Source organism: Sceloporus occidentalis, unplaced genomic scaffold, assembly GCF_023333645.1.
Source record: "Sceloporus occidentalis isolate IW3139 unplaced genomic scaffold, rSceOcc1.0.p SCAF_157, whole genome shotgun sequence".
Lineage (NCBI taxonomy): Eukaryota > Metazoa > Chordata > Lepidosauria > Squamata > Phrynosomatidae > Sceloporus > Sceloporus occidentalis.
Genome location: NW_028317137.1, coordinates 1,903,334 through 2,043,698, shown reverse-complemented (window position 1 = coordinate 2,043,698; position 140,365 = coordinate 1,903,334). Strand labels below are relative to the sequence as shown.

General features: G+C 46.3%; 11 protein-coding genes across 13 annotated transcripts in view; 5 read left to right on the top strand and 6 right to left on the bottom strand.

Annotated features, from left to right (window-relative positions):
* The first annotated feature begins 888 nt into the window (after positions 1-888).
* On the top strand, positions 889-1,695 carry LOC149280417 (FK506-binding protein-like). Its single transcript, XM_089500658.1, has one exon. The coding sequence runs from the start codon at positions 889-891 to the stop codon at positions 1,693-1,695; it is 807 nt and encodes a 268-aa protein (XP_089356784.1).
* Positions 1,696-1,914: 219 nt separating this feature from the next.
* On the top strand, positions 1,915-14,478 carry LOC149280416 (cyclic AMP-dependent transcription factor ATF-6 beta-like). Its single transcript, XM_089500657.1, has 15 exons — positions 1,915-1,970; positions 3,840-3,943; positions 4,222-4,307; positions 4,384-4,459; positions 5,844-5,926; positions 6,068-6,200; positions 6,943-7,101; positions 8,345-8,478; positions 9,032-9,217; positions 9,341-9,432; positions 9,822-9,929; positions 11,635-11,745; positions 11,977-12,088; positions 12,170-12,254; positions 14,270-14,478. The coding sequence occupies exons 1-15, from the start codon at positions 1,915-1,917 to the stop codon at positions 14,476-14,478; spliced, it is 1,734 nt and encodes a 577-aa protein (XP_089356783.1).
* Positions 14,479-32,974: 18,496 nt separating this feature from the next.
* On the top strand, positions 32,975-55,931 carry LOC149280415 (uncharacterized). The gene is made up of 24 exons (XM_089500656.1): positions 32,975-33,179; positions 34,926-37,301; positions 37,526-37,659; positions 38,416-38,566; positions 38,660-38,977; positions 40,070-41,872; positions 44,567-44,665; positions 45,009-45,299; positions 47,202-47,486; positions 47,855-48,127; positions 48,245-48,517; positions 48,633-48,920; positions 49,089-49,388; positions 49,559-49,681; positions 49,808-49,945; positions 50,057-50,176; positions 50,781-50,924; positions 51,076-51,206; positions 51,346-51,478; positions 54,432-54,583; positions 54,827-54,923; positions 55,003-55,164; positions 55,513-55,676; positions 55,833-55,931. The coding sequence occupies exons 1-24, from the start codon at positions 32,975-32,977 to the stop codon at positions 55,929-55,931; spliced, it is 8,259 nt and encodes a 2,752-aa protein (XP_089356782.1).
* Positions 55,932-57,260: 1,329 nt separating this feature from the next.
* On the bottom strand, positions 57,261-63,885 carry LOC149280414 (steroid 21-hydroxylase-like). Its single transcript, XM_089500655.1, has 11 exons — positions 63,678-63,885; positions 62,850-62,930; positions 61,982-62,071; positions 61,278-61,432; positions 60,737-60,832; positions 60,524-60,634; positions 60,337-60,423; positions 59,880-60,080; positions 59,551-59,720; positions 58,350-58,453; positions 57,261-57,514 (listed from the first exon to the last, which is right to left on the bottom strand). Exons 1-11 carry the CDS (start codon positions 63,883-63,885, stop codon positions 57,261-57,263), a joined length of 1,557 nt encoding a protein of 518 aa, XP_089356781.1.
* A 1,739-nt stretch (positions 63,886-65,624) lies between these two features.
* LOC149280413 (histone H3-like centromeric protein A) lies at positions 65,625-66,724 on the bottom strand. Its single transcript, XM_089500654.1, has 4 exons — positions 66,634-66,724; positions 66,147-66,292; positions 65,875-65,952; positions 65,625-65,759 (listed from the first exon to the last, which is right to left on the bottom strand). Exons 1-4 carry the CDS (start codon positions 66,722-66,724, stop codon positions 65,625-65,627), a joined length of 450 nt encoding a protein of 149 aa, XP_089356780.1.
* Positions 66,725-69,075: 2,351 nt separating this feature from the next.
* On the bottom strand, positions 69,076-74,798 carry LOC149280412 (proteasome subunit beta type-7-like). Its single transcript, XM_089500653.1, has 9 exons — positions 74,655-74,798; positions 74,306-74,511; positions 73,290-73,383; positions 72,953-73,050; positions 72,003-72,143; positions 71,549-71,664; positions 70,687-70,745; positions 69,873-70,024; positions 69,076-69,181 (listed from the first exon to the last, which is right to left on the bottom strand). The coding sequence occupies exons 1-9, from the start codon at positions 74,796-74,798 to the stop codon at positions 69,076-69,078; spliced, it is 1,116 nt and encodes a 371-aa protein (XP_089356779.1).
* A 2,848-nt stretch (positions 74,799-77,646) lies between these two features.
* On the bottom strand, positions 77,647-97,326 carry LOC149280411 (complement C4-like). The gene is made up of 41 exons (XM_089500652.1): positions 97,253-97,326; positions 96,636-96,846; positions 96,253-96,436; positions 96,097-96,167; positions 95,587-95,675; positions 95,122-95,204; positions 94,792-94,879; positions 94,372-94,477; positions 93,065-93,188; positions 92,569-92,684; positions 91,993-92,148; positions 91,032-91,217; positions 89,472-89,654; positions 89,229-89,384; positions 88,321-88,444; positions 87,433-87,510; positions 87,098-87,295; positions 86,765-86,876; positions 86,304-86,374; positions 85,477-85,616; positions 84,924-85,136; positions 84,761-84,812; positions 84,577-84,666; positions 84,198-84,401; positions 84,014-84,089; positions 83,770-83,926; positions 83,278-83,376; positions 83,024-83,192; positions 82,360-82,526; positions 81,866-82,018; positions 81,541-81,600; positions 81,289-81,382; positions 80,818-80,977; positions 80,467-80,557; positions 80,164-80,238; positions 79,866-79,971; positions 79,530-79,619; positions 78,982-79,083; positions 78,717-78,800; positions 77,926-78,055; positions 77,647-77,788 (listed from the first exon to the last, which is right to left on the bottom strand). Exons 1-41 carry the CDS (start codon positions 97,324-97,326, stop codon positions 77,647-77,649), a joined length of 5,064 nt encoding a protein of 1,687 aa, XP_089356778.1.
* Positions 97,327-104,509: 7,183 nt separating this feature from the next.
* Positions 104,510-108,974, top strand: LOC149280410 (epidermal growth factor-like protein 8). The gene is made up of 8 exons (XM_089500651.1): positions 104,510-104,532; positions 105,055-105,174; positions 105,722-105,834; positions 106,017-106,112; positions 106,571-106,735; positions 107,890-107,954; positions 108,532-108,694; positions 108,925-108,974. The coding sequence occupies exons 1-8, from the start codon at positions 104,510-104,512 to the stop codon at positions 108,972-108,974; spliced, it is 795 nt and encodes a 264-aa protein (XP_089356777.1).
* Positions 108,975-117,080: 8,106 nt separating this feature from the next.
* On the bottom strand, positions 117,081-120,287 carry LOC149280409 (1-acyl-sn-glycerol-3-phosphate acyltransferase alpha-like). Its single transcript, XM_089500686.1, has 6 exons — positions 120,103-120,287; positions 119,681-119,814; positions 119,049-119,224; positions 118,645-118,740; positions 118,429-118,501; positions 117,081-117,238 (listed from the first exon to the last, which is right to left on the bottom strand). Exons 1-6 carry the CDS (start codon positions 120,285-120,287, stop codon positions 117,081-117,083), a joined length of 822 nt encoding a protein of 273 aa, XP_089356812.1.
* An 8,006-nt stretch (positions 120,288-128,293) lies between these two features.
* Positions 128,294-131,438, top strand: LOC149280408 (E3 ubiquitin-protein ligase RNF5-like). Its single transcript, XM_089500698.1, has 6 exons — positions 128,294-128,394; positions 129,569-129,587; positions 129,994-130,106; positions 130,402-130,462; positions 130,819-130,936; positions 131,344-131,438. Exons 1-6 carry the CDS (start codon positions 128,294-128,296, stop codon positions 131,436-131,438), a joined length of 507 nt encoding a protein of 168 aa, XP_089356824.1.
* A 7,531-nt stretch (positions 131,439-138,969) lies between these two features.
* The window catches only part of LOC149280407 (pre-B-cell leukemia transcription factor 2), a 13,487-nt gene continuing 12,091 nt past the window's right edge, over positions 138,970-140,365 (bottom strand). For 2 of the 3 annotated variants that reach the window (XM_089500571.1, XM_089500572.1), the window contains exons 6-9: positions 140,091-140,244; positions 139,393-139,481; positions 139,159-139,242; positions 138,970-139,062 (exon numbers count right to left, since the gene is read on the bottom strand). In XM_089500571.1, the coding sequence (XP_089356697.1) occupies positions 138,970-139,062; positions 139,159-139,242; positions 139,393-139,481; positions 140,091-140,244 (420 nt within the window). Of the gene's footprint in view, positions 139,063-139,158; positions 139,270-139,392; positions 139,482-140,090; positions 140,245-140,365 lie in introns of all 3 variants that reach the window. The other variant, XM_089500570.1, reaches the window with a different exon arrangement.

Here is a 140,365-nt window from a genome sequence, read left to right as displayed (position 1 = left end):
CCCGGTACTGTTGTTCTGCGTTGCTCTTTTCGTCTGCTTTCCTCCCCGGTATCACTCCCACACGTCACTAATCCGCCGCTCCCAGGTTACACAAGCGGAGCCGATATTTAAAGGGCTGCAGTACAGGTGGGCGGGGCTGCAGTACAGGTGGGCGGGGCCGCGGGGAATTCTGGGAGTCAATGCTATCTCCATTGGAATTCACTTCCTGGTTTCTCTTTCCTGTCCGGGGGAGAGGTGAGCTTTGATCCGACTCCCGGGCGCGATGGTTCCCGTCATCCTACACCCTTCCTTGGCATTACTTTATGCTTTTCTTATTTGACTCAGCATTTTAAGGCCTGGTTGGTTAAGGAAGTCATTAGCTCAGCACTCAGGGGTTAAGCTGTTATGAAACATACATTTAACCCTCTCTGGTATGTGCTGTGTCCTCTGAGCAGGGCCTTATCTGGGGATGGGGAAAGGGGCAAATGCATGTGGAGGGGGGGGGATTCCCTCCATACGACCACCGTGTAAATTGAAAGGGGCCGCTCAGCTATTGTATGCATTAAAGTGCGGAGAATGGCTGCACTGTCCCTTTAACAATGATTCACGTTCACTGGGGACATTATTATGTGAAAGATACCATATCAGCATTAGCTTTTCATAAAAAATCTAAAACCTCTACATTGGTACGATCTGTTTCCTGTTCCCGGACGGACCCGCCTGTGACTCTGAGCTGTCCGTGGTTCTGACCGCACACGCGTGTCTGTTTTCCTGGTTCTGCTCCTTGGTATCCCTAACCCTCATATTCTTTGCAGACTGGAAATTGTCATTTTTTATCTCCGCTCATTTCCCTTTTCATTACAGATTTTAGAGTTGGACTCGAATTTTCCGGATCACTTCCGAGTAGCGATGGAGGCTCACGAGACCTCCGTACCGTCTCTGGGCGAGATCCCGTCCTGGAAGAGCCCCGACGGCAGCTTCACCAAGACCATCTTAGAGCCGGGCTCAGGAGTGGACAAGCCAAAGGAATGTGCCAAATGCACAATATGCATTGAACCGGTATCGCTGCCTCCTGACCAGTCCTGTTACCCCAAAGGCTGCTGGTTCCAGGTTGAGCTTGGGGAGGGCGATACGTGTTTGGAGCATCTAGTGGACCGGTGTCTAGAGACCATGCTTCCTGGAGAGGTTTGCCAAGTGGACGGCGCTTTGGGCTTTGACTTGATCTTGAAGATGGCGGGTTTTGAGGACGGGAAAGAGACCTGGGAGATGGGGACCGAGGAGAAGATCCGGAGGGCGATGAGGGACCGAGAGAAGGGAGGAAAGGCTTACAGGGATGGGAACATCGAGGGGGCAGAGAGGAGGTACGCCAGAGCACTCAGGCTTCTGGTCTGTACCCCCGGGGAGGCAGAAATGGAGAGGGTAGCGCTCCTCGCCAACATGGCTGCCTGTGACCTGAAGATGGGACGGCTCCGGGAAGCTGAGAAGAGATGCACGCTGGCTCTGGAGAAGGAGCCGGGACACCTCAAAGCGTTCTATCGGAGGGGGGTAGCCAGGGCCGGGATGGCGGACTGGAAGGGGGCAAAGGGAGACTTTGAGAAGTTGCTGACTTTGGATCCGGGGAACAAGGAGGCACGGAGGGAACTACTGAGGGTGCGGGAGAGGGACAGACAGGAGCAGGCGCAGATAAGGAAGGCTTTGGGGAAGATGTTCCTCTAAGCGGCCGGCCTGTACACGCTGGGTGCCGAGGATTGCTGGATCATCCCCGGGCTGACGGCACTTTATTTATTGGTGTAATAATGTATATAGCGATACGCAATAAACCTCCACTTCCATTTATGTTTTATGTTTGCGTTACATCAGGGTCTTCAACCTACAATTCGTGATGTAGTCCCGAGCCTGCCCCCCGCCTGGTAACCTGCCTGCTGCCAGGTAGAAATGGGCAACAATCTGGGCCTGGATAGCCCCGCTTCTGCCACCGAATGGGCAACTGCGTATGGCCAGTGGCTGAAATTGGCCATGTTTCTGGACAGTTGGCAGCTATTAACCACACATAATTTTGTCTCCCTAGAGTACATTTCCTGCAAATTAAAAGTTTCTCTGAAAGAATGACAGAGGGATATCGGGCACGGAAAGGGACTGGCCAAACTAAACAGGGACATTTGGTTGGTTTGATTCTAACCAACCAATAAAATACTTACATTGTAATGTAACATTAGCTGTGCGCCTGTATACCCAATAATATATTTCATTTACAGGGCAACTGTAAGATTATTTATTATAGCAGCCCCACTCCCTGGGGTAACAGACAACCGGCTGTGATTCTTATACGCGGCAAGCAAATCAGGTTGAATTTTCTAGAATATTTAGTGCCAGTAAAACTACATTTCCAAGCATCCTCCCTCCTTCCTGCTGTAGGGCGTGGCGGCACGGCAAAGCATGCTGGGATACCTGTCAAAGGATGACTTGTATTCCCCCCCAGCTCTGTCTCAGCCAATCGAAAGCGCCTACACGGATTTGCTTTGCTCTCAGTTGGTTAGCTCCTATTCATCATTTCTTTGGTTAGCTCAGCTGTCAATCAAACGCACATACAATGCTGATTGCAATGTTTCCACTATACCCTCCTACTTTGAGACGCGACGGAAGAAACGTTGGGCGTGGCAAACTGCGTCCAGCCCTGATTGGGTTAACCCTCTACCGTTCGGCCAGTGATTGGCTGAAGGTGTTACACGGGGCTTGGCCTCAGACCCGGAGCTTGCAGTCTCTTCCTGCTATCGGCGATACCGGGTTTTCTGCAGCCGGTGATGTCGCGTGTGTCTATACCGTGACGATTGGCGTCGTTTCCACCATATCCTCCGTATATCGTTTTATCTCCCGCCCTGGGACGGTGCCGCTCCCCGTTAAGTGACTTGGAACCGGCGTGCGCCGTGTAACCCCCGTCCCTGGAACCAGCAATATTACTATTCTACTATATAGTATATTTCTATTTATCCCAGTGAGCTGCAGTGCAGTGAGGTAATAACCGCTTCCCCCGCCTAGCATCCTCACTACACTACCTGTATCCTGCATGTTAGGCCCGTGACGTCACATCCTCGACATCGGTGATACTCTATGGTATTTTATAGAATCCCTTAATAGCGGGGATACTCGGTATATACCTCGGTATAGCGGGGATACTCTGTCCCGGTGTCTTTATACCTCGGTATGGCGGGGTTACTCTGTCCCGGTGTCTTTATACCTCGGTATGGCGGGGTTACTCTGTCCCGGTGTCTTTATACCTCGGTATGGCGGGGATACTCTGTCCCGGTGTCTTTATACCTCGGTATGGCGGGGTTACTCTGTCCCGGTGTCTTTATACCTCGGTATGGCGGGGTTACTCTGTCCCGGTGTCTTTATACCTCGGTATGGCGGGGATACTCTGTCCCGGTGTCTTTATACCTCGGTATGGCGGGGTTACTCTGTCCCGGTGTCTTTATACCTCGGTATGGCGGGGTTACTCTGTCCCGGTGTCTTTATACCTCGGTATAGCGGGGATACTCTGTCCCGGTGTCTTTATACCTCGGTATGGCGGGGTTACTCTGTCCCGGTGTCTTTATACCTCGGTATGGCGGGGTTACTCTGTCCCGGTGTCTTGATACCTCGGTATAGCGGGGATACTCTGTCCCGGTGTCTTGATACCTCGGTATAGCGGGGATACTCTGTCCCGGGGGCCTTTATACCTCGGTATAGCGGGGATACTCTGTCCCGGGGGCCTTTATACCTCGGTATAGCGGGGATACTCTGTCCCGGGGGCCTTTATACCTTGGTATAGCGGGGATACTCGGTACTCTTTTTCCTCACAACACTTTTCTTATGTCCAACAGATTACTGAGGTCACGGGAAGCGGTCGCTATGGGAACGGAACTCCTGATGAATGATTTGGATAGCAAGTTCTGTGCCGATAACCTTCTGACCAGCGAGGACTGGGGTACGATTATTACTATTACCCGTTACCAGGAGGTATTATTTGCCTCCGCTCCCCTCACATACGCCATACAGATGGCGTGGGATGGGGCTGTTTTTAAGACATGGGGCATGTAGATCTGTCAGTCTGTTTCTGATTTGTTTTCTATTTATTTAATTTGTAATATACATTTTTTTATAAAGCACCAAATCAATCATTTGTCTTATTTTATTTACATGTTTTTGATTAGTGATACGTAGTTGCATAAAGTGTATAATCCCCGTACGTCCCTTTATCCTCAGACACCGGCCTGTACAGTTACCTGGACGAGACGGATGACAATGGGGAACTTTTTCCACCTGCTTTCAGCCACTATCCTCTGCATTTGGTGAGTTTACCTCTCCAGCCTGTGCTCCCATCCATGTACTTCCTGCCCTTTCTGACCTCCTTCCATCTCTTCGCAGTGCGACCGGCAGATGGATATTGAGCCATACTCCACGTCGTCCTCGTGGGACGACATCCGCAGCAAGGATTTGTCAGGTTTGTGCCTTGAATTCTGTTGTGGAGTTTTTCCGATAGTTCCGGTAAGCATTCGCAAGCGTCGGAGCTGTGATGTCACTACGTACATTGAACGTAAAGGCATCTGCTGCATCATAAAGTAGAACCCCCCCCTCGCGGTGACGCGGTCGGCAATAATCTGCCATCCGGAGCACATGCTTTTACACATCGTGATGGAGCGTACATCCAGTCAGTCTTCCGGCCTGGAGATATAGTAAGGGAGCCGAGGCTTCTAGTTTTGGGACCTGATGCGCCAATCGGGGGGGGGCCTGCTTAAGGGACACCCCAGGAATCTTAAGCCCTTTAATGCATATGATAGGTATATGGTTCTTTCAGCAGAATTCCCCCAAAGGCATTTGTCCCATTTCCCCCACCCTCCACGCTGCAGGAGATGCAGTAAGTGGCGTAAGTAAACGCATAGGATCGTACATCGTATATGCACTTTATATCCTGCAAGTACTCCTAATAGAAGAAGCCTCCTGGCAGATACCTCTGGAGTCAGGCAGATACTGACACCCCGCAGCCTCGGTTGGACCAAGAATACGCGGTGCGCCTGCCGCAGAAACCTACGGCACAGCTGCACCCTACTGATTCCCCAAGAATTCCTGCAGGAATACTGATTCCCCACGTACCTGTGTATTTCACACTAAAATGAGTTAATCTGAATTTAATCTGGTATTTGTGAGCGTTACGTTAGCAGCCGTTGGTGCGATAATCCAGATGTGAAGGGCAAGGGTGGTGTAATGCACGATGTGGCCACAAGATGTCCCTCTCCACAGCCCTCCCCGAAGAATAGCATTTACACAGAAATCCGTAGCCCCTCTTGTCTGTCCTTTGGCAGCGACAGCTGGCTGAGGATATTGGGAGTTGCAGTGCAGCAGGTTATAACTCCTCCAGCAAGTGTTGACTTGTACAAATCTCCCCAAGATGTTATGTGAGGTCAAGTACCATGCGTCATCCAGTACAAAAAAAGGAAAACTCCCCCATTTAGGAGGAATATGGAAATTAAATAATTTTAATCAGATTTACGAGTGGGGAGGATACAGGAGCACAAGGAGCTAGAGAAGGTTCTTCCGCTTGATTAAACAGCGTCAGGGTACCTCATAGCATAAATTTAGAGGTGCTGTTCCACCTACTAACTAAATGCAGCATTAGACACCTCGCTCTTAGTACTGCTGGATGCATGTTAATGGTTAAGGTAAAACTTAAATGTCATGTGACGTAAAAGCTCGCCCTGATACGTTGTTACCGTTGAAGCCGTAAAACTCTTCTTAATACGAGTTTGTTGTGTTCGTGTCATGAAACCTGCGGATCCGCGGAACGCGCTAGTGAGCGGAAACGCTTTTAAACTGACTTTTTTTTCTAGATCTTCTAGTGAAGGCAGAGCCGCTTTCCCCGTTCTCATCCTCGTCCTGCGACTCGTCGTCCTCCTGCGATGCTCTCTACACGGTGAGTACTGATCCTGTAGTACCAGGGACCCCGGAGATAGTATTAATAATCACCCTGTAGGGCACACACTCCTGCGGATGGAAGGCGGCACCGTCTCAGAGTTTTACTTGTTAACCTCCTACTTCTGACTTCATCTCACAGAAGTCTCAAGGAGACTTGGCGGCCACGGTGAAGGTCGAGCTGCCTCCGTCCCCCCCGTGTCAGACGCAGGATGCCCCCCTCAACCCTTGTGGTGCTCTGCAAATAACTCTCCTCCCCGTCCCCACAGGGCCAGGTGAGTCTGGATGGTATGCTCTGCGAGTGCACATTTCATTGTTTCTAATTTATAAAGGGTTTTGCTTCAGACAGGACTACCTCTGGGATAAAATACTTAAAGGGAAACACTGACCATTTTATTCAGTATCAGAAATAAAAACATACTCCTTATCATACTGCCTGTGAGAAATAATAGAATGGCTCTGTCCTAATCACCCAGCTGGACTTGCTGAGTAATGAAAGTCAATGTAGGAACGGACTTCATTAATAACTGCCATAAAGTCGGCTCAGTGTGGTGTTTGATCACCCAAAGTCTCGGCTTGTTATTGTTACAATCATTTATTACAATTATAAACGCTGTGGTTGACCAAACCTTTCCCCGCTAGCGTTTATTTTAGATTTGATGGAATAAAGGTTGTTTTTGGTAAAGCGACTCCGTCGGTGGATTTATTGTTTTGAATCTTGGGAAGGGGCGATGACCGCAGGCAGCCGTCCTCATCCAGAATCGCGCGGTGTATGTTTATCCGCGGTAACCAAGAGACGCCGCGCATGCAGTCGTGTTACTAATTGTGTTTTTCCCCGTGGAGACCGAGGGTTACTATAACCAGTCACTTAAATATTTTAACCCCTTCAAGATGTGGATTACCTTTTTATTTCTTGCTTTGGGAATGCGTGGGATCGCATAACTCCGTCCAGCTTCCTGCGGATGTGCGATCTCTCTGCTATGGACTAATATCTCTCTCTCTCTACCGTTCCGTCAGGATGTCTCTCGAAGTCCAACGGTCTGGTGTCCAAGAAGCCGGCCCTGCAGCCCAGACCTGCCCTGGGGACTAAACCCCCTCCCCGCACAAGCAGCGCATCCCACGCCATCATCCTGCACCCCGTTACGACGACCGCAGGAACGACGCCGGCGCTCACAGGTACGGCTCTCGATGGGGCCCGGCGGTGCTCCAGCCCTCCAGGCACACAGTGAGGCTTTAATTACTCTTCCGTTAATGAATTGGATATTTGCGAGGGATAACACACTAGTAACTGGTGGCGATTATTTTTTTTTTTACCCCTCCTCATCATGCGTTATTTTTTTAAATATTTTTACGTTTTTATTTTCCCTCGAAGCGTTAAAGAAGCGCTGAGACGCCGTATCCAGGAGCTGGATTATTTTTACAAACACATCTGTGTCCCAACGCGCTTCGTAACTCGGAGTTTGTTATGATGCTTTCAGGGCTTCTGTTCTTTTGGACGGCTTGGTGGAAACCAGAGTCAGAAGCGTTACGATTAGGGGCCCGGGCAGGCTTTACACTTATACGAGCCAATCTCCAGTCCCTCCAGCTTTTCTTTACTGCAACTCCCATCACTTCATTCCAGGTGCCACAGTCTGCGCTGAAAGGGACAGCGCATTAAAATTCCCTTGATTCAGGAAAACACATAAAGCGCGAAGCTTGGAGGATACAGACAATAGCGGCGGAATTAAACACGGCCGCCAGCTATTGTCTTCCCGGCCCTGCGCTTCGAGCCGTTTCTTAAATGAAATTACCTTCCTCGGCTCTGGAAACGGGCTGCGAGATTAGCCTCAAGAGGCTTTTTCTTGATTTTCACCGCCTGCCAAATGTTTCTTTCCAACAAAAAAAAAAAAAAAGAAACAAAATAATTTTGTGCGCTCCGCGAGAACCTGAGTTACACCATTAACTCTTTAATGCGTATGATGGCTGCGCGGCCTCTTTTCGGGGGGGGGGGGTCACAAATGCATGGGGTTTAGAACTGATTCAGAATAACCCCGCGGAGAGTTAATTGTCCGTGTGAATGGTTTTCTGGTCGGCCGAGCTCCGTACAGATCTCTGAAGAAAACTAAATGGGAACAATATGTAATCTTCTTATAGAACAAAAGCAGACGCTTTCAGTTAAAAAGGAGGATTTTTTTTAATAGAAATAATTTTAAAATAGTTCTAGAGCTTCCATGTAATAAAAACTTCTAAAATTAGTATTTTTTTCACGGTGGTACCTTTTGCTCTGTACGGCTCGGACGTACCTTTTCTGTAAAGTGATCGTTCAGCCCCGAGTTATTACAGGTGTAGCTGCGGCTGATTTCTTCTGGGTCCCGCCGATATTCTTTTTCCGATTTTTGTAACTTTTGGGTATAATCTGTTTGTCTTCTTTTATCTCCAGCCTCCCCTCCTGTTCTGGTCTCCCAGCTCGTGCCGGTACCCAGCGGAGCATCTGCACCGTCTCCTGTTAAACCCGAGACCAAGACAATTGTACCGGCGCCGAGTGCTGGTAAGACCAGCCGCCCCGAGGTGGATGTGAGTATTTTTATTGTATTGGCATTTACGCTATAATATTCCTTTGATGCAATATTTTATATCATAGACAATGGGTATTAGAGCGTATATGGATAACTGAGGGTCTCTGGGTCTCAGGGGTTAGCGGAGAAAAATAACTTTCCAGCTGAAGAGACCTCTAAGGTCTCAAAAACTTGTTATTCTACATCTTCCCAATAAAAAAAGGTATCGGCTTCCATTCCGTCTTCTCTTGGACCAATACGGCGATATCGGTTCTCCTTCTTTTGGCGCAATGATTAGTATGGCTGATAAATGAATGGCTAATGAAGCAATATTCACAATTATTTATTATGGAAGCAATATAAATATTACCGAGGCGCTCTAATGGCGCAGGGATTAAAGGAGCCAGATGCCGCGGTGTTATGTGTCAGAGGTGGCACAGGTAGGCTGTAAGGGTTCTAAGGGGGTGATTTAAGAACGTTCGGCAGATCCCTTGCTGTCTCAAGAGGGTTTTGATGGAGTTATTTTCACGCGCGTCCATTTAAAAGGAAATTAACTAAACCGTGTTTTACAGCCCAAGCTTTTAAAGAGACAGCAACGCATGATCAAAAACCGGGAGTCTGCGTGCCAGTCCCGCCGGAAGAAGAAAGAGTACGTGCTGGGACTGGAGGCGAGACTGCAGGAGACGGAGAGACAGCTGGAGCTGGCACGCCGGGAGAACCGGGAGCTCAGAGAGACCGTACAGAACTTAATGCGAGAGGTGAGTGCGAGAGGCTGCAGGACACTCAAGTGGCCTCCGCCGACTCTGAGGCCGATGGGACTTTGCTTTGGGGCAGATATTGTGGGTTTAATGCCGCCCTCTTCTTCTCACCCCTTGTATCAGAACGCGTCCCTCAGGGTCTCCTCGGGCAGTCGGAAGGTGGTCTGCGTTATGGTGGCGCTTGTGTTCATCGCGTTTAACTTCGGACCTTCGAGGTGAGTCTCGGCCCAGTCGCTTAGGTGGGCTGCTCGGTGCCGGCGAAGGAATAACCGTCTTTTCCTCCCTTAGCCTCACCCAAACTATACAGGAGGAGACCGGGAGAAGTCCGGAGATTTCCCATCGCGCTCGCCACTTATTAACTTATCAGAGCGGAGAAGAGTCCCGCGAGCCCCAAAGGCCGAAGATGTACCCGTTTCACACGACTACAACCGCGAGAAGCTCCTTCAGGTAACAGGCGGCTGATCCTTAAATCTCGTTTGATCACCTAGACTTATTATTGGCTTTGTCACCTACGGAATATACAATGGCATCGGGGCTTTTACAACTAAGTTTTCTGGTTCTGGGAACGTCTCCCGTGGGCTGTAACAGACCTTCTTCCTTATAGTAACGCCACCGGCTCTCTGGCGAACGTGAAGCATCTCATGGTACGGGATCTGGATCAGCTCTTCCTCACCTCGGACTGCAGGCACTTCAATCGCACCGAGTCTTTGAGGTACGCCTCGTTATGTGTTCTAAGCTGCTTGAGGGGTGCTGATGTCTTTTGAAGCCATGCTCCTTGTAACAGTAGAACCAGAATTATGAACCGTTACAGAAAAAGTCACACATTGGAAACCGCTTTACCTTCCTTCAGTGGTTTAGATCTCCGACTTATCCAGAGATCTCGCTCCAGCTGAACAGTATGTTCTTCCATTAGCGGCAGCTCAAGACAGACCCCCCCCCCCCGGCTCTTCTGGTGTTTGCAGGCTGTAATTCACAATAACAGGGCCCCTGCGTTATAATGCCGAGCCACCACTTATGAAACGGATGCTTCACGGGGTGGCCACCGGGGGGCAGAGTTGCAGCAGAAAGTGCTAACTGCCTGGCTGCGCCTTCGGATCCACAGATGGGTTCTGCGTATAATTACACCGCAGTCCATCTTCGTCTGATGTCCTGGCTTAGACGGCTCACCCAGTCCTTCTAACAGCGTCAATCTCCGCAGGAACCTAAGACAGAGTTCTATTGCCCTCCGGGACAGTGGCTTCGTATCCCAGACAGTGTGTGATATATATATATATATATATATATATATATATATATATTTCTATATATATATATTTCTATATCCCGCATAAAGCAAGTTCATCGACAATCCGATCAACAGCTGAAACTCTCCATTTTAAAAAAAAAATGTATGTTCTTCAACCAAGAAGGTCTAGAATCGGGCCGTCTTTAGCGTTTCTCCTTCTGCGCGTTTCTTAATATATTTGAGAAAGGTGTCGGGCCGGCTCGCTTCTTTCTTACATGCCGGTCCTTTAAATAAGGCCTTCCGCCTATAGAAGGGGTTGTGTCTTATGAGTTAGGATTTCGTCCTCTCCGGATAGAATCTGTCCCTTACATCCGCGCTGATTGTCCAACCTATGATCAATGGGTATATTAATAAGAGGGCAATCACCTGACCTCTGCGGACCTATTATATACGTCCCGTACTGATGAGCTAGCATTTCCTTGTGTGTGTAAACGTACCTCGGTTTGCCCGAGGAGACCTCCCTTTAAAGGTTAAAGCGTAATAACCGAGCTGGAGTTTTTTTCTAACACAGCCTCCTCTGGGAGGTCATCTGATTAAAGGCGAGAGATAAATGCTCCCGCATGTGTGTCCACGTACTCGCTGGAAATCAGGACCACGTTTAATCGGATCCATAGCCTCGCACGGCATCCGCAACTCTTCCTGGGTCTGGGGACTTGGCCGGCGATACAAAGCAGAAAAATAGTAATGTTTAGGAAATGCTAATTTGAGTTATTTTTCTGTTTAAAAAACAAAAAGGGTGCATTTACCGCCTCATCCAGGAGACGCAGAACGCACGGCTTACTTGGGACCAACTGCATCCGTGCTGAATTTTAATGACAAAACGGGGAAAAAACCTAGAGATCCAAACAAAAAAATCCCCGAAACTCCCGTGTCGCTGTTACACATCAAAACAGGAAATACATTTTAGACGTGTGTGTGTATATATATATGTGTGTGTGTGTGTGTATATATATATGTGTGTGTGTGTGTGTGTGTGTGTGTGTATATATATATATGTGTGTGTGTGTGTGTGTGTGTGTATATATATATATATATATTATATAATTACACACACTCTATTTGTTTCTGCGAATATGCTTTACGATACAAGAATATATATATATAATATTTTTATTTTTTTTTACTCCCGCAGGTTAGTTGATGAGCTCAGCCTTTGGGTCCGACGGCATCAGAATGAAAGGAAGAGCGGGAAGCAGCCCCCCAAGAAGCACCGAAGAGCGAAGGTGGGCAATTTCGCCTCGAGGTAGACGAAAAGCTTTTAATGTATCCGGCAAATATAACGCGTTCCACTTTCCTCTCCCGTTCCAGAAGCCGTTCGTTAGGAAGACCGTGTCGCTTTCAGATCTGGTGCCTGCGCAGCCTTCCAGAATCACACACAGGTCGGTCACTTCCCTCCTTGAGTTTCTTTCCTCTGTCGCTTTCATTCTTGGCTCGTTCTCTTGGTGGCCTCTTCTCACTTTCTCTCTCTTTTTAGGCTGCACAGCGCTCCGTTACAACTCTACGGCCCCCCGAAACCCAGCGACACCTTTCTCATGGACGCCATCGAGAGACGCGAAGATACTTTCTACGTGGTGTCGTTCCGCAGGGTCGGTGTTCTTCTCGTCTCGTCTCTGCCTACTTTCCCTCCAGACCGTAAACTCAACCTTGCGCTCGTTTCTTCGTTTTAGGATCATCTCCTCCTGCCTGCGATAAGTCACAACAAGACGTCCCGTCCCAAGATGTCCCTTGTGATGCCAGCCATGCCTGTGAACGGTGAGTGACCTCCAGAGCTGACACTCAATCCTCATAACTGCGTCTTTTGTTTCATTTTTGGCGCCAACGTCCGCCGTATCGATCCCTGCTGGAGCTTGATCCGGAACGTGATCGCTCGTCCGCGACAAATGACTCTTCTTCACCAAAGCTGAAGGTTATTGTCAAGGACAACACCCCCCCCCCCCCCCCCCCGGGGAGCCAGGAGTTATTGGTAGTTTATTTTGGTTTTAATCCAGATTTTCCGAGGTCTCGTTAATGTTTTGTCAGAAGCCGGGACGTGGTTCGTTCTGCGCCTAATGAACCCATGATGCTTCTGGAGCAACGCGTCCGCAAGGGGAAGAAAAGGCAAAAAAAAAAACCCCAGCATCAAATAATATAATAATCTTAACGTAATGGCAGCGAGCGGAACGGAGGGAGGAATCGTTTTATTCCCCGGCGTGGGGAAGTTTGTCTGAACGCGTAGCCTGCTTGAAATCTCTATCATCGGACGCTCTGTCCCCAGGGATGTTTACAGCTCTCTGCGTCCAGGAATTATTGCTCGTATCACGCCGGCCGTAAGGGTTTGTTGTTAAAAATAAAAATACCATGGGAACCGCGGGGAACGGTCTGGCCGGCAGAGAGCGGTATAACCGCCGTGTCATGCGGTTCAGATTGAAATAAGAAATGTATATACCTTCTAAAAGCCATATATAGGTCGACCAATAGGGAAAGCGTTCATACGCTCCTGCTTTCTGGATCTGCATGGTTATTCCTCCCCATTGAGTTATCTCTGCCCATGTTACATTTCTGATTCATTGTTAGTTCAGACAGCCTTTGTTAAATATGAGGTCATTCAGCTGTCGTACGCGTTAAAACGATGCACTTGATGGCTGAAGCGTCCCTTTAATGGTTTTTAAAAGCCCCGAATGCTCTGACAGCGACGTTTCCACGCTGGCGTTGGGGTACGATGTCATGTGACGGAGCTCTAAGCTGATTTATCTCTTACATGAAGTTTCACGTTAGATTGTGGGAGCCCAGTTCCGGCCCGCCGGCCCCCAGATGGTTCCCCTGTTTATCGCGTTCGCTGTGTTTCGTTTACATTCTGTGCCGTGTCCGTTTCATTAAACATGCGTGATCGTGTAACCAGACCCGTGATGCTGTCTGGCTCAGAGAACCGATTCGCTGACCTGGAACTTTCATTCGGTTTCCACGACCAGTCCGGAGGTCTTTGGTAAAGTCGCCCCCTTCCAGGCCAAACAATGACTCCATTAGGGTTATGGGCCCTCGAGGACCCTCCGGAGCCGCGTGACAGCGCAGCAGATGTGCGAGTGGCCACCAGATCCTCACTCCGCACTCCATCCAAGACTGCTTCCAATACTTCTTCGAGCCAAACTCCCATTTGGATGTGACGGACCCCCCGGCAGTCGCACCTCAGGCTCGCCCCCCCCCCCCCCGGCCTTTTATTTACTGTATGTTTCGTGAGAACCTTCTTCTCCTGGACTCGGTGGGATTTGAAGCTCCTCTGGGCACAGTCGGGAAGCTGATGCTCTTGGCTGCCTCTCGTGCAGCCGGTTCTGCCCTCTTTCCCACGGTTTGGACCTCCGTGGCGTGAATTCACTCACCTGAGAGTTTGTAGGAGAATCGATTCGCTGACCCCGCTATGCCTGAGAGGAGCCGCTAGCCGACTGGCTGATGCCGGAAGGGCCAAGCTAGCGCTTCCTGATGCATAATGATCTCAAAGACCCGTTTCAGGTCCCAGCGTCTTCTCCCTGCCCATCGCCCGCTCCGTTCCCTTATAACCCCCGCGTTTTCTCTTTTGTTAATCGCTTTAGCTGATACTTTTATGTGTATCGGTCGGTTTGGTGTTTTTTCCGGGGGCTTTCCGCCGTGGCATGCCCTGACCGTTACTGCTGGCGTTTCATCTTCTTCCACAATGCTGGTTCTTTTTTTTTTTTTGTTTGTTTTTTTTCTCCCCAATGAAGAAAAATTTTGCCATTCAAGCCAAGAAATAACTTTTTCTTTCTCTCCCTCTGCAGACAGCGTGTATAACAATTCCCGAGGATACGAAACCATGATGCAGATAGATTGTGAAGTTATGGATACGCGGGTTATCCAGATCAAATCCTCCACCGTTCCGCCTTCTTTGAGAACGCCGCCGGCGCGACCTGCGCCGCAGGGGGCTCCCCGCGGGAACCTCTCCCTCTATCTTCAGGACCACGACCCGTCGGAAGACGGACAGAACTGAAGACCGAGGAGCCCGCGATGACTGTGATATAAACGCGTGTGTATAGTTGTATATATGATGTATTATATACATATTTTATTATACGATACATATATAGTGTGTATATGTATTAGAAATTAATGGGAGAAAAGCATTTTAAGGATAATGTGTACATGCAGAAATACTCTTTTTTTTTTTTTTTTTTTTTTTTTTTTTATTATATGTGTAAATACTTTTTTTTTATGTATATAGGAGAGGTTACAGGTACATATGTGCACACAAGCGTCTGACACGCACACGGATATTCTGTGTGCAGAGACCCGGACATCGTCTTTCTGTGAATATATGTGTGTGTGTCTGTGTTATTTATATTATATATAAGTATACATACATATATACACAGGCCCGACCCCACGCATTTGGGGTTATTATATATATAATATATATATCTGTGTGTATACATATGTTTGTGTGCACATTCACTTCAGCTTTTTAAAGGGACGATGAGCTATTTGTGACGCGGCCGGGCGTGACGTTCTGCTTCCAGGGGGCCGTAGGGGACGGGCACGGCGGGCGCTGCTCACGCATGGGACCCATAGGGGGCAGATTGTTGGTTAAAGGAGTTTGTCTTTAGGCTGCGGGTCGGTTGTAAACGTTGCGTGTTTGTGTGAAGCTGCGTAGGGACTCTGTGCCGTAGCTCGCTGTATTCGTTGCAGTCGTTGGTTAATTAAGGTTTTAATCAAGATCATTTTTTTTTTGTAATTTTTTAAATAAACAATAAAGAGCTTAGCTTTATAATTTAAGTGACTTTTGGACTCTTTATGAATGAGCAAAAAGTACAGAATTTTTCCCGCAACTATAGGGTCTGGTGTGAGATGGGATACGCAGAGGACGGTGTGAGGGGCCGCTGGTATGCGCAGGTTATCTTAATTAACCCGAGCGGGGTCTGCTGATTCCCCCCCCCAGCACTGTATACAATACTATTCCCCCCCAGCATTGAATACTGTACTATCCCCCCCCCAGTGCTGTATACTGTACTATCCCCCCCCAGCACTGTATACAATACTATTCCCCCCCCCAGCACTGTATAACATAATGTCGGTCATCTCATCGTCTCCGGGGCTGAATATATATATTTTAGAGAATAAATCTAGAGTGAAAACAGACGCACGCGTGGTTGCGCTTCCGAGGTCTTCAGACATCTGCATGCGCGGATCTATAATAGAGTATCCTCCAGGAGTGTAATATTTTGGTGAGTTATGTAACTTCCCCTCCCGTCAGTTCCTATTAACCGCTGAAAAGGGCCAGACCTTCGCGTCGTGCAGAACAAATCCAGCGAATGCCTTTTACACCTGATAGGGGGGCCGGTCCTACTGGGGTCTAAAGCGAACTCCATCTCCTAATTAACACACTTTACTTATATTACTCATACAGAACCTTTCATTTATCCTTAAACTGCCCCATTCTACAAACATAGAATCAAACGGGGGGAGGGGGCAATTGTTCTTAAAGGGCCCGTATGGGGAGGCAGGAGGGCAGCCGAGTCGCGTAACACAATGTTAAGTAAGCCAGAGAGAAAGCTGTGAGTGAAGGGCGGGTGTGTTGTGTGTGTGTGTTGTGTGCGTGTGCAGCATGACTGTATAGAAGCTTGCCACGATGCTCCACAATGGTCGTTATAGAAGGGCGCCGAGCTGCCGGTGAGCTGAGGCCATCTTCCCGGCAAATCTTGGTGGTGGCGTTGTGGGAAGACGCTTTCTCTGCAGGGACTGGCAGACCTGCCAAGGCTGAGAGTGCTGGGTGTGGACAGCTCCGGAGAGAGACGCTTCTATCAGGACAGAGGTTCATCTAACAGTACAACGATGCACGGCCAGGCATGGACTTGGGGTCTTTCCAGCCGTTGGGGTCCAGCTTGGAGCGGAAGGATCTGTGCCTATGGGAGATATGACATCATAATCTATCACTCTTACGTTGAAGGGGATCAAGTTGCCTCTGCGCGTGCTGATGCTTCCCTTCTGTCTGTCCGGTAAATCGGGATCAGATCCCCCGCTCCTTTTTTTTTTTTATTTCTGTAAGTCCAAGTTGTTATGCGATGCCCCACTGCCGTATTTAGCCATTGTACAGCGCCATTGAATATGCAGTCTCTATAAATCATAAGTCCTGTACCAGAGCCTCGCGTGTAGCCTTTTAAATCTAGATAGATAATGTGTAAGTGTACCGAGTTACCTGGAGTTATTAATGATGGGTCTTCGTAGCCCCCCAGCACTCTGACGTAGGTATAAAGCATTCTGACAGCTACCACTCGGTTATAAACGATCGCTCTCTGACCGTTCTGGTCTCGTGAGACGCGGCTCATTTTCCCAAATTCTGCTTTCATCTTAGTTTCTGTCTTTACAGCAAGTGAAATCCCTGCCAATTAGGAGTTAAAACCCCAAATTGGGTTAATTCCCTGTAATTACTGCGTATAAAATGGGCCTCGCCATATGTTTGGTTCCTGTTACCGTGTTTACGCGTCTCCTCGATGCCTGTCCGGGGGTTTGTGTACACATCTTTTATGATTTGTTACATGATTTATTGGTACGGCGTGTGGAATTTGCTGAAGTCGAGCCGTTGAAGTGAATCGATCTCCGCTGTCGATGCTAAAGGGTGCAGCTTGAGCTCGTTTAAACCTAAGATTTGGGAATCGACCTTCTTTCAAGATGACCTCATCAAGAGCCGTCAATTTCTTTCAAGATGATCTCATAAAGATGTGTGTTTGTTGACCTCGGCAATTGCTGAAGGACCCCTCAGTGCTTTTGACCTCGGTGCTTAGTAAATGCACTTCTGAAACCAGGTAGGAGTAATGCTAGTGATGTCATCATTTATTTTAATATCTAATACATGGAAACCCAAGGATCCAGCTTGTGAAGAAACTCGGATCCAGCCAAGCCGAGCGGAGGAGTATTTGCCTCCTAGAACTTGGCAGCAAACTCATGGATGGAGGTTCCTTTATGTTCAGGATGTTTTTGGACTTGGCAAAGACCCGATTCCTTCCACGTTGTGTGTTTCTGATTCCGGGGGAGGTTCCGTTGAATGAATACCCCCTGGATTTAGTGAATAAGACTCCAAGTGGTCTGGTGGGACATTGGATATGTATTTCTACGCTGAGGCTCCTGGCTTTCCACTCATGGGTTAAAATCAGATTATGGGCATCCCTTTTTTTCCACGGGATAGACTTCAGGACCACAGGCCGTGAGACCTCCCAGCTCGTGATATCCATCTTCTCGTTCCTGGAGCTATCCCGGGCTGTCTCTGTTTTATGGGATTCTGCTCTGTTTTATCATCTGGATATTCTGCACCTGGGACTTCCGCTCTTCTTATCTTGTAAATCTTTACAGCGTCGAGCATATCGGACCTTCCAAAAAAAGAAACGTATCGATGGTAACATCCATGCAACGAGGGGCGCAGGAATTCCATCAACTACACAAGAGCATTTGTACCTAGGGGCTCCTGGGATGAATATGCAGCCCCTTTTGGGTGATAAGACGAGTAACGCCCCAGACATCTTTTCCCTTTTCGCCTGCTTTGTGTTAGAGACCCACCCACGACCCGCCCATTTTAAATCAAGCTCTGGCTACTTTCACCATGTATGGTCTCTTTATGCCCAGGCTCCACCTCTTTGATTCCCTTGCCCCGCCCCCAAGGACTTTTAATTATTTTTTAGAGCACTGGGGAGGTCAGGCTACGTCCGCCTATGGGCTTCGCGTGACTACCAAAGGTCTTATGTCAAAGCTCAGCTGTAACAACTGGCAAAGCGGTCTCATTCTGCTAATTCATATACATTCTTCAAGCCACAAAAATGTGTATTCTAGAAAACAGCTTAAAACAGATGTTTCTGGGACGTGCCAGGATCTAATGCCTATGGATATCCATAAGGGGGAGAGCGACCGGGGGTCCACAGGCAAACTAAGCGCCTCGTCAGGTTGGTTCCCGCCGCTGCCACGTCCTAACGATGATGTCATATTTATTTTAAACAATAGCGTGCAGCAGGTACGATGTTATCGTGAACCCGTGAAGTAATCCCTCGGCCCGGCGCTGGGAAAGTAACTGCAGATTTTGTAAATACGTGAAAGAATTTAGCAAGTCGGGTTCCAGTGGATTACGCAGCTCATCTGGCAGCGGAGCCGACACTCGGGGACTTTTTTTTTTTGTTATTCTATTTAAGATTAAACCTTTTTAAAGTCTTTTTAATAATTGAGAAAGGTGACAGGATATGTTTCCGTTTTTATGCGGCTTGTTGAATTTTTTTCTCTTAGCATAACCTTGGGAACTCTCCGGGTTTGGCCTGGAATACTCGGGGTGGCGAGAGCGGGGCCCATCGTTAAATGGGGCTGTTTCCCAGGCTGCATCGGTAATCGGCTGTTACGCCTGGCGCATCTATGGAAAGAGAGCGGCAGGATGTAGGAACCATTGGCGATTGATTGCACTGCCTGGTTCCTAAATCCTGCCGCTCCTGATGCGCCAGGCGTAACAGCTGATTACCGATGCAGCCTTTCACTTCCATGGATCAAAGGAAGTGGATTCTAGCTCCACCCACATCCTACTTACCCACAACTGGCCACACCCCTCCAGCATTACCAGCTCCAGCTTCTCTTCCCCACCCCCTCCCGGCTTCACCTCCCTCTCAGATATATATATATATATATATATATATATATATATATATATATAATTGTGAGAACATAGAGTTGGGGTATGGCCATCGACAAGGGGCCCCACATATTTTAGGAACCGGGGCACCCTGCGGCCAGAGTTATCAGCAGCTGGCTTTGTGGTGGACGTTTCAGTAAAGGCCCAAGAAGCTCCGGCATCTTCCATACTACTTATCACAGGCGCCATTGTCCTGATGCCGATACACAGAAGTCAGGAAGTGACCCTCTTTGCGATGATCCGAATATTTTTGAGTCCTTATGAGTTAATGGCGGAGCGGTGTCACCGTCATGGTGGCAGCCTGTCCCGCGAGCCAACATGAGTCAGCAGCCAACCGGCGCCAACTCAAGGAGCTAAGAGCGCCCGGCATGGCTGTGGAGTGTCGGGTTTGGCTCCCGCAGCCGGGTACTAAAGCTGCCTCCGTACCAAACATACAGGCACAGAACTTGGATCTAAGTCCCTTCCCACTATGTAGCCGGTTCCAGGTTAGGTCTATAGGAACAGCGAGAGCGAGGTGGGGGATGGGAGAGAGACGTTTACATACAGAAAGGGATTTAACTAAGTACAGGAGGGAAGTTTATTCAAAGGAGGAGAAAAGTTACAGCAAGAAGCCGTAATCAAACCCTAGAGGGTCAGATGCAATGGAAGGAAGTTTTACTTTACTGTGAGGGTGGTGGATAAGTGGAACAGCCTCCCAGCAGAAGTGGTAGAGGGTAATACAGTGAGGGTATTAAACATGCGTGGGATAGACATACGGCTCCTCAATCTAAGACGAGACCAACGACTGATTAAGGTTTGAGTCTTTACAGCAGGAGAAACGGGCAGACTAGACGGGGGGCCGATCTTTCGGCAGGTTCCACACGCTGTAGAGTTCAGGGCCCATGTGGCTCTTTGCCTAGGGGCCCTGCTGACTTTTAATCCATCTCTGTCAGGTGAGATCACTGCGCTCTGTCGCTATCCTCCGGCTGAAACGTGCCGCTGTCTCTCCGTGATCCGTGCTGTTCATACATGACACATTAGAAGCCCCCTCCTTCCTCACATTCCTGCTTCCCTCCCTCCCTTGTTCTGTTTACCAATCTCCATTCCATTTACCATGGCAACACACTCGCGTGTGACATCATAGCTTTTCCGCTGACCTCACCCCGAACTTCCCATGACCTGTAACATTGCTCTATTAACCTTTCCTCTGCCATAGGGAAGCTTTACTGGAACTGCCACCCAATCAACAGAGGCCGTGTTGGGGAGACCCTTCATCAGACCCAGTCCAACGCAGAGCATCGCGCCATGACGGGGAGGCCTGCAGATCGTTTCCATATTTGATTTTCCTCTAGTGTCCAGCCTTCATACCGGGTTTCAAACTTTATCTTTTCCTACGAATGCTAGAACATCTATCAAGGAAATTCCATAAAGTCTACGTTAACCCTTCGGCCACCTTATGGACTGGATCTTGCCTAAAGTAGTGAGAGGGTAGTAGATAAGTGGAACAGCCTCCCAGCTGAAGAGGAAGCATCTAATACAGTAAATGCACACCGATTCCAGAAGGTTAACTCATTCCAATTAACCATTCCATCAGGGGGATCCCATTAAGCTTCCATGAGGTGCGCATTAACCCTTTCCACAAGAGAAATTCCTTCAGCTCTACACTTAACACCTTCCCTTCCTAGCCTGATGCTCACATTAACCCTTCGGCGCTCCTTACCCTTATCTCATTCCGTGGAGACATTTCTGCAGTGGGAAGATTCCTTGGAAGGCCTTCAGACAGAAATGAGTTCATTAAATAAAGGAGGAGAGTTGAGGGAAGAGCCAAATGGTGTGAGGAGGGAGACACAATTACAAGAGGGGAGAAGGATGAAGATGGAGAGAAGGTTCCGTGTTATTTCATTCTAAGAGAATTATGGGGGGCGTCTAAGAAAGATGCCCCAGATGTCTCTCTAAAAGGGTTACCCCGGACCTCTCCCTCTGCGCGCCCCCCCCACCGCCACTCATTCACTAACAAAAAAATGAGATGTCATCAAATGGAAAATCAAAGTCACTCTCATTAACACGTCTCTCTAATCCTGGGCAGGGAACGGAAACGGGGACAGGGAGTGAGTGTGACGGCTCTGGGCATGGAGAGGAAACAATGCGACAATTTATACACAATCCTGTGTACCCGTGGGGGCTGGGCACAGACAGCCAAACAGACGGAGCAGAAAATGTGAAAGGGAATAATTAAACATGAAAAACGCATGCAATTAACACAACGGATCAGTACAGATACGGCATTACGGTCATCTTCAGCCTGCGAGGATCTCTTGGGGTTCACCCCACATGTAAAGCGGAGTCCCGATGTGGACCTCCTTTCTCGTGTCTATAGAGGAATACCAATGGCACCCCAGTGACGAGGCGCGTGGTAGAAAAGGGTATGATGGGGCTTTCTGTCTTGGCTGAGCCCTATGGGGCTTTTCTTGTCTTGGCTCTAACTCTATCCGAAAAGCCCTTCCACCCCACACAACACTACCTAGGAGCTTCGTGCACACAACACTATCCGACAGCCCCTCTCCTCCCTGCACACTGTATTATCCAGCACTGCCGTGAACCCTCATGCTGGACAGGACATACGGCGAGTGCTATAATAATAGTATATGTATAATTAAATGGACTGGCTGCTAACAGACAGCTCCTTAAATCTTTCTCATTTGTAACATTTGACATCATGGGTGTGAAGGAGCCGCCATATTAATAGTTCTTCATTCCGTTTCTTTTCTCGCCCCATTCTGTCCTCCAAGCTGCCGAGTCTATCCCTCACATCTTGAAACCTCAAAGCCCCGATTCTTCTCTGTCTCCAGACTTACGCCACTAGGAAGAAGTGAGGAGGTTGTTTTTATTTCAGAGATATCACCCGAGTTTTGCCTAAAGGCATGTAACCGTTAACAGGTCTTGACCTGACTTGGGTTGCGCTGCACCTTCCTTCAACTCCCCATCACGAAATTCTCGGTGCCCTCGCCGAGGTCTGATGCTCTGAATCCTTTCCCCATCATAGCTGGTTGGACTCCCATCTGGCATTAGATTTGCTTCTAGCCAAAGGGAAGGCAATGACTCAGATTTACGATGTCAAAGTATAGCATGGGCCGCATTATTCACGGGGCCACAAACCAAGCCGAGAACTCCTGTGCTGAAACTTTTGGGGTCCCAGGACATGCGATGACTCCAGAAGTCGGGCTGGATTTCCGATTCTGACACATGGAATGGCCGTGCCGTATTTTATACACAATGCGTCAACTGCTCCTGGAAACGACCATAAACTTTTAATATGGCGAGACAAGTGGAAAACAAGAGAGAGAAAGAGAGGAGGGCTGTGGAGAGAGATGAAAAAAGAAAGGAGGGAGAAGCGGTCGGTTAAGATCAATGGGATGGGAGCGACAGATGATTAGAAACAGTAAGGAAAATAAGAAGAAACAGAAAAGAACAAGAGAAGGAATGGAAAAATGTCATAAACGACATGAGTAGGGATGGACAGATGAGAGAGGGAGAAGAGGAGCTAGAAGAAACATGGGGAGGAAGAGAGGACAACGGGGGGATCCGGGAGAGAAGCAGAATGATGAAAGATGGAGAGAAAGTAATGGAAAAAGAATAGAGGGGGAGAAAAAATATAGAAAGAGGAGGTGAGCCCCCCCAAAAAGAGGGCAAAAGAAAAAAAGAGGTAAAGAGGCAGAGGAAGGAAATGGACAAGTGGGAAAAAAAGAAGGAATGGGGAAAAAAAGAAGCAAAGTGGTAGCCGAGAAAAACAGGAGAGGTGTATATAATAGAGCAGATAATAACCAACGTGTGGAGGGAGGAATGAAAGGAAAGAATGCAGCAGGGAGGGGTGAGGAACGAGTGAATGTATCAGGCAGTTCGGTGGAGAGATGGAGCCAACCGGAGTCACACAGCCCGGCACCTAGCCTGCCAAAAACATGTAACGTTCCAAAAATGCATCAATTCGATCCATCCGTCCCTCCGTCTCTATATGTTGCCGATCTGCGCCAGCGCTCTCGCTGCACTCTCTCGCTGCACTCTCTCGCTGGACTCTCTCGCTGCACTCTCTCGCTGGACTCTCTCGCTGCACTCTCTCGCTGCACTCTCTCGCTGCACTCTCTCGCTGGACTCTCTCGCTGCACTCTCTTCCTCGCTAACTCTCTGCCCTTCCGTTCACCTCTCCTTGTTTTCTCATCAGTTCTCTTCCTTTAATTCCTTTTCCTTACCGTCCTGCGATCGTCTCCTCCGTCTGTAAATCCTCCCCGCCGGACACCTGTGATAAAAAAGTGCGAGCTGCCCGCCTGCCGCAGGTGAATTGGCCCGGGGCGCTCCTGCCGTATTTGCCCCTCTCCGCGACCCCCGGCCAGCTGCTTTCTCTGCATTCTTCTTTAGAAGGGGTATCAGGGAGTCGGGTTCTTCCTAACGGAGAATGAAAGCAGCCAATAAACATTAAAGTATAATAAATAATAATATTTCAATTTATAAATTACTAGAATATTTTAAAAACAAATTAAAAGATTAGCATTCTAGGCAGAACGCCAGCGTTCCGTAAGAAGATCTGAGCATCACGGACACTCGGAATACCGGTGACTAAGAGCCTTTTGTGCTTAAAATGCTTTTAATGCCCCAGATGGGAGCCGTTTACGGAATTTCCAGCAGATTTAGTTAAAGCACCGGTTTTTATCAATGCAACGGTTTACTACCGGAAATGTCACTTTCACAACTAAACTCACTTATTATTATTATGATGATGATGATGATTATTTAATAATAATATTTATAAACAATCATTTTTTATAAATAATAATAATAATTGCAAGAAGGCTTTAATTGGGAACTTTGGGGATTTCTGCTGCCAAGTCTCAGGGTTTTTACCCCAGTCTCGGGGTAAATGGGGCATAATCTCGGGGTTACACAGTCTGCACCCCTTCATATTCTCCTCCGATTTAATGACATCCGAGCATCCCGATTGGTGCTTTTCTTCCTGTTATATCACAGCTGGAATCCCTGCTTGATAACAGGTGACTTCATGCAGAATCTCTTTACCTCCTGACCAGTTATTAGAGCCCTTAGTTAATCGTTGGGGAGGGACTGCATTTAAATAAAAAGGAGAGTTCTCAGGTATGAAAGCTGCGCATCATCAGTACAGGAACAGCAGGTTTATGACCCAAAGAGCTACTTGAGCATCATGTGTAGGCCGCCAAGCACACTGTCAGGTCTCAGGCTCCATCACGTAATGCGTTTCTGTGCTGCCCCTGGGCTCCCAAGTTCTGGCCTACCCCCCCCATCTTTATAAAATATTCCCTTATTTCACTCCCACAATCCTCAGCCAGCGTCTTTGCCCCGGCAGGCTCTCTCCTGGCCCCCGGAAGGCGGCGCTTTCCTCTCCCTGCTCCCCTTGTTGTCTCATTCTTTCTTTCCTCGCTGCTTTGCCCTCCTTTCCTCCGGTTATCCCCCCTTCTCCTTGTTCTTTCCACCCCCTCTCTCTCCCTCTCCCCCCTCTCTCTGTGATGCCGTAATGTTTATGCACATCTGTTTAGTGACACATCCAGCCGGGCCGCGTCCAGCTCCGCTCTCCTCCCTATGCGCTGCCCATTCCCTCATTCCTTCCTCACACCTCTCCTCTGATCCATGCGCAGGGATGGCAGAGAGCGAGACGCGGCGGGGGAACGAGGGACGGGAAAGGGCAGAAAGGGAATAAATGTGCAGACATGCAGAGGAATGGGGCCGTTCTTCTCCTTGTTTTTCCTCCCCGCTCTCACACTTCTCCCTGGGGGTATTTACGCACGGCTGTCCTGTACATGCAGGTGCACCATGCCCTAGGAGCTTAAATATTCCATCGCTTCTCCCCTGGGCTCCCCTCCCCCTTATTTAGGAAGGTGACGGGGCCAATAATCTTCTCGTGTATGATGTCATCGCTCCGCTATGCTACATGTTTATTTATCTGCGGAGTTTGAGAATAAACAGACTCTACTTCTTAACCTTCAGCCCCGTTGCTGGCTTTATCCATGACCTTGAGCATTAAAGCCCCCGTCCTGCCCCGGCTATTCTTGAAATTGCCCATTGCTTGAATTTATCCCCCCTTAATCTGAACGCCCCCCACGTCCACCCTGCTCCCCTCCTGTTCCATTATTAGTGAGGGTTTTTATCTGGACTCTCCCTCTCAGGCCTTATCAACTAAATGAGCCGCCTGGTAAAATGCATCACTAAAACCCCTCGGGTGATGGATAAGTGGAACAGCATCCCAGCAGAGGTGGTAGAGGGCAATACAATTTAAACATGCATGGGATAGGCATACGGCTCCTGTATCTAAGACGAGACCAAAGTCTGAGTCTTTACAGCAAGACAAGCGGGCGACTAGACGGGCCGAACGGGGGCCGACGGGCAGATTTCCCATTTCGCAGCCTGGGATAGATTACGATTATATGGAGTCTCAATATATTCATTCATATTTCTAAATCACGAGTATAATGAACATTTAGTGCTCCATTAACCCCTTGTTAATCCAGCCCTATCCCTCCATTCCTTCTATAATATGTCTTAACCCCATAGACCCCTCGGTTAAGCATTTATTTTGGATGGCGGCCGACGCTCTTATCTGCCGTTAAGTCTCTTTCCTTGCGGTCGGAGATATCTAGGGCCGGCCGCGAGCGATGAAGCGAAGGACTCGATGATCGTTCATCCCCTGTCGGCCGGCAGCGTCTGCACTTTCTCCAGGCTGCTGGTAAAGCTCACATTCCGTTTGATTCTAGAACGAGTTTTTTTTTCTCTGTCCAAAGAACATCTGAATTCCCGCATGAATGAGCCGCCCGCCGGGTGTTTGTTCTGTGAATCACCGCATCCTGCGCTCCGTCACTCACACGGCGAAAGCCCAAACAATAGCCACCCACCGCTCCATCCCCAGCGACCCTCCACTCACGCTTACTCCAGAACGTCACCGATCCTGCGCTCTTCACACGATCCAAAGCTCCTCCGCCTGCCCAATCCATTATGTTATTCAACACAGGACCCCACCTCGCTCCTCATTTTTTTGGGGGGGGGTCTTGGTGATTTTAGAGCGTTACTGCCCCCCCCCGTATGGTGCCTATCGCTGACTTCATCTCTGACATTCAGCAATTATTGATTTTATCTTGGACTGTGACTAATCGCGGCCAACGCAGCCACGATACCAGCCAAGAATCTCGAATAAACAAAGAAGAGCCCTTCGTTTTAGCTTTCAGCCTCCAGAATCCTGCTTTTTTTTGACCCGGGATTTAAATCTAGATACTTCTTGTGTAAAAAAAAAAAACATTGATCCAGAAAAGCTCTAAAGCTGATGATTATTTTAAGACACAGACTGGCGAATGTCCAATAAACCAATCAGTTCTGGTGTGAAAATCGTCCACGGCACCTGCAGCCACCCCCTCCTAAGGCAGCGGATTCTGGATCTTTACAGCCCTCACCGTCTTTGTACTGAAACCGAAGCTTCTCCGAGCGTAACAAGTGTCCGTTTGTTGTCTCCTCTGCCCGCAGGATGGATATTTCCACCCAGATTCATACAGAGCTACATTATCTTTGTATTCATAGATGGAATAACTGTTCGCATCAAAGTCTTCCTGGAAACGTTTTAAAGGGCAGTGAGCGCGCGGGAGAAGCTGGATGTTCCCTCCGTGCCTGTTTCCGTGTTAAGTCCATTTTGCCCAGACCCCGGGGCATTTTATTCCTCGAAAATAAGACTTCTGTGTCACGTAGCTCCTCCCCCGGCTGCCTCTGCTGAAAGCATGGAGCATACCTCAGTATGCTTCCTGCACTCGTTCCATGGAACTCCCATTCTAGTCAAGGGGAGCAGCAGAAGCCAATGACATGTATGGTTTATCATCACTGATGTTTTGCTAGCATACATGTGATTGGCTGTCTGCTTCAGTGACGTCAATGAGAGTGCTACTGAGCATGTGCAGAATGTGTACATACGAATGCTTACCGCTTGAAATAGACTCAGCTGGGGGCGGAGTTAAAGAGATAGAATCCAATTTGCATGCAGTAAAATAGAGACCTTGTATCCATGGCTACCTGTCAACCATGATGCCTATGGGACCCTGATGCCCAGCGGCCTTTCTTTGTAGGGACTGACATAAAGATCTAAAACTAGAAGTGTTTTTTTGCACTGAATCTCCCTGCATTCACCCCAAAGTCCCCTGAACCTATTCCCTCCTTTGCACTTTATTTACATGCGCGGTTATCTTCCTGTCTTACAAACACCTCCAAATAAAACAATAATCTCCGCTTCTTATCTCTAAAGAACTCATCGCTTCTGGAAATAACGCGGCCGTGGCAAATACTTGAGCTGCGCAACCATTTCTCCTTCCAGTTTTTTTTGCTGATCTCAGCACAGCCCTCTTATCCTTGGTTTGATTCCGGGGGAGGTAAAGCCGACCTGCCAACCTTTCTGTTTACAAAAATACCCCCTTTGATCAGGTGTCAGGTCCCACGATCATGACATTAATGAAATATATTATCAATCACATGATTGCGTGGATTAACTTGGTATCTTTTCTCCTAATCACACCTTTAGCTGCAGGCATTTTAGAGGCAGAGGCTCGTAGCTCCGTCTCAGGCTGCTGGTCAGTGATATCAGCTCTTGGTGAGGTTTACGGCGATCGCCCACATGGAGAGACTAAAATATTTATTTTATCCTCCTAAAAATTGTTCTGTCAGCTGTAACGTTCTTTCTTTTCTTTTTCGATCTCTAACGTTTTCTCGCTGTCTTTTTTTCTCCCTTTCTTGTTTACTTCCTAAATACTATAAACTTTCTTTCTTTCTTTCTTTTCTCTTTATTTGTTCTCCATTCCTTACATCCTTCTTTTGTTCCTCCTTAAAAAAGTATATTATAAAATAAACTGTAAAGTTCCTTTTCTTTCTCTTTCTTTCTTTCTTCCTTTCTTTCTTTCATTCTCCCTTCTTAAAATATTATATCAAAAACTGTAAAGTCCTTTATCTTTCTTTCTTTCTTTCTCCCTTCCTAAAATATTTTATTATAAACTGTAAAGTTCTTTATCTTTCTTTCCTTTTGATCCTTTCCCTCCTTTCTTTCTTCTTGTATTTTACACTGTAAAGTTATTTTTCTTTCTTTCTTTCTTTCTTTCTTTCTTTCCTCCTTTCCTTCCTAAATGATTGGACTATAAACCTAAATTTCCTTTTCTTTCCTTATTTCTTTCTTTATCTTTCCTTTTCTCAATTTTCTTCCTTTCTTCTTTCCTCCTAAAAGATTGTGCTTTAAATGATCCTTCTTTCTCTATCTTTCCCTCGCACTCTTTCTTTCTTTCCCTCTCTTTTCCATTTGTATTTTTCACTTTTATTTTTTTCTCCATAAACCCTTCAGCCCTCCCAGCCCTTGACTCCCATTCTCCTTGTTTTCTCTCAATTATGATAATTTAAATGTCAAACTACAATCATCTCCTCTTCTGGTATAAGACACATATTTTCCTACACCCCCCCCCATCATCCTGAAGTGCCCCGAGGGGCAGGGAGGTGATAGGGGGGGGGACACAGGAAGCTGCCTGTAGATACTGCATGTAATGTGCCTGCCCGTCATCTCCATACCGGTAGTTAGGAGAAACTTAGAAGGATCCAAGTTGTAAGAAAACAGTTTTGTAAAAGGCTGCTGCCCCGGGGGAGCGGAGCGGACAAGCAGCTGTTTGCTGACGATGTTTTTTTAATTAATGTATACATACAGGAGACTTTGCATTTATTTCCATATTTCTTAAAGAGGCAGATGTGACTGAGAGCAAATAGGAGAAGATGGGAGAAAAGGGGAATATTTAACGTTGATAAATGTAAAATAATGCACTTTGGGGACAACAGAATTGCGGAACTTGGGAGTAAGGATTTCTGAGGACTTAAAGGTAAGAAGACGATGTTATGTTTTAAAAATAGGTCTAGAGAGTCAAAGGCTTAGATGTAACGTAAAGAAGTGTTTTTTTTTTTTTTTACAGAGAGTAGTAGATAAGTGGAACAGCCTCCCAGCAGAAGTGGTAGTGGGTAATAAAGGGGATTTAAACATGCATGGGAAAGGCATACGGCTCCTGAATCTAATCTTTACAGCAAGAGAAAAAAGGGATCTAGATGGAGGCCGATGGGGGCCGATGGGGCTGGCAGATTCTAGGTTTCTTTATTTTAAATAAATATGGGACTATAACTGTATAATGGTGTCAACTAAATGTTTCCATCACTCCTAAAGTCAAGGAAACACTAAAAGAGGTAATTCAAGTCTTGAAGTAAGGCTGGTGAATGTAACTGCAGCATTTAACCGGGAAAGGGGTGACGTGCAAGTAAAATAATCAAAGACGGAATGAGGGGAACGAATGAACAACAAAAACACGGAGAGGAAATATGGGCGTGAATACAGGCAGGTGACGCGCAAGAGTGAACAAGTGATATTAATAATGAAAGCGATTATTACTTAATGGGCAAACAATAAAACGTTGTGCATCACATAACAACAGCACAAAAGGTAAATGAATATGAGTGAGAATGAAGTGCATGAATGACAAAAGAAGGGAGACTGATTGAGAGAAGGAGTTCATTAGAGACATGTAATGTGAGAGAGAATGAAGGGCAACGTGATGCGAAGGATGAGTGTGAGTGAGTAAAAGACTGAAGAAGGGAAGCAGAGAAGGAATGAATAGACAATAAACACAGGAGGTGCCTGGGACTCAGTATAACGAAGGGCACTCGGAATATGCAAAGGGGTCCCTTGCTTCGTGGGATCAGGGAAGCCCCCTTATTCCATTAAATAAAGAATGTGGATGCGACAAACATGAAAACACAAAATTATGCAACAAGTTACATTCAGACACCCCCGGGGGTTCTCCTGATTTGTTGAATCAGCTCTGCGGCGTGTTTCGTTGTGACGTGACATTGTACAGACACGGCGATCCATGTCTGCGTGTGTCCAGAGTCCGTTTCTATACACAGAGAGCTGTATACTATCCCATGCATATCTAAATTCCCTCGCTGTATTAGCCTTTACCACCTCCGCCGGGAGGCTGTTCCACTTATCAACCACTTCAAATACATGAACTAATAATAATAATAATTATGAAGTTGTCCTCTGTGCTTGGCTGTGACCCAGGATCCCTACTTTATGTATATAAAGCAGGATATAGGCTGGGTGGGTTTGGGTGATTTAGGGTGAGAGAAAGGGAAGTCTACAGAGAGATAAGGCAGAGAGGAGGGGGAGGCACGATAAGAGGGAGACCTTGGGATGGAAGGATCCATGCTGGTGAGGAGAGATGGACGTAGGTAGGGTATATTGGGGAGGAAAAAAGAATAAATATTAGGAGGATAAAGAGTTAAAGGATGAATGAGAGAGATAAAAAGTGGAAAGGAGGGTAGATGACGAGGCGAAAAGTGGAAGAATATACTAGAAAAATGTTCAGAAAAAAAGAAGGGGTTGAAATAGAAAGTGGAGAGAATGAGAAGTGCTGAAAGGGGGAAGGAGCAAGAGAACAAGACAGAGGAGTGCAAGATGAACTGATGTCATTACAGATGTGCATCAGGATTTTGCCATGACATCATAACTTGGACATATCTCGCCCTCCCTTCTCTCTGCCTCACTCTCTCCATGTGTCAGTCACCCCGGAGCTACACGGAGCTGGGGAGTCGTTGTTAGAAGGGCAGATTGACAGACGGAGAGAAGAGAGGAGAGCTCCATCCGTCCTCATTCACACACACACACGGAGCCAACTAACTGCTGGGCTGACTCTGGAGACAGAAGGACCTGCTCAGAGGAGATCCAGAAACCTCATACAAGAACATTGGAGTGTGCTTCGCCTGCACCCCAAAGCTGGCTGCACACAGACCATCCTAACCCTACCTGCCTTTACAACAGGTGAGCGCCCCCCCCAAGATACCTACCTTGTTATCTGGTTCTTTTAATTGAACGCAAGATCTGCTTATTAAACTCTAAAATACATTCCCTTTTTTTTCTATGTAGACGTAGCTGGAAATACGCATCGTTAGTGATCTATAACCTGATAAATAATATTTAAAGGGGGACAAATCCCAAATTTAACGTAACAAAAAAAAACAAAAAAAACCATTTTCGACAAGAATGAACATTGTTACCTAAGAAGTAAATGACTTTGTGAATGAAAAACAGAATTTGAATGGAAGGGGGTCTAGTAAAGAATCTAGAATCGGCAAAGGTCTATTTTTTAGGAAGCTTATATGTTACGGAATTCTTTTGTGTTTTGAGTTGAAATAATTCTAGAATCGCTTTGTGGTTTTATTAATCGTTTTGATACATTTTATCAATGAGATACATTATTGCAGTTTTTATGTATTTTTTATTGTTTTTATTGAGAATTAAGTTACATTTATGCCAGGTATTTTAATTCCACATTGGATAGATTCTGGATAGCTTCTAGAAGTGACGGAAATAACCCAAAATTAACTTTAAGATTTTGGGATTAGCACATGAGAAATTTTCTTACAAGTTTTTATGTCTTTTATCAATTTTGCGGGTTTATTGGAGAATTAAGCTGAATTTATACCAGATCATTTAATTCTGCATTGGATACATTCTGGATAGCCTCGAAAAGTGATGCAAATCCTCCTCGTTCCCGGTATATTACCGAGCTGATACCCGTGTAATGATACAGACCCTTATAATGAAGCCCCCCGAAGGAACTGGATTTAGTGTGAATGGGAAAGGAGCTCCCAGGGCATCAATTCTATAAAGTCTTCTCGATTCAACCCCCTTAACCAGAAGCAAGTCTGGAATTCCCAATACTCTGTTAAAGTTACTCCAACCCCATAAAAACTGGAGAGCGAGTGATTGGAATCTAGATTTTTTTAACGTATTGATGTTGAGCATTAAGTATATCATAAAATTCTAGATCAACGCTTTTTCAATCCTCACGCGAGGTTCTGGACTAGAGGTAGCTGGATCTATATTAAACCCTTGGATAATGTCACATATTTACTACCCGTCAGGCACGTAATCTCCTCTTCCTGATTGGGTGATCATTTTTTGGGGGACCGACTAATTCCTTTAAAGTTTTAAAAAAAAATAAAAAAATGTAAAGGTTTTCTGGATCAGATCCCCTTAATATTCAGCAAACGAGAGGAAATGCAACCAGTCCGAGGAATTCGTTATCCGTAAGGGGTTTCTGCCGAGCTCCAGCTCCTCCGGCTCTTCTTGGGCACACAATGGACGCCTCCACCCATCGGCTTCTGTGGTTCTAGTCTGACTACTCTACGGAATCTGGGCCAGCGCGAGCGTTCTGGGTTATCAGCTTCTGGGTCATTTAGTAGCTGGGGAAATAGGGGCATCTGGAGAACCCATGAAACGTATTTGGAATAAAGGCTGCACTTGGATTCATTCATGGTGAAGAACCTTTATGTAGCCCGGTGGAGGTCCTTCTCTGGAGGTGTCTCGAGACACCGTGGTCCCCAGCAGCTGGCGGTTGGGCTTTGCCGTGGCCAACAGAGTCTTCTGGGTCGCCCTGGTCAGATACGTCCAAGTGATAGGAAACTAATTAAGAGGAACTCTAGATCAGGGAATGTTCCTACACGAACCCCAATGGAGAGGCAGGAGGTAATTCTCCTCCAGGGCCGTCACGAAAGCGTGAACGATCGGAAGCTCATGTCTCTGCGCGGTCCTCGTGGGTATAATGCTCTGCATGTTCTGTCTGGGAGTAATGCTCTGCAGGGTCATGTATGTTCCATGGGTCAGTAGCGTTGCTGTATGGGATCTCCGTGGGATCTGCGTGGGATCTGCGTGTTCTGTAACTGACCGCAGCTCATCTCTTTATTCTCCCCCAGGTGATCCAGCTCTCCCTCCTTCATCGCGATGCTGCCTCTCCTCGCTCTGTGCCTGTTTGCCCTCTGTTTCCGGGGCTCCCTCCCCGCTCCACCGTCCAGAACCCCGGCTGAGTGCCCAGATTCAGGAGGCATCCGAGTCCTGCTCAAACGCCTGGAAATTTTGGAAAAATTAGTACGGGACATAAAGGGGCAATGCAGCCCCCCGTGCTGTGCGAACCCGCAGACCGGTGCCGGTGAGTCAGACGTATTACTCAGTATCACTATATACCGCCGTGCCCAAATCTGCGTCAATATGCTGTACAACAGTCAAACCGGACATATTGTGTATAGATTGTACCCAGCAGTATGACCTGGCTCAAAGGGCAAATGCCCAGCGGGCCGTCGGCCAACCTCTAGATTGTCAGCTCCTATGATCAAGAACCTCCTAAACGCTTGTTTCTGTAGGTTCTATTGTTATGTTAAATACTACTTGTTATGTCCTGTTTACCCATTGTACAGCGCTACGGAATATGACAGCGCCATATAAGACAATAAAGAGTAACATCTTCGTTGTCTCCGGATGTCCTGTCCTTTTTAAACTCCGTTATGGAACTTTGAAGCTTTTTTTGGGGTATAACAAGGACGGTTTTAGTCAATTTTTGGCATTAGCCGCTTACAATCGTTCCTTCCCTTTGGAGTCGTAAAACACTGTTTATCCAAAATCACAGACTGAAGAAATACTCAGTTATTGGACTAAATTCAGGCATTTTTTTTTTTTCGGTGGGAGGAGGAGATAAAACCCACATTTTCACATCCGCGCCAGTTTTCAGCTTTTCTTTAAAGATCGCTCTTAGCCGAGTGATTTATTTCACCCCGAGGGATTATGTTTATCCCTGTTAGTGACTTAAATATTTTTAATGACTTTTCACATTTTTATGCGATTATGTGGTGGATACGGATCAAAATCTAATCTGATCTAATTTCTCTAAAGTGACATTTTTTTCCCAAAAAACCCTTGTGTTTTATCAACAAACAAATTTTTGTAAATAAATGAAAAATGGGTTCCAGGAATCACTTTTTGTGTGTTATTCGACTTATTTGTCCGGAATAAAGTATAGGATAAGTCTGGTATAGATCCGGCCGGACTGATCTCATCTAAAGTACCAACGACTTATAAGAGGGTCGCGAGAAAGAGTGAAGTCTTTACATTTTTATGTCCATCTTCTTTTATTTCTTATGATTAATAAGCCCCTAGATTTTGGCTTTTCAGGCGGCTTCCAGTGGCCAGGCACTTTGCATAGTTACATGCTTAGTAATGCTTTTTTTTAAAGAAAAAGAAAAAAAAAAGAGCAAAAAAGATTTTTTTTTTCTAAATTCCCATCTTGTTGATCCAAAAAACAAGCAAACAACATTCCTTGATAAACGGACACTTTACTCCTACGAGACGTCCACGGTCTGAGGATAGGGATATAAAAAAAGGAGTTGTTTCAATTGATGGCGTTGGTGTTCCGCTCCCCGTAGCCTTAGCTGGACCCCCTAGTCTGCCCCGTGAAGACCCCCATCACTGTTCTGCGGAATGAAACCCTACTGTCCGGTTGTCGCGGGGTTAAACTGCCTCTGGAAATTTTCATATGAACTTCCACTCGAAAAAGAGGCATTTGGAGAAAAGTTCTTACTCTGCGAATCATCCAACTTTACTGCCCTTACTGAAAAAAGCCGAAGCTTCCCTTCCTCTAAAGGAAGTTGGTATTGTGTCAAAATGTCTTGTTCTACCACATTCTTGTGTATTTAACTCTTTCTCCTTTTATCCAACCTTCTGCGATTTATGCACTTTTTGTCATTCCTGACGTTTTCCATTTTCTCGTTCTTGTCTCCTTGCTCTTTTTTCTTTTTCCCCTACGCGATTCTCGTTCCCGCTGTTCCACTCCGTCGAGCTCTTACCCTCATGATGCGTTTTCTCTCCAATAACCTCTCCAACCCCTCCATTTTTGTTTTTCCAGATGACCCCTCCAGTTTGAAATCCCCCCCTTGCCCGCAGGGATTGGAAGACTGTCCCGGGGGCTGCGGAGGTGAATCTCATGGCGAATGCGTTGATGGGCAGTGCCAGTGCAAGGATGGCTATATGGGCGACAGATGCCAACTGAAGACGTGCCCGGAGGATTGTAATGACCAGGGCCGATGTGTTAATGGCCGCTGCTTCTGCTTTGAAGGCTACTATGGCTTGGATTGTGGCTCTAAAGATTGCCCGAACGATTGTCAAAACCAGGGCCAATGTGAAAATGGAGCTTGCGTTTGCGACCCTGGATTTACCGGTCTGGACTGTGGCACTAGAACTTGCCCCAATAACTGTCTTAATCGGGGTAAATGCGAGGGCGGACTTTGCATCTGTGCTTCTGGATTTACCGGCGTGGACTGCGGATCTAGAACCTGCCCCAGGAACTGTCTCAACCGCGGCCGATGTGAAAATGGGGTTTGTGTCTGCCACCCAGGGTACTCCGGCGCGGACTGCGGCACCAGACTGTGCCCTAATAATTGTCAGCAGCGCGGCCGCTGCGAAGATGGGGTCTGTGTCTGCGATTCTGGGTTTGGGGGTGATGATTGTAGCTCCAGGATGTGCCTCAACAACTGCCAGGACAACGGCAGGTGTGAAGACGGGGTCTGTATTTGTGATCCTGGCTTTTCCGGAGAAGATTGTAGCTCAAGGACTTGCCCGGAGGACTGCAACGAGCAGGGGCGCTGCGTGTCGGGGGTCTGCGTGTGTGACGCGGGATTCGTCGGGACGGACTGTGGAACCAGAGTCTGCTCTGAGGAGTGTGAGAGACATGGCCGATGCGAGGACGGAGAGTGCGTTTGTGATCCGGGCTACACGGGGACGGACTGCGAGATGAAAACGTGTCCCGATGACTGCCACAACCGAGGCCGCTGTGAGGACGGAGAATGCGTTTGCGATACTGGATTCATCGGGCCGGACTGCGGGTCCAGAGCGTGCCCGAGCAAGTGCTCCAACCGAGGCAGATGTGACGATGGAGTCTGTATCTGCAACCCCGGTTATTCCGGAACAGACTGTGGATCTAGAGCTTGTCCGAAGAACTGTAGCGGAAACGGGCAGTGCGTGAACGGCAGGTGCGTGTGCCACGCTGGGTTTGCTGGACCAGTCTGCGGCACGAGGAGCTGTCCAGTTGGGTGTAACAAACACGGGCGTTGTGTTAGGGGGACCTGCGTCTGCTCTCCGGGGTACACGGGACCCGACTGTGGCTCCAAAACCTGCCCCAGAAACTGTAACAACCAAGGCCTCTGTGAAGACGGAGTCTGTGTTTGCAACGCTGGATACTCCGGCCTGGATTGTAGATCTAGAACATGTCCCAATGACTGCAGCAACCAGGGCCAATGTGATGACGGCGTTTGCGTTTGTGATTATGGATACACCGGTCTAGATTGTGGATCCAAAACATGCTTCAACGACTGCTTCAACCGAGGCCAGTGCCAAGATGGAGTGTGCCTTTGCAATCCCGGTTATACCGGTTTGGACTGCGGATCGATGGCCTGTCCCAACGACTGCTTCGACCGAGGCCAGTGCCAAGATGGCGTCTGTGTCTGCGATTCTGGATATGGGGGGCTAGACTGCAAATACAAAACCTGTCCAAATAACTGCAACAACCATGGCCAGTGTCAAGATGGCGAGTGCATCTGTGATTCTGGATACACCGGTCCAGACTGTGGATCCAAAACCTGCCCGGGCGACTGTCAGAACCATGGAGCTTGTGATGATGGAGACTGTATCTGTGATTCTGGATACACCGGTCTAGACTGCGGAACCAAGACTTGTCCCAATGACTGTCACAACAGGGGTCAGTGTGCCGATGGAGAGTGCATTTGTGATTCTGGATATGAGGGTCCAGACTGCGGATCCAAAACCTGCCCCAATGACTGCACCGACCGGGGTCAGTGCGTAGACGGAGTGTGTGTTTGTGATTCTCTATACACAGGAATAGACTGTGGTTCTAGAGCTTGCCCAAATAACTGTCAAGACCGCGGCAGATGTGACGACGGGGTGTGTGTTTGTGATACCGGATACACCGGCCCCGACTGTTCCTCTAGAACCTGTCCAGATAACTGTCACGTTCACGGCCGCTGCGAGGATGGAGCCTGCGTCTGTCATTCTGGATACACGGGTCCAGATTGCTCGTCCAGAGCCTGCCCCAAAAATTGTAACGACAATGGACAGTGCGTGAACGGAAAATGCGTCTGCAGTCCGGGCTTCGGGGGACCCGTCTGTGGAGCCAGAACCTGCCCGGCCAACTGCAACGGCCGAGGAAAATGCCTCAACGGGATCTGTGCGTGCAAGAAGGGGTATGAAGGCGCAGACTGCGGACAGGGTGAGTGTTCCAGAGCAATGCTCTAGAACCTATACAAAAAAAATGATGGGAAATATTAGTTATTATCTTTATCGATATAAGTGCCCTAGACAAGGGGGTCGGGGAAACATGTTTGAATAATACCCCACAGAGAGGCATTAAGACCGACCAGTTTGGACTGCCCTTTTTCGGGGACAATTTAGCTAATTGCATGATTTTTGAATGCATCTGTCTTTGTACCCCAGTAATCGCTGAAATCACGGCAATCACGGCAATCACCGGCCTGCGTGTGACGTCAGAGGAAGAGTCGGCGATGACCGTGGAATGGGACGACCCTCAGAGTCCCCCCGATTCATACGACGTCTCCTTTAAAGCCAAGGTATGTAAAGCAAGGAACGCTTCGGGATAAATAGGGTTCTAGACCCTTCAGAACGCATCGTTAGGGAAACGGGGTGAACCTCATGTATCCCCTGAGGAGAAGTTGTGTATATAACATAACACAGATATTTATGAAAGAAACTGGGTAAAAAATTTCCTTATTAACTCTTTAATGTACAGATTGTGGCGGGTCATAGAACTATCTTTCTACATATGTTAATTCTGTTTTTTTTTTTGTTTTTTTTTAAATATAAAATATATATAATATATATATAATATATATATAAAATGTTATTTTCGATGTATTACGCTGCGGTCCTTGTACAACGTGTCTTTGGCTTCGGGGGTCTCGAGGGATGGTTTGATCATTTTTTTTCTTTCCCTCCCTGCTGATCAGAGCCAGATTATTTGGCTATTAGCGCAACTTCTAAATATTTGTAGCGCCGGCCACCCCAAGAGAACGGTAATAAATAAACCGTTGGCAACGCAGGCCAGATAAATCCTGGACATTGTCTAAAAAGAAGTTTGGTGACTAAGTTACGGCCTTCGGCAAAAACATCTTCTCGCTTCAAATAGTGGGATTGAGTCACGATCCTCTCTAGGGTTTTGCAGAATGATTTATCGGCTTGGAAAGCTTGAACTCTCGCTCTGTTTTCGAACATGGTTTCCAGTCTTTTATCTCTGGCTATTAATCTGATTTATCCACGTTTTTTGGCTGTGTACGAGAAGAGCTGACACTCATTTTGGTGCGTTCCAGAAAGAGAATGGTTTGATACGGACCACGGTCGATGGTTCGCTTACCAAGTACCGTCAAACGGGCCTGGCTCCTGGGGAGGAATACACCGTGACCGTCCAACCTCGCAAGGGACAGACCCTGGGCCCCGATACGTCCATTACAGCCCTTACAAGTGAGTGAGCGAGAGAGTGAGTGTGATGGGTGCCGCCGGTGTGTATTTGTCGCTGGTTACTTGTTATAACATTTTCTGTGCCCCCTTTATTAGAGATTGAAACCCCCCGTGGACTGCGAGTGACAGATATCAGCACCTCTTCCTTCGTGCTGAGATGGGATCGGCCACAGTCTCAGCCCGACAGATACATTGTGACGCTGATAGCCCCCAGCGGCAAGGAGAGGAGGCTAAAGGTGCCCGGGAAGGGGGACAGGGTGAGGGTCACGGGACTCGAAGAAGGGACAACGTACGCGGTGGTCCTGAGAGCCGAGAGGGGACAGCAGCAGAGCGACGGGACGGAGACCGCGGCAAAAACAGGTAATGTGAGGGAGACCGAGGGGCAGCGAGAGACAGGGGATTGGAAAACGGAGGGTGAGTGTGACGGTGAACGATTGAAACACTAGCCAGACGAGGATGAGAAATATTATTAAAAGTGTCTCTTGTATATCTGAGATAAACTATGGCAGGGAAATTATACCCGGTGAAAAAATAACGGGAACTTTTAAACCGTGAAGCTTACCCTCCCGCGTTTAGTGAGAGGCTGGGATTGATACGTTATCTACATGGAATCCACGATGGCTTCCAACCATAATCAGTGTCGCAGTGGTGGAATTCCGTGGTCGATGTCGGTGAAGAGCCATTTATTCTTAAGTCTCGTTTAGGGGATGTGGATGTCTGTGCGTTGGAGTCCGTCATTGAAAAAATTAAATAACCCTCAATATATTTTTCTCTTTTTTTGGTCTTTTTTTTTCTAGCGAAGATCCTCTGAGGAACCCACTGGATTTTAAAGAATTATTAACCTGAAACCCTTTTCTCTTTTTTATTTTAATTTTTTTTTTTTTTTTTACTATTTCAGCACCCGACGCAAATTCCTGATCTTTATCTTGAATAAATCTGGTGGCAGGATAAACTTCGGTTTCTGAATATAGTTTAACTTATAACTCTGTCAGTTGACCTTTATGCCATTTACATTTACATCAGTCGTTGGTCTCGTCTTAGATTCAGGAGCCGTATGTCTATGCCATGCATGTTTTCATTTCTTGATTGTATTAGCCTCTTCCACTTCTACTGGGAGGCTGTTCCACTTATCTACCACCCTCTCAGTAAATCCAGCATATAAAGCGGATGACCACCTTAAAAAAAAAAGCTGATTCACATTCTAAAAATATGAAAATCCCACTGATTTTGTTTATCTTCCTATTATTAGAAAGAAGAACCTCAGATCTAGTCTTTGATTCGGTGATACTACAGAGTTGACCTCTTTAAAACATAGTCATATAAAAAATATATATATAGATAAATATTTCTAATTATATCAAATCCCATGATTATTTAAAGTCCTGTGCTAAAAAACTCATTATTACCCAAGCCTATCTTTTAAAAGGTTCTAATACTAATGTTAACGTTTTGTCTTATCCTCACACCAAAGACTGATTATGAATGGATAACTTTTCTCTTTGTTAGCTGTTCAGAAGGAGAGAAAACATCTGGATGTTGAGGATGAAATCAGGGCTCGTAGACCTGAAAAGGATTCCAAAATTGTTAGCAGACAAGAGAAAGTAATTTCCACAGAGGAGAGACATCAGTCTTATCCCTCATCAAATAGAACATCACATTCTCATGGAGAGGGTCAAGAAGAGAGCTTTCATACAGAGGAGACAAAAGACATGGATACAGAAAACCAAAAAGGGAGTAGAGTGATCCACACCACAAGAACAAAGACCACCATCATCAAGACGTATCATACCATCTACCATGAAGATGGAAGTGTGGCCGATGTCATTGATGAGGGTGTGGATTTTGATGAGAGGAGACCACAAAATAAGTCTACAAGCGAAGTGGTGACCCATGTGGTAGAAGAGGGAGACACTGGGGATGATGAATTGACTCAAACAAGAGTAAAGATACCCGGTGGCAAAGTCGAAAGATGGATTGTTACAAGGAACATAACACATATTGGATCCCCAGAGGACTTATACCACCACTATAAATATCCAGAGACTGGAAAAGATGGACTCACCGAGACTTCTGAAGAAACCCCCCTTGATGCTTTATCCACCAGGAGGATGACTGTATCATCTGAGGAGCATGGACCAAGGACTCACCAGGAGAGGCCCTCACAAAATAAAGACATCCATTCCAACCTGCATTTGCCTGGAACAGAGTCAAGTCCAGATGCTGAACCAGAACCAGCCGTAGAAAGTAATCATGACATTGATGATACTGGTGATGGTGACCCAAGATATGGCAGCAAATCTAGGCAGATGATTACCACCATAAGTAAGGTTGTGAGCATCACCAGAAGGAAACATGGAAATCAAGATAATGAGGAGGTCCGTAATGAGACAATAGTGCATAGGGATACAGATGTCATTGCTACTAGAGTTAAGGGTATGAATGAGACTAAAACCCCAAAAAGACCAATATTTGCGGGAAAACACTTGAGGACCGTTATTGAAAATCTACCCGAGAAGCTCTCTTTATTCAATGGGACTTTTATTCAACGTTTAGAGAGTTATTTGCGGGCCACATCTTACCCTTTAAGGGTGAATCAGACAGTGGAATCAGTGGCCAGGGCCATATTCCTTTACCTGGTCAGACATAAGCCTGATACTTTCACAGGGATGGTGTATGACCGACTTCCTCAAAAGACACCAGGGGCAAAAGGAAATGCAGAGCCCATTGGAACATCGAGAATGCAAGGAAATGTAGGACTATCAGTGATGGAGGACAATGTTGTCCATTTGGGAAATGTTACCGATGACATACACGAAACATCAGCCTTGGTGGGTAAAGGCAAAAAAACAAAGACCCCCATGCATGATCTACTCAATCCAGAGATGAGCAATCTAGGAAGGGTAGAAGCTTTAGGAGAAATAGACTCGCCACTACCATCTGGACTAAGAACCCAACATTCCGCTTCTACCCTTAAAGAAGAAGATGGCTTGAAAACAAGAGATGCTCCAGAAGACCATAACGGAGAAGCAACTGAAGATGACTCAGATACTATGGCTTCCAAAAACATTTTAGATAATACTGAAAGTAGGGAAAGACATACAAGTTTACCACCACCAAAGAAGTCAACGACTGCTGAAAACGAGCAAGAGTGGAAGGTGGATGAAGAGAGAATCACAAAACCTAAAGTGCATGAAAAAGATTCTGATTTAGAAGGAAGGATAGTGATAAATGTCCTGAATGCCAGTGTTGGAGAATCCAGAGTGATCCCTGGAATACAGGACAGTTCCACACGAGAACCTGATAAGAAAAGTGAGACACGTGGCATCCCAAAATATAATTATAACCCTGATACCAATCAAGAAGAAAATGATTTTAATCCTTTATCTCCTTTGGATCTAGAAAATAGACTTAAGCAAAGTGGGGATGTGCCTCCAAATTACGAGAGTGAAGAGAAACTCTTGATAGAAGATATAGGAGATCATGGGGCACCTAAAACAGAAAGAAACCTCCATAATACCTTAGTAGGACAAGACGTAGCAACAGAGGGAGAACGGGAAAGGAGGAATAAACACCATATAGATGGGAGCTTTTCAGGAACACAGACCAATGAAGAAAGAAGATCTCAGTTTCAGGAGGAAAGAAAACAAGAAAGTGAAGATTCGACAGTGGCTGCCAACAGAAATGAGGGTTCTGTGGAAGATCAAAGCAAAAACGAACCACTAAGAACTCCCATTTCCTTGAAAGTGCCAGGAATTGTGCGACCAGGCAGGCCCACCATTTTACAAAGAAATTCCACCAGCCTTGTCATATCTCTAGAGGGTCTAGGGGTTCTTTGGGACAAGGTGATGATACTCTATCACCCATTGTCATCAACTGCTATGATTATTCCTCGCAAGGTGGAGGTGGAAAGAGGTGTCACACAGGTGGTGATCGAGGGATTAGAACCAGGGACCAGCTACAGATTTGATCTTCATGGGATGGTGAAGGGCCACTCATCCAAATCCTACTCACTGGTGGCTGACACAGGTACCAGCTGGTTCTACAACACTGGTCGGGAAAGGGAAAGCTTTGATACCCTACTGGCTGTTCACTGCTCTCCCTGCTTTCACCACCACCCTTCACTAAATTCTGTACCTTTCTGTGGTCACCCAGATCCTTGATTGCCCTGTCACCATGGTAGAAAGGAGTGAAACCATTCTTATGGTAGGAGAGGGTTATGAACTCACTTTATCTTCTTTCCATTGTAGGTCAGTGTACCATTGGAAGTCTTCCATTTTCATACCTGCCTTTTCCTTCTTACTATCGTTCTTTTTTCTTTTACCCATATGTTTCTGCCATTGACTTACTTTGTTTTCTCTTTTCTCTTGTTATTTCCTCCTGACTCTCTATGACCTCATCTAAAAACATTTCTTTCCATGATCTCATCCTCATTCCTTTTTATTTCTAATCTTTCCCTATCTTCCTCATGCTTCTTAGTTGGTGGACGGGCGAGAGTAACAGTTCGAAGCAGACAATTGGAGTGCAATCTTTTTATTCCCTATTAAGTCAGAATTACACATACGGCCAACACAAACCATACCATGGTCGCTAGCATTTCCATTCCTTTTCCATTTCCTTTGACTTTAAGCTTGTTTCCACCAGTAGATGTGGTTCAGAACCACTTATTGTCCACTGGCAGTTGAGTTCATGGTCTTCCATATTTCTGTTCCAACTGACTTTGTCCTATGTTTGGCCACTTACCAGGTTGCCCCTGCTCTGTAGCCACCTTTCCTCGAGTCTCTCTCTTCATCTCCATCACTCATCTTCTTGTTCCTTCCTCTACTCATTTTTGTTGATTGGTTCCTCCACCATTCCCTTCTCTCTCTCACAATATCTAGATCTCTACCTTAATGTCACCATCTCTTCAAGACCCTCTCTATCATCTCCGTCTTTCGATTCCTCTTTACCTCCCTCTCTACACGCCTGTCCATGTTCTCTCCATTTCGCCACCTCTCTCCTCTCTCTCTCTCTCTCTCTCTCTCTCTATCTCTCTCTCTCTCTCTTTCTCTCTCTGTTTTTTTTTTATAGTTCCAAAACTTACAAATTAATAATTCCACAGTTTTACCTCACAGGCATCTCTCTCCCTTTGCTGCTCGTTGTCCACACACCGTTTGGCAATAAGGCACCGCACCTGACCTGCTGATAACACCTTTACCCTTCAGGCAATGTGAACGCAAATATATATATCATACTGGGAAAGAATGTCGTGTGTATAAATATGTATGTCTGTGTGTGCGTGTTTATTGATCTGTGTACCTATATATGTTGTGGACAAACAACGATGGCCGCCATTTTCCATACAAGCCATGTAACTCTTGGCTATTCTTAGAACTCTCGGCTCTTTGGCTATAAATGAAGATCTTTTTATCTGGACATTGGCTGGAGATATAGTCGATACCTATAATGTTTATCTGTTACCACAACATATATACCGTATATGTATGCTCGTACATATTTACACGGGTAAATAAAATCATGCATGTGTATTTTCCATTGTATGGCGGCATTCGAATACATGGAGGGGCGAATGTGATTATGATATATATATTAATGACAGATCTTTCTGTCATTCTTCGCTATATATGTGTGTGTCCTATGTTTTTTGTTTGTATAGTCCCTCGGCACATATATTTATACATATTATCTCGTATATATGCTGCATATATATATATACTTTATGTATGGTTTGTATGCATGTGTGTAGCGTGTAGATCTGGTTTCACACGGACTACACCAAGATGCACACGGACTGCTTTGAAGCATGCGATCGTGCACAGTTCTGCATGTGGGGGCATGTGATGAGTGGGAGGGTAATTATAGGGGGGCAAGGGTGTAAACTGAGGAGTGGAGAAAAGATAGAAGGGTAATGTCCGGGGAGGTGATAGAATGTTGAAATATAAATTTGGGGGCTTGTAAGCGCTGGGTAAGACCCCCCAAGTGTTCACTGTCTCTTTACACTCACAGCCGTGATGCCCACAGCTTCCCCGGCCAACGTCGATGAGACAACCGTTCAGCCAACGGCTTCACCAACCCAAGAAGTGCTCACTAGCAAAGATCCACCAGGTAACTTAAAGGGTGAAGTCCAACGGGAACAATAACCCCCAATGCTAATAACCCCCAACGCTGTATACTGTAATAACCCCTAGCACTGTATATAGTAATAATAACCCCCTGTGCTGTATACAATAATAACCCCCAGCGACGTATATGGCAATGTAGAGTCGGCGTTGACAAAAACCTGGTTTATCTCATTTTGTTCCGATAAACCAAATAAAATAAATAGGTCATTGTTTTGATAAAAATGCCTTCTTCGGGACCTCTGAGGTCACTGCGTTATCGTCTCTGGGAATAATATCATAATAATTTTCACGTCAAATTTGACAGTAAATCCGTCTTCTTCTTGCAGCGACTCAAAGACCCCGGGGGCCGGTGGCTCAGATGGGGGCCCTACAGGTGCGAGATGTAACAAGCGACAGCGTCTCTCTGGTGTGGAAGGCCAGGCCGCGGGTATACGATTCCTTCCTGGTCCGATACGAGGACGTGACCGGCAACACGAGACCGCAAGAGACGTCTGTCCCTGGAAACCAACGAGACGTGACCCTAAGAGACCTGAGCCGGAACACGAGATACGCGGTGTCGGTCTATGGTGTGCGGGGAGGAAAGTTATCTAGGCCTCTGAAAGAGGAGGTGACGACAGGTACGAACCCCTCCGCCATCATTAAATAGCTAAATAGGGCAATATGGCTGCACCACATGGGTTTGGAGGTTGGTGGATACATAGAGCTGGTCCATTACACAGTCCGTTGATCTGGTGGAGATTTGTTGATGATCTGGTGAGGGTTTCGGTAAAGGTTTGATGAAAGTGATCTTGCAGGGATCTGTCGATAATCTGACGGGGATCGGGATCATACCAATGACCTGGATTTGGTTAGCTATCTTGGCAGTGGATTGGCAATGAGTTGGTTGTGAATTGACTGAGACATGATAATGATCTGATGGTTATTCATCAGCGATCTGGTGGCGCTTCGCTATCGTTCTTTTAATGTCAAGTCATTCATTTGTTAACTTTTAGAGCTTTTTATGGTTATCTGAACATTATTTTGAGATCTAGATCTGTCAGTTTGCTTTAGACTCCCCAAGGAGACTGGGTGGATGATCCAAATGATTACAAACATAATGGAGACAGCCAGAAAGAGCATCTATTTGTCTAAAGGGACAAGCCCTTCCCTTCTCTTCAGACCAGTTAGTAACAGCTGTCTAGACCGATAGGTCATCCTCTTGGTCATAAAGAAGCCTTCTCCAAAAATTGGACCAGAGGATGACCCTGAAAAACATGGAGGATCCTTCCATTTCTGTAGAAGGGAAGGTCGAAGGGTCTCACACGTCCTATAGAGTCATAAGTGGAATGGTAGCTTTAAAGATCTCAAAGCTTCTGCAGATGGAACCTTAGAAGATGCCACAATTCGTGATGATTCCGTATGGTTGAGTGATGGAATATCTCACAAGTTCCCACAGAAAGAAAGAGCCATAATTACATATTTTCAAAGTAGGAATATTTTTAGAGTAACATCTCCATTGCTACAAAGTAGCAGCACTTTCTAGTTCAACAGAATTTCGAAAGGTTTAGAAGTGAAACTCATGTTACTCTGGGTGGCAAAGAGTTAACTCTCGGAAGGCAGGGGGATTTTTTTCCCCCGTGTGGATCTTTGCCAGGTTTCAGTATGAAAACAATTGGCGGGTGATGTCATCTCCAGAGGAAAGCACCCACATTCTAGAACACAATCAGGGAGTGATACAAAATTACCCTGTAACTGCGGGGTTTTTAAAAAAGCTCCTGGCTTACAAATTTGCCGTGACCTGCACAGCCACCGACGTGATGATGGGAGTTACTTATAAAGGTCTGCTAGTGATCAGCTAGTGATCAGCGCGCCATCAGGGCAGGTACACCGGGGATTACGCATAAAGACCTCAGTTACAACGAGAACTAATACTTAACAAAGATGCTTCCATTAGGGGTCACGTTTCATTTCAGCTCCCATGTGTGTCTAATTACCGCTTGGTGATTACTATTTAAAGCGAGGGAATTCTGTAGGTCTCATTCCCCTCCTCACCCCTTGATGGGGATTATTATCTAAGAAAGCCGCAGGCTTCAGAAAACGTTTCTATGACATATAGTGATCCGGAATATGCTGATACAGTCCAGACGGCTCGAGGTTTGCGTGGTTGGTTGTTAGCAGCTGCGCATGTTCAGTTCCCACATTGAGTTTGATGAGTGGAACTTGACATTATGCTCAACCTTTAAGGATTCCAGAATTCCAAAAGGTTTGATAAGGCCAACAGATTACAAGAGCTACCCGGGACAATGACATCATGGAATTTTTTATTTTTAATGAATGATTACAGAGGAATTTGTGTATGAGACATCCGTTTATTATCTATATTTTTCTAGGTTTGGTTTTCCCGGGTAACAGAATTCTGGAGCTCCTCTTTTTTTGCAGAATTGTGATATCCAGTGACGCTATTCGGGTGGAAATGCGAATGAATTATTAATTCTGTCGGAATCATGATATAAGTAATATATTTCCATTCCTTCGCACAGAGTCGTCCCCGGATAGAGGCACGCCTCCTCGCCTTTCCCCTATTTCGGTGTCAGAGGTTCAATCAAATTCATTCCGTTTATCGTGGGTGCCCCTGGATGGGGATTTCGATTCATATTTAATTCAGTACGGACCCCCAGGGGGCCCAAGTCAAGAAGTGACCCTAAATGGAGATGAGACGTCTTACCTAGTCACGGAGCTGGTTACGGGGGTTAATTACACGGTGGAGCTTCGAGGGATATGGGGAGAGGAGTATAGCAAACCGGAAACCACCTCTGTGATAACAGGTAAGGCAGGTGATGGCGAGCACCAAAATGCATAAGGACTACTGTCGAGACACATAGAATTTGATGGCAGATCAGACCCATTCGGCCCGTCTAGTCTCAATTATTTCTGCTTTAAAAACTCAAGCCTTAATCAGTAGTTGGTCTCGTCTTAGATTCAGGAGCCGTATGTCTATCCCATGCATTTTTAATACCCTCACTGTATTACCCTCTGATGGGAGGCTGTTCTACTTCTCTATACCCCATCTGCCATCAAAGTCAATGATTCTCAGCTACTTCTGTTGGTGGTCAATCTATTTACACATCTTTTCTATTCCTTTTGCTCTCTTTCTTCTCTTTCTTTTCCTCCCTCCTTTCTTCCTCTCCCGTAGAGCCTCCCCAGCCTCCCCGCCTGGAGTCTCTCTCTGTGTCTGATGTCCGCAGTGATTCGGTTCACCTGACCTGGGAGGTCCAGGGTGGAGACTTTGACTCTTTCCTTCTTTATTACCGGGATGGTGAAGGGAACCCTCGGGAAGTGTCTTTAGAACATGATCTCAGGTCCTTCCACATCACAGACTTGAAGCCGGGAAAGAAGTATAAGTTTGTTGTGTATGGTATGCAAGGAGAGAAGAGAAGCAAACCCGTAACAGCCGAGACCATCACAGGTGAAAAGGCAGCCCACAAAAATCTGTCTTTCTATGGCAACAGCTTATCAGAGACTGCTTTTTCATCACATGACAATGAACCCAATGTTATCCATCATCTCTCATTTTTTCCTATAGAGAAGCCCCTGCCGCCCCGACTCGAGTCTTTTTCTGTGTCTGATGTCAACAGCGACTCTGTTCGCCTCTCCTGGGAGGTCCAGGACGGGGATTTCGACGCCTTCCTTCTCTATTATCGGGACGCGGAGGGGAAACCCAAAGAGATTACACTGGAGAGGGAACTCCGCACGGCCGAGGTTGATGATTTGAGGCCCGGGAAGAAGTACAAATTTGTCCTCCATGGGGTTTCAGGAGGCAAAAAAGGCAAAGGGGTGATAGCAGAGACCAGCACAGGTAAAACGCCAGGAGATAAATATTCATCTAAAAATTCCACAAATACTTGTGGTGGGAATTTCTCTGCGGAGCTTCTCTGGATATAATAAGGATTCCCTTTCCCTTACGTCTGCAGCCAAACCTTCGCCTGCCTCTCCTTCTCCTCGTCTGACGGACCTGGAGGCCGGTGAGGTTGGGAAGGACTCCGTCAGGCTCTCCTGGACGGTGGAAGGAGAGGTTCCTTTTGACTGGATAGTGCTGCAGTACCGGGAACCAGAGGGTGGTGTGAGAGAGCTGCAGGTACCCGGCGGAGACGTAAGTGCCCTTGTATCCGGACTTCTACCCTCCCGGAAGTACAAATTCAACGTTTATGGGTTGAGAGGGGAGAAGAGGAGCAAACCTTTATCCACTGAGATCGAAACAGGTAAAACTCTCTACAACATTTTTCATCGTTCCCACCATGATTTACAGCTTTATATTCTTTCTCCCCATGTCTATCATGTCTTTAGTTTTTTATGTTTGATTCCTTTCTTTCTCGTTTTCTGTTCTTTCGTTTACCATCTTCTTGTTCCCACCTTCCCTCTCCTCCTAGATTATCCTGAGGTTCTAGGTCAGCCCTCCTCTCTCCTGGATGATCTCTACATCTCTCCACGCGGCCCGCACTCCATCCTTCTTTCCTGGGAAGCTCCGGACGGCTCGTTCGACTCTTTCGTTGTCCGATACGGACTTCAGGGACATGAGGAGCTCAATGAAGTGTCAACCGACGGCTCGTCCCGCACGCTGCTTATTACAGATCTCCAGCCAGACTCTCTCTACGCCGTCACCCTGCATGGAATCCGTGGGGAAAAGGAGCAAGGCAGTTTGGAAGCCACAGGAAGGACAGGACCTCTGGGTAATATCATATTTTTTTCCTTTATTACCCCCTTTTTTTATACAGAAAAACCAAATTCCTCTAACTCCTGGAGGAACAGGGCAAGTAGGAATGAGAAAAGAGAAGAGATTATTGGTAAATCACCTTAAATAACATTTCCCAGTTAAACCTGTTCTCTGCCATTTATATAGACCTGGAGCCCCCTCGGAACCTGAGGTTTACCGACGTGGAGGAAACTTCAGTTGCCGTGAGCTGGGATCCTCCGAATGCCGAAACAACCACATTCAAAGTGTCGTATCAGCTGGCCGAGGGAGGTGAGACCTGCTCTTATTTCAGAATTTATAATGTCACTTCCGGCCCCCGTCTCTGACCCTTTGGCAACGTGACCCCATTCACCTCCATTCACTCTGACCCCCAACTTGTTTTATTTCGTTCTTCAGGGGAACCAGAGAGCATCAGCGTGGTTGGAACAAGCACTCCGTTGAAGGGCCTGAACCCTGGAGCCAAGTATGAGGTCACCGTGGTGTCAGTGCGCGGTTTTGAAGAAAGCCAGCCTCTGAGCAGTTATATCACCATGGGTACAACGGTTTATCCTTTAAATGCAACAAATATCCCAGTCTGATACTTGTCTCCATGTAGAACGTTGCGGTGCGTTCCAAAGTGTTTGATGTGCTGTGTCTGTGTTACAGTGGGTGGTGGACCCCGTTCCCTACGTGCTTTTGACATCAGCGAACAGTCAGCTCTTCTGCGCTGGGAACCTCCATCGGGAACCGTGGACAGCTACGTAGTTACATATAGAGCAGAAAATGGTGAGAAGGCTTCATCGTGTTCGCTTACCTCTGTCTGTGGATGTCAGGGAGTTGGGGGCTTACTGAGGGGCTTAATGAGGATTGCTCTCCAGTTATTAAGCGGGAAAGCAAGATGGTAAGAGGAGGGAAGGTATTTTAATATTTTAGGGCAAGGTTCACCCATCTCGATAACATGCCCTACTGTTCTGAATGAATATGTCATAGTTTCACTGGGCCATTAGTCCAAGCCAGTGCTTGTGTCCTTCCTTCTCCTAAAATATATATCTTTATTCTGAGGGGAGACATGTCGTTTTGGGGGTTGATGTTTTAATGTATTTATGTTGCTCTATGCTCCTCCAATTCACATGATAAGATTTATAGTCCCAAAAGGAACGCTCTTGGCCTCCTGGATATCATCTCCTGGTGGTCTAGTAGGGGGAAGAGAGGTCTATACGTAGCAGAAGAATGGGCAGATAACATTCTATAGAAGATAAAGCTCCTGGAGTACCCGTAAGGGGAAGACATGTCAAAATGTTCAGCGATGGGCTCCTCCTTGGGCAGGTTCCTTTATTGGCTTCCTCTTGATGACTCTCGTGTACTCAGCATGTTGCTCTCTCTTTCTTAGTGCCCTCAATCACGATGGAGATACCCGGCGACCTCACAGAACTCCTGCTCTCTAGTCTTTATTCTCACACGGAATACTTTGTAACCATACAAAGCAAAATAGGATCCAAGACCAGCCGGCCAACGTCCACCTCCTTCACCACTAGTAAGTGCCGCCAGCGACAGAATCAATCGTTTCTTGTGTCGATAGCCGAAAACCACGAAAAATCACCCTTGAATTTGTAAATAAGGTGATTTTGTATTCCATAATACTTTTTATATTTACAACTTAATCGAGTCCTCATTTTGTCCTCCAGGTGTGGATACACCCAGCGATCTGTCCGCCATCCAAATTACAGCTCGCAGTGCCCTCCTCACGTGGAAAGCACCCCAAGCCGTTCCTGACGGCTACCAGCTCATTTATCACACACCAGAGGGTGAAAGAAAGGTGACAGAGACCAGTCCCCTATATATCGGCCCCTGGTGATGGATGAGCCATATGTTATCTTTGTTAATACCCACCATTTACATCATTGGTGTTTTTTTTTCACGATATCGCCCTAATTCCTGTTATCTCTCTCGCTCAGGAAATCCACGTACTTCCGAACCTAACATCCTATACCATGACCCATCTCAGCCCTTTGTCACAATATAGAGTTCAGCTTCATGCTCTGAATGGTGGGGCCAGCTCAGCACCCATCTCCACCTCCTTTACCACAGGTGAGAGGCTTTCTGTGATCAGTGGTGGGAGGTAACATGTTTGGGGTGGATAAAGTGTAACAGCCTCCCAGCAGAAGTGGTAGTGGTTAACACAGTGAGGGAATTTATACATACATGGGATAGACATACGGCTCCTGAATCCAAGACGAGACCAACGACTGATAAGGGTTTGAGTCTTCACAGCAGGAAAAACGGGCAAGTAAACAGGACGAAAAATAAGTATTGGCGGCATCATGACGAGTAGACCCTAACTTTACAAATCTTTTAGGGGGGAGGGATTTTGGACTGTATAATATGTATCGTTTTTCCAGAAAAGTTTCATATTGAGAAATGGATCAAGTTCCTTATGAAATGATATCATGTTCTTTGTTGGTAACTTTGTATCTGGCGCCATAATTGCCCCAGTTTAGTGATATTACTCCTATAAAACTGCTGAGGGTGTTAATTGGGATCCCTCGATGCTGCCCCAGCGGCCACGTTTTTGTGCTGGTGGATGTCAAAGCCTCGGCAGTTCCTTTACGATGAGGTTATTCGGCTGCGCACTATGGACCTGGTTTAGATTAAACGTTCTGCAGGGCGTCCAAGACCAGGGCCGGCCCGACAATGGAGCCAAGTGGGGCAACCCTTTTTTTTTTAAAAGTGAAAGAGAGAGAAAGGGGCGCCGAGTGGTTTTCGTTTACCAAGCTGTCAGTACCCGCTCGGCGCCCCTCTCTCTCTCCTCTGCGGCGAGTCTCCCTGTTCGGTCTCGGTGCCGGCTTGTAATGCTGAGTGCCGGAAGATCTCCTCATAGCCGGCACCGAGACCGAACAGGGAGACTCGCCGCAGGACTGCTGAAAGGTAAGTACAAGGGGGGGGGGCGGGGGGAGAGAAAGGGTAGATAATGGGGGGGGCGGCAGGGACGGAGGGAGAGGAAGGGTAGATAATGGGGGGGGCGGCAGGGACGGAGGGAGAGGAAGGGTAGATAATGGGGGGGCGGCAGGGACGGAGGGAGAGGAAGGGTAGATAATGGGGGGGCGGCAGGGACGGAGGGAGAGGAAGGGTAGATAAGGGGGGGGGCGGCATTTTAAAATTCGCCCCAGGCGGCATTTTGCCTTGGGCCACCCCTGTCCAAGACAATGTTTGATTCCTACAAGTTTCCCATCTGGGCAACATTACGGAGCCCGAGCCCCATCGACATTTAACACGAGGACCTCCTGATAGTCTAGAAGTGAGAAGAGCCAGATCTCCTTCCATGAGGGAATCCTCTCTCACTCGAGGTTCTCCGTAGAACATGATCTTAGATGCTTGTTGTCTCTGTGGTGCGACAGCAACAAAACTTAGTTGTGTTCATTCACTGGTCTCATTGAGTATGCACTCAAGTCTCACGCTAAGCTCCACTCACCATGTTTTTTTTTTCTGGGTGAGCTCAGATCTAAAAGTCCATTAAGACCTTTATAATCTGGGAGTTTAGGAAAAGCCGATCTCCACTCCGGTCGAGTCTCATCTCTTTAGGCATTCGGCCGCACTCTGATTCTGTCTCGTCGAGAGGACTTCCTGAGCTTGTAAACCGGCGCGGTTCTGCCTCGTCGACATCTGGGAAACAGGGATCGCCTTTTCCTCGTAGAATAAATTTGGCGATGGACAAACAGGAAGACGTCTTTAATAAATTTAAATTCCTGGAACCTCTTTGGAAGAAGTCAGTCCAGAGATGACGAGATCGGACTCACATCTGCGCTGTCACGAGACTGTAGAACCTTCTGTCTCTTTGTTCTTCTGTTCTCCATACTTTGTATCTTTTTCATTATTTTCCCTGATTACAAACGGCCGCCAGTTGGAACTATTTGCTCGTTGAATGCCATCATATCCCAAATATCCCAATACTTCATGTTTCTGTTAATTGGACTGTTTTGGATGAGGAACCTCTTGGTCTTCAAAAGCCTCCAACGCAGAGGTTACAGATTGGAATGGTTTGGTAACGTTGAATGATTAAAGTAGCAGCAGGTATCGCTGTCCCAAAAGGAAAGTACTTGGCCCCCGGAGTGAAGAGCGTCAACTAGCTATCCAAAATCCAGAATTTAACTGAAATTGCCTTTGTTTTTGATCCGCTGATAATCCAGAACTTGGAAGAAATGATAAAGTAAACCTTGACTTGCCATTAATTTAAAGAAACAATTGAGTCACCTGCATTCAAGCAGGGATATCACACTGGGAGAAAAAAACACCCATCTGACTGGGAGTCTTATATATATATATATATATATATATATGATCACAGCAGTGTAGAATAGTAAGGAGTTGGCTGACCCGGAGAATCTGCCCCTTCACCCTGAGACCCCGAATTTGGGGCAAATATCCTGAGACTCGGGGTAAAACCCAGAGAATACCCAGATTTGTTAGAAAGAGGGTTTTTTAGGCATTTTATGCTCACTGTTAGCGACGCGTCCAAGGAACATATCCCATTAGTAACGAGTACACGCAGGGTGTATAAAAATCAGCAGATTTATGTTAATCTTTCGTGCTGCAAATGTTCCGATTGGATCCGATCCACGCGCTCACCGATTCATAACTCAATCCCAGCGTTCTTCTGCGTATTCGCGCTTTTTCTAGGCGTGCCCCAAAACTGCATTCTCATGGGTGCTTATTCCAAAATAACATGTGTGTTTTATAATTATTATGGCAGGGTTTAGGAAAATGTACTAGAAAATACAATCTGAAAAGAAAAAAAAAGTAAGACCGCTCCGCTCGTCGAACTTGGGGGGACGGATCAAAACGCGTTGGTCCAATCACATTCTACGGGGGTACCGCTAACTTCACGGACCCCATGTGTAATTATTATTCCTCCCCTTTAAGCTGGCCGGAGCTTCATGGATGTTAAATAGTTTTAATTTTTAAATTAAAAATAAGTAATAATCTAGAATGATTATAATTCTAACGACGGAACGTCATGTTAAGAAATGCATTTTCTCATCGGTAGGGCGCCTGCGATTCCCGCTTCCTCGGGATTGCTGGGAGCAGAGGATGAACGGAGAGCTCCACAGCGGAGTATTCACTATACACCTGGGGGGCGTTAAAGAAGAAACCCTGTCTGTGTTCTGTGACATGGAGTCTGACGGCGGGGGCTGGATAGTGAGTATGGAGACCTGAGCGTAGGCTCATTAACCATCAGGCATTCTGGGTGGCTTTACATCTTTTAGGATAAAATACAGAAAATTAATGCACACTTTTTACCAAGAACGGCAAAAAGTGTTAAAGGGGAAATGGATAGAAATGTACAATACATGGAGATGGCCTATTGGGTCAATATACGTTTCGTGGCCCCCCGGGCAGCGACCCCGGACTGACGTTATGACCCTCTGTGCCGCCCGGCAGGTTTTCCAGAGACGGATGGACGGGAGCGTAGACTTCTACAGAGACTGGAATGACTATAAGAGAGGCTTTGGAAACCTGACTTCGGAGTTCTGGTTAGGTGAGCCGTTGCCTTTCCCACCTGGCTGAGCGTTTTTGGGCTCAGTTGCTAACCCCGTCCTCTCGCTCTCTCTCGGAAGGTAACATCGCCCTGCACCGGATCACCTCGCTGGCTCCCTTCGAGTTACGGGTAGATCTTCGCGACGGAGGCGAAGCTGTGCATGCGATTTACGACAACTTCATCGTGGAGGCCGAGAAACGCCATTTCAGAATACGGCTGGGAAGCTATAGAGGGAATGCAGGTCAGCGGGGCAGATACATCGGAACGTTGGGGAGGCTGGGACGTGAATGACTATCTAATTATTAAGTAATGGAGATGAGGGTGAGGGGACAATCAGGGGTGGGCCTGGAATTAGTGATGCCTGGGTGAATTATTTATTCGATACTAACATACTAACACGCAAACTCACTCTAACATATAATACACACGCTCTATCATCATTCACTAACATACACTCATTCTAACACCATGTATTTACACAAACTCTCACTCTAGCACCATACATCTGAGGGTTTTAAGAAAATAATGAGCAGACTAGATGGGCCAAATGGGTCCTATTTGTCGTCAAATTCGTATCCGTTTCTTCCAGGGGACTCTCTGAGTTATCACAACAACATGATCTTCTCTACTCGTGACCGAGATGCACAGAGAAGGATCCTGCCCTGTGCGGTTTCATACCACGGGGCTTGGTGGTACCGCAACTGTCATTACTCCAACCTCAATGGACAGTACGGTAACGACAAGGACCACCAGGTGAGATACACTCAGACTCAAACAGCGAGGGGATTTAAACATGAGTCTTTACATCGGGAAAACCGGAGGAATAGACGGGGGCCGAATGGGGCCGATCTGCCGGCATATTCTAGGTTTCTATTTTGCTCCAGATAACCTGATTTCTTTCTTTAACAGGGTGTGAATTGGCACACGTGGAAAGGCTTCGAGTTCTCAATACCCTTCACCGAGATGAAAATTCGTCCAAGAGGAGGGGGCAATAGGAACCGTCTTTAGAGCCCCAACCACCTGAAACCACTATACTGAAAACTGGAAGCAACGTGGCACCTCCTGCAACCTTATGCACAGTCCTCACGGCCGGGGCACAAATTGAGGTTGAAATCTAGACCAAAAAAGCAAAAAAAAAAGCAAAAAAAAAGCCGAAACTGTATAAATATCGGAATTTAGTGCCATATTATTTGCTTATTACGATCTACGAAGACGAGCAAATGGAAGAGGAAGAGATCATGAAAGCCAATTGATTAAGGGCTGGGCAGAATGCGACATCTGGAACACCGAAATAGCTGAGCTGGAGACTCCAGAAAACACCCGGAACACGGCAATGAGAATGAAATGAGAAGTATGAAATAAGAGCTAGAAATAAGCTAAAAAATGCACTTTTCATTAAACCATTCAGACCAAATCTAGTAAAAATCCAGAAAAAAATCACATGTAGGCACAATAAAAATACAATTTATCCATAATACATAAAAAAACAACGCAGGAACCGAACTCAGAAATGAAAGCAGGGGTGAGAGGTGAGTGTCACAGCATCAAAGAGCAGCCGCCGGGGTATGTAGGGATTGCGTTTTACCCTTTAGCCTCCACCAATACAGAAATATAAATATATATATAAAGCAAACGGATACACTGTCTATTTTTATAAAAGCACAGCGTGGGGAGAGAATGAACAGGAAAAGAAAACAGATGGAAGATATATGTAAACTGCTTATAATAAAATTTGATGGGATATGTTTCTGGGTGCGTTTGATTGAACCATCAGGATCCATTGATCTAAAGTTTGCCATTAAGCAAGACGACCCCCAATTTTAGCTCCAAATTAATGGAGAACAGGCCATGCGGGATTTAGGTCAGAGGGAATGCCGGGTTGTGTTTTTTTTTTATTTATTTCATAATTATTTGGTGTTTTTTTTAAAAATAACTATAGGTGGAAACTATGAGGCATGGCTTTGTTAGAAAATAATGGAAAAATTTAGCAAAGAAAAAAAATAAATCCTGGCAAAGCGTTTGGAACAAAATGGAAATAACAGATCGGTCAGTCCTTTGGTGCTGAAAGGGTTAAAACAAAATGATTCCCGCGTTGATCATTCCTGGGGACTCTCCGGGTTCCCCCAGAGTCTCCGGGGGTGAAACACCGCTTCTTTGGGTTCACGGGGCTCCGTCATCAGAGCCGAGCGTAGACCCTCCTCGTCCACCTCCCACCCCACACAAATTTTGGCTATCTGGGGTTCGCCCCCCCCTCTCTTATAGACAGCGAGCCCCGTAGCCCTCGGCTTCCAGAGGGAGAGCTCCGGGTATCCTGAGCCGTAATATAGAGGTCAAACCTCAAAGGAGGTCGCTGCGGGGCAAGAGACGGACGGGAAAGGGCAGACACTTGAGGTTGATGCCAAAGACCCCTTTGAGGTCTGGGAGCCGCTCGGGGGAGAACGGTGAGAGGCGGAAATCCCTCAGCAGGTGGGAGAGGAAGATAAATATTTCCATTCTTGCCAAGGTTTCCCCGATACAGAGCCGCGCGCCCGCGCTGAACGGCAGCAGAGCCCTGGGGCTCGGGGGGGCTTCTGACTGGGCCAAGAAACGTTCTGATAGAAAAGAACAAAGAAACCTTATTTAACCTTTTTTTTAAAACCAAATCCAGATTAAAAGGACCAAAACACAGAGAAAACATTAAAATATGAGTGCAAAATACGTAATAGAATATAAGCTTCTAGCGCGAGGAGAAAAGTACCAGTCCAATGGTTCTCCCTTTGGGTGATTAACACTGAGGTATTCTATATTTCACCACAGGACAAAAAGCTACCACACGCAATATTCTGTGAAAATGAAAACTCACTGAAACAGAAAAGTACGCTATTTTTTCTACAAAAAAAATCAGTTTTAAGAGCTTCTAGTATTATAGAAAGAAGGAGCCGAACTTCTCCATTCCCGTAATTGTTTAAAGTATGCGGTTTTGGCAAAGAATGCATAACTCTGGACAAGAGATCTGGAAAGTTCTATCTAAGCACCTGCAGCATTCCAGAATGCTGTACCCAGACACCAACGTTCTAGCTAAGCATCTGCCAGACTGTATTGGCTTCTAGAGTAATTCTCTAAAGCAGGAGTTCTCAAACTGCGGCCCTCCAGCTGCTGCAGGACTACATCTCCCATAATGCTCCTTCAGCTAAGGGGCAGGCTGAGGAGTATGGGAGATGTAGTCCTGCAGCAGCTGGAGGGCCGCAGTTTGAGAACCCCTGCTCTAAAGTCTAGCCAACCAGTCGCCAAAATTTCAGCCAAGCGGCCCATCGGTTTGGGGGTCCTTCAGGCACGATCGTTTAACTGGTGGTCCGGTGAAATCTGGCCACCTTTCCTGTTGTTACTAGACCTATTTCCACGTAACCCCCCCGATAACCTCTGCGTCACGCAGCGGCTCACACTTACCTGGGGAGAATTGTGTCGGATCGTCCCAAACGGTTGGCTCGTGATGAGCAGCAAAAATATTTGGAATAACAATTGTCCCCTTGGGAATGGAGTATCCAGCGATGCTGGGGAGGAAAAAGATTGCGTTTTAGAGGATTAATAGCGGTTTTCCTTATAGTTTGTATAGCAGGAGACAGGAAGTTAGCTGCTGTGGGAGGGGCAGAGGGACACCAAGGACAGGAAGTTATCTGCTCTGGGAGAGGCAGAGGGACACCAAGGACAGGAAGTTATCTGCTCTGGGAGAGGCAGAGGGACACCAAGGACAGGAAGTTAGCTGCTGTGGGAGGGGCAGAGGGACACCAAGGACAGGAAGTTATCTGCTCTGGGAGAGGCAGAGGGACACCAAGGACAGGAAGTTATCTGCTCTGGGAGGGGCAGAGGGACACCAAGGACAGGAAGTTATCTGCTGTGGGAGGGGCAGAGGGACACCAAGGACAGGAGGTTATCTGCTGTGGGAGGGGCAGAGGGACACCAAGGACAGGAGGTTATCTGCTGTGGGAGGGGCAGAGGGACACACTGGATAAGATTAAGTCCTTATGTCAAGACAGTGGGGTGTGGAACTATTAAACTAGGAATTTGTATATTAATAAATCTTCAAAGGTGTCCCATGAAGAGGTTCGATGGAACGCCAGGATCCTAAATGTCAACGGAAGCTTAAATTAATCCAGAAAGGAATTAAGGAAGATTTTTTCCAGTATGTGAATTGTTGAGAAACCCCTAAATCGGTATATCTAATGATTTATGGGCTGCCGCAAGCAAGCTTTCTTGTATTTATTTTTTAGCAATTTTAAAATAACGGAGAATAGGAAGCCCCTCGGGGGCCACAGCGGTGTATAGACTGTCGTTTCTGAATGGGTCTTTCTGTGACTTGTGTTCAGCGACACCTTGTGGTATCAGAGTGCATTACACAGCAGGTCGCGGCTATTATTTCAATTACAGGGGTTTATAGCAGAAGATGCGGCTCTAGTGGACATTGTGTCTTATATATAACCCATGCCCTTCCGGAAATGATGTTATAGAAGTCATTAGAATGCAGAAAAGTTTATAAAATAGATTGCGTTTTGGCTGGCTGGGCATGCTGGGAGCCACAATTCACAGAACCTGAAGAGTCAGGAGAGCCCTGCCCATGGATATATCATAAGGTTTTCCTACCACTTCTCACCTGCTGTCTCTTGTAGCACAATGTGGCACGGCTAGGGGTACCACTGGGCGCAGTCTGAGCATCTCAGAGATGGTGGCATTAAGATACGGCAAAGAGCTACGCTCTGAATATGAGGGGTATCTATCGGGTCCCACGGCTCCCATAATCTCTCCATAAATTTTCTCTTGCGCCTAAGAACAAAAAGTAATAATTAGTATTTGGCCACAGACGTGGGCACAGAAAGCGGAGCCCACTCTAGAGATGGCAGCCTCCATGTAACAGCGAGCCGAGCTGTATAAATACAATGTATCACCGAGGATTCTATTTTAGACCAAACGCCAGGATCATACCTCGGGGTGGTGGATGAGAAAGGCCACCGTCCATGTCAATAAAGAAGCCGTGGTCTCTGTGCCGCCGATAAATAAATCTACTACAGACATATGTAGGTGACCTTCGGAAAGTTCTGCCACCCCATTGCTGTCATCTTTGGATTTCTCCATGAAGAAGCGGATCATTGTATCCAGAATATCTCCCTCAGATGCGCTAGATTGCTGTCGAGACTGGAAACGGAAACAAGGATGACTTCTTCCCCTCCAACCAGAGAAGAAGGTATCTCTGGGCCGCACAGACAAAAAATACGTCTAGGGTCTCCAAACTGTGGCTCTTCGGCTGTTGTAGGACTACATTTCCCATAATGCTCAGCTAGGAGGCTGGCAGAGAAGTGTGGGAAATGTAGTGTCGCAACAGCTGAAGGGCCACAGTTTGGAGACCCCTGGAGATAACATGGGTCCAGAATACTCTACGCACCTTGTGTCTCTCCAGTTGGTTCTTCACGAAGGAATCTCTCCGCTCCGCAGTCTTCAGGAGAAGAGCTAAGGTTCTGTTTGGGAACTTCTAGCAGCGGAAGCAGAGAAAAGGTTTAGGAAAGGCTGAAGTCGCGGCTCTTTCTCTCTTTTTCACTCTTGATCTCGTTATTAAGAAGAAAGCTCCTTACCCTCAGGATGGGTATGAAGTCCAGCACCGTGACGGATGGAGATTCCCATAACTTTATGATCTGGACAATGCAGCGGTGGATTTCGGAGAATGCGGGGTCTGACAGCTCGTACTAGAAAAGAAATGAAGTCATGAAGGATCCGCGTGGCCAGAAACGGAAAGAGAGCGTTTAGAATGAAACAGTGGGGCCGAGTAATGAAGGAGGGCGTCTCACCCGGGTGCCGAAGGTCAGCTCTGCGATAACCCTGCACGTGCGCAGGGAGAACTCCTCTGAAATCTCCACCGGGTCACCCTTTTTGTTCATCAAATCCTGGGTGGAATAAGAGAGAGCAGACACTGGGATTACATGACATGGCCTCACTCACACTCACCATGCACTCAGATTAGATCAGGGGGCAAACCGGCCAACTGGGGTAAACCGCAGAAACCTGGACCAACCCAGAACCTTTTACCGCAAACATCCCAAGCAGAGAGCATTGATACCCCGAATCACCCCGGTTACCCTAATTGCCCCATAAATTAAAGTGCAAACAACACTCACCTCCTCCATGCCTGAGGGATGCCAATGCCGGTTCATCATTTACCTTTTGTGTAATGTACCCCAACTCCTTCTAGATTGTAAGCTCTTTGAGCAGGGCCCTTCTTACCTTTGGTTATGTTATACACTACTTGTTATGTTATACCCATTGTACAGCGCTGCGGAATATGACAGCGCCATATAATTAATAAGTCCTACGACGTGGGAACGGACTCACATCACATAATCTCCTGGCCTCTCCATACAGCAGACTCTCCAGATCCCTGCGTATTCGGCTCTGTAACGACGAGTGTGTCAGACGTCGCTGCACCTTCCACACCGGAGTGTTGTCTCCCAACGAAAGGTCCTTCCCACCCAGAGAGATGAGGTCACCTGTGCAGTAGCGCGGTACAAGAGAAACATAGAATCTGCCGGCAGATCAGACCCATTCGGCCAAAGACTCAAACCGTTGGTCTCGTCTTAGATTCAGGAGCCGTATGCCTATCCCATGCATGTTTAAATCCCCTCACTGTATTACCCTCTACCACTTCTGCTGGGAGGCTGATCCACGTATCCACCCTCACCTCCTTATTGTTATGTACTAGACACATTTCAGCCTGAGAGGTTCAATCTCTTAAAACAGATGACTGTGTTTTTTTTAGTAGGATGCAGTCTCCCTCTGCGTTCTTTTTCGGGTCAGGATTAAGTGAATCCGGAAAAGTTTTAATATATTTTATACTTAAAGAAAATAACCGGATTTATCTTTATTGTAACCTAATTCTGACACTTTGTTACATTTCAGTTTAAGTGCCAAATGTGAGATTTAAACGTTTACCCTTCATTCGTTCATCAAACCAAATCCCCTTTCCGCTGACACGTCACTAATTCCTGAATAATTCTCATTACATTAATACACAGTTCTAGACAAAAATAATCAATTACCGATGTAACTCGGGGGTCTCCCGGCAAAGTCTGCCCACTTTTTAACCAGCGCTTCGCGAATCAGAGCGGACGTGTTTAATACGACGACATCTGCGGGGATAAAGCAATACGGGATTTACAGAGCCAAGAAAGAGACTGTGGGGTTAATATTATTATTATTTATTGATTTATATAGCGCCATCATATTCCGTAGCGCTGTACAAAAATAGGGAGACAAAAGAACAGTAGTAGGAAATAAATACAACAAATAATTAATACTAATAAACAATAAACCCAAAAAACCAATAACAACAATTAATACGCGATTCCTCACTAAATTCCCAATGATTTTGCTTTTATAAATGTGAAAGCTTTGAAAAAAAAAATGAAATAAACAAAACTGCAGTTAGTACCAAAAAACTCACATTAACACCAACCCTGTTTCATTGTTCTTGTAGCACATATGAATTCTAAAAAATCTTCAAATACACATTATTGAACTTATCTTAACATTTTAACACATAGAAGAATCATTGTTCTGTTTTGTGGCAGACGTCACACCGGCATTTATTATCTTATTTTATACATCATTTTTACATTAATTTATGCGGATGCTCCGTGGCTAACTGCACATCAACTTTCCTCGTAAATACCCTAAAATGATCCAAAGTGTGTGTATTGTCAACACAGCCTGTAATAAATGTGTCCATACATAATTTATATAAATATTTATAAAAAAATATATATAACATAATATAATCATATAATACATAATAAGTGTATCTATATATATTATATGATTATATGATTTTATATATATATATAATTATATATATTTATAGAGTTATAATGTAACGTATATATATATATAATTATGTATCAAACTCACCTTGCCCCCAAAAGCTTAAGCGGTAGATAGGGCCGTATTTTCTGGAGAGGTCCATGAAGTGAAGTGGTAAGTCATTACGCCCTAAATGGAATAAGTGACCCACAAATGGGTAAGAGGGGGGGCATGGAGGGTAAATCGGGCCGTGCTGGGGGGTTCTGCGGAGAAGTAATTGGGATCGCTTGAAGTAGATAAAAGAGAGGAAGAGAAGAAGGACCGGTAATAGCAGCACAAGGACCATGATGAACGCACGGAGGATGGAGGAGCGCGGGGTACTTATAGTGCCGGGTATAACCTTGGGTGGGAGGGAGGGGGCCGAGCAAGTTAAAAATGGAAGGGGTGGAAAGAGAAAAGATGGAAATCCAGAATGAGAAGCAAAAAAAAAAATGAAAACAAGAACCAGAAAATCTTCACTGCGGATCCAGAAGTAAAAGGACACTGCTGCAGGACAACAATGCGTTACAAATCCAGAACCCGACAGCAGGTTCTAAGGCACGGTCCCCAAAATAAGATCCTACAATGCCTTTCAGAATCAGATTCCAATGACGTGGATCCCATAACACAATGGATCTAGAACCTGAAAGCAGGAGCAAAGGATCTAGAACCTGAAAGCAGGAGCAAAGGATCTAGAACCTGAAAGCAGAGCCATAGTCCCAGATATCACAATGCGTTGAATACCCAGAAGACCTTCGTTATAGATAATTATGGAAACGCAGCCCATCCAATATAATGTTTTCATTCTGGGTTTCTCCAGTTTCAGTGATTTTTCGTAATGCTATGTACAGGGCCGTTACAAATTGCACGATTGGGCTGCAGCCATGAACTTCTCACACGTTATCGTCCGATCTGAGGGACGAGGCAGAGTGACGTTGGTGGAAGGTCCTTGAGCACCAGCGCCTTCCCTTACCGGACAGAATGTCAAGGAGAGATGGGGGACGTAGATTTGCCTGGGAGGGTCGGGGAGCGCAGACGGTGGAGATAGCGGAGGCGGTGAGCGAGGTGGATAATCAGTAAGATACAGATCAGACGACGGATACATGCGATGTTATAGAAGCGTGACGTCACGGGCCACACTCCTGTCCATAGCGTGGAATTCTATGAATGTTGCGTGAATGGCTACAGCTCCCTGCACCATGGATAAGTCACGCATACAATTTGACGGCAGATAAGAGCCACTCGGCTCACCCTATCCTGGTCCAAACCATTCCTGAGTAAAGCTAGTCATAATTTGGTCTCTTTTAAAGGGACGGTTTGGTCCCCGTTTCTTTTAATTAATGCATATTAGTGTCCGATGTAGTGTTATTCACTTGCGCATGCATATTCTTTCCTACTGGAGAATGTGGTTCTGGGTCATTATACTCCTCCCCTGTCTGTCTCTACTGAAAACAGGAAGTGTACTTAAGTACGCTTCCTGCACGTTAATACACCCATTAAAACGAATGAGAGCAGCGGCAGCAAAGCACGCGTATGCATGTAGCGGTTCTCAAACTACTCAGAACAAGCATACGCAGAGGATTCCGACCAATCCCTCTGCACTTCCATTAAACCAGGGCTGTCCAACCTGCGGCCCTCCAGCTGCTATAGGACTACATCTCTCATACTCCTCAGCCAGCCGCTTAGCTGAAAGAGCATTATGGGAGATGTAGTCCTGCAGCAGCTGGAGGGCCACAGGCTGGACACCCCTGCATTAAACAGTTAACTATTAAAGTGCACGTGAGGGCTGGAGCGTGTCCACAAACCAAACAAGTGAGCAAAAAGGTATACAATGATATTTTATTGGACAAGTTTAAAAATAGACAATTACAGAAATTCAGCTAAATAAGGTTTCTTAGAAAAAATGATAAAAGGCAAATTAATGAAGGATGAAGCATATAAAATATATATATAAACCTATTTACAATAGATTTTCCAATGCCGTGTAACGTCATAAAACACAGATGTCTCAAAAAAAAACAAAAAAACAATTACATACAAAAGGACATGAGTGTGGCAAAAATATTTAATGTAATAATGTGTGTTGCGTTCCACTTTCAGTGGCAGATCACAGCACTTGGGGCAATCGATGTAAACGAGTAAAATTGATAGAAACTGCAAAATAAAATATAATTTTATCATTTAAAAACGACCTAATCACACCCGATTACTCCACTCTTTACAGTGTCACCCCATCGCATGGGAAAGCTTGGTCAGTAATTGGGGGGCCAACTGGACCGATGCCTGATGTCTAAGCAGAAATTATAAAAGAGGGGCTGGACGTTATGCCTAGAATAAATTGGGATAAAACACACATTTTGGTGATATATATATATATATATATATATATATATATATACTGACATTGTCATACCGCCTGTAAATTCATAGCTATTAATGCTGCCTTACCTAAAAGGGTCATAGTGATGTCATTTTAGGAATTTGTATGCCTCAAGTTACACAATCAATTTCCAGTTTAAAAGAGGAATTATTAAAATATACAAAAGACGTTAAAAGGGATTTTCAGAACTATAGGGTTTGCGCTTTTATAAAAGTCTCAAAAACTTGTTGAAAAGGAACCCTTCCTACGAGGCGAAGACCCCCACAGAAGAGGGTAAGCTTTGGCACATTAGAAGCTCGATCCACAAAAGACAGTCACAGACTGCAAAACTACACCGACTTCCTCTTATAGTAGGGTAAGGGGGTGTTCAACAAATTCATTGTAATTCCATCAATTCTGCTAAATTTAGAAAAATAAAAACACTCTGTTCTGGGAAGTTGAGGGGCGAGAACCAATAATGAGCGTCAACCCAGTCCTTCAGTGATCCCCCGTATTCTCCTGGCCAGCTGGATGTCCTGAACGAAGAGAGTGACCCGCTTGGCGTGGATACTGCAGAGATAGGAGTCTTCGAGGAGGCGCACAAGGAAGGCTTCGGCGGCCTGCAGGGGAGAGCGGGTACCGGGGTGGAGGGAAGGACAGAGGTTACGATAGAGCGACAGCCGAGCATTCTAACGGCCATTCCCTTCACTCTACAGAGAATAGGGCTTTACTCACCTCTTGTAGAGCCATGATCGCCATCGACTGCCAACTAAATGCCACGCCGCGGGTGTACGTCATGCAAACCTCCCTAACCTGCAGAGACAAATAAGAAGAAATAAAGTACGGCCGGCCGGCTCCCACTCCATGTTTTCTACGCGGACGGAATAATAAAAGATTGGTTTCATTTTTAGATTATTGTTGCAACTTGAGCTTTATCTCCCGACTACAAAGCATTCCCTGAAAAAAAATATTGGAGGTAGAAGATTAGATGATTGAAAGTTTCCTACCAGTCTTTGGAACGGCGCCTTCCGGATGAGAAGCTCGGTAGATTTCTGATACTTGCGAATCTCCATGAGCGCTCGCGTTCCCGGCCGGAATCGCTTCCTTTGGGCAGTCTCTCTCTCCTCTTCAGCTCTCCTCCTTCTTCTGGAAGCTGCGAAGAGATGATGTAAAAAAAAAAAAAATCCCAATCCCAACAAACATGGCGTACATTCACCCCCAAACCCCACGTTGGTCTCGTCTTAGATTCAGGAGCCGGATGTCTATCCCATGCATGTTTACATTCCCTCACTGTATTACCCTCTACCACTGCTGCTGGAAGCCTGTTCCACTTATCTACCTCCCTGTCAGTAAAGTAAAACTTCCTGCTATTCCATCTCAGCCTCGGCCCCTCTGGTGTTAGATTCCTTCCTGTACTTTAAGTCCCTTTCTGTATTTATTATGCATTAAGGATGAGTCTAAGTGTCTGGGTTGGGTACGCGATGCCATCATTACTTGTGGGGGGTGCGACAGGTTCCGGGGGCGACCTCCTCTGTGGGGGACGCGACTTCCTCTTCGAGGGGGGGGTGGCTCCGCTCGGTCTCATGGCGATCGGTATAGAGTTACTGGTTACACTCCAGCCACATCAACTTCCTGGGGGAGAAAAATGACCACACGGGGTTAAAAAAAAATGCCCCTCCGAGACGCGTCACACAGACCTGACATTATTACACAAAACAATCAATCGGATTATTCTCAGCGTCCGGAGAACTCCCGATATCCCTTTCCGTGACAATTACAGGAGATTGAAACCCTTATATAAAAAATACAAATTACAGGGTTCCCAGTGAATTTGAAAAGCTTGTCACCTTCACCCGACCTGCTCGGCGTTGCTATGCGGTTGTCTCGGTTAGTCAGTTTGTTATGTCCTGTCTACCCATTGTACAGCGCTACGGAATTTGATGGTGCTATATAAAACAAATAATAGTAATTATGTTTATATACGCTCATCACCCACCCCAGCAATGCACCCTCACAACTTAATCCCAGCGGTGGGGCAACAAACTCTATTCGCCAACAGCTTTCTTACAAAAGGCCACAGCGGGACCCCATTAACCCCTCGCGCCCTCCCCATGCTATAAAACGCCAGCCTGCTTGTACAAGATGTTCATACCCGAGAGACTTTACATATTAACCCTTTAATGGCTCATCATGAAGATTCTATGCAGTGACTCACCAAACTTCTGTCATACCGGTCAGCATGGAAGCCTTGACTTATTATTGTCCTTATTTCAAGACACACTTAACCGAGTCACCTGCATTCAAGCAGGGATATCAACCACAACATAAAGGGAGCAAAAGCATGCACCGGGAGCTTCCCATATAATCAGATTATCGGAGGAGTCAGTTACAGGTCCTCTTCATCCTAGGATCAGAACAAAAGTCCCGAGAGATTTCTGGTATGGCAAAGTGCCCCAGTCTGATCCCACCAGTGGGGCAGTTCACCCCCTGCCAGTTGTCTGTACAGTTTGGGGCTGTTTAGCTGGCTTGTTATCTACCCCAGTAATACCCCCCGGTCTGGGGCTGATACTGGAACACTCTGCCATAAGCTGTCAGGGAAACATGCAGATGCTTCTGATACCTGTATACCTCCAGCCGGGATAACCCCCCGCGTCCCTATATCCATACCGTCCTATACAAAGCGTACGGCAATATACCGCGACGCCAGGCACATATATTTACTTATTTACTAATATATCGCCCTTACCTTTTAAATCTCGCGCACTTGCTCTGACGTCACATCCGGGTATTTGAAACTAAACATCTCCCAGCCAGGCCGGGTCGTTGCTAAGTGACGGGAGACACGGGGTGTGGCCTATAAATTCACGCTCTCGTCTTTTTTGAACGCAACTTTTTTTTTCTTCAATATACTTTATTAACGGGAACATTAGTAACAGTGCGGAGTGGCTGCCATCTTGGTGGGGTTTATGAGATGGTGAACTGCCAGCCTCATAATGGTGAGGAAGGACGTTGAAACCAATTTCGCCATCTTGAGTGTGGCATATGAACAGAAATTATATATTAATTTAACATATTAGTTACCAATAGCATATCCAACCCAGCATTGAGTTAATTCGAATCAGACCCACGTGGTTTAGGATAAAACATGTGCATAGCTGCAGGGAGTTTGTAATTATCCCCAAACTCTGGCTTCTTTATGGAATTGTGTCATAGGAGTATGTATGGGATCCTTCATGGTGTTCGCCCCTATGGCAGGGTAAGTGGGCGGATTCTCAAGGTCACCCAGCCTGATTCCTTAATTTTTTTTTACTCAGATTTAATGATAACCCAACTACCTCCTAGCTTCTACCCCTGGCGAATCAGGGCAGAGTGTCACTGACAGCGCTGCGCATGCGCAAAGTGGCAAAGGCGTGACTGTCCTGCATAATGCGGGAAAGTTGGGAGGCATGCAACTGGTTCTGGTCGCACGGCTACAATCGATGAATCATTACAACAGGATCTTTGCGATGGTTGTACCTGGGGACACGCCCACTACCTGCCCTCCGCCCCTCCCACCCTCATACAAATTGAAGGTAGTCGGGGCTAGCTCTGCCCCTACCTAAGCCACTCCCCCCTGAAGAGTCAGGACATTCTGATGGACGGCTAACTGGAACGTTCCATTTTCGGTGGGAGGGGCTTCTTGTGGATCACGTCCACCGCAGGCACAACATGTATGACGCCAAGTAACACCAAAGATCCCGGGTCACGTCTGAGACATTTTTATTTGTGTAGCATAACACGGAATCCACATGATGTTTAAACCATGAGACAATGAAACTTTGTAAAACGAAGAGGGCCGCAAGAGATTACCATTTTTTTAAAAGCGTGAATCAAAAATACCGTAATTTCCCAAATTGAATGAATCTTAAGCGCTAACATCCCATCAACTCTTTGTTGTTATTCTGTATCCATGGTCTGGACGGTTTCCTCCACCAGCTCCAACCGTTTGACCGTTTCTCCCGTGATGGCCGTGGTTCCCCGGGGATAACGGTACGAGGCCAGTCTACGGTGATAAAGAGGCGGCTTGTTATACTCAGAGGGAGCACGTGTTACACGTGATGCCTGGGTCCGAGAGTGAAATGTTGCCCCTCCCCCAACTAAAAAGCCACACCCACATCCGTTAGCACATCAGACACTCACACTAACGCACACACCCAGACACTCACACTAACACACACCCAGACACTCACACTAACGCACACACCCAGACACTCACACACACCCAGACACTCACACTAACGCACACACCCAAACACTCACTAACACATACGTACGCAGAAGCTCATACAAACCCTGTCATCCAGAGACTCAGACCAACACAGCCGGACACCCACACTAACATGCACAAACACACACGCTAGCATACTCAGACACGCACACTAACATACCCAGACACGGGCACACACAACAAACACGCAAACTAACATATCCAGACACACACATACGCTAACAAACTAACATTCCCGAGCACACTCAGTCACACACAACTCACCTTAACGCACCTGGCAATGTGAGCTGCAGCGCTACTACCGCGAGGTGAGGTCACCTTAATCATAATACTGCCGCCAAATGCACGCCAGCGCCAGAAATCACCGCCCGTGTAATAGCGCCGTCTTGGTGCCATGGACCCCCCGGGCCGGCTCTGGGTGAGATGGTGGCGGACGCTCACCCCTGCGTACACAGAACTGTCTCACCTCTTTCCCCGGGTCTCGGTGTCCGTGTGACCTCTCAGGATACGCGCCCCGTCCCGGGTAATGATGCACAGATCCACCCCGCTACCCGATCCCAGGTCACACAGGATCCCCGCAGTAATGGCGTCCGTGACCAGCTTCATCCCTTCCTCTAACTGGGAAACGTGGAGACAGACGATACGGGTAAAGGGCGTCATCTTATTATTGTGTATTATTCGGTTCTGTATATAAGGGCCTCCGAGGACCCGGTGAGTGTGCGCTTACATAAGATCCCCATTATTACCCGCTCGCACGCGGGCTCCGGACTGACCCTGATATGGACTCCTGACTTGACTTTATTCTCCGTATTCTCTTCATGGCATCTGATCGCCGAGAGGTCCCTTTAAATTTACATGCGGTTCCTCTTGCGCATGCATGGAGTACTCGATCCCCGCATGCATTTGCCCCTATACCCGCCTGCCACCTATTTTCACATTTTCCTTGCACGTCAACTCCAGCTCTGGTTCAGCCAATCAGTGGCAAGGATCCTCAGACCACAGAGGTGCTGGGAAGCTGCAGCTCTGCAGCTGCATCTTCTCCCAAAGCACGGCTATTCCGGACACTTGCGATCGATCCTGTTATTACCCTCAGTCTGCATTCTAGAAAGAAACCATCTGTTCTCCCCACCTTTTTCGAGATCTCCAGGGCCCTGACTTCTCCCTCCGCTACAATCCCATCATCCTCATTCCCCCTCATTCCTCCACATTAACCATGCGCGGTAACCCTTTTCCTGATTCCAAATTTCCAGGTTCCATTTCGGAATGGATTCGATTCTCACCTCCATGTAAGGCTTGTAGCGATCTTCCAAAACAGCTATAGCGGCGGACGACCCCGACCCTGGAAAAGAGAAGAGAACATGGAGCGATGCGGACAGAGACTCGTTCAGACGTTTAGCTCGGGATGGGGCTGTTTGAAACGTAAGCTCGCGCCCCGCGGAACCTCTAATTTTTGGTCAAATAGAATCTCGAACAGAATCTGGTCCAAAAATTCAAATCCACCAATCAAAAAATTCCTTTAAAATATTAGCATGAAAAAAATAAATTAACCATTTTAATACAAAAACAATAAATAATAATAATGCCCCGTTCTACTGGAGCGACAGCAACAATTCAACCAGATCCAGAATAATAAAGGATCCTCGTCCACACGCACACACGCATACATACACACACACGCATACATACACACACACGCATACATACACACACACGCATACATACACACACGCGCATACATACACACACGCGCATACACACACGCATACATACACACACACATACACACACACGCATACATACACACACACGCATACATACACACACACGCATACATACACACACACGCATACATACACACACACGCATACATGCATACACACACACATACATACATACATACACACATACACACATACACACATACATGCACACACACATATACATGCACACACACATATACATGCACACACACGCACACATCCATCGTAATCTAGCAGCCGGGGGCAGCTCCCTGATGGCCGGTGGCAGTTTCCGGTTTTAGAGCCCCCCACGTGTTGGAGCAGCGGTGGGATTTCTCGCAGATATTCTGACCCGGGATAAATAACCGCGGGAGCGACAGAGAGACCGACTTCCTTCCCTCACCAAGGGCAGTGAACGGGGTGGCGTCTGTAGATCCATGCGGATACACGCTGTACAGATGGGGACCATGGATGTCCGTTCCTCCGATGATGATTGATGCCCCTATGTGGCCCTGGTATCTAAAACAGTGGGAGATGCAGCAATATATTTAAAAGACAAATAATTATGTTTCCAAAAATAAACTGATTGGTAAATAAGATCATTTCAGAATCCCTACCGAGACCAGCTGACCGTCTAGTGAGGGGCAGGCAACCTTCGGCACTCCAGATGTTGTGAACTACATTTCCCTTCATGCTTTGCCAGCATTATGACTGTAAGAGCATCATGGGAGATGTAGTCCACAACACCTGGAGTGGCGAAGGTTGCCTGCCCCTGTATGGACACCTGGCTGGGCAGGGCTTCCAGTGACAGGGGGAGCATTGGGTTGGTTACATTGTATCTCGCACGACGTTCTGACCTATACAGTGTCTGTTTGAGCATCCGGTTGGCCGTGCACACTCTCGGCGCACGGCCCGTGGACATCGCGTGGAGATGAAGGTTGGAGGACAGGACTCGGGTCACGTTTTCAGCGTCGGCTGCAACCCCGGCACCGCAGCAGCTATCAGGGAAGAGATAATACTTCAGTGCAAATAAATACATAGAAGTAAGAAGAAGGCGACCGCTGATTGACGGACAGGCAGGCAGGCAGGCACTTGCAGGCAGGTAGACATATGAGTAGAGCGGCAGGTGAGAGGCGGGCAGACCTGCAGGTAAGAAGCCTGACTAGTAGGTGGATAGAATGTTAACGTAAGGATTATACGTGCAAGGACTTGGCTATCGACACGCATTGTGTGATAGGTGGATAGATACCCCGGCAAGCAGACACAGGCAGATTAATAGGTAGTTATCTATACAGAGCGCCCTGCAGATAGGTAGACAGCCCTGGCGGTATACAGACAGACCGGTGTGTAGACAGACAGACCTACAGATAGATACATAGTTACTAGTAAGTAGGAAGCCGGATGGGGCAGGTAGACAAGAAGACCAGCAGTTGCTGGATGGCACAGGTAAGCAGGTAGATCAGTGGGTAGATAGCTGGATGGGGCAGGTAGAACAGTTGTAGCTGGATGGGGCAGCTTGGCAGGTAGACCAATAGTAGCTGGATGGGGCAGGTAGACTCGTTGTGGCTGGATGGGGCAGGTGGGGAGGTAGACCAGTAGCAGTTGGATGGGGCAGGTAGACCAGTAGTAGTTGGATGGGGCAGGTAGACCAGTTGTAGCTGGATGGGGCAGGTGGGGAGGTAGACCAGTAGTAGTTGGATGGGGCAGGTAGACCAGTAGTAGTTGGATGGGGCAGGTAGACCAGTTGTAGCTGGATGGGGCAGGTAGGCAGGCAGACCAGAGGGTAGATGGGACAGATAGAACTCACTATATGTTATCGGTGATGTAATGGATCTTGGCACAGTTCTTATCCGCCACAACCATATCATCTGTCGCTCTTCTGTCGGCTCCCAGTATCACCCCATCCTGACGATACAAATAAATATACAGTGAGAACACACAGGGGTCCTAGAAATACAGAAGCGGCCCCTGGAAGGTGCACAAAGCCCAAGCTGACCACCATTTGTCCTTCTTTTAATAGTTTGTGTGTTTTGGGCACGGTGAACTAAATGAGGTCTCAGCGGTGATTAAAAAAATAAAAGCAGCCTTGTGATGCCTCATTCAGAGGTTGGCATTTTATTCTTATTATATTATTTATTCTTTACCTTATAAATGATTCCAGCAATGGTGGTCCCAGTCTTGCGGGGATTCGGGGGATGAAGGCCAAGTTTTGGACCCAACTTTTCCAAGGAGGAATTCCTGTAACCATAGAAAATGACCCTTTAACTCCCTCTACTGAGAACCGGGCTTTAAATCTTACCGCGAGGAGATCCGCCACACCAGCAGCTTCCTATTAATATGGCATTAGTAGGGCATCTGGGGGTCCCTACATCTGCCAGTAGGTTATTCCATGGATCTACTACCCTTTCAACAAATTTGTATGTATCAGTTCAGTGTTGGCCGTCGTTCACCTCTTCTCGTTCACATGAGAGTCTCATGATTGTAACATGTATATATGGTTGCTAATAATCTGTATAATAAATCACATGGTCAGTATAGCCAATTGCGTTACATTACATTTTATGTAAATGAGAATTATAAGTCCTGGACTAAGTATTATAATTATTCCCGACATTCATCAGTATTAAAAGTCGTCATCCTCATTAACCGGAATGACACGTTACTGAATATAACCGTTATTAAATATACATGCCTCAGGGCATGTTGGGCATGACGGCGCATGTTAAACCGGAACATATTTTCGTTGGGAAATGGCCGACTTTATGGAGCGTTACCAAAAACTACCTTCTGAAAACAATATTCCGGTATCGGGTATACGGAATACCCCGAGAGGAAGCCACGCAATGCAACATATATAATAATAATCAATATTAACCCCTTAATGACAAAATGCATTGTTTTCAATGGGTTTAGGGACCGCCCATTGTCCTTAAGGGGTTAAAGACTTTACTCTCTGCTGATAATACAGTAATAATTAAGTGGAGGACGGAAACCTGCAGCCTCTCCCTCAGCACCAAAGGGGTTAAAGGCGTTTTTTTAACGCTTACATTGGACCAGTGGTCAGGTTGTTAAAGGGTTAAATATATTTTGGGGGTAATATATATATATATATATATATATATATATACAGGGTGTTATATTAAGGTGGGGGGTCTCTTACCGGAGACAGTTCTCAAAGCTGAATCCTCCCTCCTGGGGCTGGGACACAGAGAGCGCTGGCAGCATGATGAGCGGTCTCTGGACAGGTTCCGGGGTCCCCTGCTTGGTGGTCTTTTCACTACGTTCGTCACCCCGTTTGTCCTCCGCTGTCAGGCTGTCTCTCGACCCCCTCTTCTGTCTTTCCCCTCTTCTGAAACAGTCTCTTTTCTGGTTCCGAAAGTAAAATTAAAATGCTTTCACTTTCCATTTTAAATAACCCATCGCAAGCCACGGACCCGCCGAGCTCCAAGGGGAAGTATCATGGCTGATTAACTCTTACTGGACTGCATTAAAGAAATGGCGGTCCTCACGCTTCCAGTACACAGGCCCGGACCGGCCGCCTGGCACACTGGGCAAATGCGCGGTGGGCCGCCGGCCGCCATACCTGGGAACTTGTGGGCTCTCGTTACCCAGAGCCTACCTTTGCGGGACTCGGCCAGGACTGCCCAATGCATCGCAGGAAACACCTCCATATAAAGGAGAAATGGGCGGGGAGTGGGGCGTGTCAAGACCCCGCGACCCGCAGGATTCGGGGAGTTCCCAGGTACGGGGCCCACCGTGTTGCGGTGTGTGGCCAGCAGCCGAAAGCTACATGAGAATAAAAACGTTACGTCATCAGACGGCTGCTGGCCTTAAAGTGCCAGGACCACCCCATCATCGCCGGCCCGGCCCTGACAGTACATCAGTTTAGCGTCCAAGTCCTAATCCATTATGTACACTGAGATTGATCTCCACTTAGGTTCAGCAGCCACATCCCTATCCCATGCATGTTTAGATTCCTGTATTACTGTATTAGTCTCTACCACTTCTGCTGGGAGGCTCTTCTATTTATCTACCACCTTCTCAGTAAAACTTCTTTACATTACATCTAAGGCTCTGACCCTCTAGCTTTAGGTCATTGGAGTCCAAATGGGTTTTACATAGAATCCAATGCACTTTACTGCATGCAAATCGCTGCAGGCGTTCTTTAGTTATCGGCGTTACAATATTGGACTTCCGTCTCATTTAATTCCTCCCCCTGCTGCCCCTACTGTAAGCAGGAAGCGTGCTGGAGTACACTTCCTGCCCATGCGCTATACTGCCCATGCGCTATACGTTCCGTGGCTGCGGTGGCTGCTCCGCGTTTCGCTCGCCGTCTCCAAACCGCTCTTTAAACTTAACCCCTAACGCGCCTTACAGCGCACGCCTGTCGTTATGACATCACGGCAGTTTGCCGTCAGAGCGCGGTGTCCGTTCCTCCCGACCGAGGCTCGTGTCGCAGACATGGCCATGAAGTGGCTTCAGCTCGCGGCGCTTTGCTGTGAGTATTCTATACATTCAGCACCGACGGGTGACCTATAGGACCAGGGCAGCAGATTTTATATATAGGGCAATTGTTTTCTTTATATATATTAATACCTCCAGGGGAACTCGAAATGACGTCAACATCATGCTATGGTGACAGTTGAAAACTGTCCAGCCGGCCCGGTTTGAAATGTATAGTTTTTTTCCTCGACTTGGGGGATATAAAGTTACTCCGTCGCCCCTGAAATCACTGTTAGGGTTGATATCGTGGGGCAATTTCCTTTTTTTTTAAAGGGGTCCGGCAGCTTTGAAGGTTTTTCTGATGTGCGTTGAGAGCGTATTTCCCAGCATGCCCCGGGCGTCCTCTCCCACCCAGCCGATGTATTTTATGACACGTAGATACAATGTTACTGGTGAGATAACGACGATGGGACGGTATAGTAACACCGGAACGAGATACGCCTCTAATACACACTAACACCTGTTTGCTTTTTTTGGAAGTCTTTGTGGGGGCCTCTGCTTCACCCTACAGCGATACGATGGCCGACTCGGAGGTCAGTAAGTCACTCCGCGTTTATATCATCCACTTAATGTCTGAGATGTTAGTAACGGCGGCTCTGGGCTTTTAGGGGGTCTAAGGGTGGGGGCATTTTATTATGGATACTCCCTTACACATCATGCTTGTTATTGACACATTGTATCGATAATCATCCTCACCCCGTCCTGCATCTTCTGAGGGCCCTTCTAGGCCATGGGGGGCCCTGAGCAGATTCATTTGCTTATAGGGTAGCACCATTCATGGTCCTGACTACATTAAAGCCCCCGATTCCTGTCCTTGAGAGCCACAGGCACAACTGGTTCCAACATAATACGCCATACCAGCCCATAGACACTTTTTGTTTATTTTTTGTGCCGTTGTATGTATCGAGTTCAGTTTATTGCGAGTTTATGTGAATATTCACGACATTTGATGCCCCTCGTTCTTTTGCGCAGTATTATCCCGGTGAGACAGAAGATACCACGCTTTCCCACGCTCCAAATGCCAGCACCGCCAACGGCTCCACAACTCTCGACGCCGTTACCCCCGTCCGGCTTAGACCCGGGGGACTGGCGGTGCACGGAGTCAGCATGACGCATTGGACTGAGAGTGAAGTAGACTCAGGTGAGGTGGAGTGGGAGTGTGATGAGTATGTCCAGTAATAGGAGGAGGAAGAGACTGATAGTGAAAGTTGGTTACGAAAAAAGAAAGGAGAGAATGGAGTTCAACTTGAAACTACAGAAAGTTTGAGGGTCCTGGGTTGGAGAGGTGGACTGGCCAGCAGACGCTTGGAGAAGACATCAAGGCCCTGAGATTCTGCATTTGTCCCGTCTCTTTATCCATGCTTTCACTGGTCAGTGTCCATCGCGTCCCTCTCCAGGGTTGTGTTTCTGATGTTTCTTCTCTCCCCGTTCCAGCGCGCGGCACGTGTAAGTGCAAAAAGAAGAGATCCAGCCCAGTTGCCCTCCTCCCTCTCCTGGGCCTTTCCGTCATCATAGTCAACAATGCCTTGTGTTTCACTGGATCGTTAATCGCGTGCATGTATCACAAGAGGCGTCAAAGAGCGTGGGACCGTGTCCACAGCGGCCCGTAACCTCCCATCGGCCGAGGTCTTTCACCCAACGGTGGCCAGTGAGCTTACAGACGACCTGCAGAGTTCTAGATTAAACCCCGATGATCTAAATAATAAACCTTCCTGCCTTTCCGTGTCGTCTTTACACGTGTGAATGTTGAGCGCGTACAGTTTTGGCATCATTATTACGTGTCTAAGGTCCGTGGGAGGGAAGGACTATTTCACAACGCTCAATTCTAATTTGTGGATTTAAATATCTAGAAATCAGACAAATCTAAAGTATAAAATACGTTTATTGGAACTATCATGATAAATGCGTGATCGGGAAGTGATTATTATCCCAACACGTGGGGATAAAAAAAAAAAAAAAAGCAATGTACGTATGGAAAACGCAGCCCGGCTGGCTGGCTCACACTTGGCAACCGTTTGCCCTGTAATTCTCCATAAAGGTGTTGAGTTCGGCGCAAGCGTTCCGGAAGCGAGTGGCAGCGCACGTCCGGGGGGCGGGCAGCCCCTCGACCCAAGAACTGCTTTCCAGAAAGTATCTCATCCTGAAAGAGAGGAGGCAACATGGACCATCAATACAAAAACAATATAATAATAAAAAGCCCAAACATGGAAAGGGGGGGCGACTTAGAACTAAAGTCCGAGGCATAAGAACGGCAACCCCAATTTGTTACAAACTTACCGGCCTTCGGCATCTTTGGTTTCTCCATCTCGCCCCATTATCAGATACTCCAATTTCCCCAAGCGCGTTTTGCATGACTTTCGCTGGTAGAAAAACCGAACATCGCCAGCCTTAAGATCTTCATCTCCGTCTAGATTTGAAAAGCGGCCAATAAAGGTTTTAGATTTGCGCTTACTGAGCATTTTAGTAAGTTACGTGGTCATGAATGAGCGCGATGGACTTTATTTAGATAAACATCCCCAAAAAGAACCTCGAGACAACAATCTGTTTAGGAGAAGGATTATGGAATACGATTTTGTATAAATCATGATGAATGAGGCTTTCGTGTCTCATTAATATAAGTTAATGGACTTAATTTGGGAACGATTATCTGCTTTGTAAATGGGTTTGCGGAACTCATTTCACTAGAAGACTAAACAAATAACATTTGGCTCATTAGGCCGATTCACTGGAAATTACTCTCTAAATAATCCTGTTTTTTCTTTCATTTTTCTCATTGTTGGTCACAAGCCTTTAGTTTTAATCAAACTTGAAAAAAGGAAATTAAGGTATTGAGCGGTCTTGGATATTTCGTCGTGGGCTTGTAACGTTGTCATCAGAAGTCAGAAGACCAATCTAAGCCGCACTGACTTCACCCCTAGATAAATCCGCTTCTAGATCTATGTTTTCGAGCAAATCAGCCGACTTGTTCATGCGAATCGGCCACAAACAAAAGCTGAGAAGTTTGGATGAAAACCCTTAAAGGATACACGTTCCAGACAATGGCAATGCCTTCCGGAATCAAGACTTACTTTTCTGTAAAGCTTCCAGAATCCTTGTCTGGTAGACCATGAACGCATCTTGCTCCTGAATGTCTTCTACTTTCAGTTTGTAACCTGAGAGAAAAAACATCTTTCCATCTGTGCTCTTGAAAAAAAATCTAATCTAATTCTAGTAAAAAGATTATAACAAAGTATAGCGTTGGGTTTATTCATCTGAAAACTTTCAGGAGTTTAATTATTTGCTTTGGAACCCCCCCCCGTTCTGCCAAATCCCCAGCCCTCTCATTCATCTCACCATACATCACTATGGGATTGTAGCAGGCAAACATTTCCCGGTCTTTGGATGACATCTCGGGTCTCCCCTTGCCGGTCACGGATCGTTTCTCTGGGCACGCGCCTGCGTTGGATTATAAAACAACAAGTGAGATCTCCCACGTCTCCAGGAACAAGCCAGCTCGTTCCAAGCATTTTACTTTATTGCTCAGTAAGAATGAGAAATACGTTCGCTGGTGGTACAAGCATTGACTCTCTCGTTAGAGACCTATACATTACTTGTGTATCCAAGCTTCTGGTGTGAGAGGCTATTGTGCGCGCTGAAATTACCAAAGCAAAGACACCAAGAGCTCGTGGATTTTCCAATTTAAACAAAGAAAGACATTCTTTGCGGTAAGAGCCATAAAGCTTTGGAATCCACCAGATATCGGGCCTTTGAGACGTTGGCAGTAGGAAGTACCTCGAAGTTCTATCAATAAGACAAACGTCTCTTCCTAACTCCAGATGAACCGGTCAGTATTAATAATGATGTCTCGTTAGTCTCATTGTCTCATTGTCTTTGGTACTCACCCTCCGCGCATTGACACACATCCCCTGCACAAAGGGTGTTAATGAACTTGGGTTTTTGGGGAGCTCCATAGAATGTTGTGCAGCGTTTGTCTGTGAAGGAGGGAAAGAGATTAACAATCAGATCTTATTGATTCCAAAGTTCCAACGGATTCTGGAAGAGGGCTTTAGAGAACTAAACGATATGTGGGAAGAATATCATAATATACGTATAGGGTGTAGCAGGGCTAGGGATGCGCATGCGGTTCTAGAATCTGCCGTCTGGTAATTCTCTTTATAATGAGGAGGGACATGAACTCGGATTCAGGATAGTTTGCATCGTTTGGGTACGGTGGCTACCTGGCTCATAGAAATCATAGACAACGGCGGACGCGGGTTGTAGGAGGGAGACGCGTATGGTCTGAATGGCCTCGAAAGCCACACATTCATCTTTTGTATCTGGAATCTGGGAACAGGGGATAGATGGGAGAAAAACAACAACGAAAAAGAGAAGGGATTCATACAAAGAGAGAACGGTTAATATTCATGTTCCAAATCCCACTATATGTTATGTATATATTCTTATTTCCTTCATAGTAATACCCCCTACTATTCGTCCCGCTGCCCCATCCCACCGCCCTTTGGACCTCTCTCTTACCTTATCAAAATACATGAGAAGCCTCCCGTTCTGCAGTTCGTAATGACTGATGTACCGCTCAGAATTTGTCTTCAGCTGTCCGAAACATAAGACTCATGTAATAATAATACTAATAACACTAAAAATACTTATAACACCACTACTGATAAAATAATAAAATAATAAAAGTAAAACTGAACGGCGATGCAGATATTTGTGTACGTCGTCTAAGAGGAAGATAAATGGGTGAGACCACCTAAGGCTCTTAGGTGCTTTTGCGTTAAAAGTATAGGCATTTTCTTCTCCTTCACGATCCGAACCTACCTTGTCTAGATCCTGCGTGTTGGGTTCAAACCCACTCAACAATGTGATATCTACGATAGCCATTCCTGCGATTTGAGCTCCTGGCTTCTTCCTGAAATACAGACAAACCTTAGCGACATTAGAGCAACAAGAGGTAGAATAGGAAAAGAAAATGCAGGGATAGGCAAAGTGTCTGTACGAGGACACCAGTGTCCATGGCAAGGGTTGCGAAGGTCCATAGAAGATCATTAAATTGTCCACAACGGGCCCCAGTAAATGTCCACCATGCGCAATGCTGATGCCTACCCCTGAGATGGAGACAGTAAGAAATGAGACAAAGGGTAAAGCAGACAACAGAATCTGTTTCCTTACCATACACACACTTGGTAGGACACCTTAGGCTCCTCTGCTTTTGGCCGCGAGACCTCTCTCCGCGCTCTCTTGCGCAGGTCATGCCAACCGATGGCATCAATGGGTTCATCTGACTGCACGTCCTCGTAGTCGTAATCTTCATAGTCCTCGTCTATGGATTCTGCTGGTACAAGGCAGAGGGTCAGTTGTGTTTTCCTGAGAGACGGGGGAATTGGTATGGGGCAAGAGGATGGAAGCAAGGGGAAGCAACCATCCATTGAGGAAACATGCAGGCTGATGGGAACGGAGCAAAAGGATCGCATCTCATGCGGAAAAGACATTTACAGAGAAGACAATGGAGGAGGAGGTATAGCTAAACGTCACAATCCGACATGACCAAGACCACAGGGGTCTCCAATAGAGATCTTAAAAGCCACGTCCATCTCCTGATTCTTTTTTTAAAGGTAACACGGGTCCTTTGAGGTCACTCACCTAACTTTCCATCCACTTCCAACAAGGTCACTTCAAGCCCCAGTTTTGAGCAGGTTGCGTTCTCTATTTGCATGATGTTATACATCTTCAAAACCTGACAACAGTGTCACAGACAGGCTAATAACACTAATTAGACATCACGCGTACAAACGAGGACAAGCGTGCAGCAAAATAACGCAAAGCATTCCAACGCTCTCTACCTCGCTTCACTCTGCATTCTCTTTTCCAGTTATGCTCTAGGATAATACTTACTGTGACAGTTGCTTTTCCTTTTCCAGAGACTTTTATACCAAATTTTGTTCCCATGGACCTCTGGATAAAGAGATAACGGTTATATTCTCCATTCACCTCACGCTCCTTCATTTTGACACAATTTTTTTTTATTAGCAATGCATTTTTTTCTCAATGTTTCTATTCCAGAGAACTTTGATTCTATGTACATTCCGTAATATTTCTGTAATATTCCTTAACATTTTTTTTGTAAAATTCCATAATATTCTACTAATGGTCCTCATGTTTTTTTGTAGCCTACAATCACACCCCTTTTGATCTTCACGACCCGCTCTTCCCCGCTTACCAGCTCCTCCTGTACGCTGTCCTCGTTCCTCAGGAAGAACTTCTGTTTCTGCTGTCTCTCCAAAGAATTTATTTCCACTTCTAGGGAATTTCGTTCTTCTTTGTTCGAGAGAATCAGATATTCAGAGAGAGCTTCAAGAGCCATCACCGTGTCCTAAAACGAACAGACGCGTGACATGGAATGATTAATATCCTCTGTCTTTCCACCAACTCCTGTCCACTCTCATTCTTCTAAATATATTATTATTATTTTATGACAAAATCTATTTACTATCTGAGCCAAAAAATGGACATTTTGGAAAATCAATTATTTGTATCTCATTTTGGGCCAACTGATTCACTATATACCCAATCCTACGTGCGTGTAGGGCTGCCGTCTTCTCTGAAAGAATGAAGTCCATGTAATAGTTGGGTAAGTCATCTCGTCTTGCATGGCATCACCTGCATGTTCCTCCCCCTGTCTTATTCTTCCTCCTATTAAGAAAGTTTGCCCACCTGGGTGGATTTGAACCCTCCGCCGTAGTTCTGTTGTTCGGTAAGCCAGGTGTATATGAGATTAGCAGAGGACAGGTCCTTACGGAGAAGAGCAGTCAGGAGAGCATAGGATGATGTTTCTACTGCTAGAGCGCTACCTCGGGGTCCGAAAAACATCTCACTCTTCTCTGTGAATAAAAGAGAGAGTCGGGGGGGGCTGTTAATCAAGGATCTCTCTGGTTAAATAAGCACACAAATGGATATTGCTCTGTCTCAAGAAGGGACCGCTGTGGTCCCGGGAAGCTTAAGTTATTCCGCATCATACATGCGTACTTGGATCCACTAAAACAAAGAGTGAGTGAGGTTGGAGCGTTGATCCTAATGGGCGTAAAACTGAGGAAGGAACGAGGAAAGATGACGAATAAGCAGACGATAAGAAAAGAAGAAAATTCATCAAGTGATAGAAACAACCCCAAAAGGAATGAGGGCAAAACAAGTGATAAATGGGTCATTTTACCAAAACTTTGCAAAAGAATCATTTTTTTTACAGGAAAATGATCATGATGTCTAGAATTTTTCTGCGATTGACGTTTAATTCGAATTTGAAGCTTTCACTCAAAGATAAAACCAATTAAAAAGTACGTAGAGGGGGGGGGGCATACCGGTAAAGAAGAACATTACTCACTGGGGTCTCCCTGCTGTTTCGAAATGAGCAATGTGTACGCCTTGTCCTTCAAAACCGGGTCTGCCGAGGCGAGCGTGAGGGCGTACGCGGTAATGGCCAGAGGGTACGGCTCCGAGAGCGAGTCCAGCTTAACACGTAGGTATTCTACAGCCTTCTGTATGGCGGACTTCTATAAAACGAGGACAAAAGTGAGATAATGAAGTTGAAATCGGTGCTTGTGCGTCGTTATGGAAACGTGCACACCGGTTCCGTACCACTTTGGTGTTGTCAGACAGGGCGTCCAGGGAATGGTGGAGAGCCACGGTCACGTAGGCTGCGAGAGACACCTCGGCATCGGTACCACTTACTCCCCCCTACAAAAACAGAGAGGAAACAAAAGGAAGAGGACAGCCATGATGTAAGCTTCCCGTTCACCTCGAGCCCAGCACGGACGAGAATACGCAGAGCGTCTAACGACTCCGAGAGCCGGCGGAAGTCCAGAGACCGGGTCGTGTTTTACTTTGCCTTCCAAGAGAAACGGGGTAAAGCAAAACCCCCCAAATATAGGCAGCCATCTGCCCGTAGGCATTGTAGGAGATTCGAGGGCGGGAAATACATTAAAGTGAAGAGAATGGGTTACTTTAAGGTAAAAAAATTACTTGTAATGACCTTTTTGGCCCATGGGCTACAGGGCAGTAGTCAAGATTGCCTAATGGTCACCCTCTTCTCATCTATAAGGAAATGGGGGGAAAATGTCATTTTCTTACTTGCATGTCTTGGTGAATCACTGGCATTTTTTCTTGGAAAGCTCCGGTGTTGGTCTGCATGCTGCAGAGATAATCCGTGGACGAGCGGATCTCGTTCACCTCAACATCTACGTACTTCCGGCTGAGAGACATCACCTTGGCCACAAAGGCCGTGAGCCTGGGGCAAGGAGAGGGGGTGGGGGGGGAATAATGTATAAACTCTTGGGTAAGACCGGCGATGAGTGAGGAGGAATATTTATCTCACCACGTGCTGCTCGCTCTGTGAATCCATGCTCCATACGACCCATCCGACTTCCTAAACTGTAATATCCTCGTGTATCCTTTGGAAGACAAACTTATGAAAATAAGCCATCCCACGTCTTGAAAATATATATTTTTTTAAACTTTAATAAACTTATCACCAATTTAGTACAAAGTGGACTCCTTACCCTGGAGCATGAGTTCCTGGCCCTCGTCTTTACGGTCAGGCGGTAACATGGCCCACTTGCCGGTCTGATCCAGGTACCGTAGCGCGTAGAGCCCGGGAGCTGTCAGGATCATGGTTTGCTCGGCGCATCCTCTCGGGACCCGGATGAGACGACTGATCCCGTCAGCGCTCAGGCTTTTATTTATCATGGCGTTCGTGACGTCCACTGCGGCGTGTCAGAGAGAGAAGAGAAAGAATGAAATAGGATAACGAAACGCGAATTAAAGAAGGGGGTTCTGCCCTTCTCTCCGCAGAACCGGAAAGAGACTACCGAGACACGGTGAAAAAGAATTGAGTGATGAACGAGAAATAAAGCGAGTGTGAGCGAGCGCTCCACTTACTGCTGACTCTGATGCTGGAACGGAACTCCCCGTCTGGGATCATGTTTGTAGGTAACTCGTCATCTATGGTGATGGAACTTCTAGCGGAGTCTAAACGACAGAGGAGGGAATTTGGGTGATCTCTCCGGGATCACCGGTCTGCTCGCTCTAATCGGCGGGGATGAGGGACGGGTTTATTTCCTACCTCGAGGATTCATCATGTAGGTTTTCTCTTCGAGAACTGAGACACCTTCTCTCTGAAACAGAGAGAGAAAGAGACGGTTCCAGGAGAGGAGAGACGTCACGTTCTGGAGGGACTGGAAGAGGGGTTAGAATGAGACCAGACAGGGCGGACGTGATCTCCTCACCTCGATCCGGAGAGTTTTCTCCACGCCGTCGGAGAAACCATTCTCCCCCAAGGCTATCACTTTCACCGGGACGTTGGTCTTTCCGATGGGTACAACAGCGAAGGGGATGGTGAGGGCCGAACTGGCGGGAACCGTCACGATCTGTCCGTCCGACGCCGGTTCAGGGAGACGGGGTGAGCAGATGCCTTCCGTTTCCTCCATATACACCCTCACCTGCACAGGGGGGATAGAGAAAGATCCGGAACGTTCTCAAAGCGAGCTCAACGACAAAACAGCAGAGGGATACTGAGGCAGGAAAGTCGTTCGGCCCCCCGTCTAGTCGCCCGTTTCTCCTGCTGTAAAGACTCAGTCGTTGGCCTCGTCTTAGATTCAGGAGCCGTATATCTATCCCATACTCTCTGCTGGGAGGCTGTTCCAGACTCCAACTACAGCTCTCATAATATGCCAGCTATCCAGGAGTTAATTTACCACGAGTAGGCAAGCTCTGCGGGTTGAGTGTAGCTAGAACGAACGGAGTGCGAGTGAGGAGAAGATACAGAAGGAGTGCGCCCACCTTTATGTCATTGCTGTAGTAGTTGTATAGAACCGGTCTCAGCTCGATCTGCTCGAACCTCTTTATAGAGTACGGCACTCTCATGTAGATATGGAATTTCTTAAAGACCCGGACTTTGATGGGATCCGCGATACAGAAACCTGCAGACAGGGAAGAGTTAACGGCGTTCTGTTCCACTGTGTGTGTGTTTTTTCCAAATTCTCCAAATTCTGTTTTTTGCAGGAATATTTCTCGGAGAAGGGTTAGTTTAGTACCGTATGTCTTACAAGCCCCTTCTGACAAAGTTGAGTGTTCAGTTGAGTTAAGGGTAAGCTCGATTGAACAAATCACATGCCCTTATGTGCAAACACACACAAAGCAACCTATGTATTCACTAATATACATTCAAACATGCAATCTGACAACAGTTTCCTGCTGTAGAGACTCAAACCTTATTCAGTCATTGGTCTCGTCTTAGATTCAGGAGCCATATGCTGATCCCATACATGTTTAAATTCCCTCACTTAATTACCCTCTACCACTTCTGCTGGGAGGCTGTTCCACTTATCTCCTACCCTTTAAGTAAAGTAAAAATTCCTTGCTATATATCTAAGTCTGTTGTTGGAAAAACAAATAATAATAACAATAAATTGGGAGTATTAAATGCTTCTTCCCTGTGGAGTTCCTCAACCTACTTCACTGAAGACATATGATGTCACTCTCTGCCCATTTTGTGTTATGACCTTACATCACATTGGGGTTATTGGAGCAATACTCCACAGTGGGGTTATTGGAGCGATGCTCTGCAGAGGGGTTAGTGGAGCGATGCTCTGCGGAGTGATTCTTACCTTTTCCCTGAGACATCCCTACTCCCTGGATCTCCCAGGTAGTGATCGAGTCTGGTACATAAATCTTTTCTCTACGGAGAGAGAGATTTAAAAACAGATATTTTATGGCTCCACTCGTCTTTTTAAAAATTATCCCCCAGTTTTATTTCAGTTGCTTTGTCTAAAATAAACCTTTATTCACTAAAACGGGAGTTTGCAGGAGAGCTGACGTTCCTACCGCAGACTAGACAGACCAGATGGTTCTCACCTGCCTTAAAATTCTGTGTTTAACCCTCTAACTTATCTCGTGTGCATTATCCAGGGCCAGCACAGTTCTTCATATGGGAGGTGCTCCTCGGGGGCCGGCCCTTCATAATGTATTGTGAAGTCAGGGAGCAGAACTTTTCATCTCTCCTGCGGAGTCCTGCTTTAAACACCACGTACTAAGCATCGTTTTTTGCGGGGATGGATAAATACGCCACCTGAATTCTCTGTTCACGTTAATCGTCCTCCATAACCAGCTCTCTGGGAAGTAGGAACGAAGTTGGACGTCGTCCTCATCGGTGAATTCCACTTCCTCCTCCATGTCCTGAGCTGAAAACAAAAGAGCGGAGACACGAAGGGATTATTAATTTGGACCAATCAAAAACAATCAGCAACTTAACCAGGCGGTGGGGGTGCCCATAGTATACACAGCGCTTCTCCCGGAGTCTCTGGGCAAAACCCGGAGAGATCCCAGGTATGAGCATGAGTCTCTGTAGAGGGGAATCTGAGTAACACTCTGAGTGCTGCCATAAACCCAAATCATGTCTTACTTCGCCCAACCCCTGTGGTTTTGCGCCTATTGTCCTTGCGCAGTTTCCCGGCGTAGATGCAGCACTCGAGGAAGGCATCCCGGCAAGGCTTAGACGGCACGCGGCCAGCTCGCTTATTACAGTCCTGGTTCATCCGGCGAGGCAGCAGAACCATCCCATCGCGGCAGCAGCTCTGCAGCTCCGCGGAGTACGAGTGAACTGCAGAAAAGAAGAGCACTTAGCCCGGTGCCCGTACACATTGCCCCACGTCAGTAAGGGTCCGCTACGGCGGCGGAAAACGAGTCAGAAACTAGGAGCTCGCAAGAGTTCAGTCTTTGGCAGCCCGACTCCTTTACCTTTCTGTTTCGCTAGTGCCGTGGGATCCTGTGCCTTTGGTGATCTTTTCTGACGTTCCTGAACTCTGCACCCGAACTCTGCAAGTAAAAATTAAAAGGTTGATACAGACCGATGGCCAAGAACGGAGCGGAGAGACAGAACTGGGGCTACTGATCACCAGGAGCCTCTGTAGGAGGGGGTGAAAGGGACTGAAGGTTTTGGTGGGCAGCGGTGGATGGGGACTCTGAGGCTTCCTCCTTTAGCCACAGACTATCTCCAGAGACTCGAGGCTGAAGTTACTTCAGCTTCAGAGTTTCCATTACCAATGGAGGGAGAGTGGAGGAAGAGTGAGTATGTATGCGTTTATATGTAAGTACATGGTACTTGAGTGTGTGTGTGAGTGTATAGTGCGAGAGAGTATGGTGTTGGAGTCAGTGTGTGTGTTAGTGTATGGTGTTGGAGTCAGTGTGTGTGTTAGTGTATGGTGTTGGAGTCAGTGTGTGTGTTAGTGTATGGTGTTGGAGTCAGTGTGTGTGTTAGTGTATGGTGTTGGAGTCAGTGTGTGTGTTAGTGTATGGTGTTGGAGTCAGTGTGTGTGTCAGTGTATGGTGTTGGAGTCAGTGTGTGTCAGTGTATGGTGTTGGAGTCAGTGTGTGTGTTAGTGTATGGTTTTAGAGTGTGTGTGTATTTAAAAGTGTATGCTGTTAGAGTGTGTGTGCATGTATGTATCAGTTTGTGGCCTTACAGTGAGTGTGAGTGCATGTGTGTTAGTGTGTGTATAAGTGTATGGTGTGAGAGAGTGTGTATGGTGTTTTAGCAGTTACATGGATCTACAGCAATAAACTTCCAATCAGTGTTTACAGGGTGGACCAACTTCTTAAAACACGACCGTTCCATGTGATCCTCACCATTTATATCACTGTATCCTGCGGAAGAAACAAATGCCAGCCCGGCGTCCATGAAAACGTTTCTGTAATCCTCCCCTCCACCCGGAGAGCAGCCAAGATCATAAGCGTTCATTGCTCTGAACATCTGGAGTGGACAGAATGATGAACATCCTCGTTCTATCGTTACATTTAGAATTATATGCCCAGCATTGCAGCTTCTGTTTGTCATACCCATACCTGAGGAGCATATGATGAAGATCTTTCCTCCTCTGTGCCCCTCTTTCCTCCCTTGTGCCAACCTTTCCTCCCCTGTGCCCACCTTTCCTCCCCTGTGCCAACCTTTCCTCCCCTGTGCCTACCTTTCCTCCCCTGTGCCCACCTTTCCTCCCCTGTGCCAACCTTTCCTCCCCTGTGTCCATCTTTCCTCCCCTGTGCCCATCTTTCCTCCCCATTCTTTTCCAGGAGCTCAGAATGATTGCTGGGTATGAGGGTATTGCAGGGTTCTACTGCCCTAAAAGCCCCAATAATGTCTTTATAAATGAAATTTTGTAAGTAAAACAAATTATTATACTTCTGAATACCACTCTTAACTACATAAATAGCTAGCAAAATAAAAAAATCCCTTTTCAAACAGATAATAAATACCTTTACTGTTTACTTATTACATTTATTATTATTATTACATTAATTACAGTCTGCCTTTGATCCAGCTCATCATCCCATTCTTAGATTGCCGACATTATCTCTGATTTCTTGAATTTTGTACAGGAGATCCATTTAAACGAAATGATTTGTTTCTATTCAATTTACTTTGCCCCAAAAGCCCAAACCAAACACAATTACAACTTTAGTAACACACGGATACATATTATAGATGGGGTTTTTTGGGGGGGATTCTGATACAAATAAGAAAGCAGATAGCGGCTCACCTTGTCTGGTGTCAGCTTGTTCTTGGAATTAAGAGCATAAACAGCCGTGTCCACTGCAGCTAAAGACACCGTGCTCGTCCCGTCTGTTTCCACCACCAGCTCGAAGCCTCCTCGTGGTAGAATGTCTTTTCCACCATCATCATTTCTAATCAGCAACTGTGATGTGACAGATAGGTCAGGTTCCGCAGCCTCATTACATTACATACATTATCTGTGCTGCTTAAATGAAGATGTATACATTACCTTCCCTTCACAAACATCAGTCACGTCCACCCAAACCGAGTTGGCAACGATCTCTGAACCCAGGTAGTAATAAGCGATGACGCGAACGGAGGGGATCATAGAAGAGGTCACAGGTATTTGAATATGCATGAGGTCACTGATCACTATAGACTTCAGGAAGAGGGTCTGACCTTTGTTCAGAACCTAATCGAGAGAGAGAAAGGAGGTCACAAAGGCGTAATAACTCATAGCCCACCTTGATAGGCTGCCTCACACAATACCATCTTTCTTCTCCATCACAGAACAGGGGGGAGGGGGTATAGGTATCTGGGGTAATTGGAACACACATTCTACCATACACAAATCTCAATATCCAACCGTAAGGACATAAAACTAATCTGTAAACAATGGAAGCCTGGGTTAGTCTCCTGGCTGGAGAGGACCAATCATTGTGAGGCTTGATGCAACGAGATCCCTACTTCCTGCCTTTTTGCATGATGTCATAGCATTGGATCACAGTTCTTATTGCTTCCTTTTTTGTACCCCAAGGAACCAGAGAGACTGACCTCATCAATCAACTTCATTATCTTTGGGGGCCCTTGACTCCCATCATTCTATTTCAAAATTCTGGCACCGGTTACATTATTACAGATATTTAATACGATGAGGAAAAGACAGGCACATGTTTGGGGTAGAAAGTGGTTTAGGCAGAAGAGATGGGTAACACAGACACCATTATAGCATTATCTGACAAACTATACTCTTTATTCTGAGGACATAGAAGGGAAAAAATGAAATGCAATAAAAAGGCCTAATAAAAAGGAACCAGACGGGAGGTTGGATGTTGACCGGGAGAATGATGCCCACGGTGGGGCCAGCATGGGCTATAGTGGGCCTTGACTGTTGTGCGGAGGAGGGGTAGGCTTTTTGGCGGGAATTACGGGGGTGGAGTTGGGGGAAGATTATATAAGGAGCTTTCCCGGGCTCAGGAACCATTTTTTGTGGTTAGCTTACCTGGTTGCGTGTCCCACCCTCCCTCCCTTTTTGTTTTGTTTGAAGGTTTGTGTCGTTTTGTCACAGTCTGTGGGGCGGCAGCTTGCCAGGTATCCAGGGGGTTAATGTGGTGGTAAGTGAATGGTTGGTAACATCTGGTGGGAGGTTCTTGGCTGTCAGTGCTGGAACCTCAGGTCAGGGTGGGGGCATCTCGGTATGTCCCTTCCTTAAGTGGCATTTGGTTATGATACCTGGATTGCTTGGCAAGCTTGGGTGTTTTATTGTATATATTTACATGTTGGTGTTTGAGTCGTTGTCGTTGTTAACGCACCGATGTTTATTGTTTCAGGTTTTGGCGTGACAATGACTCTAATAAATAAAATTGGCTGTGGCCTTTTGTCATCCATATTTATGGTGTGCGGTGTCATTATTGGGGGGGGTTTAATGGGGAGTTAAGCCTAGCCCGGAGAATCGAAGCTACAACAGTCATGGAAATTCAAAAATAAGAAAGATGGAACAGAAAAAATGAAAATAGTAAAAAAATAAACTCTATAGAGACAAACAGGATAAAAATCTGTCTCCGCTCACCATATAGTAGAGTTTCTTTACACGTCCGGGGTTAGGAGCCACTAATTTCAACGTGATCTGGATGGTCTGACCTATGCTAAGCACCTCATTAGGGGTACTCATGTGAAGAAAGCCGTTTGTTCTAGAATTATACGAGTAAAGACGAATGTTTTCAGTCATGGAACTGGAATCTTCACCAGCTTTTATCTGTGAAAAGAGGAAAATGTCCAAAATAATCTATTGTATATATTACTATATATTATATAGATAGCAATATTTTAAATATATAGAGCTATTATATTATTATACATCTAATGATATTTAATATATAGCTATTAAATATTATATCAATATAACTATATTTAATACATAGCTATTTTATATTATTATACATCTATGATATTTAATATATAGCTATTAAATATTATTATATATAAGTATGTTTAATATATAGCTATTAAATATTATTATTATATATATAACTATATTTAATATATAGCTATTTTATATTATTATACATCTAATTATATTTAATATATAGCTATTAAATATTATTATATATACAAGTATATTTAATATATAGCTATTTTATATTATTATACAACTAATGATATTTAATATATAGCTATTAAATATTATATATAAGTATGTTTAATATATAGCTATTTTATATTATTAATCTAATGACATTTATTATATAGCTATTAAATATTATTATCTATTATATATATATTTAATATACAATACATCTATATATATATATATATTATATTGTTTGCCTGGGTGAAGCATACGTCTTAACCAATTGAAAGCTGTTTATAAAGGCGGCATAGAAACTTTACGGTGGACCATGGATAACCCTACGGTGCTTCCTAACATACGGCTTTGTGGGTACACGTCCTTGTGATAAGAGGTGGTGGAAGGGAATACATGTGAATCATTTCCGTGCTTTGATATTGGGTGTGTAGTGTGTGTCAGATACCGTGATGTCCAAAGTTTTCTCTGGTTGGTTTGTGTTCAGAATAAAGGTCACAACGCCATTGTCATCCGATTTAAACTTGTGCTTCTCGACGTTTGACTGAGAGAGGGTGACAAATACACCCTTAGCCGGAGAACCATCTACGTGAGACACCTCGGCCTGCGAGAAAGAGAGAGAGAGAGAAGGACATGAATGGAACGTGAGGGAGCCCCGTGCATCCCAAAAAATAAAACTCTAACGTCCAACGGCTGGAATACATCTCCCACCCTGACCGTGATTCCTTTTATTCACCCAATCTGAGCTGATTCTTGATTTTTTTTACATGGGGCGCCATGTTCTTCACACACGTTGTGGAGGTGCCTTGTGTTGGTTTTGCCAGTCACACAGTAACATCTTTCCTCGATAGGTTTGATTTTATATTTAGCCGTAATAAAGGTTCTCGTGTAATATTTTTAATGGACGGGTCATAAAAGTTGCTTTAAATTATTGGTTAGTATTCATTTTTGGATTTTGTCCTATAATCAGTGTTTATCCCGCTAACCAGAAAACATCACACAACACTAAAAAAGAACTTCTTACCACTATCTGAGTTGGGCTGCCGGGAATGAAATACCTCTTGGTTTTGGACAGGTCGAGCTGGTAAGGAGAAGCCACAAACTTCACGGACGTGAGTTCCTTCTCTTCTAGAACTCCAGCTATAAACAGAAGAAACGGGATTGTGGCCTGATGTCCCCATTAATATATAAATAATTCATACAATAATGGAAACGTATGTATATTCTATAGCATGAATGAACACTGAGCAATGTGTAGGGTACAAACGTCAACACGTTAAAATGCATCAATGGGTTTTGTCTGTTGAGGTTTGACCCAAGAGATTGACCCCAAGTTGGGTTCCTCTAGGTTTATGATGAGCACCTCTGATACACCATTGCTTTTGGTGAATATGAAATTCACATTAGTTGTGTTGGTAAGTTGGGGAGTGATGTGGACTTTGAAGCTCATGATCGGTCCTAGAGGGAAGGGTTTTATACTCAGCGACACAAAGTGTCTGGTGCAGGAACGGTAGACTTACAAGCTGTCTCTATCACACTAGCCGCAACATACAAGTTGAACTCCAGCAAGGCATCTTCTGGCTGCTTGATCCTCTCTAAGATGCCCGCCTTAGTTATATTTATAGCCGCATCTTCTTCAGTCAGCTGTGGGAAAGAGAGAATTTATGTTTTCTCCTATAAAGAAACCAAATTAATGTAAAAAAAAATTCAAGCAGAATGAATTAAGTATGCAGAATGAAACTTGGATCTCTCTGGATATTTTTTTTAGCTTATATGAAATAAAGCTCCATAAGAATTAGGTGAATGTGTGGTTCTATCCTTATATTTTCTTATGGAATGTCCTGAACGTCTACCTGAGGATAAAACCAGGTTCTCCTAAACCATGTAAGAAAGCAAAGATATATAAGGAAAAGCCACAGATGGAAATGCACAAAGTGGGAGAAATTATAGTATTTTTATTCATACATCTGACGTTAATTAGATGTTAAAAGAAAAAATGTCGATGCGCTAAGCTAGTCTCAGGCTCAAATAATACAAATGTATAATACGAGGCCTACCAAACAGGTCTAAGCATGCTGCAAAAACAGTGAATTGGCTGTACAATGTATACAAAAAACAAAAAAAATAATAAAAAACTGTCTGCGCTTCTTACCCTAATAAGGTAATAAATAGATAAACATAATATAAATGAGAGGTTTTGGTTATATGAATTTGCCAAAGCATAATTAATAGTATAAACTGCTTTGTGTGCCCACTATGCAGGAGGTGAGAGTCGGTTCTCACCCTATTGAGAGTGTGCCTTGACGTGGCGGGTGAGCTTAATTATGCTTTGGCCGATTCATGTAACCAAAACCTCTCATTTATATTATGTTTATATATTTGTTGCCAACGTTAATTAGATGTTAAGCTGAAGATTTTATCCCACCAGACCACCCGTAATTATGAGCCATGTTCCATCTAATTTTTCTTAGTTGGCGTGCGCAGAAAATTTCTCTTGTGCAAAAATTTTCACAGAGCAAAAATTTTGTGCACACAATATCCGCGCCGCGTAAAGTTTCAAAAAAATTATCATCATTTTATTTTTTGGGGAAAAAACTGTTGTGCGTGTGCGCTCTCTTAAAAAGCTATGTGCGCGCGCACAGCTTAGAGGGAACACTGATTATGAGGAAGATTTGCTTTCATGTTAGTTGACGTTAAGCACGAGTCTCAACTTTTCCCAGCGTTGGTTGCTCCAAATTAAATATTGACCCAAGAATTGTGATAGTTGGGCCTTGATAGACATCAACGTCTTGCTGATAACGGCTCTTATTCCTCCTTCCTTACTCACCTTAATTTGTTGCTCCAGACCACTGAGAATAGTCCGCTGTCCATCTTTGCCTGTGATTCCCACCCGCACGTAGGCCACACCGACAACGTCCTCTCCGTACACATACCTCGAAAAATTCAAACATTCTAGACACTTTCCATAGAACCGTGGAAGGAAGAAGACATACGACTGGGGGGTAATTAGATTCCCCAACATTCCGTACAACACCATCGCTTAAAGATGTGGCTGATCTTTGTATCGAAAATATTATTCATCTAACATTCTACAAGATAGTCAAGCCTTACGTTTTACTTGAGTTTTAATCCCCTTACCAATTCTTTTTTTGGATGCGTATAATTGTATATCCAATGTGTAGAACACAAGAACGCGTGCGTACAACTGGTGGCCCGTTCCAAACATGTATGTCATTAAGACTATTACCTGGCTTTCACGTTGACAGTAAATGTTTCCATTGAAATTAAGAAATAAGGAACCTTTGGAATAATTTTCACCTCGAAATTCGGGAGAACTGAGGGAGACAGAAACAGAGATTGAGGAGGATATTAGACGGGTGATTTAGCTCCGGATAACTTATGTTTTGGGATAAGAATTGTAAATAGTTTAATTTTTTAAGAAACTTGAGATATCAAAAAAAAATGACACTGTTTCTATATAAAGTACTTATACCCGGCATTATGAGACATGTTCTCCTTGTATACAGTCGATGTAAGGGCTTTATCTTTACAAACTGCTTCTTGGAATAGGACTCACCGTATTTTTTTACTTCAAACTCAACCGTGGTGTTTGACTCCGGAGCCGTCTTGAAATAAGCAGAGACTTTCCAGACCCCAGGACTGAGGAAAGAAGTTGAGAAGAAGGCAAGTAAGGCGGACTAGAGCAAGAAGGAACACGGGGCACGGACAAAAAAAAAAGATTTGGGAGGTTGTAAGAGAACAATGTTAAAAAAAGCAGAAGAAAAGAACATTAAGTCAATCGACAGATTCTTTGAGGCAAGGATCTTCTAAAATTTTAATAGGAGGTCTCCAAGGGTTCACTTCTGAGGTCTACTTCTTAGCGTCGGTCCACCTTCTAAACCAGGGTTGGAGAATCAGTGGCCTTCAGTCTGATATTAATTGGAAGCCCCAAAACCGCCTGGTTTTGCAGAGTTTAGTGGAAGACTTTTTCAAGAAAGAATCTACTTTTAGTTCACGCAGTTGGTTGTAGAAGGCCACTTACGTTGAGATATCTGGAATCAGAAGACTTTCTTTCACCACTGAGTTCAGAGAAAATTGTTCTCCCTTTCTCACTTGCAAATCTTGGGCATTCTGTACGTTAAGAGAAGAGGAAAACGATTAGGAGGGAAATGGCAGGGATAGAAGAAAGAGGAAAAACATAAGAGAAATGGAAGACCAGATAGAAAGCAAGGTGGAAGGTCAAGTGTGTCGACAAAAGAAGGAAACAGAAACAAAGATAGAGAACAGTTCTAGAATGTTATAAGTGAAAGAATGTTACTATAGATGAGAATGAGACTAATTCTGCGGCGGCTTGCCAAATGTGAAGCAATCACCACGAAAGCTTTGCCTTCCAACATCAGCCAAGGTTTTAAACACATACTTTACTGAGAAGTTGGTAGATTTGATTGTTACGGCCTCCCGGCAGAAGTGGTAGAAGATAATACAGTGAGGGTATTAAACATGCATGGGATAGACATACTGCTGGGTTTTAGGCAGGTCCCTTCGTACTCACAGAGACGGTGAAGGTTATCATCTCCTCTGTTGGCCTCATCATGTGATCCAAAGTGTAGATTCTAATGTGAACTGGAAGAGAAAGCCACGAATCATTCACTCTTACTCCACTCTGGCTGGAGGAAGCGTTACGAGGAGCTCTCTTTGAGACACTCACCGGTCTCCTTGGGTGTGTAGATGCTCTTATCTGTCTGTATGAAGATGTAACCGCGTTTGTAGGACACCGGGATGTTGACCACCTTGGGCTTCGAGCCAAATACTTTGCTTACCACAGCTAACTGAACATATCGGCTGCTTCTCATCTGATCGAGTTCACAGAATTGTATGAGTTGTGGGGTGAGCTAAGGGAATAAAGAGGGAGGACACGGATCGTGAGCCAAAAGCGACCACACGGCGGCAACTTTGGGAGAAAGTAGTCTGGAGTCCACTGGTGGGACCGCTGGTGAAATTTGGGCTGCAAGAAAATCCCTTAAGGAAGATGTCTCCTGTGTCGTGTGGCTTATAGGGAAGGTGGCCCTGACTCCGTTGTCTGCTCCTCACCTGCAGGCTCTTTGAGGCCGTATAATCGTTCCCACTGTTGAGTTGAATGGTCTCTTTTTTGGAGCAGTCCTTCATGGTGATCTGATTCCGCAGAACGACGTCCGCATTAACGTTGCCGCTGGGGGGCTTCGAGCCCTGGGGCCACTGGAGCTGCACCCAGACAGTCTCCGCAATGCCCACGTGGAACATACGAGGGGCCGCAATCATGAAGCTGCAAAAGAAGAGCGGGGGTCAGAACCAGTGGGGGGGGCAACTTTATGATAGAAAAACGGAGCAAATGGCAATGATGCGTTTGCTTTTAAATTACGGGGTCCAGGGTGATATTATAAAGGGTCGATAAAGGGTTAACATACCGAAGATGGCAAAAAAGAAAACCTATTGGGATGCCCCTTTGGTGAATTGCTTGGGATTTTCTATGGGATCCAGGATATCCAAAAAACTATTTTTTTGTTATATTCCATCATTGCTTTAACCCCTCGTGCCCAATAATAACACCGCTGCCCGTAGCTAAGAGACCAACGTGTAAGAGACAGAGATATAAGGACAGCGAGCGTCGGAGGGAAAGAAGGAGAAAGCGGAGACGCTGCGATGGAGTTTAGAAGCTTTTTAGAACTTACTCAGGAGTCTGTCCCCTGATCACTGCAAAGATGGCCGTCCACAGGAGACATTGTAGGAGAGAAGACCCTGCCATGTCCGTAGGGGCCGAAGGCAGGGAGATGTGGGAGGACAGACTGCGAGAGAGGCAGTTAAATATTAGAGGATGGGCAAATAGAGAGACAGAGAGGGTGAGGGGGGATTAAAGAGAGGATCACAGAACAGCGGGAATAGAAACCGAAAGAAAGAAAACATTTGGAGCTGCTTAATATCAGCCAGACTGGATCCACATTCCATGCCCCCCAGAGATAGCCGCCGACGCCGTTCATCCCGGACATTTTTCCATTTTTCACGGTTTCTGGACGCTATAGTTTTATTTATTTTTTATTTAAAACAATTTACTGCCCTCGGTTTAAATGTGTGAATCATTCCATACCCCTTAGGCCCCAAATAGTAACAGTAACGGGTAGACTGTCAAAATACACACATTTACACTAATCTTACAAACGACTGCTCATAAACACACACGCCTGCCCATACACACGCACATACATACACACATACATACACACACACGCACATACACACATACATACACACGCACACACACACACACACATACACACATACATACACACATACATACACATACATACACACGCACATACACACATGCGCACAAACACCATTTCTCTCCCCTATCTCATTATATCTCCCCTTTCTTATGATCTCTCCCCTTTCTCTTTATCTCCTTTTCTCTTTGGTCCTCTCCTTTCTTATCATCTCTCCTCCTCTTTCTCTTTATCTCTCCCTATCTCTCCCCTTCCCGTTATTATCCATCTTCTCTTTGACCCCATCTTCTCATTATCTCTCCTCCTGTTTGTATTTATTTCTCCTTTATATCTGTCACCTTTCTCTTTATTCCGACCCTTTATTTCTTCCCGTTCTCTTTATCACTCCTCTTTCTCTTCACCTCACCCTTTTTCTCCCTATCTATTCTCTTTCTCTCTCCTCTTTTTCTTTATCTCCCCTCCACTTTCTGTTTATCACTCCTCCTCCTTATTGCTTCCTTTTCTCCCTATCTCTCCCCTTTCTCTGTTATGTCTCCCCCTCTTTCTCATTATCTCTCCCTTTTCTTTATCTCAACTTTCCATTTCACTTTATCTCTCCTCCTTTTTCACTTTATCTCTCCTCCTTTTTCACTTTATCTCTCCCTTTTCTCCCTACCTCTCCCCTTTCTGTTTAATCGCTCCTCTTTTTCTATTAACCCTCTTTCATTTTATCTCATCTCTCACTTTTCTCTTTATCTTTTCCTTTTCTTTCTTTATCTCTCCCCTTTCTCATTATCCTTCTTTTCTCATTCTCTCTCCCCTTTCTCTTTATCTTTCCTTCTTTTCTCATTATCTCTCCCCTTCCGATGGACGTTTCGTTCGTCTAACTTTTTTCCCCAGATTTGATTCAATTTCTGTAAAAATTGTTTTACTAAAAATGTTAACAAAAATATCCCTCTCTTTCCTCATCTTCCCAGTTTGAGCGCAGCGAGGAATGTATCTCGTCTCGTTTGGCAGCCCGCTGAGCGCTGATTTCCTAATCTCTGGAATTATTCCAAGGTTTGCAAAACAAGGGATCCGGGCTCTGGGTGCCACAGATGCACCCCTCAAACTGATGATTTATATGAACTGGAATAAGGCGCTCTGCATTCTGGAGTCTAGCGGTACCTGTTTATATTAAAATTCCCTCCCTGTTATAATCTAAAGAAGTTTAACTTTAGAGAGAGGGTGGCAGATAAGCGGAACAGCCTCCCAACAGAAGTGGTAAAAGCTGATATAGTGAGGAAATGTTATATTTAAATTATACGGGTAGGCGTTATAAGTTCTTGTAAGTTATTTTAACCGTAGCAGGTCACCCCCACCGGCATGGAGTCAGGGGATCTACTAATCCTGCCCCACCCCCGCACATAGAACCCTTACGGGAACCGGTCATGTGACTTTGTCGAAATCAAGTGGAAAAAAACAAATATTGATAAATAATCTGGCAGAAAGAGACGCAGATCGATGGGAACACAGAGTCTCCGGACCGGAGCTCCCATCGTGTTTATCGAGGTCACGCTGGTCCCCGAAATCTTTTTTTTTTAACAAATTCATGGAAGCGGCGAACACTCCGAATATATATTCCGGGAAAAGTATCAAATTCCATATATTCTGCTTGTAATGTTACTTTGATTTTGTAATCTGAGATAATTTGCCCCCCCTCCTCCCCCCGGCTCCTACCCACTGCTCGCTCTTAGAGTTATTCACTATTCTATACAGATTATTATGGAGTATTTGAAATGTTGCTGCTTCTATACACATTACTGGGGCAAACATTCTGAGCTCCAAGGAAAGAGAAGCATCGGGGAGGAAAGAGGGGCATGGGGGAGGAAAGAGGGGCATCAGGTGATGAAAGAGGGGCATCAGGGATTTGGGGCACAAACAGGGACTGGTCATCCTAAAGAGGGACGGTTGGGAGGTATATTCCCCTGTTCAGATGGTCCTTTCTACCAGTGTTAAAGAGCTCCTTGTCTGATGCCCTCTGACCCCGCAGCGAGGGCAGATCAGCTGGCAGCATGTGCTGGTTTTACATAAAATGCCCCTTTGCTCCACTTGGACCAATCTATTAATGTAGGAATCTATTATTTAAATTATTCATCTGCCCGGGTTCCCTCGCCTGTGTCTGAACTTTTAGAGGCGTCCGTGCTGTTTATTCAAGGTGTTCCCATTGATTTAACTGGGAAAGATTTCCTGTCCCTGGTCAGTGGCATGGAGCAGAGCAGCTGCAGAGCTGCAGCTTCTACCTCAGGTATTTATTTTTGAAGAATGCATATTAAGTACTCTCGGAGGGTTAGGGTTCCCCACAGAGTATTTTAATATGCCTTCTTCTATAGTGGGGGTGTCGGGTATAGTAAACCGTGACTTGATTCACTGCGACAAGCTTTACCTGCAAGAATTACTGGTTTGGCCCTGGGTGATGCATAGTTAAATCTACGAGATGAAATCTAAAGATTTGCCTATGTATTATGCTAACGCTCAGGACGTCACTGAGTATTACATACCAGCAGTGGCCACAAGGAGGCAGTACTAGTCCACAAGGGGTGTGCATGTAACATTAAAGGTGCTAAAGGGACTCTCCAGCCAATGTGGTCGCTGCAGGGGTCTTAACTGTGACGATGCCCGTCCCTTTAGGGGGCTCAGGCGCCCCCTGCGACCGCTGGCTCCTGCCTCCCCAGTGTAGATCATACACACAACGCCCCCCCGTTCACAACATTGTATACCCTACTGAAAAAACCATACTCAAGCCACTGCAGCATGGTAGGTTTCGAATGGATCCCTGCTTGAAAATAGGTCTCTTTGAGTAATTTCTAGAAGTACCCCGTGCTAGAGATACCCCGCAGAATGCTTCTCTTATTTCACGTCTGTTTCTCTCCCTATAATAAAGGTTTCCTTGCGCCGGCTCCCCTGTCTCATTGTCTGACTTCCTTATGATTTTCCTGTTCACACATTGGGCGTGTGATGTCATCTCTCCCTTGGGAATAATGAGGTCATCCTTGCAGCGAGGTTGTTAGTTGTGATATAGGTTTGGGGGGCTTCGCCTGGAATTGCAGCTCTAGGGTTTTAAAGAGACAGAGTGGTCCCTTTCACATTATGTGGCGTCCCCCTTGCTAATGCATGGGGGGATTCTGCAGATACCCCTAGAATTAGTGATCTCTCATTGGGGGGGGCTTTTCATCTGCATTATGGCTACCTCATAAAGTTTAAAAAGTTTGGACGTCCCGCGTCATCTTTTGCGATGAGTATATGAGTATAAGCGACTTTTTCCGTATTACAGGGTGTGTTGGCAGCTACGCCTGGGTCGCTGCTACTGTCCATTATTGTCCGTGTGTCTGTGTCCGGCGGGTGACCTGCGCGTGTGGGAGATCTCTGTCTCAGTATAATAAATGATTCGTTACTGAGACACGGGATGCAGGGAGACGTCCATTGTGCGTCAGACAAAGACGGAGTTTAATCCAGAAAGACGGTGACCTTTCTGCTGCCGGGAGAGAGAGAGAGAAGGGAGAGAGAGAAGGGAGAGAGAGAAGGGAGAGCTGCCACGGGGCAGGAAAAGAGGGGGATTTAGACTATCTGCCCCAAACTCAGCATTACCTTAAAGCGCCAATAAATATTAAATCAGAGCAGTAGAGATCTTCTACAAACGTGCCGTTGGGAGTCAGAAATGAGTGAAAGTGGATATAATAATAATAATAATAATAATAATAATAATTATCACGTGACAGAGGATCAGGCTGCTGCCGGAGGAACTGCGTTGTTCTTATTACATTTTAATAGGAAAAAATAAAATGACAGATCTGCTAACGTTTATTGGCTTTCCATGCCTTTAATAATATTTAGTCTTAGTGGAACATCACCTTTAATAAAGACAATGGGTAATCAAGTGTAATGTGGAGGGCATTAAAGGGTCCCCCGAGTGATCATATGCATCGTAATGCATGATAGTTAGGTGGTCCCTGCATGTGCGAATTCTGTTTTCCTGCCAATGACTGCACTGCAGCTCTGGAGCTGCAGCTTCCCCTAAAGGTATGGTTTGTTTGTTTGTTTGTTTGTTTTAACCAACTTTTAAGCAAAACTGGGGTATTAATATAAATGACCTATGAAGTAAGACGGCCTGTTCTAAAGAAGGAGTTTGCAGGGAAGCTGCAGTTTCCCCCAGTGAGCTATATAACTATATATATATATATATATATATATATATATATATATATATAATGCCGTTCCTACAGGAGAAACCCGCTTTTATAATACTTTGCGGAGTGAGTTGAAACCCCAACTCCCCCCCAGTCGTGTGAAAGCAGTAAGTACAGCGCGGGGATGGAGGTTGATAAATACATGGTGTAGTCAGGGAGGGAGCAGGAAGGTCAGCTCTTTGTGTGAGATCTGTGTTTCTGGCCATGGCACCGGGGGCAGATTTTGGGCACAGAGCCACACAGCGCTCACAACACAACCCCTTGTCTCTTCTTCTCCTCTCCCAGGATTCCAGACAGAGGGGGCAAAGGCTGGCATTGACCCCCCCCTCCTTTTCCCGTTATTCCCCCCCTGACGGGGCTTCAAAAAGACCCCGGACCTCCTTGACTCAGGAATTGAATGGTGATTATTTTATTATTGTACAAAGCAGCACTTTCTACAGCATATGGAGAATGCGAGGGGTTATTGGGGGCCACAGAAGAAGAGTGGAGAGGGGGGAGAGGAAAACCGGAAAAATTAGAGATAGAGTGATAGAGGTATGGAAGGAGAGAAACGGGACCCCAGTTTGGGTCAAAAATCATGAAGGACATGCGTTATAAGAAGCCCCCCAAGCAGAACCCACAGTAACTACAGAATACGGGGACATCAAGGGCTGAGAGCTTTCACTTTTTTTAAAGTTCCGGGGATTTGTGTGAAGTTTTCAAGAGCAGGAAAAGGATGCATTTCCAGATAGAGCTTGTAGAGCGAGGAGGGGACTCGGGGCTGAGGGAGAACCAGGCGCTCATCAGTTACTTGCTACACGAGGACACAGAGTGATAGTTCTGGACGGCAAGGACGGGTTTGGAACGCCGTGGATCTAGGTAAGTTCCGACCTCGCTTAGAGACAGCGACCAGAACGTACTTCCAACCATTGATTCCGTTCTGGAGTTATTCTGGATATGGTGTGGTCCTTTCTGGAGACACTGAAGGAGCTCCGGTACTATTAGGTTCTCTAGATTTGCCTACAATTGTTGTAGAAGGATCACAAAACGGATTACTCCGGATTGAAACCAAAGGTCTTCTGCTGCTTTGGTTTTTTCTCCGAAGCATTGGCCGGATGTAGACTTCAGGAACCAGATTATGATAGGGAATTCTAGATGGGCGAGGGTGGAGAGTCATAAGAGAGATAGTTCTTGGGGTAAAACAGTATAGTATGGGGTATAATAGTATCTCTTGGGGTATGACATACTCTTGATTGTAACTATGTATCACCAAGCTGAAGAAGATGAGGTTCTAACATAAACCCGTCTAGAAAAAAACTGAGGGGTCTTTCAAATATCTTAAGAGCATCCGGAAAATGAAAGAAAGTCCCTGAAATAGCCAGAGGGTGTCTGGAACGGAAAGCGCCGTCTCCGCTATAGCCAAGGGGTGTCTCGAGCAGGAAAGGGGGTGTCTCTCGGACAGCGTAGGGGGGTCTGGAAACGGAAAGGGGTGTCACTGGGATAACAAAGGGGTGTCATTGTGTTCCAGAGGCGTGCTTTCCTCGCATTCACGCTCCCGCGTCCTGTGATCGGCAAAACATTGTTCAGTCTATGAACCGAAGGAGCGTTGGGGTGAGTTTTGGGTCTGATCTGCCTGCGGTTCCTCTGTCTTTCTACGGTTAGGAGTTAGCGTAACGGTGTGAGTGTTCTCTCTTCCAAACCCTTTATATACGGCTTGTGTCTGTGCGTTACTGTCTATGTGTTGTATCTGGAACGTGGTCTATGACTTCGTTCCACTGCAAAAAAAGACAACATTTTGACCTTAATGAAGGTCAATCCTCTTAATCAGAAGGACCCACCTGCCACCTGCCCCAGCAGCCTCTTTAGCTTTAGTTTTGGGCGATCGGCCGTTGTGTAATCTTCTGTTCTCTTCCTTGTTTCCGTGCTGCTGTAGAACCTCTGCGGGGGGCAGTTGAATGTTCTGTGGTTGTGGCCCAGGGGTATTTCATGGACGACACTTTTTAATAATAAGATATTTTTAGGAAGGCATCATTTTTTATTTAACCAAATAAAGCAAAAAAATGGTCCCAAAAGGTGATCAATATGTATATATTTGAGGGGCTGTAGGGCGAGGTTCAGGTCTCAGAATGTTCTATCTTAGAATGTTTTACATGATATAAACTCGCACATTCAGTATTGTAGCTGGGAACCTTCTAAGCTCACCCCAAGACCCTTTAATGCCCCACCATGCAGATTCTGAGTATCGACTTGTTACCCAAATGGCTCCAATACCCCTCATGGAAACCATCATTACTTAAAGATACACTTAATTCAATCACCTGCATTCAAGCAGGGATATCGACCATAACATACTGGTAGCAAAAGCACTAATCAGGAGTCTTAGGTATCATTACTTCTTCGTCCTGAGATTGGGGCAAAAACCCATGAGACTTGGGGGCAAACCCCTGACAGTTCCCAGGGATGGTAAATATGAATATGTGTTAAGAGCCGGAGAGACAGACGGACACCGAGAAGAGACGTTCACATGCCGTATGTCTGTGCCAGCAGGTATCTCGCCCCAGGGCGTGCAGCACTATGTATCTTTGGACCGTGGCTTTACTTATAGTCGGCGTGAGCGGCTCAAGGCAAAAAAGGTGAGAGCCCTGGAAGTGTCTGCGTTATTAATATTCCTTTCCTTCTGTTATTATCGGTGATATCAGTGACTCTTTCTGTTTCTTAGAAATCCCATTTATCCAATTAAAGGTGCTGTTCCACCTACTCTGCTGAATTGCCCAAACTAACTAAATGCAGCATTACAAACATCATTTCTAGAACCTTCCGTGAAATGATTTAAAAGCTAAGGTTTAGAGTAGATCCTCTGGCCTGCCGAGATTTTCCTGCTATAAGAACTGAAGACTTATTTGGTATCAGCTTCTACCATTTCTTCTGGAAGGCTGTTCCTTTTATCCACCATACTCTCAGGGAATATATAGTTCTAGACGAAGCACACCTCTATACATGTGGGTGTCATAGCTGAGGGTTTATAGTAATCTAAACGTTCTTGAATTTGTCCATTTGTGGCTTTGTCAGGGGAGTCTGTTCCAAGCAGGTGGAGAGGATCCCGGTCGTGTACAATGAGACCTTCATACAGCCGATCTACCAGCCGTACCTGACCATGTGCCGGGGCCAACGAGCCTGCAGCACCTACAGGTAACGGATGCGAGAAGGACAGGAGAAGACACTGGGCATGCTGACGTATTATACTTGGCTGCTGCCCTTGGCCTGATCCAGGGCAGTGCCCCATCTGCCCTTCCCAACTTACCCCCATAGTCCCCGTCCCAGCATGTGATGTTAATGGCGGTATAGAAACTATGGAGGCTTTGCTGACCAGCTCAATGTGCAGTAGGGACCCTGGGAGCCCAATGTCCCAAGTTTTTCCTTCCCTGAGTCTCCGGGTCACTGGTGTTTATTCATGCCTATTCCTCCCCAATTCCACTCCCACCCCCATACAATGGGGCTATCGGTGGTGGCTCCTGCCCATGTGCTGAGCCATATGAGCAATGGCGCACTCATCTTCGGCACTATCCTAGGCCTAACCCAGGGTAGAACCACCAGCCGCCCTCTCCATGTGGAAGAAGCCATGGAGGACTCAACACGTCTGCCCCATAGTGAATGGAATGTTTGTGAATAGCTAGCGAGTGCATTACATGTTGGGACACATTGTATGACGTGCGGTCTATTATCCTCCTTCTCCCAGGACTGTCTACTCGGTGTCTGTCAGGCAGGTGAAAAGGGAGGTCACGCAAGTAACGTCCGTGTGTTGCCCGGGCTGGAGGAAGAAGGAGCCCACGTCAGACACGTGCGAGGAGGGTGAGTCTGTGTGAAGAGCCCCTCAACATCTGAAAGGGTCAAAGAGGGGCCAAATGTGTGTTAGTGGGTGTGGTTCGAGGCAGCAAAAATCTCCAACTGGCAGCCATGACCCTCCCACACCTTCTCATGGACACTTAGTCCTCCCCGGCTCTCCCCTCACACATCCTGTTTCGTCTTTGCAGCCGTGTGTCACAAGCCCTGTCAGAACGGTGGGACGTGCATCAAGCCCAACATGTGCCGCTGTCCTGCAGGTTGGGGAGGCAGATACTGCCATGTGGGTAAGTGTCTGGACGCTAATACCCCGAACGGACACCTAGAAAGCAACAGAATTCACTTTTTTTAAATTTTGTTCCTGGTTTGTAATTTCCCCCCTTGGATTTCCAGAATTTTTATTTCTTTTTTTTTTTTAAATTTACAAAAATCTACTAAAAAAAGATCTTTTTTTCATTATAATGAAATTTACTAGAAATAAGATGAATAAATATTCTTATCCAAATTAATGTATTAAAATGTTTTATGGTTTACTAATTCCTTTGTTATTAGAAATCTCAGAATATAATTAAAATGTACTTATTTCTAATTAATAATGAACCCCAACCAGACCCCATTGTTTTATTGGATGAGGATTGCCGTATCTGGCCACCAGAATCCTCTTCTCGGCCATGTTTTCTGTTCTTTACCGCTTCCCATGCTCTCCACTCCAACCTCCAACTCCCTTTCCCTTTCCCTGTTCCAGATATTGATGAATGCCGCCGTCCCTCGCACCCGTGCCCCCAGCGTTGTGTTAATACCCGGGGCAGTTTCAGTTGCGAATGTCACTCGGGCTTTACCCTCGCAGACGACGGAAAATCTTGCGTGAAAATCAGTCCCCAACCGTCAGTCCCGGTGCAACAAGCTGAAGGTAAAACCGGCGGTGTGTGATAAACCCACGGTCTTTGTTCTGAGACCTTAATGTTCCAACAGTGTTCCGTGCCACCTGTTTTGGTTATTTGGCTGTCACTTTAGGGGACTTTAGGTCAAGGTGGGCACAGCAGGTGCACCAGCTTTATGATGGCTCTCGTCTTCTGAGCATCAATGACCATCTGACAGAAGATGGAGGCATCGGCCACATGAAGTGTCCTCTGGATCAATCAGTAATGAAGCTTCAAACACTGAAGGTTCTAGAGCGTGTTATTTCTCCTTGGACATGCAGCCAGAAGAGCGACAGCCTATTTCCCACCTTCCATGGTTCTTCTCAACAAAGGAGAGCTTTGGAGGACTGGAACGTGATTAAATGTGAGCGTTAAAAGTTATCCAAACAAGAGTCTTATCTGGTAGTAGCGATGCTGGAAAATAGCCACTGGAGATGACTTCTGAAGCCAGTTTCCCGGCGCGGAACCTCATCATACATCTGGAAGTGGAAAGTTGAAGCTTCTGACACGTAGCTTCCGACAAGACAAAGATAAGGAGACGTACAGAGAGTGGACACAGACAATATTCCTGGGGGAAGTCATTTCAAAGTCCAATGCGTTATCATTTCCCCCGGCTGATACTGTGCAGACGGAGGAGACAAGTGCGCCTGGCTCCATGCCCCAATCCTTTGCAATAACCTGGAATGCTATTGGTATCAGGCCTACGAGAAGGAAGATGCCCACCTTGCCTCTGTTGATGTATCTAGAGACTCCGCACGGTGGTGCGTGCGGCCGTGGATTGTCCTGGTTTGGATGCTTCTGTAATGGACCCTTCACAACCCGTTCCTAGAACACCTTCAAGATCTTCTTCCTGGTATTCAGGACACTGGGAATGGAATCTGGATCCTATATTGATATTATCCATATTATTACCCACCCACCGTGGCACATAGTTTGTTGACAGGCAGTTCATTTGAACCACCAATTCAACAAGATTTAATCTGCGGATCCAAGCAAATTTGTCTAATGGAATGCTCAGAGTTCTCCGTTTGTAGTCGCAACACAACTGTTGCACCAGTTCTTTATGAATAAGGTTTCATCATTTGATTCCTCGCGACCTCAAGCTATAAAAGGTGATTTAATTCATTCTTGATGTTTTCCACAGATGCTTCACAAAGAATTTCCAATGAAGTCCAAGATCTCCGCAGTCTTGTTGTGTCATTAGAGCAGGTAAGTCCTCTAATACCCAATTGGTGTGGGCTCAATCCACGCTTCTTCCATGACGTCAGGATGGGGAGAAATCTGAGCTAAATCCAAACATCCTAAAATGACCTCCTTCCCTTCCTTTTTTTGGGTCCATGCCTCATGGTATTTAAAATTAGTGCTGACTTTGGAGCCACCATCAGATGCTTTATGAAGGTCCAGGTTGGCGCAAAGGAGTCTAGCGCTCAAAGTAAATTCTGATATTGACAAAACCAGTTCCCCTTAGCTCACTCTGGTTTCCATGGTAATTATTACTCCACATTTACGCATAAATCTGGCACATGGGGTGAAAAGTTAGCTTTTGCTCATCTTTGTGCCAGATCTTCAATCTGCCTCTCTGTCTTCATGAATGAACCTCCATGAATGAACAATACATTCCATCATACCTCATAATACTTTCCGAGAGGGTATAGGCTGAGGGTGCTGAGTGTCCCAATAAGAGACGGCGAGAAGGTGTAGGATCATTCATTAAACCGTTTCTCAGTCTCGGAGGCCTCTCGGTGTGTCTCGTAGCTAAAGTCTTTCTTTTCTTCCCCCGTCTCAGAGGTTGGACAGCACGCTCTCGGCCCTGCAGCGGCTCTTCCCTGTTAAGCTGTCCGAGATCCGCTCAGACCAGGTGCAAGAATTCTGGGAAAGAATCGGCAGCCTGGATCGAGTGGATTCCATAAGCGATCAGCTCATGTACATGGAAGAGAAGATGGGAGAATGTAAGGGACCTAAAACCACCAGAAATACATCTATACCCTCGTCTTTCGTCCATAAAGGCTCTCATGGCGTCTGTACCCCCTTTTCCTATTCCCATTACGGGTTCTATCATCCGTTCCTCTGGTTCCTCCTCTGGAACCTTCCGATGTCTCCTCCTCTCTGGTCTTCTCCCTACCGCTCCTCCTCCACGCGTCTCGCTTCTCTCCATAATAACTCTCCCTTCTCTTTCTAGGTTCCTGTCGCAGTAACGAGATCGAGATGGCTGTAAATTTAAAGCGTTAGTTCTCCGGACGAGCTCACCCCCATTTTATTTATATACCCTACCCTGTAACTCCAATATTTATGTCCAAACCTTTATTTATAACCCCGACTCACCCCTTAATCCCCAATCAATAAATACTATTTGTAGAAAATGCATCTTCATTTTTCTTTTTTTTCCTGATTTTTTGAAACTCCTCATTTGTTTGTTGCTTAGATACAGTCGCCCCTTTCCTCCGTGTTTTTATTCCTCCCTCTCTCGTCTCCGTGACCTCTTTCCATCCCGTCTTCCTTTCTGGTATTTCTGTTCTTCCTCCACATTGAGTGTTGACATTCCATCCGTCATCTTTCTTTCACGCTTTCTCTCTGTTCACTGACTGATTACTCGTTCATTCTTTTTTTTTATATTATTTTCCTAAATTCCCGTTTTTCCCTAAATTTCCCTTTCTATAATGATTTATTGTTATCTGGTAGGTACAGGAGGAACATTTATTTTAAAAGAAAATACTTGTTAGAACAAGAAGTCATAATCTAAAACTAGAGGGTCGGAAGCTTTGATGTATTGTCAAGAAGTTTTTTCGCTACTGCAAGGGTGGTAGATAAGTGGAACAGCCTCCCAGCAGAAGTGGTAGAGGGTAGTACAGTGAGGGTATTAAACATGCATGGGATAGACATACGGCTCCTGAATCTAAGACAAGACCAACGACTGATTAAGGTCTGAGTCTTTACAGCAGGAGAAATGGGCAGACTAGGTGGGCCGAATGGGGCCGGTCTGCCGGCAGATTCTATGTTTCTCATTGTTCAAAACTTACATGCGAGGTGACCCAGCAAAGCCAACCCATTGATATCTTCATGAAGCATTACAGCTGAACGCGGTGTGAAGGGTATGTCGGTCACCGCAGTCGAACATTAAATAACTCGTTTGCCGGGGTTTTTGGCCGACAGCCCATTGCACTTCCCAGAAAGACACAGCCTTCATCTACTACGGGCTTTCGAGGATCAAACCGCTGACCATGCATAAAAACGAAACAAAGTAAGAGATATAAAAACAAGGGAAGTCGTTTCGATGGAACCGATGATTGGGGGCACTGAATTATACGACCCCCCCCAGCGAGTTGGAGTTAAGAAAGTAGTCGGAAAACCTTTGGGATCTCCAAGTTCTCGGTTTTCCTGCATCGTATTACCTCGCGTGTCAAATCCATTCGTTCGTCCGTCAGATATCAGTCAATAAAACGATATAAAGGATATAAAAAAACAATTTCAGATAATCCTGATAATAATCTGGGGTAATAATCATGATAATAGTCTGCGGTAATAATCCTGATAATAATCTGCGGTAATAATCCTGATAATAGTCTGCGGTGATAATCCTGATAATAGTCTGCGGTAATAATCCTGATAATAATCTGCAGTAATAATCCTGATAATAGTCTGCGGTGATAATCCTGATAATAGTCTGCGGTGATAATCCTGATAATAGTCTGCGGTAATAATCCTAATAATAGTCTGCGGTGATAATCCTGATAATAATCCTCTGTAATAATCCTGATAATAGTCTGCGGTAATAATCCTGATAATAATCTGCAGTAATAATCCTGATAATAATCTGCGGTAATAATCCTGATAATAATCTGCAGTGATAATCCTGATAATAATCTGCGGTGATTTGGGATTTAGAGCCGGCGTCCTGGAGATAAGCATGAAAGAGGCCGACGGTTTTATCGAGTCTGTTAATTGTCGGTGTCGAACGGGAAATGAGACGTCGTAACTCAGAACCTCTCTCCGCGTTACGGAGTGACAGCCCTGGTGAGTTTCTCCTGCAAAAGAGCTGAGCGAGTCCAGAATAACGCAGAGTTTGGTCTAAAAACCCCACCGACGTAACTATACGACTAGCCCGGCCCGCCACGTCACATCCATGCAAACTCCTATTTTAGTGAATTAACCCCCAGGGCTCCGAGTAGAATGTGATTTAATATTCAGTTATTCAGGATTCTAACTCAATAAATACATTTAAAAAGCAGTTGACCCAGATGATATATCCCCCCCCCCCCAGAGCCGGCCCTGGGATTTCTTGCTCTCCAGACAATGATCTGGCGGTGGCCCCCGGCCCCAGCTCCGTGCGCCAGACGGCTGCCTATGCTCCTTATTAGTTACAGGCCCTGATCCCCTCTGCGCTGTGTTCCGTGTGTTTAACGCCTGCTCGAGTCCCCGTGTTTTAATGAATATCGCTGTTTGTTTAGCTCGGACCCCTTTCACTGCATGTAGATTGGTGAATGAATTCCTCTGTATCTCCTGAAAGCAGGAAGCATACTTCAGTACACTTCCTGTGCATGCGCAGCTTCCGATATTCCCAAAGCACTTCCTTTTTTCACCCTGAACCTGCGTATTATATCACTTTTCACGTATTCTTTCTCCCCATTGCTTTCGGAAATATGTTTCATAATGATTATTTTCCCCCGGCTCCATCTACGCTTTAAATATTTATGCTCCTTTTAACTAATATCTATATAAATAGCTAATATATAATATGATATAATATACAACAAATATAATATGACATTTTAAATTACTATATATTTTTTAAATATTTTTCTACATATATAATTAATTAAATTTAATTAATCTGAATAAATTGTTGCCTCCTTTTTCTGCATCAAGATTCTTTTTCTTGTCTACGTTTTGTAGATTTTTTATAAGATTATTTTTTCGGTTCCATTCTACCTCCCGCCGTCTATTTATTATAATTATTATATATTTTATTCTCTCCGGCGTAATAATTGTATTCCGTCCGGCGTATTTACTTTTTCCGCCCTCTTTTCCTTTATTCTGCATCCATCTGCTAATTACAGATAAGAAGAAACTCTCGATTCGGTCCGAGTTTCTCCTCCCTTCCTTTAAGAGGCCGTGCCAGGATCTCGCCCCAAATACACCCCCCCGCTGCCTCGTTTTATTCATTTCCGGGTGATTTGAGATCTTTAGACCCTGGGTGATGGGGGTGACCCTTCCGTGTTTATTCTAAGTTTATTATATTATTATAAATTTATTATAATCTCCTGGAATTTTGGTATTGGCGGGGGTCAGTCCTGGCATATATGGACACCCCAAGCAAGAATGCACGGTGGCAAATTTTCCGTGGTTTACGTGACGTCACAATACATTGGCGAGTTTCCTCCGACTCCACCTTCCTTAGAATAATCTTGAGAAAACACCAAAAGGAAGCTGGCCAGCTGCACTATGATTTCATCGGTAAACCCCAAAGGATAAAAAAAAAGCAACAATTAAACAAAAATCCAACTCATTGCATAAAGTTACATAAACCTTCCATATTACTACCATATTAAAGGTGGTAGATAAGTGGAACAGCCTCCCAGCAGAAGTGGTAGAGGGTAATACAGTGAGGGTATTAAACATGCATGGGGTAGACATACGGCTCCTGAATCTAAGACAAGACCAACGACTGATTAAGCAGGAGAAATGGGCGACTAGACGGGGGCCGAACGGGCCTATTCTATGTTTCTTCTATGTTTCTAAACCCTATGAGCGCACCTATCCTTAAAGGGACAGACCGACGTAAAGAAAATGGTAATTACCTTATGGCCGGGAAACCCACAAACCACAGAGTATCCTTATTTAGATATTTCTGGGAATACCCTGGTTTGCGTTTGTTTTGTTAAAACTATGCAGATGCATAGAAATATATAATAATAATAATAATAATAAATAATATATCCACACACATACATATATACACTACCGTCTGAAAGTTTGGGGTCACTTTCCTTGTTTTTTGAAAGAAAAGCTAATTTTGTCCATTAAAATAACATGAAATGGATCAGAAATCCAGCACAGACGGGGTTAATGCTGTAAATGACTATTGTAGCTAGAAACGGCTGATGAACTTTTAATGGAATCTCTTCATAGGTGTACAGAGGCCCTTTATCACTCCCATCACTCCTGTGTCCCAATGGCCCTTTATCACTCCCATCACTCCTGTGTCCCAATGGCCCTTTTATCACTCCCAACACTCCTGTGTCCCAATGGCCCTTTATCACTCCCATCACTCCTGTGTCCCAATGGCCCTTTATCACTCCCATCACTCCTGTGTTCCAATGGCCCTTTATCACTCCCATCACTCCTGTGTCCCAATGGCCCTTTATCACTCCCATCACTCCTGTGTTCCAATGCCCCTTTATCACTCCCATCACTCCTGTGTTCCAATGGCCCTTTATCACTCCCATCACTCCTGTGTCCCAATGGCCCTTTATCACTCCCATCACTCCTGTGTTCCAATGGCCCTTTATCACTCCCATCACTCCTGTGTCCCAATGGCCCTTTATCACTCCCATCACTCATGTGTTCCAATGGCCCTTTATCACTCCCATCACTCCTGTGTCCCAATGGCCCTTTATCACTCCCATCACTACTGTGTTCCAACCGCCCTTTATCACTCCCATCACTCTTGTGCTCCAATGGCCCTTTATCACTCCCATCACTCCTGTGTCCCAACGGCCCTTTATCACTCCCATCACTCCTGTGTTCCAATGGCCCTTTATCACTCCCATCACTCCTGTGTCCCAACGGCCCTTTATCACTCCCATCACTCCTGGGTTCCAATGGCCCTTTATCACTCCCATCACTCCTGTGTTCCAATGGCCCTTTATCACTCCCATCACTCCTGTGTTCCAACCGCCCTTTATCACTCCCATGTTCCAATGGCACGTTGTGTTCGCTCATCCAAGTTTAAAAGGCTAATGGATCGTTAGAAACCCTTTTGTAATTATGTTACAGACAGAAATTTCCTTGTTTTCCATGGAAACAGCTCAGTGACCCCAAACTTTTGTAGTATGTATATTTATATATTTACGATTAATATAAACATATATTTATTATTAACCCTTCCTTAGCACAAAGGATGGCAGATAAAATTTTACACACTTTATATTTTATAGACGGTGATATTGTACATCGCTACAGAATATTATGGCGCTATTCGAATAAATGAATGAAAATAATTAATAATAATTTCCTCTGCCGGTAGCCATTCCTGCGGGCGGACTCAATGGACCGGCTCACCCGCTCTTGATGAGAAAAGCGCCCTCTGGTGGGGGATTTAAATTTAACTTTTTTCCAAGTTTTTCAAAAATTTGAGACGCATTCCTTAAAGGGACAGCGAACGGAAAACGTTTATCGCCCCGGCAGCCGCTTTAAGTCTTTTTTTAAATCTGCGCTTGCTCTTTAATTTACTATTATTTGTAAACTAATAACACAAACTAACCCTATAATCTGAAATTGTTACTCATATTTTTCCTTTAGATTGTAAGCTCACAGGCGAGGCTCTCCTAAGCCCACCATGCTTCCAACTGTTTCCAATTGAAAGTGAGAATGTGCTGCGCATGCACAGTTGATCCTGAGGTCCTGGCGGCAGCTGTCGGTGAGGTGGGGGCAGATTGCCATCTTGGGAGCTCATGCCCCCTGGTGTCCTAGAGAGATCACTGATCTCCCCGGCTGGTCCAGTTACACCATGAGGCCAAGTTAAAATGCTTTAAATCACGAATTAAGATACTTTTATATGCATTCTTTAAAAAGTAAACAAAATAAGGTACTAGGGGAGAAGCTGCAGCTTCCCTACTGTTCTGTGGCCCGATTCTGCCCAGGTTAAGGTAAATAGTCCTGACTAATCAGGGTGCGGATCTTTTAACACAAACAAGATGTATGAGGACATTCAGTCTAGACGGGATCTTGTTTACTCCGTAAAAGCGACGGGGATCTGGTTACGGCAGGGTTAGTGGCACACAGGGGCCGGCGAGGACCTACAGCACTAGAGCTTTCCTTTTTCGTATCCCCGCCCCAGGATCAGATGTAAAATGCGGAGATTTTACTCCCTTTATTCTAAGGAACATAACGCAAAATATTTTTACTTTGCCGAGAGGGTAATAGATGAGTGGAACAGCCTCCCAGCAGAAGTGGTAGAGGGTAATACAGTAAGGGGATTTAAACACGCATGGGACAGGCATACGGCTCCTGAATCTAAGACGAGACCAACGACTGATTAAGGTCTGAGCAGGAAGACCTCAGGCAGTCCCTTTGGTACAGCACCGGAGGGCGATGAACATTAACCCCCCGTGCCCCGCTGTTTTTCTCTGATCTCCCCCACCGGCCTTGTTATGCTGGGGGTGTTTGCCATAGGTCGGCCCCCCAGCTAAATACATCACGACCTACAGGTACAGCTGAGATGTAATCATTTATTTAATAAACCCGCGGCTGGCGCCCTCGTTTCAGAATAACGCCCGGTTACTGAAGCTCCTTCCCAGCATGCACCCTGCCTCTTCCAGCTGATTGGCTGCTTATTTTGCTACTTTTTAAAACTTTGAAACATGTTCAGAACTGATTTAAGATGAAAGAAAACATTTTCTACCCCGGCCTCAACGCCCAACGCAACTACCTTCGATGCGGGGGTGAAAAAAAGTCATGCAGTAACCGACCCACGTAAAAAGGGGGTAAACAAATTTTAAAAAAATCAAGAAAAAAAATGATAAAAAAAATAAAAGGCAAAACGACCACGATACAGACTTTTTTTTAGTTTTTTTCTTGAATTTTCCCAGTTTTTCCTACAGGCTTATGACGCATGAATGGTCGCTTTAACTGTACGCAGACATCGCAAGCTGCCATTCAAGCCACTCAACCTTCACACACCCATCCAAAACGCGTTCGAAAATGATACCCGACAACATAAATTGACCCGGAAAACTGCGTGCAACGCTAATTTTCACATTTACAGGACAGGAGATTTATTTGCCCCCTCCAGCCCACGCGACACCCCATCCCACGTCATACCCACGAGACCACCTTCTTTAACACCCCCCCCCAATCGATAACTACAAATACATTGGCACATTTACAGCTCCACACCCTGCTGAACGAGGCGGGCGGGAGAGGGGAGTCCGGTTACGAAGAGCGGAGCGTAACGAAACAAGGCTATTTCTTCAGGCCACGAGACGAGGACTGGGGGGAGACGGGGCAAGTTTGCGGGTCAGCAGTGGTGAAGCGCATGGAGCTTGAGGACGTGGTTAACGGAAAGGCGTCTTTCACGGAGTCCGGGAGAGGAGGCCACGTTTTGGCCGAGCAGCTCCACGGTTCTTGTCCGGAACCTCCTTGCCGTTACGTCTTCATGGAGGTGGAGGGGTGAAGAAGGCATTTACGTCGGACGATCACTATACTATAGTCCAAAGGTCTGCCCTCCCCTCCTTCGTTGGCCAGGGTTCTGTTACGAGCGAAAGAGAGCGAGAGAGAGAGAGACGACATGGAAAAGAGAGAACAAATTGGCAGAAACAAAGAGGCGGGGGGGGGGGGGGCAGCGCGAACTAAGTTTATAATAATTAAATATGGCATTAAAGCCTCCAATATAATTAATAAATATTTCCTTTTCCGCCATCGAGAGCGCTTTAACGCTTAAGGACGTCCCCTCTTTGGTCCGCTTCCTCCTCCTCAGCGGGGACCTGAACTTCTACAATCATCTAGATTACATTTTAATAAGTGCTATGAATTGGGTCATCTACCCCACTGGATCCCCAGGGTTGCCCTAAATTATTATTTTTTCTACGGGTAATTAAATAAGTAATCTTAACGCCCCTCGTTACACTTACATACCCTGTATCTACCCCTCTCGATCCAGTTCCGCTTCTGCGTCCCGTTATTGATTACATTCTCTCTTTGGATTCTGAAGGTTCTCTCGCCCCTTCACGTTCCTCCTCCCGCTATCGATCCTCCTTAACCATCCAGATCAAGACACTGCGGTTGTTTTAATTATTTTCCCATCTCTCTAGGTTGGCCTCTAATCATCTCGGTCTGAACCGGGTTATTTTATTTCTAATTTTGGCCTCTATAGGGGCAGGGATGGGGGGCGGGGGTCATCTCTCTTTCCATGGAGGACTCGAGGCTCTCTCTCTTTCACTCTTCTCTGGTAAAGGTCTTGCTTTCCCCCTCTTTTCTCAGGGATCATTTGTAAGTTCTCTTCAAAGGCCATGAATCTCAGTTTAGCTTCAAGGCTCCCCCCTGCTCCTCTATGTCTTCCATGGGGGGGGGGGGGAACCATTGCGCAGGGTGGTTGGAAAGAATGATGGAAGGGGAAGGTCAATGCCCCCCTCCAGGTTCCTTCCCCGGGCGCTCAGTCGAAAATTGCGAGAAGGCATCGAGCATCAAGCCTCGTACTTCGTCGGCAAGTTCAGGGACATCGTCAGAAGACAATCCACGGGTGGGAACTCCTGGGAGGATCTGCACCGTGCACTGCCCTGAAAGCAAAGACGTGTAAGCGACTCCGATGAACAGAGAGAGCCTTCATACCCGTCCTACCCGGAAGACACAAAAAATACCCCGAAACAGAACACCTCCACCTGTGCTATTGGCAACATTACTTCTGTAGGTTCTAAAAAGGTCCAAGATTAAAAAGCGATTGAAATGGAATGTATAAAAAGAAAATTAACAGAAATTCAATATTGTTAGAAAATTCAGATGTAAGTGCCCAGCAATGGTACATTTTGGATCTATTGCACTTCAAGTGAAACTTCCAATTCTATAGAGAAATGGACATCGCCATAAAGCATCGGCTCAGTGCGGTCCCCCAAAATATCACATGACTGACGGCAACGGCGGCTCCAGGTCTGCAGATAAAGGGGGTTTATTGAAAACAAAATGAGATATAACTAGGTTTTTGTCAACAACCTATATTACTGTATACAGCCCTGCTGTGGGGGGTATTACTGTATACAGCGCTGGTGTGGGGGGGTATTACTGTATACAGCGCTGGTGTGGGGGGGTATTACTGTATACAGCCCTGGTGTGGGGGGGTATTACTGTATACAGCGCTGGTGTGGGGGGGTATTACTGTATACAGCCCTGGTGTGGGGGGGTATTACTGTATACAGCGTTGGTGTGGGGGGGTATTACTGTATACAGCCCTGGTGTGGGGGGTATTACTGTATACAGCGCTGGTGTGGGGGGGTATTACTGTATACAGCGCTGGTGTGGGGGGGTATTACTGTATACAGCCCTGGTGTGGGGGGGTATTACTGTATACAGCGCTGGTGTGGGGGGGTATTACTGTATACAGCCCTGGTGTGGGGGGTATTACTGTATACAGCGCTGGTGTGGGGGGGTATTACTGTATACAGCCCTGGTGTGGGGGGGTATTACTGTATACAGCACTGAGGGGGTATTACTGGGGGGGGTTACGTACAAGAACTAAGAACAGAAGAACTTGCAGCCTCTCATAGATTCCCATTTCAGTAAATGTAACAGGGTTATTCTGTTGAGGAGTCCAATCATCACAATGAGACAGTATGTGTGTTTCTGACGGTCGTTAGGTTGTAATTGCGCTCTATTAAAGTGTTTTGTTTCTTTGTACCAAAGGAGAAGATCCTCTCCAGATATAAAGAGCAGCCGCTCCCTCCACCACCCGAGAACCCAGAGGAAAGAACCTCACCTGTAGTAAACTTTCGCTCTTTCTTACAGTAGAAATCCTTATAGGAAGACATGACAACCGGAATAACGGGGACCTGCGGCGAGGAGAAGAATGAGAATTCAGTGAGGGACCGCGAGAAACGAACAATGATGGAGAACGGACGGAATATCAAAGAACTGACACCAAGCGGTTCTTTCCATACAAATCCAAGAACAATGTATGCGCTAATTCACGTACCTGGGCCTGCACCGCCAGGTGGAACGCTCCCCGCTTAAACGGCAGCAGAGACCCGCTGTGATTCCGGGTGCCTTCAGGGAAAACCCAAACTCGCACCTGGGGCACGGGGCAGAGAAACGGACGTGTTAGCGGAAAACGCGAGACTCGATGACATCACAAATCTCGATCCAAACTACTTACTCGCCCGACCCTTCCTTCCTCATCTCTCTTCAACAATTTTAATTTTTATATCACGCATATCCCCAAAAAGACAGACACCCCTTCTGTTAATAATATTCTTATTCTTATTCTGTTGTTTATTACTAACTTGTTTTAAAGTCTAAGCCACCTCAGCCTGGATCATGAGCTCCCCAACCAGCTCCCCCCGTACCACCTTCCCAGTGTCCCAGCTCCCCGTCTCTCACGTCCTCTTTTAGCATGGTCTCGGCTGCCTCCGTCATGACGCTGATGGCGTCGTCCGTCTTCTTCCGGTTGATAAAAATGACGCCCGCCAGCCAACACGCCAGGCCAGCCGTGCCCGCGTACATCAGCTCCCGCTTGGCAATGGGCACGCAGCGGCTCGGCAGGATCTCCATCATCCCTTGGGAAGAGCAGAAGGAGGATTCAGAGTTAGTTCTTTCTGCGTTTTCCAGAACACAGAATGTGACAGCGGATAAGAACCATTTGCCCCATCTAGACTGCCCCCCCATCTAGACTGCCCCATCTCTCTTACAAAGACCATATCCACCCCCCCGAACTCTTAATATCCTTTTCCCAGTCCAGCCGCCCAATTATTGGTCCTTCCTACCAAAACGTTTACTATTCATCATCTCATCGCCTCGAAAGTCTTCTCCTTGGTTCGTCTTCCTTTCAATTTCTAAGCAACCCCAAACCGGTCCCAACTCCAGCCCAACTCCACCCAAATCCCGACTTCACCCGATCCCATGATCCCGCACTGCTTCTCTCCCCGTCTCTCTCGCCCCCAATCCTCCCCCCCCGATGCGTCTCCTCCGATTCCATCGCCCCTCCGCACCGCCCCTGTGTTCTTTCCTCTCACCCAGCAGATCCAGCGAGCTTTGGTGGTTTGACACCACGACGTACGGCTCCTTAATGTTGAAATTCTCCCAGCCTCGGACTTCGATCTTGATCCCGTACAGATATTTGATGTGCAGAAGCATAAATCGGAGAACTCTGGAGAGGAGCAATAACATAAATTTGTCATTTTTATCCCCATTTTTAAAAAAAAATATATATATTTACCCCCAAAACATGAATCATTGGTGAGGTTGGATCCTAGAGGCGCGTATCGGGCCAATCATTAATCTTTAGTCCCTGCCGGCCAGGTTGTATCTACGCTGAGGCTCCGTATATCCCCCCGGGCCCGGAGACTTCACTGCGTTGGGACCGCGGGGTCACAGCGGCCAAAAGAGAGCCGAGCCCGGGGGTTAGGAAAGACCGGGTCGGCGAGGGGCGACTCACTTCATGTTCTCCACGTTCCGTCCCCTCACTGCGCAGATAGGGATGGCCAAGATGGCCAGAGTGAGGATCCAGCCGTTGTAGAACGCCATCTTGCAGAAGTACTTGAAGGTCACGCTCCATTCGTATAGGAGGGGAAAAGCCACGAGACAGACCACAAAAAGCCACTGAGCAACAGACAGCTCCATCGCACCTACAGAGAGAGAGAGAGAGGGGAGAACGAGAGGCTGAAGAACCTGGACGAGGAACCCTACTGGGCATAGAACGGAGTGTCGCAGACGCAAGGACCCCCTAAGAAATGGTTCTACCTATAGAATCCATAACGGGATACAAGAAAGCCCCTATATAATCCATGACTGAATACAATAAAGCCCCTATAGAATCCATGACTGAATACAAGAAAGCCCCTATATAACCCGGGGTTACCTGTGACAGCGGACAGAGTCTGTAGATGGGCAGAGTTCACCAAGACGTCTCAGGGTCATCGGAATCTCAAATTGCACAAATTCCAATTATTTCTGCCCTTTGTACTCCCCCCCCCCCGCTTTAGTTTGCATACGATCTCCCTGCCCCGCTCCTTGGCATCCTATAGGCCCCCCTCGCTGGGACAGTTAAACACCGAGGCTGAATTCTGATTGGCAGAAAACTACCAAGAACCCAACCAGCAAAACAAGCAGAACCGACTTTTATAATCGAAGCTGAATTCCGATTGGCTAAAACCCACCGAGAAGAACCAACCAGAAGATCCATGGGGTGGAAATAAAGCGATGGCCGCCTCGGCCAGAAACTCGCGTTATAAAATTATTAATATACTTCATAAATAACATTAATATTTGTATGATTTTTGATGAAGCGGGGTACATTTCTGTGTTGGCGCGCGCTCGTATATCATTTACACGTATAAAGCAGCGTGTTGTATGACGGCCGCGCACACGCGGGGGTTGTGGTGTCGAGGTGTTTGCCGTGTGCCGCTCCACCTGGGGTGCGATCGCAGATAAAGCCGTTATCGGAGCCGTGAGTAACTCACCGTTATCTCGTGATCTCGCTCGGGCTCCAGGCAGGTCGGGTCTCTCCTCCCCGTGAGATTATATGACGTTCTCACCTTGTCCTGCCGCCGACTACGTAACCTCACCGTACTCTACACCGGGGGGGGGGGGCGGGGGTCTACACATTCTGCCCCTCTGCCCCTGCTCTGCTCCCTCTGATTGGTTGCACAGCCTCTACTTCCTCTACTGCACCCCCTCAAGTGATTTACTTTAAACAGTCTCACCCCCAACCGTCCGGACGTGCGCCTCCAAATAAAGCCCCCTACCAATGATTCACTGCCCCCCACACTAACCCTAACCCACACTTTGCCCCCTCCAGTGACCGTCCCTACCGCCTCACCCCACCTGTCCTCTGCGGAGCTCTACCACGGACCGGGGCAACCCTTAGCATGTGTGGGGTTCAGCAGAACACGTGCAGTCACCGACACCATAAGACACGGTGAGACCACGGGCGGTCTCTGTGACCCGCTATTGGCTTACCTGTCACAGCACTGGCCAATGGAGAAGTTGCTTTCACGACATTTGATGACATCACACAAGTTCAGCAGGACGCCTGAAGAGTTCAGATAAGTGCGTTGGGTCTACCGCCTGCAGAGCGTCTCGCAGAGTGCCGTGGAAAGCAGCAGAGGAACGGCTCCTCGCTCTCTGTTAAAGAGACAGCCCGGCGTCACATAAGTCTCACGAACGAAGCCTGCGCGTAAAAGCTCTTTGTATGTCACGTAAATAAATAACTTACCTTAAGGAGGAGCTGCAGCTCCAGGGCTGCAGTGCAATGCCCCCTCCGTGGTCACATTGTCGGCCATCTGATTGGCTCCGTGATGAAGCCGACCAATGGCATGAAAGAGATCCCTTTGGGATAGCTTTCTGTGCATGTGCCCAGGAGGGGTCTCAAAAGACCCCACAGAAGTCTTGCTGAGAGCAGGCAGGATATCAACCTTCAACCAGATCTTGCCACCCCCTACTGGGTGGCTGTTCCACTTATCTACTACCCTCTCAGTAAACTTCCTTTCATCTCAGCCTCGGACCCTCTAGCGTTAGATTCCTGTCTCTCGTTTTCTCCCCCTGCCCGTTCTCTCGATCTTTCCTCTCCTCCAAGCCGGCACGAAGTTAAAGATGCCGTCCCACTTACACAAAACATCCAACGCAGCAGATCTGTGACCCTTCCTCTGAAGGTTCAATTATACAAGTCAAACAGAAATACTCACAGCTATTTTTCCGTTTCTATGGCAACAGCCTATCAGAGCCTGCGTTTGCATAACATGATAAGCGTTCCCGGGGAAAAAAAGTTTACATGATTAACGAATGATTCGCGGGAAAGTCTCGGCCGTTCGCTGGGACCGATGCTCCGAACGCTGTATTTAGTGCAGAGTTTGAAAAGGCTGCCTTATTGATACGACGACCATGAGTTGTCATGGTGATAAGACCACTTATCGATGTTCTCCCCTTTGCTACAAGTAATCTTATCGTAACATTCTTGTATAATTGCACAGCCAACGTAACCCTCATCCCAGAGTCATCAGATACAACAGCTCTATCCATATAACAACCCCTCATTTGTCATTATTAGAGGGTGGTAGCTACATGGCACAGCCTCCCAGCAGAAGTGGTAGAGGGTAATACAGTGAGGGTATTAAAAACGCATGGGATAGACATACGGCTCCTGAGTCTTTACAGCAGGAGAAACAGGAGACTAGACGGGGGGCCGAATGGGGCCGATCTGCCGGCAGGTTCTGCGTTTCTCATCTCCTGACACAATCAGGATCCCATCACCCTCATCCGCTAACCCCCCCACCAAGCCACCCCAGCCTGCGTCACCTCCAACTCCCGCGTGTCATTACTCCCCGACAAACATCCCGGCCCCTAAGCTGCTCCTCCGTGTCGTTATCCCAGCACTCCCCGCACAGCTGCTTCAACAAACACTGTACATGCGCATCAAAATCACCAAGTTCAACCAAACGGCAGAAAAAAAAAGAGCCAGATGGCCCCAGAGCCGCTTCCTGTTTACTTTATAAACCAACGTCTCGACAACGTGTGTAAAAAATATATAGCCTTAAGACAAATAACTGGATTCACCGACTCCGAGGCTGAGAGGAGTGCGTGTATATAATAAAATATAATACATGTGTGTATATAATAGTAATATATGTGTGTATATAACACATATATATATATATATATATAATAAAATATAATACATGTGTGTATATAATAATATATGTGTGTGTATATTATATAATATATGTGTGTATATAATAGTAATATATAATATATGTGTGTATATAATATATATGTAAATAAAATATAATATACCTGTGTGCATATAACAAAATAAAATGTGCTTTCCATAAGATGACATTATATATAAAAACAGAGACCAAAGGCCTTAAAGAAACACGTTATCACAATAATTTCTTACTTGATTTAACCCTCCCAGTGCCAGTGACACTCACCCCACTGGCACAGATTAAACACAAATTGCCCGAAGTTATGACGATAAACACACGCTATCTCCATGCTTTCCATGTGTACGTGTAGGAGCAGGGCAGAATACATATACGCTATTAACCCTTTCATGACAAACACGGACACACGGTCACACATATATATATATATATATATAGCTATATACACACACATATATACATACACACAGATATATATAAATCTAAATATTCCATTCATTTTGATTTTTCTTAGTGCCTTAGAACTGCTTTAAACAATATAGGTCATTTAACCCTTCGGTGCCAGTGAGTAAGCTCTGCACAGTCATTGAAAGGGTTACTAGTGAATCAATGAGATTCCCCATCACAGCGGAGACAGGCGTGCATCGCGTGGAACATACATGTCAGAGACTCACCTGTGCAGAGGGTCCCAGCTCCTGCCTTCCTGTTATGTATCGGCAAATTCTGGGATGGAAGAAGAGAGATGATTGGAGGGGGGCAGATTGTGACACATTGTACCCTATATACCCCGCCTCAAAGGAGGGAGTGTGACCCCTCTCAGGGGTATATGTGTGTCTGGCAGTATGGGGAGCAGTCCTTTCTCTGCTCCCGGCTTCCCCTTCCTCTGAATGGCCATCCACTTCCTCCTCTCCCCCCCCCTCCAATCCAATCAAGCCCCTCCCACTTTACTGTCCCTTTAAATTTCAGCCTGTCCCATCACTTGTGCCTCTGACCCCCTCCAGGCTTTAAACATCTTCTCCCGACAGATTAAATACCCCTTCCCAGTATTGCCCCTGCCCCCTGATCTACACACACCCCCTCTTTCCTTTTACAAATACCCCTCGGGGAGGGGGGGGTCTTCCATACCAATTAACCCCCTGCCTCACACAGTCACCCTCCTCTGTCAATCAGATCCAAAGCCCTATTCTCGCCTCATCCCCAACATTGTAACTGCCCCGACTGCACCTCTGCCCCACCCCCAACAAAAATATATATTTCTCACTCCCTCCTTTTTTCCTTGAAAGTAACTTTTCCCTCCACACCCCCACTCCATCAACTACTCTGCCCCCTCTCCCTCAGTGACTCTTTCCCATTACCTCTCTACCGCCTCCCAGGAATTACTTATCTGCCCCTTCCTTCTCCTAATCCATTTTACCCCATTGCCCCAACCATCCCCAGCAATTACCCCCCACCTTTCCTGTCTCCACCAGTTGCTTTCTCTTGCCCCATCCATGCCCCTTACCTCTCTCCCAGACGCTCTCCCCACCCTCTCTTTCCTCCTCCTCCTCTCTCACACCCCTCCCTGTGATGCTGATGTAACGGTCCAGCCCTGATGTAACACAACGATCATTAACCCGGTACTAACTGGTAGAGAGGGGGGTCACAGCAGCCAGTTACCCCCCCAAGACCCAAACCTAGGGCGGGGAGGGGGGGATCCCGGGTCCAAAATGGCTTCTGTAGATCTGGGGCCTAATGATGGGGAGAAAAACAAAGAGGGGCAGATGTAGAGATGGCTGCAAAGCGAGGAGGGGGCAGATGTAGAGAGGAGAGGATGATGGAGATATCGGACAGTGGAGGATGGGGGGGGGGGGGACGATAAATAACGATTAGAAGAGCAGCCGGGAGCGGGAAAAAAATGAGGGTAAAGGGGGGCAGAATGGGGGGGTAAGATGGCCAGAAAGGAAGGAGGGGCAGGTAACAATACAGGGGGGGGGGTAATGCTAGAACAGGGGCAGCAGCCAAAAAGGGGGTGCAGGAAAGGGAATAAAGGGGGAGACCCCCGTGTGGCAGAGGGAGGGGGGCAGGAATGAGAGGAAGCCCCGAGATGCCCACTTCAGTCTGCAGATGAGGAGGCAGCGACACGGGGGCGGGGCTAGCGCAAAGCACCGTGGTTAATGTAGTCCTGTGCGAGCAGCGGCGGTGCATGCTGGGTACTGTGGTCCAGTTTTCATCTTGTCCATCTGCTGCAGTCTGTGATGTTACAGCCGTGTCCTTCCCTGACTCTGTCCCCGTACAGCGCATCGATCTGGGATACATGATGGGTTTTTGTATAGAGGTTAAGGGGTAAATTGTGGCCCCTGATCTATCTATAAGGGGATTATTTACTAAACAGTGAATTGGGGTGAGACTTTAAATACAGGCCAACCCCTGTGAGATTTAATCCTCAAGAGCGTAACGTGCGATTAAATGGGAACTCTCACCATTTTTTTAATACCAGTTTCCTAGTTTTTGCCCCATAATATAATGTTTTCAAGCAGCTGATTTTCAGCCGCTCTGTTATCTGATCCCCAATCTACTAAAAAAAAACCCTGCCTGTGGGAAACAATAGAATGCCTCGGTTTCAATGACCCAGTAGGACACTCTGACTAATTAAAGTCTATGGAGGAACGGACTTCATCAGCATTGCCATAAAGCATCAGCTCAGTGTGGTGGTTGAACAGAGAAAGCCACCCAAAATACCACTTGTGGCAAGATGGCGGCTTGAGATGTTACCACTCGCTGTTTAGTGAATAATGCTCTCCGTCTTCACATGCGACTCAAAGGCCGCTGACTGCTTGTATTTAACACGCAGCGAGTCCTGCGTGTGGTTTGGAGATATTTACAGCTTTACCTCCGCTCCTGAGAGGCTCCAATCACGTTATGAAATCACTGGGGATGTCACGGAACGAGTGACCTGTAATTACCGAGACGCGTTTCAAATGAGCCGTGCAAAGAGAGAGACGATAAATCACATAGATTGAAAGATGGATAGATATTACGGTAGGTAGATAGATGAAAGATAGAGGAAAGATGGATAGGTATTCGTTAGATAGATGAATGATAGATACAGGATAGGTTATAGATAGAGGGACGGATATTAGGTAGATATAGATGGTGATTGATAGATGGGTAGGTAGCCGGATGATAGATGAATAGGTAGAGGATAGATAGATAGAGGAAAGATGGATAGATACAGGATAAATCATAGAGGGATATACTGGTAGGTAGATAGAGGATAGATAGATAGAGGAAAGATGGATAGATACAGGATAGATTATAGAGGGATATACTGGTAGGTAGATAGAGGAAAGATGGATAGATACAGGATAGATTATAGAGGGATATACTGGTAGGTAGATAGAGGAAAGATGGATAGATACAGGATAGATTATAGAGGGATATACTGGTAGGTAGATAAGAGATGGATAGGAAGAGGATAGGTAGATCGATTATAAATGATGGCTGCCGGCCCGGGGTCTGCACACAAAATGCATTCATTGACTTCATTGGGAGCCCATTCCTGCCACTGATTGGTCGCTTCAAACAGCTAATCGGTGACAAGAACCATCCGACAATGTAGAGCAGTGGGGACAGAGAGGGAAACTTTATATAATTATGGAGAAAAGGTGAAAATTATACGTGCAACATGCAGCTATGCGGTTGGGTGACGATGTGATGTCATCAGTGGATGACGTCACATCACACACTGCCCAAATAACAGCGCTGTGACATCATGTTACATCACGTACAGCCCATGTTCCTTCCTGTCCTACCCACAAATTTGCAGCGTCTGTGGGTCAGGGGAGCTGAGAAGCAGGTATGACTTTTTCTCTTAGGACTGCCCCAACAAAATCAAGACAGTCAGCAACTTTGTACACAGGGTATGTGACCCCGCACTGTGAGGGAGAGAAGGAGAGCGAGTGTATGGTCTTAGAGTGAATGCTCAGTGTATGGGGGTAGAGTGTGTGTATGTTAGTGTATGGTGTTACTTGATTGGCTGCTTTAAGCTCTGGAGCTGCAGCTTCTCCCTAAGGTGTTTTTTTTTTTCTTTCTTTCTTTTTGCAACTTTAAAGAAAGGATATTAAAATAATTAGAAAGTTCTCTTAAAGGGATCACCACCCGTCATACACACTTCGTCATACACACTTCACACTTCCGCACGTGATAGCGGAATGTCAGCTTCTACGCTGCATTCGGACTGATTCCCCACGCCACCACCCCCTTGGCTTGCGGGAGATGTCTTCGGCCAATGCATGCGCGGACCCTCACCCCCACCCACCTCTAATGCTGGATTCCGTGAGATGTCCAGAGACCCCCCCCCTGCGCAGGCCAGTGATTGGTGCAGGCAAGCAGTATTTTATTATCACCCTCCAGAGAAAAGAAAAATAAGCATAGGTGCCAACTGCCCTGGTAGGGTCACATATCCCACATATCCATATTCAGTGGCCCAAAATGTCAGACGATAGAGGAGGCTTTCTGCTCCCACTCTGGAGCTGCAGCTTCTTACAAAATGCATTAATATGCATTCTTTGGACACACTGCTCTGTCCCTTTAAATCACCTGTGTTCATTGTTCTTTCCTTCGAATAGTAAATAAAGCTTGAAAAAGTAGCTGAATGGGCGGTGCTTGCTATTTCACCAATAGCTCGATGTTATGTAACTGAGGAATGAAGGGCGGTTCCTATGTTTGAATGGCAGTGAGTTTAGCCAGCCGTAGTCACTAGATATTCCAACATAGCCAATCACCGCTCCCGAAGGCTCTTTTTTTTTTTTAATGAATCATCGTGGGGGCTGGATGAGTTCGGCCAATCAACAGGAAATAGTGTGACGAAAGTGAATTCTGCCCAATCAATTTTCAGATCCGCCTGTCGCTGTATCGAATCAGGCTTTTGACCTCTCTCGTGACAGCCCATCCTTTGCCCGGCTGGGGTCCGATCTGACGGTTGCCATGGCGGCGGCTGCTGGCAGCCCCGGTGCGGCCTATGAGTGTAATATCTGCCTGGAGACGGCCCGGGAGCCGGTGGTCAGTGTCTGTGGTCACCTTTACTGGTGGGTGTAAGGGGAGGGGCCGAGCTCCCAGTGTACGGAATCCGGCTGTGTTTACGGGAGCCCCGGGCATCTGAGGGGACTGACGTGACACTGTGTGACCTGCACCGGCAAGGCCTACCAGGGCCTGGATTATAATGGCGGTCTGTCCGCCTTACTATGCATCAGATTGGTGCACACTGTATACTTCCTGAATACAGTGTGTGTGTGTGTGTGTGTGTGTGTGTGTGTGTGTGTGTGTGTGTGCACTGTATACTTCCTGAATACGCCTTCGGTGTGTGTGTGTGTGTGCGCACACTGTATACTTACTGAATACACCTTCTGTGTGTGTGTGCACTGTATACTTCCTGAATACGCTGTGTGTGTGTGTGTGTGTGTGTGTGTGTGTGTGTGCGCGCACTGTATACTTCCTGAATACGCCTTCGGTGTGTGCACTGTATGCTTCCTGAATACGCTGTGTGTGTGTGTGTGTGTGTGTGTGTGTGTGTGCACACTGTATACTTCCTGAATGTGTGTGTGTGTGCACTGTATACTTCCTGAATACGCCTTCGGGGGGTGTGTGTGTGTGTGTTTTGAATGTGTGTGTATATATATATATGTGTGTGTGTGTGTGATTTGTGGCTGCACACGCAGTACAGCTTAGCGTGTTCTGCAACGTGATTCCAAAGTCTTGTTTCATGTAAACCTCGGGAGGCTAAAGTAAGATTACTGAGACAAGTTCCTTAATGCAATATGTATAATTCTTTAATAACCGCTGATTTTGAGTCTTTTCCGGACGGGCCAGACGGGGGCCGATCTGCCTGCGGATTCTGTTTCTATGAAGCAGCGAAGGCAGGAAGATAACTGGCGGTTTATTTCTCACCGCATAATATAGTTTGCAGATAAACAGATTTATTATTATCATTTAATGAAATGGCGCCATCATATTCTGCGGTGCTGTACGATGGGTAAACAGGACATAACTATTTGTAGCCGGCTGACTAACAATAATAATAAGACCCAAATCTAATAAAAAGCCGGTGTAATAAACCTCTATTAATATTATTTAAAGGTCTCGCCAGAAAGGGGGATATAAAATTAATTTTTCAATACTTTGTGCTGATCTGAAATATCCATATTTTTACTTTCCTCCATACCTGTGTACAAACTGATTATTTCTACTTTTTTTTCTCCCCAGCTGGCCTTGTCTGCATCAGGTACGTCGGTGTTCGTAAAGCTTGAACCTGCGCGGGGCATTGAGGTTCTCTTTAGAACCGGAACTCTTTCAGCTTTGGTTGCCATGTTTATTTGGCATTTTAGGGGTCAGTTATTAACCGTTTAGTGACCCTCCTTTTCCTTGTGGTTCCCGTTTCGTACCGATTAAAACGCCTTAAGTGATTTCAGGGACTCTGATTTGGCTAATTGGACCGTGTCCTCTTGCTTCAGACGAGTTTGTTGGCCAAAGGGTACCGAGGAATCCCGAGATGCCTCTTATTAATCCTTCCGCTTATGAAATATACTCGCTGCTCCTCCGTGTCTCCTGAAGAGGCGCTTGGCTGGTTTCCAAGGAGTCTCCATGCAGGATCTCGGCCCCCCGGTACCTGACACCGTGTTCTCTTTCAGTGGCTGGAGACGCGGCCCGAGCGCCAGGAATGCCCCGTGTGTAAAGCCGGAATCAACAGAGAGAATGTTATCCCTATATACGGCCGAGGGGACGGCAACCAGCAGGACCCCAGGTACGGCAGCGTCTGCGCGGCGCCGACATATGCCGTCTCTGTGTACAGTGCCGAGAGGCAGGGTGTAATCGGTGTCTGCTTCCCCCTGCAGTGGGCAGTTTTTTTTCTTACTCTGCATATTGCCCTTAGTTTGGGTCATAATGTGCTTTATTAATCAAGAAGGAGGAAAATTATTGGACTTTTTCATTTCATCTCTTTTACCGTTTAACCGTGTCTGGCGTGCAAGTTCCATGGCAATCATTTGTAAATGTTTATTACTGCTGGATGAAATCATCCAATTTTCCAATCTCTCCAGGTTGAAGACTCCCCCCAGACCTCAGGGTCAGAGGCCGGAGCCGGAAAACAGAGCAGCGGGGGTAAGTCCGCCGTCCGCCGGGGCTGTGATTTGGTGATATTTATATTATTTTTTTTTTCTGTTCACCTCTGGATAATGTGTTTTGTGTTGAAAGGCTTGAGCTGTTTTATTTGTTAAAGGCTTTCTGTTATTATCGTATGTTTCTCCGTTATTACACCAAGTTAACATCTGATAGTGATTTCAATGCTTGTTGTTCTGAATGATTAACGTTTATCTGTCCCCGTTGTGTCCGCGTGTGCTCTCCGTCCCTCGATTCTGCCCCCAAGCATCTTCTTTCTTTCCCTCCTACTTCTCCTCTCTTCTTCCCCACCGAGTTTCATGCCTGATCGCTATTTTTTTGTCCCCCGTTTGTCTCAGGGGGTCCCGGGATTCACAGACACGGGCTTTCACATGTCTTTTGGCATCGGAGCTTTCCCGTTTGGCTTTTTCACCACAGTCTTCAACACTAATGACTTTTACACAGCCCCCCGCGCAGGTAACCCACCCACTTCAATAACCCCCCCCCCCCGTCACTTCGATCAGATCACACCGTGGCTTACACGGCTACTCAGGTAACATGACTACCGCCCATCACATGCATGTGAGTAACCTCGATTATATGTATGATGGCCCCTGTAGGCCGCAGTAATTACTGGTTACTAAAAAAAACCTTTAACACTTTGAACCAAATTGTCAATGTAATTCTATACTTTGTAACCAAAAAAACATATTTACGTATATATTTCAACCAACATATTAACCGATTTATTAAAGATTTAATATATAGTTTTATTTATTTCTATTTACACATGGATATGTTACCTAAATCCGTTTCTAGTTCTGGCCGCTGTGATAGACGATTGTTAAAACTGAGACTTTGAACCGGCTTTTATTTCTACCCAGAAACCGGGCAGCCCCAGGGCAGATTCTTTGGATTGCCCGACTCCCTCTTCCTCATCATCGCCATCTTCTTCTTCCTCTGGTTAATCAGCGTGTGAAGCCGCTTGGCCTCCCGTGGATCGCTCCCCGCACCGGCCCCATGGACAAGTACCCGTCGCTAGTAACACTCCAGGCCGTAGAGGACCGCTAACAAATATATGTATTTCACGTAAAATCTTTTTTTTTTTTTTGCTGTGCACTTTAAATATGGCCGCTTCGTGGATATCGTAATGTATATGGAAACTGATATATTTTTAACCCTTACATACCCCTCTCCTTTTACTTCTCCTAAATAATTTTGCCGGGAAGATCATGGAATTATTGGACTATTAAATTCTGCCGCATTGGATTTTTTTCTCCTGTACTGTCTGATCCAGAAGAATTTTGTCTGGTTTCTCTTTTTTTTTTTTGGACTTTTTTGTGTTGGGTGGGGTGGGGGGGTCTCTAAATATGGTGCTTATATTGTAAAATATTGCCCTCAATCTCGGTTTGATTTTCAGATCGGTACAAACTTTAGAGAGTTTGCTTTAACATTATTTTAATGGAGCCGGAAAGTGAGCGCAGCCACCGCCTGCTCAGTGACGCGGCAAATTGCCGACGGGCTGTGACATGCATGCGCGGGTTTTATGGAAATGCCTTTTTCTCCCCAATGACAGGATCGCAGCCGTGACCCTGTTAACAGCTATGATTCACCCACGTGTTCCACAAACATGGCGCACGGGTTACTGGTGGAGAAATAGGTGCCGCTGACCCACTTTTAACAGACTTAACGATCACAGCTCTGCCCCGCGCAGGTAACGCTCGGCTGTAAAACGCTAATTAAGGAAACTGGTTTTCTCAATAAAATGATTCTTTCTGTAGACCGCTTTTTGGGTAGAAATCTCATTGCGGAGACTCGGTGCTCGCCGGGGCTTGGGCCGGGATCTCTGTGTCTGTTTAATCTCTGGGAATGGGTAACACCGGTACTGGAGTGTCGATCGGGTGTTCAGGGGGGACTCATTCTAGTGCCGGCGTTATATACACGGCTTCTCCCCCCATGGCCACAATTTACTGTTTATTTTAGATTTTGGTAATTTTCTCTTCCCCTCCGTAAAATATCCAAACACTCGCTGACTCTCTAAGGCTCGGCTCGGCTCGGCTCGGACCAGGTCCTTTGATGCAGCTCGGATACCTGGGGTTGCCACTAGGTGGCAGAGTAAGATTTGCCGTGAGCGAGGGGTCCGAAGTGACATATGTTGGCCCCGTGCACACATGTCTGCATTGACGTCGTTGTAAAACATGAATCCATGCGCGGTTATGGTGCCAGCTCTTTTGAACCAGCTCTTATGGTATCAGTTCTTTTGAACAAACCGGGTTTACCCGCTAAGCTTCCTCGTCGTGTATAATCGGGGGTTTGTCTAGATCCCCCTGTGATAGAAACGCCACATTAATGGCTCTTTGAGTCATTCCTGTTAAAAGAAACTTCTATCCGGAGAGTTGTGGCTTCAGCTCCTTGACCGCATTACACATTATATGCTGGGGTCGATCGCCGGCCCTGTACAATGTATAGTTAATTCAGTAAGATTTTCTGTAAGTCTTCTCACCCATTGAATCATACATTATACGGGGCCAGCTCAGCCCTTCTTACTGGAGGGACCTGCCTGTGTTGGCCCTTCGTAATGAATGGTGAAGCGAGGGAGTTAAAGCCACAACTATCCATTTAGTGAATAAGCCCCAAGTTGTGTAACGTGTTCTTTAGAGCACACATCGAGTACGCAGACGTCAGATAGGAACCGATTGGCCCGTCCCGGGCTGCCGCTTTAATTACTTTTTACTTATCAGTTCTTTATGATATCTCTGTGCGCCCCCCGAGTCTCTGCGCCGGGGTATTAGAACGGCTGGGGGTATCTCTGCTGCTCCGCAGAGCGTTTCTGTGACGTCTTTTAATAAACACGCTGCTTATACCTGCCTGCCACCAGGTGGCGCTGCTGAGCCGGCCCATTCTGTTATGACATCATAGGTCACGCTGACGTGTGTTTGTATATGTTCTCTTCCCGTATATCCTTTATCCGCCAGACTTCTAATCAAATAATAAACTACACGCGAGCGGCGAGAGCTCATCCCCCTCCTTACTGGTCTATTTCAGACCTCCTGATGTTTTTGTGCATAAACATCCATCCCGATGACGACTGGAGATCTTTTCCGCCAGTAATGAAGGGAAATCGGTTCACCACGCTAAAAAAACTAACATTTTTAATGAAATTAATGGATAAAAAAAATAGTATATATGTAAATTATCACAAAAGACTAAGGCAGATAAATGCAACAGCCTCCCAGCAGAAGTGGTAGAGGGTAATACAGTGAGGGTATTAAACACGCGTGGGATAGACATACGGCTCCTGAATCTAAGACGAGACCAACGACTGATTAAGGTTTGATTCTTTACAGCAGGAGAAACGGGCGACTAGATAGGGGCCGGATGGGGCCGATCTGCCGTCACATTCTATACGGTCTATACCATGGGAGCAGCCTGACTGTTACACTTTTTTTTTAAAATACTCTTAAATCCCCACAACCTTCCAAGAAATAATTGTATCGTATTAGCATCATCATTTTCCAGGGAATGTTTAATTGTCATGTGATCCACAACCAGGCACTGATAGGCTTCTGTCGCAGAAGGCATGCATGGGTGTTTGGTGTGTGTGTATAAGTGTTTGGTGTGTCGATGTGCGTGTTTGGTGTGTCCGGTGTGCGTGTTTGGTGTGTCCGGTGTGTGTGTTCGGTGTGTGTGTTTGTTTGGGGTGTTGGTGTGTGTGTTTGTCTGGGGTGTCGGTGTGTTCGGTGTGTGTGTTTGTGGTGTCGGTGTGCGTGTTTGGGGTGTCGGTGTGCGTGTTTGGTGTGTCCTGTGTGGTGTGTCTGTGTGCGTGTGTGGTGTGTCTGTGTGCGTGTGTGGTGTGTCTGTGTGCGTGTTTGGGGTGTCTGTGTGCGTGTTTGGGGTGTCCGGTGTGCGTGTTTGGGGTGTCGGTGTGCGTGTTTGGTGTGTCTGTGTGCGTGTGTGGGGTGTCGGTGTGTGGGGTGTCGGTGTGCGTGTTTGGGGTGTCGGTGTGCGTGTTTGGGGTGTCCGGTGTGCGTGTGTGGTGTGTCTGTGTGCGTGTGTGGTGTGTCTGTGTGCGTGTGTGGTGTGTCTGTGTGCGTGTGTGGGGTGTCGGTGTGTGGGGTGTCGGTGTGCGTGTTTGGGGTGCGTTATAAATCCAGTAGCGCAGCGGCGTGATGGAAGAATAATAATAATGTAATGAGAATAAATAAAGGGTTTCTGGGAAGCGACTGGAAATCCACGATATACACAAATATTTTAGCTGCCGTCGCCGTGGGGTCTCTGTGATTGGCGTGGGGTCTCTGTGGTTGTTGTGGGGTCTCTGTGATTGTCGTGGGGTCTCTGTGGTTGTCGTGGGGTCTCTGTGGTTGTCGTGGGGTCTCCGTGATTGTCGTGGGGTCTCCGTGGGGTCTCTGTGATTGTCGTGGGGTCTCTGTGATTGTCGTGGGGTCTCTGTGGTTGTCGTGGGGTCTCCATGATTGTCGTGGGGTCTCTGTGGTTGTCGTGGGGTCTCTGTGGTTGTCGTGGGGTCTCCGTGGTTGTCGTGGGGTCTCTGTGGTGTCTCTGTGATTGTACGGTGATCGCTACGGCTCAGCCCTTTATGTTTTATTGCTAATCACGCAGCCCAACGCGGAGGCGTTTAATAAATAAAGCCCTAATAACACGGATTAGATTTACCCCCAACCGGGGCAAGAATAAGAAACCATCTCAAAAGCTGCAATTTATCAATAATATATAACCCCCCCGACATCTCAAATGGGGGAGGCTGGGGGTGTCAGGGGGGCATAAGAGGAATGTGTAGAAAGCCCATAGAGTAAACACAGAAAGGATCAGGCGATGAAGCCTGCGTTCCGGTCATCTGTTTCTTTAGACCATGTGTGAGGCAAATGGTGCCAGCGCCCCCCCCCCCATGGTGGTTAGAGAATAACGAGGGGGGGGGCACCGCGTGAGGGTTATATATAGTCTGCGTGTAAATTGATATGATGCGTGTCATATTCTGCTCTCAGACGTGTCGATGTCGCTGCTATCTGTCTCTAATTAGGCTAATTAACATGCCTAATTAAAATGCAATTAGAGGACCAGCGATGACGAACTCGTGGGGTAATTAGTATTCATTAGAGGGCCGTTATGTACCAGAGGAGGTCCCTCCTGTGCCATCTATCTGCGGAAAACGGCCCCATGCGAGCCATCTGCCGAGAGAGCGCTCTCACGCGTGATCCATGCAGACGGGGCCCCTCCTGTCACCCCGAGACCCCTGAATACACGGGATATAACGGGTCACACTATTTACCGCCAAGGCCCCCCGCGGCTCAGACCCTACAGGGGCCCGGCTGGCGCAGGCGTTGAACGTCCAGCATTCGGAATGCCGCGGAGTTATAGAGAAGCGGAACGGCTTTACTGCTCCTGAGCGTAACCTGTAATGCGCTCCCCACTGGCCGTAAACTGCATTAAGTGAGTAATGCCCTCCAGAGGTCGTTCTCAGGAACGTGTAAGAACGCAGCGGGCAGCCGCGCACATCCAGCCAGTCAGGGCCTGGTAGAACTGCCCTCCCTGCTTATGCATAACTCATAACATACTTGATTCCAAGTCACCTGTATTCAAGCAGGGAATACAGCCGCGCTATAGCAGCAAGAAACATGCCAACTGGGATAACGCAGAGCTCAATGAATCTCGGGGTAGATTACGAAGGCTTCAGCTCCTGAGAATCTGCCCATCTACCCCTGCACTGAACCCCAGCGGCCCCCTTAAGAAGCCCCTTTTGATAATGCAGGGCTTGGTTCACTGCCCTCCGTGAAGCTTAGAGCACCAATCCACCCCATAAGAGTGCTATTTCTATACAAATACCGTCCAAAAGTGTACTCAGTGCTGTACCGGACCAGCTTCGACTCTTACATAGTTAAATGCCGTGGGTTAGCGATAGCCACACACCAGAGACCGCCTGCGCTATGCGCAGGTCCGTGGCGGGACAGGGGTTAATAAAAAGGAGGGGTGGGTTTTTTTATACAAAGGAATCTAAAGACAGTGACAGTTTCCATGGAAACCAAGGAGGCAATTTCTAAAATCATTAGAGAAGATAAAGGGGGGGAGAGGAGAAGGGGGGGGAGAATAAACAAAGGGAGAGAAAATGGGGGAGTGAATCGTGGCAGAAGGTGCAGGAAATCTGGGAAAATAGTAAAAAATCTAATAAAAAAAGTCACAGAACAGCAGAAAAAAAGATAAATTCAGATAAAATAAAAAAATTAAAACAAATAATTTTAAGATTTATTTAAAAAAGATGAGACAAAGGGACACTGTTTCTCAGTGATTCTTTTAATAAATGTGAAAAAAACTGATTCTAAAGAACCCAGAAAAAGAACCAAAAAAAGTTAAAACAGGAAGATTCCCAACTAAACCAGGGAAAGAAATAATGATAATTCACACACCAAAAAAATATAATAATAATAATAATTCAACCTTCCATTCACATACAGCTCGGCTTCCGGACGATGGAGGGCGGGGGGTCACGCTTCTATTATATATGTGAATGTACATATATGTATCCGAACATGATGCGTGTGCGTGAATATCGACACCGCGGGTGGCTAGCTTATCAGGAGTGGGTTTTTTTGGGGGGGGTGTCCTATGTTTTTAAGGTGAGCCAGTTCTCAGTTAATAGGGATTCATATATCAACGTATACATATATGTTGGGTGTACACGTATGTATCTATGGAAGCACACTGCTAGCCATACACAAATCCATTGTGAGTGCCTCGGTTGGGTCGCCATTCACCAACCCCTAATATTTCCTCCAATCCACCTAAAACGCTCATAGTAACAAGTTTTTTAAAAAAATTACGTTTTTTTTTTTAAAAATTACATGTTTTCGGTGTTCAATGTAATTAAATCTGCCATCACTCCCAAAAGGAGTTTTTCTACCATAAAATGCCCCCCCCCATTCTCCTGCTGTGAACATGTACGGTTCACACTCGCGCGTTGTGTACGACTAGCGGTAGCTTTTATTTGTATGCAAAGCATGTATTTAGGGCTGATATTTACCCTGTTGTTTTTCTCTGTTCCGAGGGGACCGTTTTTCCTCCCCAGAAAAGGTAGCAAAGCCTAGTGTGTAAATATAACACATATTCCGGGCTGTCATAGGGGTTGTTGGGGTACAATAAAGCTTTGTCGGAGCCTGAGGGCCCCCCCCCCCCGTAGCATTCTCCCATTAGGTTATAATGGAGTGCTAGCTTGGCGTCACAGTGAAAGTGGTAGGGCGAGCGAGAGGAGTATGTGCCAGGTAGGGCCAATGTCGGCTCCCCCCAGTTATACAGCCAACTAGGCACATATACAGGGGCTCAGTGTGTCCTGTTGTCTATAGGCCCGGATGGCAGCCCTGGGGTGGGGCATATATAAACACGCTTATAACGCCCACCCTCTGCTTCTGTAACCTTTACTCCAACAGCAAAACTAAAAAAAAAAAAAAAAAAAAGCCTCCCGCCCACCCAAAAATGAGCCCCCCCCCTTAAACAAATAACCTAAAACCAACCATATTTATAACCTATCACCCCAAAATAAAATGGGGGGGAGTATAAGGGGGATACAGGTCAGGAGAGAGAGAGAGAACGTTCTTATTCACCCCGCCGCCTCTCCCTGTGCAGGAGTGACAGATATATATATATATACTTTTTATTTTTCCCTTCGGAGGTAGTCAAACTTGCGAACGCGTGAACAAAAAAAAAAAAAAAAAAAACTCAAAAAGAAAAAAAAAAGTCTTCTATTGGTTATGTGAGCCGCTATGAGGTAATAATGCTGTTCTTTGATTGGCTGAGCCTCAAAGGATTTTGGGTAGACTCCGGAGGGCAGGAGTACAAAGAAGTTAAGTCTTTCATGTCCATGTCCCCCCTAAATTTTGTAGCTCTTTTTCTAATTTTTTGCTCGTCTCCTTTATCTCCCAAGTTTCCCTGTTTTGTATCTCTGCGCCTCTCCTTCCCGCCGTCCTCCTCACCATCCTCCTTCCTTTTCCAAGATTACCCCCCCATTTTAGGTCTCTTCTACCCTTGCCTGCTTGGGCCGATCATCTCACTCCTCTGTGATCTTCTTGTTCTCCTTTCTTCTTCTATCTACTTCCATTACTTTGGTCTTTTTATCAGTCTTTCGTTTTTCCTCCCCAGTGCATCGAAGACAATACACAACCCATAATGCCCCAAAGAATAATCATGTTCAGAAAATCATTCTCTCCGGCTGTATTGTTTCCAACGGGATTTGCGACAATAGTTTCTCGTTGTATCAGAGATGAACGCATGGATGGCGCTTCTCGCTTGGTCTACGATCCCGATGAACGTAGTGGAGGAGAAGGGAGGTCTTTCGAGTGTGTGTGGGGGGGAACAAGAACAAGGAAGGGGACGCTAAAGAGACTCCATGACTTCTCTTACAAAAACTTCCATGTCGTGGAAGCAGCTGAGGGGCGCTCAGTCCATTGAGAGAGGTCCGTCCGTTGGGAGTGGTGGGAGACGAGAAGCGCAGAGAAGAGGAGAAGGGCTCAGTTAGAGGTGTCAGAATGTACACTGCCCGGTCCTTCTGTCGGGGAAGTCACAGAGGATGGGGTCACAGCTTCTTGCCACCCTCCGTTGGCCTGTAAGGAGTAAAAAAAAGATGAGGCAGGTTGGATCCAGAGAAAGAACAATCCTCAGTTTTTTGGACTTTAAGCAGATACAACAACCGCTCTTACCCTCATCTCGCGAGGGCTGTAAATCTGATTGGCTGACAAGCTGTCACTGTAGCCAGGACCCATTGTATGACGCAAGGACTCCACCTGAAAACAAGACAGGAGGATCAGAACCTCAACGTGAAGGAACATCCAACAATCGAAAGGCAGAAAGACATTGAGCTCCATAGGACGGAACGCTCGGGACAACACGAGAAGGGAAAAGATCGACGAGAAGATGAGAGGAAGAGAACTGACCTGTGAGGGAGGGTAAGAATCACCGTTTAAGCCCTGCATTGCCATGAACATATCATTAGATCCCGAGAGATTGAACGAGCCACCAGAACCTACGAGAGGAAGAAACAAGGTAAGGAAGAGAAAAGCCACCGAGAAAACGTAAGAGGGGTCTCCTGGTGGGATGGTGAGAAAATGGGATTTGCTCTACTTGGCAACGGGTAGGAGGATCGAGAACAAAAGCGGCACAAATCCGGACCTCGGAGGTGGCAAAGAGGCTGCGTATACCAGCCTGACGAAGAGCAGTCTAATGAATTCTCAACTGCGATGACGCTCAAGCTGGGACATCCAAAAAATAGAATAAAAATGGTGGCCCCTTTGCAGCCCTCGAGGACCGGCATTGGTTTAGCAGGCAGGGTCGGCTAATAAAGGGATTAATAGGAGAGGAATTAGTTTTAGCGGAAAGAGGCTGAGGACAAGATAAAAGAAGTTAAATAGGACCTCCCAACCAAGCTTTGCCCCATAATATAATGTTAGCCATGTGTCTGAGTTCTCGGTTAGAATGGCTAAGTCTTAATCACCCAGTTGGACACTGTCTAATGGAAGACTGGAAGAAAGCCAGGCAGCAGCTGGTGTGGGAATGTAAGTGTTAATAAGTATTGCCCCTAATTTTGCAGCACAAGGTCCCAAGCAGTAGATCCATCGTCCTGAGTGCTCCTTACCTGCAGAAGTCGGAGTTGTGGGAGAATTGGCCCCGCTGTGGCCCCCCTGGGTCACGCTTACGGCAGTCTTCACAGCATATATATTGGCCTCCTCCTGAAACTTCCCGATGTTCTTCTTGTACCGAATTCTTTTGTTTCCAAACCAGTTTGAGACCTTAAGAAAAACACAAAAAGTGGAACAATAATGCGCGGGACCCACGAGCGGCTGCCCCGGCAGGAGGGTCCAGGGGCAGGACGTACAATGTATAAAGAAGTCAGAGGCCGGGGTAACTTTA

Bases quoted from the DNA above. Each gene is read 5' to 3' on its own strand.
- LOC149280411 (XM_089500652.1), bottom strand. From the start codon at position 97,326: ATGGCAGGGTCTTCTCTCCTACAATGTCTCCTGTGGACGGCCATCTTT. The intron at 96,847-97,252 runs GTAAGTTCTAAA...CTTCTTTTGCAG, and splicing joins ATCAGGGGACAGACTCCTGA to CTTCATGATTGCGGCCCCTC. The intron at 81,383-81,540 runs GTAAGTATTATC...CACTGTTGTCAG, and splicing joins AAGGAAAAGCAACTGTCACA to GTTTTGAAGATGTATAACAT.
- LOC149280408 (XM_089500698.1), top strand. From the start codon at position 128,294: ATGGCGGCGGCTGCTGGCAGCCCCGGTGCGGCCTATGAGTGTAATATC. The intron at 130,463-130,818 runs GTAAGTCCGCCG...CGTTTGTCTCAG, and splicing joins CGGAAAACAGAGCAGCGGGG to GGGGTCCCGGGATTCACAGA. The intron at 130,937-131,343 runs GTAACCCACCCA...ATTTCTACCCAG, and splicing joins TTACACAGCCCCCCGCGCAG to AAACCGGGCAGCCCCAGGGC.
- LOC149280414 (XM_089500655.1), bottom strand. From the start codon at position 63,885: ATGTATCCGTCGTCTGATCTGTATCTTACTGATTATCCACCTCGCTCA. The intron at 62,072-62,849 runs GTGAGTTTGATA...TTATCCCCGCAG, and splicing joins CTTAAGCTTTTGGGGGCAAG to ATGTCGTCGTATTAAACACG. The intron at 60,424-60,523 runs GTAAGGAGCTTT...TTCCGCTGCTAG, and splicing joins ACTTCATACCCATCCTGAGG to AAGTTCCCAAACAGAACCTT.
- LOC149280415 (XM_089500656.1), top strand. From the start codon at position 32,975: ATGCTGCCTCTCCTCGCTCTGTGCCTGTTTGCCCTCTGTTTCCGGGGC. The intron at 37,660-38,415 runs GTATGTAAAGCA...GGTGCGTTCCAG, and splicing joins ACGTCTCCTTTAAAGCCAAG to AAAGAGAATGGTTTGATACG. The intron at 54,924-55,002 runs GTGAGCCGTTGC...CTCTCTCGGAAG, and splicing joins GACTTCGGAGTTCTGGTTAG to GTAACATCGCCCTGCACCGG.
- LOC149280417 (XM_089500658.1), top strand. From the start codon at position 889: ATGGAGGCTCACGAGACCTCCGTACCGTCTCTGGGCGAGATCCCGTCC.
- LOC149280413 (XM_089500654.1), bottom strand. From the start codon at position 66,724: ATGAGACCGAGCGGAGCCACCCCCCCCTCGAAGAGGAAGTCGCGTCCC. The intron at 65,953-66,146 runs GTAGGAAACTTT...TTGTCTCTGCAG, and splicing joins AGGCGCCGTTCCAAAGACTG to GTTAGGGAGGTTTGCATGAC. The intron at 65,760-65,874 runs GTGAGTAAAGCC...TCTCCCCTGCAG, and splicing joins CGATCATGGCTCTACAAGAG to GCCGCCGAAGCCTTCCTTGT.
- LOC149280412 (XM_089500653.1), bottom strand. From the start codon at position 74,798: ATGCATTGGGCAGTCCTGGCCGAGTCCCGCAAAGGTAGGCTCTGGGTA. The intron at 74,512-74,654 runs GTGAGGACCGCC...TTTCGGAACCAG, and splicing joins CGGGCCTGTGTACTGGAAGC to AAAAGAGACTGTTTCAGAAG. The intron at 70,746-71,548 runs GTGAGGGAAGGA...TCTCTTTTCCAG, and splicing joins CACCCCGTTCACTGCCCTTG to GGTCGGGGTCGTCCGCCGCT.
- LOC149280409 (XM_089500686.1), bottom strand. From the start codon at position 120,287: ATGGAGCTGTCTGTTGCTCAGTGGCTTTTTGTGGTCTGTCTCGTGGCT. The intron at 118,741-119,048 runs GTGAGAGACGGG...CCCGTGCCCCAG, and splicing joins AGACCATGCTAAAAGAGGAC to GTGCGAGTTTGGGTTTTCCC. The intron at 117,239-118,428 runs GTGAGGTTCTTT...CTTTGCTTTCAG, and splicing joins AGAGCGAAAGTTTACTACAG to GGCAGTGCACGGTGCAGATC.
- LOC149280416 (XM_089500657.1), top strand. From the start codon at position 1,915: ATGGGCAACAATCTGGGCCTGGATAGCCCCGCTTCTGCCACCGAATGG. The intron at 4,308-4,383 runs GTGAGTTTACCT...ATCTCTTCGCAG, and splicing joins GCCACTATCCTCTGCATTTG to TGCGACCGGCAGATGGATAT. The intron at 12,255-14,269 runs GTGAGTGACCTC...CTCCCTCTGCAG, and splicing joins GCCAGCCATGCCTGTGAACG to ACAGCGTGTATAACAATTCC.
- LOC149280410 (XM_089500651.1), top strand. From the start codon at position 104,510: ATGCCGTATGTCTGTGCCAGCAG. The intron at 105,835-106,016 runs GTGAGTCTGTGT...TCGTCTTTGCAG, and splicing joins GTCAGACACGTGCGAGGAGG to CCGTGTGTCACAAGCCCTGT. The intron at 108,695-108,924 runs GTAAGGGACCTA...TTCTCTTTCTAG, and splicing joins GGAAGAGAAGATGGGAGAAT to GTTCCTGTCGCAGTAACGAG.